At 44.9% G+C, this 144179-nt stretch overlaps 1 protein-coding gene across 2 annotated transcripts; it reads left to right on the top strand.

The window, feature by feature from the left end:
* Positions 1-41894: 41894 nt before the first annotated feature.
* RPN2 (ribophorin II) lies at positions 41895-111807 on the top strand. 2 transcript variants are annotated; one of them, XM_069752289.1, is made up of 17 exons: positions 41895-42156; positions 58673-58866; positions 60324-60419; positions 60502-60677; positions 85422-85497; positions 86959-87093; positions 87198-87374; positions 87773-87891; positions 90474-90579; positions 91098-91189; positions 91265-91379; positions 107906-108100; positions 108238-108324; positions 109317-109412; positions 109575-109650; positions 109734-109863; positions 111366-111807. In XM_069752289.1, the coding sequence occupies exons 1-17, from the start codon at positions 42147-42149 to the stop codon at positions 111376-111378; spliced, it is 1893 nt and encodes a 630-aa protein (XP_069608390.1). In that variant the 5' UTR covers positions 41895-42146; the 3' UTR covers positions 111379-111807. The 2 variants fall into 2 exon arrangements, with proteins under 2 accessions (XP_069608390.1, XP_069608389.1); XM_069752288.1 differs by lacking the exon at positions 41895-42156 and adding an exon at positions 42173-42212.
* Positions 111808-144179: the final 32372 nt, after the last annotated feature.

The raw sequence follows: 144179 nt of genomic DNA, 5'->3' as shown, positions 1-144179 counted from the left end.
ACAAACACTACATACTTACCTACCACTGTCTGTCCCCGGCGCTCAGCTTCTCTGCACTCCTCCTGTACTGGCTGTGAGCACAGCGGCCGGAAAGCAGAGCGATGACATCACCGCTCTGCTTTCCGGCTGACCGACGCTCACAGCCAGTACAGGAGGAGTGCAGAGCACAGCGCCGGGGACAGACAGCGGTAGGTAAGTATGTAGTGTTTGTTTTTTTTTACTTTTACGCTGGTAACCAGGGTAAACATCGGGTTACTAAGCGCGGCCCTGCGCTTAGTTACCCGATGTTTACCCTGGTTACCAGTGAAGACATCGCTGGATCGGTGTCACACACGCCGATCCAGCGATGTCCACGGGAGATCCAGCAACGAAATAAAGTTCTGGACTTTCTTCAGCGACCAACGATCTCCCAGCAGGGGCCTGATCGTTGGTCGCTGTCACACATAACGATTTCCTTAACGATATCGTTGCTACGTCACAAAAAGCAACGATATCGTTAACGATATCGTTATGTGTGAAGGTACCTTAAGTTCCAATCATGCACAGTTCATGATTCCACAGTTCTTTAGAAACAATGATAAAGTAGTGAAACTGGAAATAGGGATCCTTGGTAAACAAAGGGATCCCTTTAAGGATTAACCCTAAACGGGTTTTGAAACAGCAAGGAAAGGAACAGTTAACTATTTACAGTTTGCGGTTTTCCGAGGTTTACTGAAGTTCTGGGGTAGTATCGGTGGGGGCAGCCCTGCTGGACATCGGCTGCCACTAGGTACTACGTAGAGTGCATCCGCACTCCGAATAGGGGTCTGTGTACTCACAGTTCTCCTTGCCACGGAGGTCTTAGTGCACTTTGAGCACATGGTGACCGGTGCAGGCAGAGGCGCAGCTAGAGCTTTTGCCGCCCGGGGCTGTTCCCGAGCTTGGCGCCCTCCCCCCCCCCCCCCCCCCAGCAGGAATAAGACCTCAGATGTAGAACTTTAATTGTTTCGCCGGTGAATGTTACCATCACATGATTGGAACTGCAAAAAAAAAACAAGTTCTGCTTACCTGACCGCGCTCCTGCTCTCTCCACGCAGCTGAAACGTGCACTCGCCGGCGACTGACAATGATGTCAGACGCCGGCGACATGCACACTGGGACTGATGTCAGCTGCCAGCCTCAGATTGGCTGGCGGCTGTTAACTATTGACGTGCGGGCGCGGGCCCGCACGTCAATAGCGTTAAACAGCAGCAGCGCCGGCCGCGGCCCGGTGACCAACCCCCAGGGCCGGCTCCAGGTTTTTGAGGGCCCCGGGCAAAAGAGTCTCAGTGGGCCCCCCCTTTAACACATACCACGATTCATGATGCCCAGATACGGCAGAGAAATATAGGTATAGTACAATGCCAGATTTCACTTCTAACATGAGTGACAGCTATTGCAAATTCTACAGTGTATATATACAGGACAGGAGGAGAGGTACTGTGCAGTGTATATATACAGGGCAGTGGTACTGTGCAGTGTATATATACAGGGGAGTGATACTGTGCAGTGTATATATACAGGGGAGTGATACTGTGCAGTGTATATATACAGGGCAGTGGTACTGTGCAGTGTATATATACAGGGCAGTGGTACTGTGCAGTGTATATATACAGGGCAGTGGTACTGTGCAGTGTATATATACAGGAGGAGTGGTACTGTACAGTGTATATATACAGGGCAGTGATCCTGTGCAGTGTATATATACAGGGCAGTGGTACTGTGCAGTGTATATATACAGGGCAGTGGTACTGTGCAGTGTATATATACAGGAGGAGTGGTACTGTACAGTGTATATATACAGGGCAGTGATCCTGTGCAGTGTATATATACAGGGCAGTGGTACTGTGCAGTGTATACATACAGGGCAGTGATCCTGTGCAGTGTATATATACAGGGCAGTGGTACTGTGCAGTGTATACATACAGGGCAGTGATCCTGTGCAGTGTATATATACAGGGGAGTGATACTGTGCAGTGTATATATACAGGGCAGTGATCCTGTGCAGTGTATATACTTCAGCAGCCGCCCAGGCCCCCAGCACCTGTCCTGTATATATATTATATATACTGTCATACAGGCTGTACAGATACAGTATATACATATACAGGACAGGTGCTGGGGGCCTGGGCGGCTGCTGAAGTATATAATATACAGTATATCAGCTGTGGCCGCCCCAGGTCACCCAGACTGTCAGAATACAAAGATACATCTCACTCAGGGTGGCAAGGAAGGATCTCCTCCGGAATCTGCCTGTCCTCCTGATAAGTTCAGCAGCCAGCGAGGGGCGGGCGGGAGAGCAGAGCAGGAGAACTCTCCGCCCACAAACAATGTCAGGCTGGCTGCATTCTTAACCCCGATGTGCCTGCACTGACTGGCCCTGCACTGACTGAGAAGATGCTTGTGCCAGCAGGGCTAGATGCCCGCCCCCCGCATTGTGCTGCCCGGGGCGGCCCGCCCCCCCGCACCCCCCTTCCTACGCCACTGGGTGCAGGGGTCACCTGTTCGGGTGTGGAGTAGTAGGGAGATGATACTGTGATCTTCGGCTTGAATTTATAAACATGGAGGGCATATCACCCCTTGTCTCCCCAATGACGAGTGTACCTTACTCGATCATCTGGGTACAGATCCCGGCCTGGGTGTCCCTCAATGAGGTGCACCTCCACATCTCGCCGATTCACAAAGACTTCAGGGTCGAGGCCGAGCTTCCTTTATGAAGCCCCAACCTCCTTGCATACGGAAAGTCACCATGGTCCCATAATACTGGGGGCCCCATTCCTCCTCGGTCATTTGCCTGGCTCTAGCTTTGGCCTGCAGGTCTTTCTCGCATTCGGCTTGGCGTCGGAGCTCCTTCTTCCTGGCCCACTCCTTCTCCTGCTGGCGCAGCAGCTGATAGTAATCCTGCTGGGAGATAACCTCAATAATTTCTCCCTCCGGCTTGGCCTCCCTTGGGAACCCGATCAGGTCGGCGGTGGTATGGGTCCATTTGAATGTCATCCACTCTCCGTGGACATTCACTGCCCACTTGGCAGGCTGCAGTGGGACATCAGAGGTGTTTAGACCTTCCCAGGGACTCTCCAATGTTAGTCGGCTACACACCCGGCCGGGTGGTCGCGGTGGGGGCGAGTCTACCTCCACCAGCAGGGACTCCTCGGCTACCGGGGCATGGTCGGTGTTGTCACCTGCCTCCGTGGCGTCTCCGGTGCCGGTCTCCTCTGCTGCTGGCTGAGGTTCGGACGGCGGGTTGCTTCGCCGCTCCTCGCTGGCGGGGACCGCGCGTTGGTACAGGCTCCGGAGCTGGCGACATAGCTCCTTCACTTCCGCTCCGAGAGCCTTCTGATTCGCACGACCTGGTAGGGCTCTGCTCGGCTCCCATTGGCTGGGAAGGGTGCAGGTTTTCTCCCCCTCTTCCGGGTGACCTTCGCTCGCCATGCTGCCAGCCTGGTTCTGCCTCGTGGCGTCCAGCGATTCTTGCTCCTCCTCTTCCGGAGGGCAGTTCCTGTCATGATCCCAATGGCAGGGGATCACAAAAGGACAAGCACAAAAACAAAACAAGCTCTAGGGTGATGGAACCTGAGCTGACCGCGATCCTGAACCTAAACACACAACTAGCAGTAGCCGGGGAACGTGCCTACGATGATTCCTAGACGTCTCGCACCAGCCGAAGGATTTACTTCCCCTATCAGAAGAAACACAGACCTCACTTGCCTCCAGAGAAACACCCCACAGAAATAGCAGCCCCCCACATGTAATAACAGTGAAATGAGAGGAAAGCACATACGTAGTTATGAAAATAGAATCAGCAAAAATGAGGCCCGCTAAAGCTAGATAGCAGAGGATACAAAAGTGAACTGCGCGGTCAGCGAAAAACCCTTCAAAAAACCATCATGAAATTACTTGAACTCATGTACCAACTCATGGAACATGAGGAGTAATTTCAGCCCACTAGAGCAACCAGCAGCAAGGAATCACATATCTGCAAGCTGGACTTAGACAAAAATTAAGCAAAACGTGGAACAGGAAAATCAAAACTTAGCTTGTCCTGAAGATAACAGACGCAGGGAGCAGAGGTAAAAAGACACGCTGATTACATTGATAGCCGGCGAGGAAATGACAAAAAAGCCAGGTTAAATAGGAAACTCCCATAACCTGATGGAACAGGTGGAGACCAGAGACCACAGAGAACACAAGTCACCCAGTACCATCAGTAACCACCAGAGGGAGCCCCAAAAACAGAACTCACAACAAGTTCCTTCTTTGTTCTCCACCATCCCAGACCAGGAGGCGGAACTTTTTCGTTAATGGACATATCTCCCGAATATAGTAGTATCTGTGGGGGACTGGCTCCACTTTTGCGCCGTTCTTCCAGGCTACGCCCACGACGACACACCCCACTCTTCCTGCACGCCACATGGTACTGCAATGGCGGCGGTTTTGGCGGGAATTTTTGGCGGTAAATGGCAATACACAGTCCTTGCAATAAATCACAGTCTAATACAGCTCTGGCACAGTTCTTAGGCGCACATGACCCGAATTTCAGGCTTAAGTAGATCCTGTTTGTGATGCCAAAAGTTTGATCGCCCCCACATAAGGGCAATGGGGTACTCGGTACCGGGTCCTTCAGTTCCCTCATCGAGGATGTCACGGTGGCCCGACCCAGACCGTGGCCCGACCCAGACCGTGGCCCTGTGAGGGGCGCCCAATAAAAGGCAGAGTTTGTAGATAACGGTAGTGTTCGTGACGCCACCTGTGGTATTCGGTCAGAGTGACCGACGCTGCTCAGGGGTCCGCTGGGGTGATGTTATGGCAGCTAGATGGTGTACCTTCCCACAGGTGAAGTATTTCCCTTCCCAGGGCAGCACGGTGGCGCAGTGGTTAGCACAGCAGCCTTGCAGCGCTGGAGTCCTGGGTTCAAACCCCACCAAGGACAACATCTGCAAAGAGTTTGTATGCTCTCTCCGTGTTTGCGTGGGTTTCCTCTGGGTACTCTGGTTTCCTCCCACATACCAAAGACATACTGATAGGGAATTTATATTGTGAGCCCCAATGGGGACAGCAATGATGATGTGTGCAACCTGTAAAGCGCTGCGGAATATGTTAGCGCTATATAAAAATAAAGATTATTATTAATAAAGATTATTATTTTCCCCAGGGCTTCCCAGAAGTGTAGATGATGATGGTGGAGGATGTAAGGCGCGGCAAATAACGAGGACACAATGGGTGCAGTCTCTTTACCTTTACTGAAGGCTTCAGCATCCACATTCCAGAGCGCCGGATGACAGGGTAGGCAGGGTCCGGCTGGTCTGATGGCAATTCCAGAGTCCCCTTATCCAGGTGGAAATCGGTAGCCTTCCTTCTAGCGCTCGTGCGTTGTAGTACCCCCCTGCTGAGCAACTCGTTAAGGTCCTCACAACTTTTGTGGATGTTATGTCTTTCTCTCTCTCTGTCCCCCAGATGGATAGGACAAACCCATATGACGGTGATGGCCTGAGGCTATTTTATAGGGACCCTAGAGACGCCCCTCCTCCACAATTGCCACCGTGTCTGCTTAGGTGTTTAGGTGGGACAGCCAACTTGGAATTGACTGCCCTGCCGGTCTCTGAAGTAAAGCGTAGAGTCTATTACTCCCTCGGTGTTCTGGCCACCGGCCCGCGCTCCAGAAGGAGGCAGCCTCTCTTAGGACAGGACTCCTTCTGGTTTTTGTTCTCCTTTAGCTGTGACTTCGTGGCTCACTCCCTACAACCCAATTCCTTTCGTGTCCTTTCTTAGGATGCTGCCGCATGGGTTGCAGGCGCAGCTCCGTGTACTTTCTGTCCTCCTCAGACCACAGTCTGGATCTGACTGGAGATCACTCCAGCCAGCTCGACCTGGAGACCTTTCCTCGTCGGTCTCCAGCCAGGAACTCTCCTCTCCTCGTTCTGACTAACTTCCTAACCAACCCACCAGTTTTACCCTGTGTGAGGAGTGGCCTAGTAGATAGAACCTTTTGCTCCCCCTGGTGGACTGGAGTGTGAAGTGTGTTGTGTGTTTTGTGATACCTGGTAAGGTGAACTCCTTTGGTGCCATCAGATGTAACATCACTCCCCCTGGTGGAAGAACGACATTACTGCAGCGACCAGGACTCTGGGGCGCTGCATATGCGCATTCTATGGGGTGGTAATTAGAGATGGGATAATTGATTCATAGGACTCTGGTCCATCGGCCAGGTCAGTAATCTGTGAATGTAAAGACCTGTGAATCTTACCTCCTGGAATTCAGAAGTCCTGTGCCAGCCTGGCTAATCAAAGAGAAATTGTGAAGGCCAGTAGGTAAGATTCAGGGGTTTTCCATCTAGCGCCCAAAGATTACTGACCTGGCCGGAGTCCTAGGAATCAGTTCTCCCATCTTGAGTGGTAAGGGTCCACGAAGTCAAACTATGACCACGCAATACAGCCAAAAATGAAAAAAACTCACACAGAGTAAAGCGTGGATTCATTTGGCTATACTTTTCCCCAATGTCAGTTAAGACTGCAGCACTACAGTAATCACCATAAAACTATGACAAAGCCTGATTGGAAAGGTCACATGGAAATGCAATGTGTAGGATGCACCCTGAAAGCTCTGCTGATTTGAACACTTTGATGACACCTATTACCTGCCTATTACCTTAACCAGGAATGGTTTATCGCTCCTATACGTACATTATGACCAAGTGTGTTAGGGCTCTATATGTACCCGGTATTGTATATATTTTTTTCACTAAACATTGCTGTATGCACAAAATTAACTTAATTTAGCTACAATAAAAGCTAGACATTGCGCCGCCACACACACAAACATATATATGTCACTGTAAGAAGCCAGCGAGCACATGGCGTACACACACAGAGCTCCTATTCAGCACGGCTACTTACATCACACACATGCTGAGCACATGTTCACACAGACAGAGCGCAAACTTCTGAAGGGAGGGGGAAAAAATCCTACAGAAAAAACGTGGAAGCTGAAAAAAAGGAAGACAAGCAAGGAGATCAGTATATCAAGTGTTAACTGTAAAGATAGGAGTTCCATCAGGATAACGGAATTTCCTCCCAATTTCATTATTTGCAAACAGATACTGGCGTTCCCCTGCTCTGCTGTGACTGGTGACAGTAAATAAGTCTTGCCATGACATTGCTATTGGTCGATCCTTCGAAGGGATGACACCCCTTTTCTATACCTTAACTTTAGGTATTCTAACTCCCCCAAATAACGACAGACTCTGAGCTTGGATTATAAATGGCCACAGTGGCCTTTATTATAAACATACAACAAGAATAATAACGTAGGGAGGAGTCCTTGAAGCTCCAAACTGGTGGTCAACCATAACAGGGAGTGGACAGAAACAAACCATGTATTTACTCCCAGCCGTAACCATCCAGGCTCGGAAGCACCAAAATACCCCGAAGGGTTAACCATGTCCACTTTTAACCTGGGGATCCGGCCCACCGTTGCCAAGATCCCCCCCGAACCACCAGACCCGAAAACCAAGTTTACACCCACTGAAGGATCCGTACCCCAACGGATCCCCCAGGCCAATTTATCACCAACTCCAAGGACCCCTCCCACCGCCTCAGGCCACCACGACCCAGCAATTACCCAAAAACGCAACAAAACAAAACACGAAAAATTAGGGCGGGCGGGCGGGATCTTCTTGCTGCTCCAGAGCGGGAACTGGTAAGCCCCACCCCACCCCCTCCTTATAACCCCTGCCTCATGCATATACTCCTTCCTCCCCAAATTAACCCCTTCCTCTCCTAATTCTCCCTCCCAAACCCCTGTCATGACGGCCTGCACGTACGCCGTCTGCGGGGGGATGGGACGGCTCGCTCCGGCCTGCTCTTGACATTGCTATTGGTCGATCCTTCGAAGGGATGACACCCCTTTTCTATACCTTAACTTTAGGTATTCTAACTCCCCCAAATAACGACAGACTCTGAGCTTGGATTATAAATGGCCACAGTGGCCTTTATTATAAACATACAACAAGAATAATAACGTAGGGAGGAGTCCTTGAAGCTCCAAACTGGTGGTCAACCATAACAGGGAGTGGACAGAAACAAACCATGTATTTACTCCCAGCCGTAACCATCCAGGCTCGGAAGCACCAAAATACCCCGAAGGGTTAACCATGTCCACTTTTAACCTGGGGATCCGGCCCACCGTTGCCAAGATCCCCCCCCGAACCACCAGACCCGAAAACCAAGTTTACACCCACTGAAGGATCCGTACCCCGACGGATCCCCCAGGCCAATTTATCACCAACTCCAAGGACCCCTCCCACCGCCACAACGAGGGTATTTGAAAACCTTAAATACCCGAGACCCCACCACACTTCACCGCTATTGCCCTTTCAATACCGGTCTGTAGACCCAAAGCCCACAAGTCAGTGCCCACAGCGTTCAAGTGAACACCATCACCCAGGAGGAAATCCCCCCCACCCTGTTCCAGCTCCAGATGACGGACAAACAGACCTCCATTCTTCACCACAAACTTGGCGACCGTCCGATTAACCTTGATCCTGGCCTTGTTGACCTTGTCCGCCGATCTGGCGTGCCTCCAACACCTCCTCGGAACAATGTCCGACCATACAACCAACACATTCCCAAAGGACGCCCATAATCTGCGAAGGTCATGCTTTATATCTCGGATCAGTTCCCTACAAGGGCGAATCCCCAAATCGTTCCCTCCAACGTGCAAGACCAGAATGTCTGGGAATTTGTCTAAACGAGCATTGTTATGCACTTCCTTCAAAACCGCTTTCCAGCCCAATCCCCGAAAACCCAGCCATCTGACCACGGCCACCTCTTTGGAGAACCCGAGCTGCCGACCGTCCCTCCGAACGTCCGCCCGTCTCGCGCCCCAGTACACGTACGAGTGACCGACGATCCAGATCAACAGGGGATTGGAACCTGAAAATACATAACAACTAAAATCCACAACCGTACTGCAAAAACAAACAACATAACAAAACACCCCCATCCTCCCTTTCATCCTTACTTAAGGTCTCACGTAACTCCTGTAACGCTTCGACTCCCATCTCCCAATCCGTTGCACCACTTCCGGTGCTAAACCACCCAACGCCGCCTCAGTCGCAGCCCCAATTCGGAAGGAGTGAGAGGCAAAACGGGAAGCATCCAAACCCAACTCCCCCAAGGCTCGTCTAAGCACTGCCACAAACTGAAACTTGGACAAAAAGGACCCATTTTCGTGACACAACAAAGGACCCTCTTTTGGGGGCTGAAAACAACTAAAAGCCTCCCAACAACTAACGGGACACATAAGCGAACCCACAACAGCGCCCAAAACCACACGTTTTCCTCTACCCTCCTGATCAGTCTTCGATCTACGCAACCAAAATTGTAACCCCCTTTCGGTAAGCACCACATCCCTGGCCCAAAGCCCCCCCTGCGCATAGGTGCTAGGCGACACGATCTCGCTCACCCGCAGTGCGCCAAAAAATGCCAAAGAAAATGCCAAACGAAACAGAGCCACCTCAAAGTCCGATGTGCAAATCTCACTGAGTTTCGCACCTACTCGTTCCAACAAGCTAAAGGAAATCGGGCGCCTTAGATCGCCCTTTCCCACCTTCCTTCTGACCCCCTTCATCGCCTGTCTCACTACAAACAACTTTGTTATATCCCGTACACCTCTAAGCTGAAAACCAAACGCCAATGCCGACCGAATCCTCTCCACTTTTGATGCCGACCATCCGTCATCAGCACCCCGTCTCAACCACAATAACAGGGCCCCAACATAATCCTCACCCATGTTATCCACCCCACAAGACACCAACCAGGTCTCCCAATCACACCACACCGTCCGGTATGCTGCCCAAGTGCTGGGTGCCAAAGACGCCTGAATCAAAGGTCCTGCAGCCCGGATACCACGTTCCAGAGTTCCTGAGGGCAGTCCCGACCCGTCTCCTCCGCCTCCGGAGCCAAAGCACGGAAACGCTCCCACTGAAACCGAGACAAAGAGTCAGCGATGGAGTTCTCAACACCGGGCACATGAATTGCCGAAACATGCGCATTGATAGACATGCAGAACAACACTAACTGACGCAACACCCGAATGACTGGGGGGGACGACGCCGTCAAACTGTTGATCACACAAACGACTGCCATGTTATCACAATTGAACCGTACCCTGCGATTGCGCAAATCTTCTTTCCACAAATGAACAGCCACCAAAATAGGAAAAATCTCCAATAAGGTCACATTTTTTACCAGCCCGGAACCGAACCAGTCGTCCGGCCACCTTGAGGCACACCACCGCCCTCCAAAAAAGGCGCCAAAACCGATCCCACCTGACGCGTCCGTAAACAAATCCAAGTCATGGTTACCAACCACTTCCTCCATCAGAAGCGTTCGGCCGTTGTACCGCGACAAAAAGCTGTCCCACACCTCCAGATCAGCTTTGTGCTCACTAGACAAGCGCACAAAATGATGGGGGGACTTCACCCCTGCTGTAGCACCTGCCAGCCTCCGAGAAAACACTCTCCCCATTGGGATAATTCTGCACGCAAAGTTCAACTTGCCAAGAAGAGACTGAACTTCCCGCAACGGCAACTTCTTCAAGCGACGCGCTCGAGCCACCTCGCTTCTCAAACCGAGCACCTTATCCTCGGGTAACCGAAACTCCCATGCGACTGAATCAATGACGATGCCCAGAAATGAAATACACGTACTGGGCCCCTCAGTTTTACCTGGCGCCAGCGGAACACCGAACCGCCCGGCCACCCAAATCATTGTTTGTAACGCCATTTTACAACAACCAGACTGAGCCGGCCCGATGCACAAAAAGTCATCCAAATAGTGGATGATGTCATCCAAACCAGACACATCCCCCACGACCCACTCCAAAAACGAACTAAAAGCCTCAAAATATGCGCAAGACAACGAACAACCCATCGGCAAACATCTGTCAACATAAAACCCTTGGTCCCAATAACAACCCAACAGTCTAACACTGTCCGGATGGACAGGCAGTAACCGAAACGCCGACTCGATATCTGTCTTGGCCAATAACGCACCCCTGCCGCATCTGCGCACCAAACGAGTAGCCTCATCAAAAGACGTATAAACCACAGAACAAAGCTCCGGATCTATACCATCATTCACAGACCGCCCTTTAGGGTAAGACAAATGATGAATTAGCCTAAACTTGTTAGGCTCCTTCTTAGGAACCACACCCAATGGAGAAATAACCAAATCTTCAATGGGTGGCGCGGGGAAAGGGCCAGACATCCTGCCCAACGCCACTTCCTTGCTCAACTTTTCCGACACGACCGCCGTGTGCAACATTGCCGACTTCAGATTCCTTACAACTTGCGGAATACTAAAAGTAGGTGCAGGTATTTGAAAACCATCCCAAAAGCCCAAAAACAACAACTCCGCTTTCGGCCTATCTGGAAACCTATCTAGAAAGGGGGCCATCACGTCCAGCCTCACTGGCGTCGCCCCCTTTTGAATTACCGTCTGGCTTAACCTTCTTTTTGAAGCACTTTGCTGCCCCATGGGAGGATCCACTGCAATGCGAGCACACGTGCTTGAATTTACAGGTGGCCCCAAATTTGCACTGGCCGTCATTAAACTGCCAGCACAAGCCGTGCTTCTGACTCGCTTGGCCAGACTGACTACCTGTTCCCGCACTACCTTGTGCTGCGGTCTGGCCGGCATTTCCGGCCCCCCCCTGAATGGAGTGGCCAAACTTTGTGGGCGCCATCACCCGCAACCATAAACCAATGTCCTTCTGATCCCACCGGATCGACGGACGAACTGCCTTCCGCTGCCTAAATTGCTCATCGTACCGGAGCCAGGCCTGGCCCCCGTACGCTCTGTGCGCCTCCCCTATCGAATCCATAGAACAAAAAAGCGCCGAACAATTTTCTGGCGCCTTTTCACCAACTACACTCGCTAAAATTGCAAACGCTTGCAACCAGTTCACAAACGTCTGCGGGATAAGGCGCCACCTCCTTTTTTCCTCGTCCTCCTTCTTACTGTCCTCCTTTTTGTTCTTATCTAAATTGAACTTTTCCAAAGGAAGAAGCGAAAAAATTTCCACATACTCATCTTTCCATATCTTCTCCCTTACTTCCTTCTTCAAATGGGCCCCCAGCGGCCCCTCAAAACAGACGTAAACCTCCCCCCGAGCTTTGTCGTCTAAACGGATCCCGCCTTCCTTCTCCTTCTCAGTTTGTACCGACACCGATACCGGGACACTTGAACTGCTGGGTGCCAATGCACCCTCCCCAGATGCCCCGGCACACACATCTGTAGAACCAACCCACGCGGCCAACGGGGACGGCACCGACCTAACCTCACCCAACCTCGCGAGCAACTCCCGAACGCTCAACAATAATTCGCCAACCCCTTCGTTCCCCGAAACCGACCGAGTCCCCCCCTGCTCCCCCATAGCCCCTACCCCACTTGTCTGACTAGCCCCTACCCCCGGGAAATATAATCGTGTTGGAGACAAAACAGACATAGAATCTTGCTCACCAGGCTGCAGAGGAACTGCAGTCCCCCCAGCCGCAGGCGTCGTCCGTGTCCTGTTGTCCTCGGCTCCTGGTCCACTCTGCCCGCGAGGCTGCGTCTCACCCCGAGATGATGAACGAGAGGATGCGGCCCCGTCTCGGCCCGACGCTGAAGATCCCGATGCGGCCCGATAAGAAGGACTGCCCGGTACTGGCCCACCGCCCGATCCATGCCCCGGGGACGCCCGGCCCGTACTCCCTCTGGCTCCCCCTTGTGATCCGGCTGATGTACTTGGCGTCCTAGACGGGCCCGGCCGCACCGGGGACGAAGCGGTGCTGCCGACCGCTGTATGACCGGCTCTCCCTCGCCGACTCACTGTAGCAGCAGGAGCAGGACGCCCGGCCGCCGCCACGCTGCGGCGCCCCCCCCCGTGACATCGCTGGTAATCAGCGCTCTAGCGCGAGAAGGCCCCGCCCCCTGAGCTGATGAAGCGGGCCTCACTACCGCCGCAGGCCCCCTCGCCGCTTGTGCACACCTCCCGGACCGGGCCCTGCTGGGACGCTTACCGGCAGGCACACGGTCCGGAGGGTCGATGGAGGGGCTCCTTCGCCGTCGCTGCGGCCTAATCGGATCCGGGGACAGCCGTTGTGGGGGCCGCACGCGCCGGGAGCGCCGCTCACTGGTGGCCGCCGTCTGCGCTCCTCCGCTGCCGCTACCACCGCCGCTGCCGCCGCCCAGTATACCGGAGACCTGGGCCTCTAACCAGCCTGGAGGCTGGCTCTCCGCTGCCGCCCGCAGCTGCTGCAGGATCCCATCTATTCCGGACATGGCAGTCTGCTATCTTCTTGCTGCTCCAGAGCGGGAACTGGTAAGCCCCACCCCACCCCCTCCTTATAACCCCTGCCTCATGCATATACTCCCTCCTCCCCAAATTAACCCCTTCCTCTCCTAATTCTCCCTCCCAAACCCCTGTCATGACGGCCTGCACGTACGCCGTCTGCGGGGGGATGGGACGGCTCGCTCCGGCCTGCTCTTACTGGTTGTCACCTGAGCCAGCTTCTTTACAAATTGTTTCTTCCTTATTGATTGAGCCCATCGACAAAATGACCCTTGATTATCAATTGTGGATGAGCGTTTAGTGATTTATGTTCTTCACCTATTAGGTAAATTAGGCTACTTGCATTTTTTAGTGTTTTTTACTTGTGTTTTTTGTTGCATTTTTGACTCTACGTTTTTTGTCTCTTGTTGCTATGGCCCCTTTCTCACATCAGTTTTTTTGCCATCAGTCACAATCCTTCAAATTTTGAAAAAAATGGATCCGGCAACTGATGCCGCCAGATCCATTATTTTCTCATAGACTTGTATTAGCGACGGATTGTGACGGATGGCCTCACGTTTCATCCGTCGTTCGCCGGATCCGTCGAAAATTGTTTGGCCGGAAGCAACAAAGTAACTTTTTTTTGTCTACATCGAAAAAACGGACAGTGACGTCGCCGTCCGTCGTTTGGTAGAATGGAAGCCTATGGCGCCAGATCCGTCAAATGACGAGATCTGGCAACGGATTGTTTTTTTTTAACTGAGCATGCTCCGATCCAATTAGCCAGATCTGCTAGTCGGATCCGTCGAAAAAACGAATCCGTCACATCAGTTTTTCACAATCTGCGACGGATCCGTCGAGCCAACGGATTGTGACTGACTGCAAAAAACTGATGTGTGAATGGGGCCTATGGGATATTATAAACAAAGCGGCTTCATTTTTTAGACTTCCTGGTGTTTCGCTTTGACAAAACTTTATTGATATAGTCATATGCAAATTACCGTATATGCGTTTTTGATACGTTTCCACAGCGAGAACGCACTAAAACCACATGTGCGTTTTTTACCTGTGGATTTTCGGCATCTAATGCAAGTCTACGGGAAAATGTCTGCACGCGACGCTCAGTGTGCGCGCAAGAGAAATTGACATGTTACTGATGTGAAACACGCACCGCAGTTTACGCTGAGTAAAAAAAGAAGCTCAGGGGGCATGAGATCTATATAGATCCCATCTGCTTTGCTGGAACTGTAAGACGCTGCATTTTTGATGCAGCAATTACACGCAGTGCAAAAACACACACCAAAAGCTCATCATAGGAACGTAGCCAACGGGTATGTGCATGCGTTAAGTGAAAAAATGAATGAGATATCTGAACTCTCATGCATGTTGCTTATTTTACACACATTTCACGTATTTGTACTGCCACGAGCTGAGTTTTTGGTGCAGAAATTTCTGCTACAAACACTTAATGTGTGCACATACCTTTAAAGAAGCTTTCCAATACTATGATATTGATTAGCTGTCCTAAAACTTGGTCATCAATATCAGATTGGTTGAGGTCCGACACACCACTTATCAGCTGTTACTAGCTCTGGATACTAGAACCACAATAATAACACCTCTGGGATAGCAACAAAAAAATAACAATGAAAAGGGAATGTGACAATAGTTAAATACAATTAAAAAAAAAAACAGTGTACTAAAAAGCAAGTAAAAAAATACCCATGAAGAGTAAAAGAACCAACACTATGGATGACCATAAAATACCAGGCAAGATAAATACCAATATATGCCTTTATTAATATTCGTCATGAAGGAAACTCTTTCCGAAATGCGCGTCGGGGTGCGCACACCATAGAGACCAGGCAGACCTTAAAGGTATAGACCACTAATTTTTATTTTCACTTGTTTTTGTCACATTGCACTTTGCTCCTATATGGAGACCACCTTTTGTTTTTCTCTTCTAATGTGACGCTATTTGCACTTTATTTTTTGGCACAATTATAGGAATAATTTCTGTTTTTCTACTTTTTATATATATACATATATATATATATATATATATATATATATATATATATATATATATATATATATATATATATATATATATATATATATATATATATATATATATATATATTTTTTTTTTTTTTTTTTTTTTTTTTTTTTTTTCATGGGACCACAATCAATTTGTTGGTCTAGGAGGAAGCACCTTATAAGTGTCCAGAGGGTCATTTCGGTCTAATTATACACATTAAATTCTATTGGTCCATTTGTTTGATTTTAATTATGGTATATATCTAAAATGTTCTATGTTGTGTGCGCATTTTAATCTTTTATCTCTACTGCTATTTGTATTAATAAAGGCATATTTTTTTATTAGTATTTATCTTGCCTGCTATTTTATGGTCATCATCCATAGTGTTGGTTCTTTAGCTCTGGATACTGTAAGGAGCCGAAGAGCACAACTCCGCCAAATGTTTAGTGACTGTTCATGGGTACTGAGTTGTAGCTGATCTGCAGTGACTTAGCTGTGGCGTCTAACTTTGTACACTCTTTACATGTGGTCATTGCCAACTTCATGACCCGGGTAGGAGGGGCAAGATAAAAGCAAAAGCGTGCACAGCAGCCGTCAGTTTGGTGCGAGCCAGCAGCAGCGCGCGGCCGGATGAGCAGCGTGCTCCATCCCCTGAGTACCAGCGCCGCGACAGGCTGAGTTGGTTGGTCCCTGCCGTCTCCAGTGGGGCTGCTGAGGAGAGAGGTACCATGCTGTCAGTGATTGAGAGTACTGCACTCTAGCAGAGGAGGGAGAGCCGAGCACCGGGCAAAATCATGCCGCCTTCCCTGCCAGTGACTTCTCGCCCGTTCCCGATTGACACTGGAAGTGCTACGGCCTTGTTTGCTTTGGCCGCACATGTTTATCGACAAGGGACTCAGCAGATGGTACCAGAGACCAACCGCTGCTGCCAGAACACGGACCATAGTTTAAAGGAACCCATTTGAGGACATCTTCCTGGACGCTCCCGATGCTATAACCCTTGCGGTCTCTTCTGGTGATCGGGCCCCAGCGGCAGGATTCTGCCGATGCAGAAACTGAACCTGCATCCAAGACGCAGGTTCAGTTAAACTCTATTGCCGTGCGGGCCCGGGCCCACGTGGCAATAGTTAAAAGCCGCCAGCTAATCGGAGGCTCAGCATGCACGTTGCCAGCTTATGACGTCATTGTCAGTGCGCGCTAGAACTGCGTGGGGGAAGGGAACTACGCAGCAGGAACGCGGCAAGGTAAGAAGAAAGCTTTTTTTCTTTTTATTTAAAGTGGCAGGGGGCAGGATGGGAGACATGGGGGCAAGATGGGAGACAGGGCAGGCTGGCAAACACATGAGAAAGAATGGAGACACAGGGGGCGGGATGGGAGACACAGGGGGAAGAATAGAGATACATGGGGCAAGATTGGAGACACAGGGGGAAAAATAGAGATACAGAAGGCAAGAATGGAGACGGGGCAAGTATGGAGACACGGGGCATGGTGGGAGACACAGGGGGCAAGAATGGAGAAAAGTTTTTTTTTCTTGAAAGTGGGAGGGGGCAAGATGGGAGACACAGGGGGCAAGAATGGAGACACAGGGAGCAAGATGAGAGACACAGGAGGCAGGATGCGAGTTACAGGGAGCAGCATGGGAGACACGGGGCAAGAATGGAGACACAGGGGGCAAGAATGGAGACACAGTGGGCAGGATGGAGACACAGAGGGCAGGATGGAGACATGGGGCAGGATAGAGACAGATGGGGCAGAATCATGGGGAAGGATGGAGACAGGGGACAGGATCATGGGGCAGGATGGAGACAGATGGGGCAGGATGGAGACAGATGGGGCAGGATCATGGGGCAAGATGGAAACAGATGGGGCAGGATGGAGACAGATGGGGCAGGATCATGGGGCAGGATGGAGACAGATGGGACATGATCATTGGGCAGGATGGAGACAGATGGGGCAGGATTATGGGGCAGGATGGAGACACATGGGGCAGGAAGGAAACATGGGCAGGATGGAGACACATGGTGCAGGATGGATACAATGGAGACAGATGGGGCAGGATCATGGGAAAGATGGAGCAGAATCACAGGGCAGATGGGGCAGGATCACGGGACATCACATGGGGCAGAATGGATGCTGATGAGGGCAGGATGGGAGAACCTATGAGGCCAGGATGGGAAAAACATATGGCTGGAGCCAAGAATGAGACACACTGGGGCCAGGATGGGGTATATTATTACCATAGGGGCAAATTAAGGGATATTATTACTGCAGTCATGTATTTATTTTATTTTTTGAGGATACTGTTTTAAATAGCGGGCGGTCCTATTACTGTGCAGAGCGACACTATGTCATCTTTTTTTCTCCATCTGGTGTAGTGTAGAAGTTGGGAAAAAATTAAGTAATGTGTTCTGCAAGCAGTGGTCTAGTTAACTGTCTTATTTCCTGCAGAGACGAGCACTGGCTGGAAGAAGTGATGGTGTTCTGTGCTGGATGAAGTTGAAAAGCAATGATGAAGGACTTCACCTAGAGACATCACTAGTGAGTCAGTGTGTTACCTGTACACTGACACTATACACTGTATATATCTATATACAGTGGTCCTGTGTACAATGTCACCAGTGATCACTGTATTACCTTTACACTGATATGTAAATATACATATACTGATATACACTATATGCAGAGCTCCTGTGTATAATGTCATTGATCACTGTATAACCTGTACAATATATACAGCGCTCATGTGTATAATGTCACTGTTGATCACTGTATTACCTGTACACTGTACACTATATACAGAGCTCCTGCATATAATGTCACCGGTAATCACTGTATTGCCTGTACACAGACACTGCATACTAAGTATAGATCTCCTGTGTATAATGGCACTTATGGTGATATTAGTATTGTATTTTTTTACTGATGATCAGTATTGTAGTATTCAGTCACTATGTGGTGGTAATATGTTGTCCGGCCATGGTGTGGCAGTGTTTGTTCCTTGTATGTGGTATTATTCGGTCGCTATGTGGTGGTAATATGTGGCCTGGTCATGGTATGGCGGTATTTGTTCCTTGTATGTGATATAATTCGGTCTCTGTGGTAGTAATATGTGGGCTGGACATGGTGTGGCGGTATTTGTTCCTTATATGTGTAATTTTAGGTCCTATGTGGAGGAAATATGGTGTCTGGTCATGTTGCGGTGGTATTTGTCCCTTGTATGTGATACTATTGATCATTTTAAAAATTGAAAAATAAATAAAAATATACCAAAATTGTATTGATATTTTAACAAATGATTAATAGGATAGAGTAATAATGTGTGCAACCTGTAAAGCGCTGCGGAATATGTTAGCGCTATATAAAAAAATAAAGATTATTAAGATTATTAGTAGAGTAGTGTTCGGCCAAAAGAGTCTACCTTGTCGTGGTGGCAGCTTAAAGAATCTTTTGGCCAAAACAAAAGCTGCTGGCTATATGTGTGATCTGGTGATGGGAACTGTAAATGTGTGACTGGTGAGAAGTGGAGTTTTTCTAAGAGAGAGCGGTGGGGCTGTGGACAGTTCAAGGGGTGGAGGCAGGGCTAGGGTGGAGCCTGGGCGTAGTCTCAGGGGGGCCATGAAAATTTGGCCAGTATGGGGCCACGAAATTCCTAGTGGCAGCAGCCCTGTCACTGTGTAATGGATCTGTTGGAGCGTTGCAGGTTTTTTTAATGACAGAAGTAAATACACGGATCACACTATGACCAGGGATAAGGACTAGTGATGAGCAAACGTGCTCCCCACTGCTCGTTACTCATCCGAGTATCACTATGCTCGGTGTACTCGGCGAGCACCAAACATTTCCGGGATTATTCGGCGGTAACTGGTGTCTCCACCCAGCATTTTTGGCGGACTTTAGAGACCCAATCACGATGCAGGGATTGTCTGCCAGGCCATGACATGCCGTAGCCATCTTTGTTGTGGTCTTGCTGTGTTTGGCTTGGCCGCACAGCGTCATCCCGAGTATAAGAGACCTGGCGCCGCATTCTGCTCCGGTTTCAGCGAGAGTAGGAAGAGCAGCTGCCGAGATATGGTCAGAATCGTGGTTTTTAGAGTTAGTGTAGGTCTGCAACACTTAAATACACAACTCCTGAGAAACCAACAGTCCTTTTTAGGGCTAATTCGTGGGTCCCGATATTGCAGCGCTAGGCAGGCAGGGCACAGCATATCCACATCAGTGCAAGGCCTGCAGGCATTGTATGTGCTTCCATTGCTCCCACAACATCCCTCCCAAAGCTCCATAACTGTCAGCTGCTGCAGCTTCTTTACTATATACCTAGTTGCATTTTGTTCCCCAAAAATTCACCCCCCCAAAAAAATATACAGTGTGTTCTGTCAGACTGAGGCCTGTTTAAAAACCACAGTTTGTCAGGCATATGTAGCATAGTTGTGTGTGCTAGCCTTGTGACACTTTTTTTTTTTTTTGGTGTTTTAAATTCACCATAAAAGGCCTCATATATCTGCGTGCTCCAAGTTTTTGCATTTTAGGCCGTATAGCCACTGTTTTTGCTGTCTGTTACTCTAAATATATACAGCACTATTTTGCATAAATTAACTTCACAAAAAAGCCCCCAAAAATGTAATACAGTCTGTTATGTCAGGCTGAGGCCTGCCTGGTGTTTGGGTTTGAAAAATCGTAGATTTGCAGGTATACTGATCAGATATTATTTAGCTACTAATAAATATATTTGTGTTGAGCATTTGAAATAGTGCAGTAGTCCATTTAAAATGGGCAAGGCAAGGGACGGGGAAGTGGACATGATGATGCTGGTGCATGCAGTGGACGAGGCTGTGGGCAAGGTGAAAATGGGAAACAACAAAGAACACATCTTCTCGCTCGACCTTCCTGTACCAGTATCTAGGGGACCGAAGCACACCACGATTGAAGCCAGAGCAATGTGAAATGGTTGTTGGTTGGATAGCGGATAATGCTTCCAGTCACTTAGCCACCACCACCACCATGTCTTCCACATGGTCAAGTCTGAGTAGCCCTTAGTGTGGCCCGGACCGGATATTCCTCACCCTGATCCTCCTTCCTCCCACCATACCGAGTGCCCTGAGACAACTGATCCCACACTTGGACACTCTGAAGAGTTGTTCAGTTTTCCATTTCAAGATTCAGAACTCTCGGCCAGTCAACTTGAAGTGGGGAGAGATGAGATCGCATGTAGAGATGCACAAGGCTTTGACCAGCCCCAGTCAAGCGACGGCGATGGTGGGAAAGCGTCAGAAGAGGTGGATGATGATGAGACACAATTGCCAGAAAGTCCGCAAGGTGCGGATGTGGAAGATGAGGTGGTGGATGACTATGTGACTGACCCAACCTGGCAGGAGGACATGCAAAGCGAGGGTAGCAGCACACATGGGGAAGGAGGCATATCAACCCAATAGGCAGGAAGAAGCAGTGTGGTGGCCACAGACAGAAGGCGTGCATCCGTTCCCCATAACACCAACATGAGGGAAGTTGCCATTCCAACTGTTAGATATTCCCGAGTCTGGTTATTTTTTAAAGACTCTGCCGATAACCCCAAACAGGCCATTTGCAGCACCTGCCATGCCTGCATCAGCAGGGGTAGCACAACAACCAGCCTGACCACCACCAGCATGATCAGGCACATGGCAGCAAAGCACCCGACTTTTTGGGCCAAATTCCAGGCTCCAGGACCACTGCCTGCAGGTCACACTACTGCTTCTTCCATTGTGTTTCATAGAAGCCAATCCCCAGTACACCGTGCATGTGAAGATGCCTCTTGCCCTGCACCTGTTGTGGCCCACAGTCAAGCAGCACCATCATCAAGCCCGTCCACATCCTTGTCCCAGGACAGCCTTCAGTTGTCTATAACCCAGTCTTTGGAACACAAGCGGAAATACCCAGTCAACGCCCCACAGGCCACAGTTTTAAATTCTAGTATTTCTCTTCGGCTTGTGCTAGAAATGCTGCCTTTTAGGCTCGTTGAGATGGAAGCTTTCTGCAACCTGATGGCAGCGGTCGTCCCAAGGGACTCGGTCCCCAGTCGCCACTATTTCTCCCGGTGTGCCGTACCGGCAATACACCAGCATGTGTCCCACAATATTACCCGTGCCCTCAACAATGGTGTACAGGGAAAGTCCACCTAACTACGGACACATGGACAAGTGCTTGTGGGCAGGGATGGTACATCTCACTGACGGCACACTGGGTTAACACAGTGAAAGCCGGGATCCAGTCGGACCTTGGGATGGAACACATCCTCCCCATGCCGAGGATTGCTGGCCCTACGTCATTCGGGGTTGCCCCCACAGTCTACAGTTCCTGCACCTCCTCCTCTCCATCCTCCATCTCTGAAATCAACACATCAGTCAGAAGCTGGAAGCACTGCCTCAGCCAAGCGCCAACAGGCTGTGCTGAAGCTAATATGCATAGGTGAGAAACCGCACAATGCAGAAGAGTTGTGGACAGCGCTGAAATAGCAGTCAGATGTTTGGATGACACCGCTGAACCTACAGCCTGGCATGGTCATGTGTGACAATGGCCGTAACCTGGTGGCGGTTCTGAGGCAAGGTGAGCTCACACATGTACCTTGCTTGGCCCATGTGCTTAACCTCGTGGTTCAACGTTTTCTGAAAAGCTACCCGGAGCTGCCGGATCTGCTAGTGAAAGTACGCTGTCTGTCTGCTCATTTTAGAAAGTCCGCTACAGCTTCAGCCGCTCTTGCCGTGCTTCAGCAGCATTTGCAGCTTCCAGCTCACCGGCTGGTGTGTGATGTCCCCACGTGCTGGAACTCTACGTTGCATATTTTGGAAAGGATTTGTGAGCAGAAGAGGGCAGTTGTTGACTACGAACATCAACAAGTCCATCGATATTCAGTTCAAACTCCTCACATAAGACCTCAGGAGTGGACATGAATCCCCGACATATGTACCATCCTCCAAAACTTTGAGGACTGCACCAAGATGGTGAGCGGCGATGACGCCATAATTAGCGTCACCATCCCTCTTCTCAGCATTCTGAAAACCTCTCTGCTCACAATTAAAGAGGATGCATTGCAGGCAGAGCATGAGGACATGGAGCAAGGAACCATACAGGGGGATTACACTCAGCCCGGCCTCATGTCTTCTCAACGTGGATTGGTAGTCAATGAAGAGGAGGAGGAAGAATAACAGGAGCTACTTTCATGCGCTATAGATGGTATTACAAATACAGCTGTCATACTGTCTGTTCAGTGGGGATGGTCTGAGGACAGGGAGGAGGAGGATGAGGAGGACAGCATGGTCAGTCGTCCTGTTGGTGAGGACACAGAAGTCTTTCCTGTTAGCAGTCTGGCACGCATGGCTGACTTTATGTTGCGCTGCATTTCACGTGACCCTCACATTACAAAAATTTTGGGTGACACTCATTACTGGTTGGTGACACTTCTAGACCCACGCTACAAGGAGAACTTTCAATCTCTTCTACAAGAGGCAGAGAGGTGTACTAAAATGTTGCAGTACCAGAGGTCCCTTGTAGCGGAATTACTTAGAAAATTCACATGTGAGAACGCTGGCAGCAGACGTCAGTTTGTTGTACAACCAAGGAGTCCAAGAGAGAGAGACAGAAGTACAATCCAGCTCAGGCAGGGGAACAATGGCAAAGTTCTGGGACAGTTTTCTCAGACCCTCCCATCGTGACGGCACAGAGGCAAGGGGTGCTGTCACAGGAAGTGCAATGTTTGGGAAGATGGTGAGGGAGTACCTTGCAGATCGTACAAACGTCCTCCGTGATTCCTCTTTTTAATTATTGGGTATCCAACCTGGACACGTGGCATGAACTGGCTCTCTACGCCTTGGAGGTCCTGGCCTGCCCTGCTGCTAGCGTTCTGTCAGAGCGGGTTTTTAGTGCTGCTGGTGGAATTATAACAGATAAGCGCATCCGCCTGTCAACTGAAAATGCTGACAGGCTGACTCTTATAAAAATGAACAAGGGCTGGATTGGGAAAGACTTCTGTACACCACCAAGTGAAACAGCGAAACATAACCTCAAATACATTCTCTCTTTTGGAGAGATGTATTCTCATGCACCTCTTCACAACCACACATGGGTATACGCTTCCAGATTTGATCTGTTTGTTGTTATCCTCCTCCTCATCATCCAGAACCACTAGATGACCAGGGTGAACGTGCTCTGTACTGTTATAGGCCGATGCATATTGGGCAAGGGGGGTTATGATGGCACTATTTTAATTTGTGAAAAAAGGACCCCACATTGGGGAATTGTGCTTGACATTACATTGGGCCTACTTCTTAATTCTGTCTCTTGCAATGTGTCCTTTAACTGCCACTAGATCACCAGGGTGAACGTGCTCTGTACGGTGCATTTTGGGCAAGGGGGCTGTGATGGCACTCTTTTATTTTGTTAAAAAAAGGACCCCACATTGGGGAATTGGGCATGACATTACATTGGGCCTATGTCTTAATTCTGTCTCCTGCAATGTGCCCTTTAACTGCCACTAGATCACCAGGGTGAACGTGCTCTGTACGGTGCATTTTGGGCAAGGGGGCTGTGATGGCACTCTTTTAGTTTGTAAAAAAAGGACCCCACATTGGGGAATTGGGCATGACATAACATTGGGCCTACGTCTTAATTCTTTTACTGCAATGAGTCCTTTAACTGCCACTAGATCACCAGGGTGAACGTGCTCTGTACAGTGCATTTTGGGCAAGGGGGCTGTGATGGCACTATTTTATTTTGTAAAAAAAAAAGGAACCCACGATGGGGAATTGAGCATGAATTGGGAATTGGGCACACACCACATGGCCAGCTAGGGTTGTTAAATGTTACAATGACATTTCCCAGTGAATGCATTTGTAGTGGATGAAAGCAATGTTAAAGTTGCAAAATGCTTCACAAACGCTCCGTCTGAACTAAGTCTTAAAAGGATCCCCGGGGGGGATCACGGTAAAAATACTCGGGTCTCCCATAGACTTACATTGGGCTCTTTGTTCTGGCCGAGTACCCGAGTATTCCAATCTGCTTGACCCTAGCAACAAGCAAGCACCCGAGCATTTTAGTGCTCGCTCATCACTAATCAGGACAGCTGTATGCCTGTATTTAGGGGACACTGTCCTTGTATAGCAAGATGGTTGGCACTATATGTAGAGACACAGCTTGTAACTATGAATTTAGTAGTGTCTCAGTTTTGGCTACTTTAGAGTAAAAATTTTGATTGACGGGGTAATCCTCAGCCACCGAACATCCCCTCCTCATAGTAGATGCCCCCATTTACAGGAACATACTCTTATAGCTGTGGTGTTTTAATCCTTGCGTGTCTCCTACAATAATACCGTATATACTAAAACATGCCCTATCTGGCCTGGATTATATAAATATGAAATTTGGAATGTATTATTTATATATGGAATGTGAATGATGTCATTAGGATGTTCTCTGGATGATACTGCTGCTCCACAAGGATGGAAATATAAGTACATTATATGGGGGCTCATTCCTTAGGTCACTAGAACATTATATACTTGGTGTACATTTACACCTTTCACCAAAGCCTCATGGTATTGGGACTATATCATACCTGGGGTCTGTTTAGCGAGTTTGGTCGCTTTTCAAAAATACAAAACCAGCAAATGAAGAAGAGAACATCAGCGCCCTCTAGTGTACATGGCGAAAGTGGCAGAAAAAGGATCCTTTCAGAAAGTTACCATTATATAAAAAGCTGCTGCATGTGGCATTCATTTCCACCCCCATCAGTTTTATATAATAGTTAATTTCACTTTGAAAACCCAGATTACAAAACATCTAAATAACTTTCTCGTCAGAAGACTGTTTACCATTACATCTCGAAGAAAAGAGGGAAGAAGGAATTATAATAATGGCAGAGAGGTCAAGCGCAGGTTTACAAGGTGCTAGATGTCAGGCTTTTACACTCCACACTATAAGCTCCCGATATAAACCTACGACATCTCTTATGGGCATATTGTGCGATTCTTTGCCCATAGGCTCCAACTGCAAAACAAAATACAGCGTAGAATGTATTTTACTGTATACAGATGGCACATCATAATCAGGGACCTAAAGGACAAAAACACACAAAAAAGCACAGAGAAAACTATGTTCGAAAACATGCCACAAACGGAGTTGGACTGGAGCACCTTATGCCCACCAGAGAAAATCATTCTCGGGCCCACTCTGTAGCTACATAGAAATAAATACAAGACCACCAATTGTGCGGTAACATGCGCTAATATCAGGGTATAATATAAGGTAGTACACGTCTTACTTATGAAGCAGGGGTTCCGGTACCCCCTTCATAAAAAATAAAGTAGCCCCCTCATAGAATATAATTTAACCCCCTCATAGAATATACAGTTGCCCCTTCACAGAATATAATGTAGCCCGATAACAGAATATAATGTAGCCCCCTCATAGAATATAATGCAGTCCCCCTCATAGAATATAATGCAGCCCCCCCAAAACATAATGCACCCCTCAAAATGTATAATGCAGCCCCCCATAGAATATAATGTAGCACCCTCAAAAGATATAATGCAGCCCCCCATATAGTTTAATGCAGCCCCTCCACAGAATATAATGTAGCCCACTCAGAATATAATACAACCCCCTCATAAGGTATAATGCAGCTCCCCATAGGGCATAATGTGGCCCCCCTCATGTAGTATGATGTAGACCCCCCAGAATATAATGTCCCCTGAGAGAATAATGCAGCCCCCACACAGAATATAAATAATGCAGCCCCCCAGAGAATATAATGTAGCCCCCTCATAAAGTATAATGCAGCCCCCCTCATAGGGTATAATGCTAACCCCTCCACCTCCATCATTGTTGTCCCACTTCACCCCCATCATTGTCCTCATCACCACCTCCATCAATGCCTTCCCACCCACCACCCCTATCATTGCCCTTTCCAACATATCCATCATTGCTTTCTCCCCCACAACCCCCTTCATTGCCCATTTCAACACCTCCATCATTGCCTCCCCTCACCACCCCATCATTGTCCTTTCCATCACAACCATCATTGCTTTCTCCCCCACCACCCCATTCATTGCCCATTTCAACACCTCCATCATTGCCTTCCCCCCACAACCATCATTGCCTTCTCCCCACCACCCCATCATTGCCCATTCCACGACCTCCATCATTGCCCATTTCAACACCTCCATCATTGCCTCCCCCCACCACTCCCATCGTCCTTTCCACCATCACCATTACCTTCTCCCCACCACCCCTATCACTGCTCTCTCTATCACCCACATCATTGCCAATCTCCAATACACACACGTACAGCACCACACACGCAGCATTACACCACTCTGTCACACACACACAAAGCACCGCACCGCATATGCACGCAGACAGACACACAGCACCACTCATCTCTCCGCACTTTCCCCGCAGTCGCAGCACATCCCGGCAGCATCCTCGTCGCCAGCAGCTGTCTGAAACAGCAGAACACTGATGATGATGTCACCCAGCCGTGCTGTGTCAGACAGGAAGTGCCAGGCAGGAAGCAGGACGGCATCGGATCCCTGCAGCTCCGCTCGTTGCCCTCTGGGTTAGCCGCCCTGCAAGGGCCTACTTCTGGGGCCCCGATGCAGCCGCATCGGCTTTACATGTGGGCAGTGTTAGCCTCAGCCTGCAGCAAACACTGCTCGCTATTAAAGTGAAATGAATGTTGACTCCTCTCCATGGGGGCGTGGGGAAGCGTGAATAATCTTTTCTCTTTAGCTGCGGAGACATGCTCCTATCTCCACCTGCTGCTCCGCTGACACTGGGCTGGCCCCCTTGACTCAGGGGCCCCATAGCTGCTGGGTGTGCCGCTATTAGCGACACACCACTGGCTGGGGGGCCCCTGGAGCAGTGGGGGCCCTAGGCAGCTGTTGGCCAGTATGCCAGCAGGTGTCAGTTCCTGCGCCCACTGGAGAATCCTCCAGTTCTCCGGTGGGCCAGTCCAACCCTGACCACAAAACACAGAAATGCCTTTTCTGAACATACCTTAGGAGGAGCTTTATAATGTTTGTAATCTAACTCTTGTTACAACCTTCCCACATTAATAGCCTTTTAAAAAAAAACCCTAAAGGTTTATCAATCACAAAAAAATGCTCAAGAAATGACTGAAAAAAACAATGCTTCAGAAAAAAATGTCAGTTTCCTGAAGAGTCTTCTGCTTGGAAAACTCTGGGCTCCCCTGAGATGTTGTGTGAAAATACCCCAATAGATATACAATTTAACCTTAGACAGTCGTAAAAGTTTTATAGACTTTTTGAACTTTGCTAGACACTTTTAGAAAGTCTTTTACTAAATGTCTGCCCCAGTTTATTGTTTAAAAAGTGTAAAATTGTGCTAATACAATAGTGTTCAAAATAATAGCAGTGTCTTCAAAAATATGAGTTAATCACAAAATCTTTATACCAGTTTTTATTTCCAGCATGGGGAACATTGCACACTGATTTCTAATTCAAAACAAGAAGAGAAATGTATATAATTTTTAACTACTTTACAGAAAATAAAAATAAACATTGGGCTGTTCTAAAAAAATAGCAGTGTCTGTATTTGCCTTTACAAACTCACAATATGTACTATTGTTTGTGGATTTATCATTCCTGTGAATCACTAACCTAATATTTAGTTGTACACCCACAGTGTTTTAGAGCAGCTTGACATCTATGTTGCATAGAGGCAACCAACTTCTGGCCCCTGTCACCTGTTATTCCAGCCCAGGATGCTTGGACTACACCCCACAATTTTTTGGGATTTGTTGGCTTTGCCTCAGAAACGGCATTTTTAATGTCACCCCACCAGTGTTCTATCAAATTAAGGTCCGGGGATTGAGCTGGCCACTACATAACCTTAATTTTGTTGGACTGGAACCAAGATTTTGCTTGTTTACTGGAGTGTTTAGGGTTGTTGAAACACTCATTTCAAGGGCATATCCTCAACTACTGCCCTTACTGGCGTGTGAGCAGAAGGGACCCGCATCAGGCCCCCTCTCCTCCGCTCAGCGGGCCCCAGCGGCTGGCTTCTGCCTGCTCAGTAACTGCCCGTGCGTCCTCAGATGCACGAGCAGTTAAAATTTGTTGTCATGCGGGAGATTCTTCCCACACGGCAACAGTTAACGTCAGCGGGCACAATACATCTGAGGCGCGCAGACTCTTTCGGCATATCACAGTGACGTCATACGCCGGAAGACTCTGTGCACCTTAGATGTATTGAGAGGAGGACATCACTGGATCTCGGCCAGGTAAGGAGAACCTTTTTTTTATTTTATTGTAAAGCTGCAGTATGGGGGTGCATTATACCCCTATGGGGGAGCATTATATTATGGGGGTGCATTATACCCCTATGGGAGTGCATTATACTATGCCATAGTATAATGTACCCCCATAGGGGTATAATGCTCCCCCATAGTACCCCTATGGGTTCATTATGCTATGGGGGAGCATTATACCCTTTTGGGGAGCATTATACCATGGGGCTACATTATACCCCTATGGCAGAGCATTATATTGTAGGGGTACATTATACCCCTATGGGGTAGCATTATATTATGGGGGTGCATTATACCCCTATGGGAAAGCATTATATTATGGGGGTGCATTATACCCCTATGGGGGAGCATTATAACCCTATGGGGGAGCATTATGCTATGGGGCTGCCTTATACCTCTATGGGGAGCATAATATTATGGGGCTGCATTATACCCCTATGGTGCTGGATTATACCCCTATGGGGAGAATTATACCCCTATGGGGTTCATTATACTATAGGGGGCATTATACCCCTATGGGGATGCATTGTACCCCTATGGGGGTTCATTATACTATGTGGGAGCATTATACCCCTATGGGGGAGAATTATACCCCTATGGGGACTGCATTATACAGCTATGGGACTGCATTATACTACTATATATGACTATGGGATGGATTATACCATTATGGATGACTATGGGGGCAATATGCAGAGGCATGAGGCAGAATGGGAGGACACGTGGGGTCCAGAATGGAAGGACATGTGGGCTCCAGAATGCGGGATATTATTACTGTGGGCTTATTAAAGGATATTATTTTTGAGGATACTGTTTTCAGTGTGGGGGAGGAGAGGTCCTGTTAGTGTGCAGACAGGTTGATTTTTTTTTATCATCTGGCGTAGTATAGAGGTTGGGGAATGTGCTCTAGATAACTGTGTTATTTTCTGCAGAGATGAGTCCTGGCTGGAAGAAGTGATGGCAGTCTTAACTGGGTGAAGAACTTCAACTAGAGACGTCACCGGTGAGTCAGTGTGTTACCTGTACACTTACACTGTATACTATATATAGAGCTCCTGTGTATAATGTCACTAGAGATCATGGTATTACCTGTACACTGTATACTATATACAGATCTCATATGTAAAATGTCACTGGACATCCCTGTATTACCTGTACGATGACACTATATACAGAGCTCCTGTGTATATTGTCACTGGTGATCATGGTATTAACTGTACACTGACACTATATAAAGAGCTCCTGTGTATGTCACTGGTGATCACTGTATTACCTGTACACTGACACTACAGTATATACACAGAGCTACTGTGTATAATGTCACTGGTGATCACTGTATTACCTGTACAGAGACACTGTATACTAAGAACAGATCTCCTGTGTATAATGGCATTAGTATTGTTTTTTTGTTAATGATCAGTATTGTAGTATTCGGTTGCTATGTGGTGGTAATGTATGGTCCAGTCATGGTGCGGTGGTATTTGTTCCTTGTATGTGGTATTATTCGTTCGCTATGTGGTGGTCATATGAGGTCCGGTCATGGTGTGGCAGTATTTGCTCCTTATATGTAGTATTATTTGGTCACTATGTGGTGTTAATATGTGGTCCGGTCATGGTGTGGCGGTATTTGTTCCTTGTATGTGGTATTATTGGTCTCCATGTGGTGGTAATATGTTGTTTGGTCATGGTGTGGTGGTATTTATTCCCTGTATGTGGTATTATTCGGTCATTGTGGTGGTAATATGTGATCTGGTCATGGTCTGGTGGTATTTATGCCTTGTATGTGGTGTTACTGGTCATTTTAAAAATTGAAAAATAAATAAAAAATATACCTAAAATTGTATTGGATATTTTAACAAATGTTTAGTAAGTTACCGTAGAGTAGAGCCCGGCCAGAAGAGTCTACCTTGTCGTTGTGGCAGATTTAAAAATCTTTTGGCCAAAACAAAAGCTGCTGACTATGCCTGTGATTTGGTGATGGGAACTGTTAATGTGTGATGGGGAGGACATAGTGCAGAAGTGGAGAATTTTACAAGAGAGAGTGGTGGGAATGTGGAAGGTTAAAGAGGTGGAGGCGGGGCTAGGGTGGAGCGTGGGTGGAGTTTCAATGGGACCCAAAAAATTATGCCAGTATGGGGCCCTGAAATTCCTAGTGGCAGCCCTGCATATCCTATTCAGCGTAAAGCAACATGACCTCTACAAGTATTTTATTATAAGCAAACTGGTCCATGACCCCTGGTATGTGGTAAATAGGTTCAGCGCCATAGTAAGAGATACATGTCCTTATCATGATGCTTTCCCCACCATGCTTCATTGTCTTCAGACTGCACTGTGGCTTGAATGCAGAGTTTGGGGGTCATCTGATGGCCCTTGAACCCAAAAAGAACAATTTTACTTTCGGCAATCCATAAAATATGTTCTCCATTTCTCTTTAGGCCAGTTGATGTGTTCTTTGGCAAATTGCATCCGCTTCAGTAGATGTCTTTTAACAGTGGGACTTGGCGGGGATTTCTTGATAAGAAATTAGCATCACACAGGTGTCTTCTAACACTCACAGACAGGGCTGTCACTAGGAATTTCGGGGCCCCATACTGGCAAAATTTTCGGGTCCCTCTTGAGACTCCACGCCTCAAACTGCCCACAGCCCCACCTCTCTCTCTTGGAAAAACTCTACTTCTCACCAATCACACATTAACAGTTCACAACACCAGATCACACATATAGCCAGAAGCTTTTGTTTTGGCCAAAAGATTTTTTAAGCTGCCACCACGACAAGGTAGATTCTTTTGGCCAAGCACTACTCTACTCCAGCCCATTAATCATTTGTTTAAATATCCAATACATTTTTGGTATATTTTTGTTTATTTTTCAATTTTTAAAATGACCAATATTATCACATACAAGGGACAAATACCACCGCACCATGACTAGACACCATATTACCACCACATAGTGACCTACAATACCACAAATACTGCCACCCCATGTCCAGAACACATATCACCACCACACTGTGACCAAATAATAGCACATACAAGGAACAAATACCACCACACCATGACCAGACCACATATTACCACCACAGTTACAAAATAACAGCACATACAAGGAACAAATACCGCGACACCATGGCCGGACAACATATTACCACACTGTGGGCCCCCCCCCCCCGGTCATGTGACGGGGGTCATGTGACGGGGGTCATGTGACGGGGGTCATGTGACGGGGGTCATGTGACGGGGGTCATGTGACGGGGGTCATGTGACGGGGGTCATGTGACGGGGGTCATGATATACCCGAACCAGATTATTCCAGAAAAATGGCCTGGCCCTACTCTACTGTAACCTATTAAATATTTGTTAGAATCTGCAATACAATTTAGGTATATTTTGACCAATAATATCACATACAAGGAATAAATACCACCGCACCATGACCAGACTACAAATTACAACCACAGTGATCGAATAATATCACATACAAGGAACAAATACCACCACGCCATGACCAGACCACAAATTACAACCACAGTGATCGAATAATATCACATACAAGGAACAAATACCACCGCACCATGTCAAGACCACATATTACCACCACTTGGTGACCAAATATCACATACAAGGGACAAATACTGCCACACCATTTCCATTACCACCATATTTATTGGTAGCACGGTGGCGCAGTGGTTAGCACAGCAGCCTTGCAGCGCTGGAGTCCTGGGTTCAAGCCCCACTAAGGACAACATCTGCAAAGAGTTTGTATGTTCTCTCCGTGTTTGCGTGGGTTTCCTCCGGGCACTCCGGTTTCCTCCCACATTCCAAAGACATACTGACAGGGAATTTAGATTGTGAGCCCCAATGGGGACAGCAATGATAATGTGTGTAAAGCGCTGCGGAATATGTTAGCGCTATATAAAAATAAAGATTATTATTATTATTACCACCACATAGTGACTGAATACTACAATACTGATCATTAATAAAAAAAACAATACTAATATCACCATAAGTGCCATTTTACACAGGAGATTTGTACTTAGTATGCACTGTCTGTGTACAGGTAATACAGTGATTACCAGTGACGTTATACACACGAGCTCTGCATACAGTAACAGTGTACAGGTAATACACAGTGACATTATACACACGAGAGCTGTATATATTATACAGGTTAAACAGTGATCAATGACATTATACACAGGAGCTCTGTATTTAGTGTACAGTGTAAAGGTAATACACTGGTGACATTGTACACAGGACCATTGTATATAGTATACAGTGTATAGTGTCAGTGTACAGGTAACACACTGACTCACCAGTGACATCTCTAGGTGAAGTTCTTCATCTTTGCTTTTCATCTTCATCCAGTACAGACCGCCATCACATCTTGCAGCCAGAGCTCATCTCTGCAGGAAATAACAGTTATCTAGAGCACCGCTTGCAGAACACATTACTTGTTTCCCAACTTCTACACTACACCAGATGAAGAAAAAAAGGCGACATAGTGTCGCTCTGCATAGTAACAGGACCGCCCCCCCCCCCAATTAAAACAGTATCCTCAAAAAATAAAATAAATACATGACTGCAGTAATAATATCCCTTAATTAGCCTCTATGGTAATAATATCCCCCATCCTGGCCCCCATGTGTTCTCCCATCCTGGCCTCATTTATTCTCCCATCCTGGCCTCATTTGTTCTCCCATCCTGCCCTCATCAGTATCCATTCTGCCCCCATGTGATGTCCCGTGATCCTGCTCCATCTGTCCCATGATCCTGGGATGTACTAAAAAGAATGAAGAAAAGGAATAAAGAAAAAGAATGAACACAATAACTTATAGGTCCAAAGAGATGAAGAAGTATTATAGATTTCTTATCCATCTTGGATATGAAATGAACATGATTTATATGTAGACAATGAGGAAATCAACACATATCCCATATAAATGGGTGTATATTATATTCCCTGAGCTTTATAGGTGGGGAATGAACATGGAATATATGTAGATAATAGGAGAATGAACACATTCCCCATATTATTATTATTATTATTATTATTTATTATTATAGCACCATTTATTCCATGGCGCTTTACATGTGAAGAGGGGTATACATAATAAAACAAGTACAATAATCTTGAACAATACAAGTCACAACTGGGACAGGAGGAGAGAGGACCCTGCCCGCGAGGGCTCACAATCTACAAGGGATGGGTGAGGATACAGTAGGTAGGGTAGAGCTGGCCATGCAGCGGTTTGGTCAATCGGTGGTTACTGCAGGTTGTAGGCTTGTCGGAAGAGGTGGGTCTTCAGGTTCTTTTTGAAGGTTTCGATGGTAGGCGAGAGTCTGATATGTTGTGGTAGAGAATTCCAGAGTAGGGGGGATGCACGAGAGAAATCTTGTATGCGATTGTGGGAAGAGGAGATAATAGGGGAGTAGAGAAGGAGATCTTGTGAGGATCGGAGGTTGCGTGCAGGAGAGTACCGGGAGACGAGGTCGCAGATGTATGGAGGAGACAGGTTGTGGATGGCTTTGTATGTCATGGTTAGGCTTTTGTACTGGAGTCTCTGGGTGATGGGGAGCCAGTGCAGGGATTGACAGAGGGGAGAGGCCGGGGAATAGCGGGGGGACAGGTGGATTAGTCGGGCAGCAGAGTTTAGAATAGATTGGAGGGGTGCAAGAGTGTTAGAGGGGAGGCCACAGAGCAGGAGGTTACAGTAGTCAAGGCGGGAGATGATGAGGGCATGGACTAGGGTCTTTGCAGATTCTTGGTTTAGGAATGTGCGGATCCGTGAAATATTTTTGAGTTGGAGGCGGCAGGAAGTGGAAAGGGTTTGGATATGTGGTTTAAAAGAGAGATCAGTGTCAAGGATTACCCCAAGACAGCGGGCTTGTGGGACTGGGGAGAGAGGGCAGCCGTTTACTGTAATGGATAGGTTCATTGGGGAGGTCGTGTGAGATGGGGGAAAGATGATGAATTCTGTTTTGTCCATGTTAAGTTTTAGAAATCTAGTGGAGAAGAAGGATGAAATAGCAGACAGACATTGAGGGATTCTGGTTAGTAGGGTGGTAATATCTGGTCCAGAGATGTAGATCTGTGTGTCGTCAGCATAGAGATGATACTGAAAGCCGTGAGATTCTATGAGCTGTCCCAGACCAAAGGTGTAAATGGAGAAGAGCAGGGGTCCTTGAACTGAACCTTGCGGGACTCCGACAGATAGGGGGCGAGGTGAGGAGGTGGTGGGTGAGTGGGAGACGCTGAATGTACGGTCAGTTAGGTATGACGAGATACAAGATAGGGCCAGGTCTGTGATTCTAAGGGATGAGAGGGTCTGCAGCAGTAGGGAATGGTCCACTGTGTCAAAGGCAGAGGACAGGTCCAGGAGGAGGAGGATAGAGTAGTGTCGCTTGCTCTTGGCGGTTAATAGGTCATTGGTGACCTTAGTTAGGGCAGTTTCCGTGGAGTGGTGAGACCGGAAGCCTGATTGAAAGCGGTCGAAGAAGGAGCAGGAAGATAGATGGGAGGACAGTTCAAGATGGACATGTTGTTCCAGTAGTTTTGAGGCAAAGGGGAGAAGTGATATAGGGCGATATCTAGATACAGAGGATGGGTCAAGAGAGGGCTTTTTGAGGATAGGTGTGATTGAGGCTTGTTTAAAGCTTGAGGGGAAAATGCCAGTTGTTAGTGATAGGTTGAAGAGATGGGTTAGGGTTGGGATCAAGACTGTGGTGAGGTTTGGGATGAAGTGGGATGGGAGTGGGTCAAGTGCACAGGTGGTGAGATGCGATCTTGAGAGTAGAGTGGAGAGTCCGTCTTCTGTAATGGTGGAGAAGTTGGTTTTGGAGGTGGAGGGCTGGGTAGTTGGGAGGAAGGGTTCTGGGGGTTGTTTACTAAAACTGTCTCTGATGTTCTCAATTTTCTGCTTGAAAAATGAGGCAAAGTCTTCAGCTGAGATGAGTGGGGAGGGAGGAGGTGCTGGGAGATGGAGGAGAGAGTTGAAGGTGTTGAATAACTGTTTGGGGTTGTGAGACAGGGAGGATATGAGAGATGAGAAGTAGGTTTGTTTTGCTGTGGCGAGCGTGGTTTTGAAAGTAGTGAGGGACTGTTTGAATGTGATGAAGTGCTCGTTGGAGTGGGATCTTTTCCATCTGCGCTCAGCAGCTCTGGAAGCTCGCCTCAGTTCTTTGGTCATGCTGGTGTGCCAGGGTTGTCTGTTGATTTTGCGAGCTTTGGTATGTGTGAGAGGGGCAAGAGATTCCAAAGCTGCAGCTATTGTGGTGTTATATAGAGAGGCAGCATCATCCGCATTGTGTAGGGAGCTTATGTCTGTGAGAGGGAGGAGGGATTCAGAGAGTGAGTGAAGATCAAGGTGCTTAAGATTTCTGCGAGGGTGTGAGAGTTTGTGGGGTGGGGGTTGTAGACAAGGAGTGGAAAGGGAAGAGAATGTGAGTAGGTTGTGGTCAGAAAGAGGAAGAGGTGAGTTTGAGAGGTTAGATAGGGAGCAGAGGCGGGTGAAGATGAGGTCCAGTGTGTGTCCATCTTTGTGGGTGGCTGTAGAAGACCATTGAGTGAGGCCAAAGGAGGAAGTGAGGGATAGAAGTTTAGTGGCAGCTGAGAGGGAAGTGTCAATGGGGATGTTGAAGTCGCCCATGATGATAGTGGGGATGTCAGCGGCGAGGAAATGGAGTAGCCAGGTGGTGAAGTGGTCAAAGAAGGTGGTGGCTGGCCCTGGGGGACGGTAGATGACAGCCAGTTGGAGGTTGGAGGGGGAGTAGATGCGCACAGAGTGCACCTCAAAGGAAGGGAGGGTAACAGAGGGTGGCAGTGGGATTGGGGTGAAGGAGCAGTTATCTGACAGGAGAAAAACAACTCCTCCACCATGCTTGCTGCTGGGGCGGGGTGTGTGAGAAAGGTGGAAGCCACCGTAAGAGAGTGCAGCAGGGGAGGCTGTGTCAGAAGGGGTGAGCCAGGTTTCAGTGATGCCGAGGAAGGAGAGTTTGTTATTGATAAAGAGGTCATGGATAAATGAAAGTTTATTGCAGACAGAGCGTGCGTTCCATAGTGCTCCAGATAGGGAAATTGGGGGAGTGGGGTCTGGATGAATGGGTATGAGGTTACTGTGGTTGCGAGGACGTGTAGAGGATCGTGGCAGGGGATTAGAAATGAGTGTGGGAATGTGATGAGGAGGGCCAGGATTTGGGGATATGTCGCCAGCAATGAGGAGCAGCAGACTGAGCGTTAGATAGGTCATGATGTGGCCGTGTGTGCCTGGAGAGAAAGGATTGTATGTGGAGGAATAGTTCTGTGGAGGAGGTGAGGTGGCTGGGGAGGATTGAGGAAGAAATGACTAGTTCCTTACTGGGTGGAGGGACTACAGGAGATAGGAAGAAATAAAGTAGTATGGGGGTGAATGTTACAAGAAACCGAAACATTATAGTGGTTTTCTATTCCTTTACCTTCCAGTCAATTCCAGTCCAATTCTAGTCTAATTCATAGCAATTAAAAAACTGCAATTTAAAAATGCAATTTCTAAGATGGTCAGACACGTCTGGTCAGACTCATGGCTTATCATGGCATGACTGGCAGACTTATGGCATATCAACAGGTTTATATTATATCCCCTGAGATTTATAGGTGGGGCATGAACAAGGAATATATGTACACTACAGACCAAAAGTTTGGACACACCTCCTCATTTAAAGATTTTTCTGTATTTTCATGATTATGAAAATTGTAAATTCACACTGAAGGCATCAAAAACTATGAAATAACACATGTGGAATTATATACTTAACAAAAAAGTGTGAAACAACTGTAAATGTCTTATTTTCTAGGTTCTTCAAAGTAGCCACCTTTGCTTTGATGACTGCTTTTCACACTCTTGGCATTCTCAAGTCATCAAAGCAAAAGGTGGCTCCTTTGAAGAACCTAGAATATAAGACATATTTTCAGTTGCTTCACACTTTTTTTGTTCAGTATATAATTCCACATGTGTTAATTCATAGTTTTGATGCCTTCAGTGTGAATGTACAATTTTCATAGTCATGAAAATACGTAAAAATCTTTAAATGAGGTGTGTCCAAACTTTTGGTCTGTACTGTAGATAATAGGAGAATAAACACATATCCCATATAAACAGATGTATATTATGGGACGTACTAAAAAGAATGAAGAAAATGAATAAAGAAAAAGAATGAACATAATTTTTAGGTCCAAAGATATGGAGAGGTATTACAGATTTCTTACGCATTTTGGATATGAAATGAACATGAAATATATGTAGACAATTAGGAAATCAACACATATCCCATATAAACAGCTGTATATTATATCCCCTGAGCTTGATAGGTGGGGAATGAACATGAAATACTGTATAAGTAGATAATAGGGGAATTAACACATATCCCATATAATCTACTTATATTTCATGTTCATTCCTCACCTACAAAGCACAGGGAATATAATATACACCTGTTTATATGGGATATGTGTTCATTCCCCTATTATCTACATGTATTTCATGTTTATTCCCCACCTATAAGGCTATGTGCACACAGTGCGGAATGGTGTGTGGAGTTTTCCGCACTGTTTTTGGTAAATCCACAGGTAACCCGCACTGCAGATTTACCGAGGAATTACCGCGGTTTTTGTGCGGATTCCATCTGCAGTTTTACACCTGCGGATTTCTATTGTGGAGCAGGTGTAAACGGCTGCGGAATCCGCACCAAGAATTGACATGCTGTGGAAAATAAACCACTGAGTTTCCGTGCGTTTTTTTCTGCAGCATGTGCACTGTGGATTTTGTTTTCCATAGGTTTACATAATACTGTACACCTCATGGAAAACTGCTGCAGATCCGCAGCGTGTGCACATAGCCTTAAACTCAGGCAATATAATATACACCTGTTTATATGGGATGTGTTCATTCCCCTATTATCTACATATATTTTATGTTTATTCCCCACCTATAAAGCTCAGGGAATATAATATACACCTGTTTATATGGGATATGTGTTCATTCGTCTATTATCTACATATATGTCATGTTCATTCCCAACCTATCAGGCTCATGGAATATAATATACACCTGTTTACATGGGATATGTGTTCATTCCTCTATAATCTACATATATTTCATGTTCATTCCCCACCTATAAAGCTCAGGGAATATAATATACACCTGTTTATATGGGATATGTGTTTATTCCCCAATTATCTACATACTAGATGGTGGCCCGATTCTAGCTCATCGGGTATTCTAGAATATGCATGTCCACGTAGTATATTGCACAGCCCACGTCATATATATTGCCCAGCCACGTAGTATATTGCCCAGCCACGTAGTATATTGCCCAGTGATGTAGTATATTGCCCAGCCACGTAGTATATTGCCCAGTGATGTAGTATATTGCCCAGTCACGTAGTATATTGCCCAGCCACGTATTACATTGCCCAGTCACGTAGTATATTGCCCAGTGATGTAGTATATTGCCCAGCCACGTAGTATATTGCCCAGCCACGTATTACATTGCCCAGTCACGTAGTATATTGCCCAGCTACGTAGTATATTGCCCAGCCACGTATGTGACAGGTTAAAAAATGAAAAAAAAAAACATACACTCACCCTCCGAAGGCCCCTTGTAGTCCTGTCGCCGGTGTGCGGTGCACGCGGCAGCTTCCGGTCCCAGGGTTGGTATGAGCGCAGGACCTGTGATGACGTCGCTGTCACATGACCGTGACATCATGGAAGGTCCTTCTCGCATAGCATCTTTAGAACCGGAACCTGCCGCTTGCTCTGCCGAGGACAGCATGCACGTCGAAGGGTGAGAATAACCTTTTTTTATTATTATTTTTAACATTAGATCGTTTTACTATTGATGCTGCATACGCAGCATCAATAGTAAAAAGTTGATCACACAGGGTTAATAGCTGCGTAACCGGAGTGTGTTACACCGCACTCTAGTAACACTGTCATTAACCCTGTGTGAGGGCTGACTGGAGGGGAGTATGGAGCGGGCACTGACTGCGGGGAGGAAAGAGCGGCCATATTGCCGCCGGACTGTGGCCGTCGCTGATTTGTCGTGGCAATGGTCGTGGGCGTTTTGCCACGACCAATCAGCGACTTGGATTCCATGACAGACAGAGGCCGCGACCAATGAATATCCGTGACAGAAGGAGAGACAGAAAGACGGAAGTGGCCCTTAGACAATTATATAGTAGATATTTCATGTTCATTCCCCACCTATAAAGCTCAGGGAATATAATATACACCTGTTTATATAGGATATGTGTTTATTTCCTAATTGTGTACATATAAATCATGTTCATTTCATATCCAAGATGCAAAAGAAATGTGTCATATCTCTCCATCTCTTTGGACCTATAAATTATTATGTTCATTCTTTTTATTTATTCCTTTTCTTCATTCTCTTTAGTACGTCCCAAAGATAGATATGCTGCAGTCTGGAAAGACGCGTCACATGTCCATCTCCTCAGGTGAGCCGCTGGCGTCTGTTCACCATTATGCTGTAACATCTTGATGCTGCGGATGTATGCAGCTTCCAACCCCCAGTGTGCACCTACCCTCAGGGTATGTTTCCATGGTCAGGATTGGCTCAGTATTTGCTTAGGATTTGATGCAGGTGAAATCTGCATCTGAGGTCACTGGCAGGTCACCTGCATTTTTTATGTGTTTTTCCATTATATTCATTTTTTTGTCACTTGAAATAAATCTTATTGAAAGTTGGCTTCTTGGAAGATAAAAAAAGGTGATTTCCTGTTTGCAGATAGGGTATGTGCACACAGTTAATGCTGCGGATTGGGCGCTGCGTACATCTGCAGTGTCCAGATGTTACAGCATAGTGGATGGGATTTCAAGAAATTTCATGTCCACTATGTGTTCAAAGAAGCAGGCGGTAGACCTGCGTAACTGGACATGTGACGCGCCTTTCCAGACTGCAGTGTTAAATAAACACACAGCCAGAATAAAGTCTTTTAATGAAATAAAACACCACAGTTTTCCCATTTTATTGTTACTCCTAATTCCCCCGACGCCCTCAATCTCCTGCAAAAAACTAAAATAATAAACCAACACAAATACTCCCTGTTCCGACGTAGTCCAATTACTGAGTGCCTGACATCCAGATACAGCAGAGCAGGTAGATGATCGCTGGCGATAACTCTCCTGCGGTCAGCTGATCGTGAGAACCAGGCTAGTGACCGGAGGTAACCCCAGCGGTCACATGCTCGGCAGTAGGGTTGAGCGACTTTTACTTTTTTAGGGTCGAGTCGGGTTTCGCGAAACCCGACTATCTCAAAAGTCGAGTCGAGTGAAATCGGACGATTATGGCGAAAAGTCAGGGATCGACCGAAACACGAAACCCAATGCAAAGTCAATGGGAAATCTAACTTCTTTTTTTTTTCCTCTCTCTCTCTCTCTCTCTCCCTCCCCTCCGTCCCTGAACAGAAAATCTGGTGTTACACATTGCAAATTGCTACAGCGCACAAGCGAAAAGATGCCGATAGGCCGATAGGCGTCCACGCCCCTAAGACCTATGTCATCACTCTGCCCACGCTCCTTCATTGGCTGAAAAAATGGCGCCAAACGCGTCATACGAAACGCGACTTTGGCTCGAAGATCGCCGACCGCATGGCCGATCCCACACTAGGATCAGGTCGGGTTTCATGAAACCCGACTTTACCAAAAGTCAGCGACTTTTGAATTTGCCCAATCCGTTTCGCTCAAGCCTACTCTGCAGTTCTCACGGTCAGCTTATCTCATCGAGAGAACTGCAGTGGACGCGGACTTCCGGCGGACACAAGGTAAGACATTATTTAAATTAGTAGACATGCATAGTAAACTGTTTCCACAGTTATTACCCATGTGACTAATAATTAGATGCGGTTTTACCACATCTAATGATAGTCAATGGGAAATTTACGCTGTGGAGAATGAGCACACTTGCTGTCAGATCCCAGACGCCACGTGACAGTAATACACGTCAGTAGAGAGGATTGTCAGTCTTGTCACTTTCCTCACGTCATTGGTCACATCGGCTGTCAATCACAGCTAGGCAGCAGCACGGAACGACTCTAAATGTGTTCTACAACGAGGTCCCGCCCACCAGCAATATTGGCAGAAGAAGTGGCCAGTGAAGCACAGACACATGCGCGTCGCTTCCCCGCCTTATTTGGAAGATACCATTTACAGCCCGGAAAGGGGTTACCATTCTCCAGGTCTTTCGTATACCGGAGACATAGTCGTTCATTCTGGTGGCAATAGATAGACTACTATATTGTAGTTGTACGGTGGTCGGTATTTCAGAGCTCGCCCAGAGGACGGTGGTATATTCTGCGCGGTTTTCTCATAGAATTGAGTTGCTCCCCTATTTCGCCCGGCTACGTATCCGTCTAGGAAGCGCCGGAAATAGTGAGTGGTCGGTGCGAGTGACGCTGTGAGGGGCGGGAGCGAGCAACATGGCAGCGAGTGAGTAGTGCAGTCCGGCTACACTGAATGGATGGCGTGCACCGGGGTGTGGAGAGGTGTGCGGGGCCGGTGTGTGCGGGGCCGGGGCGCTGCGTCCTGTATGGGCGCTGTCCTCGTGTGACAGGGCCGCCGGCTGTGCCTGCACTTGATAGCTGTGCCCTAGTCTTCTATCGTGACTATATATAAGCGCCCTGCACTGTGCGTTATCGCGATAGATGATCAGAAGCCCTCAGAATGCGAATCCGTGTGCGATCCTCTCATTCTTTGTGTTTGCGCGGAGATGAAACCCTGGTCCAGTGATACTGAGGAGCTCGGAGTCAGGAGGTCATTTCCAGCTACTTATGTTATTCCGCAAAACACGGGTGGATGGGGATAACCTGTAGAAGCCCGAGAACATCCTGACCGAGCAGAGATGCGCATGCTCGGCCTCCGTTCAGGGTCTGTGGGGCTGCAGAGTACAGCTCATGGCTATTTCCATCAGTCCCATAGACAATGAATGGAGAGGAGATGCACATACCCGGCCTCTGCTGCATTCAGGGTCTGTGGGGCTGCAGAGTACATCTCATGGCTATTTCCATCAGTCCCATAGACAATGAATGGAGAGGAGATGCACATACCCGGCCTCTGCTGCATTCAGGGTCTGTGGGGCTGCAGAGTACAGCTCATGGCTATTTCCATCAGTCCCATAGACAATGAATGGAGAGGAGATGCACATACTCGGCCTCTGCTGCATTCATGGTCTGTGGGGCTGCAGTGACAGCTCTCAGCTGTTTACATCAGTCCCATAGACCATGAATGGAGAGGAGATGCACATACTCGGCCTCTGCTGCATTCAGGGTCTGTGGGGCTGCAGTGACCGCTCTCAGCTGTTTACATCAGTCCCATAGACAATGAATGGAGAGGAAATGCACATACCCGGCCTCCACTGCATTTAGGGTCTATGAGGCTGCAGAGCACAGCATTGTGCTACTTTTGTCAGCCCCATAGACAATGGAGCAGAGGGTGGTCGTCGCCTGTTTTACATGACCGGTTATGATGTGACCGGAATAATCAGTCATGGTGTCGGCAGCACGTCCCCAGTTTAAACTTGGTGTTCTGTTACCCTATAAGGGTTTTTTTCGGATCTAAATGATCTGATCACACTTGCTTCATGTGAGGATTTTATCATTTACTACACAGGAATGATCGTTCGTACAGATTGTCACTCATCTCAGTGCAGCATCATTCTTAATAGTACAGTCGTAAAATGCGCCAGTTTTCTCACAGTGGCTCCTTAGACTGCCTAGTTTAAGTTTACACCATTTATTGGCTTTGTGGCAGAATCGTGGGCCCAAATTTTGATGCCTTTTTTTGTAGCAGGGTGATGGATATGAGATAATGCCCCCATGTCAGACATGTCTGTGGCTAAAACGCACAAATATAGTGCAAGCCATTGACAGGTTTTTGGTGCAAAATGCGACAACATTATGGCACTTTTAGTTTTAATTTCTATTACTATTTGCGTACTTAGCTGAAAGTACATGGGACAAAAAAATAATGTATACACTATGGTTTTATGGGTTCTCATTCACTAGACGGAGGCTAAAAGTCTGTCTCGTGTGGCTCCATACCATTTGGTATAACGGTGGCGGAAAAAGTAAGGGGCTGCTAATTCCTATACAGAGGGGCACCACAAAAACGTGTACCATGCAGTGTGCACCCGTTTTCACTGGTCACTCGGATGAATATATGCCACGGAATCTGCCAAGACTGGTCAGTGTTGGATACTTCATAAAAATGTGCTCAAACGCTAGGGGACAATTTTCATAATTCCTACATTAGTTTTGATCCAAAGGCCCCTTTCACCAATCCCTACTTATTTTGTATGTGAAGGGGCCTGTGCGGACATGGAAAAGGGCTGACAATGTTGGTGCAAATACACCTGTGAGCCCAGTTCTTCTACACATCCTGTAGTATAGGGATGATAAACTCTCGCCTATGCTCCCCAGTTTCACAGTTTCTTCTTGTATCGATTCATTTAAAAATTAGATTTAAAACATGGTAGAAGACTAATGACGAAGACTTACAAATAGTCATCCTGAGCTTTCATGGCTTCTTGTCTCATGTTTCCCTCTTGGCTTTGTTCTTCACTGATTTCAGTAATGAATGTCTGTCCACGTACTGCCTTGTGTCACTGCTTGTGTGGTCTGCTGTACCAAGTTAACCCCTTAATGACCCCAGCTTTTTTTCGGTTTTGCATTTTCGTTTTTCGCTCCCCTCCTTCCCAGAGCTATAACTTTTTTATTTTTCCGTCAATATGGCCATGTGAGGGCTTATTTTTTTGCGGGACGAGTTGTACTTTAGAACAACATGATTGGTTTTTGCATGTCGTGTACTCGAAAACGGGAAAAAAAATTCCAAGTGCCGTGAAATTGCAAAAAAAGTGCAATCTCACACTGGTGTTTTTTGCTTTTTTGCTAGGTTCTCTAAATGCTAAAACTGACCTGATATGATTCTCCAGGTCATTACAAGTTCATAGACACCAAACATGTCTAGGTTCTTATTTTATCTAAGTGGTGAAAAAAATTCCAAAGTTTTCTTAGAAAATAAAAAAATTGCGCCATTTTCCGAGACCCGTAGTATCCCCGTTTTTCGTGATCTGGGGTTCCGTGAAGGCTTATTTTTTTGCTTACCGAGCTGACATTTTTAATGATACTTATTTTCATTGCCCGTCATTGCATATTACTGCAATGTTGCTGCTACCAAAAAACGTAATTCTGGCGTTTTGACTTTTATCACTATACCGTTTTTAGCGATCAGGTTAATCCTTTTTTTGTTAGATCGGGCGATTCTGAATGCGGCAATACCAAATACGTGTAGGTTTGTTTTTGTTTTTTTTATTTTGAATGGGGCGAAAGGGGGGTGATTTAAAAAAAAAAAAAAAAAATTTTTTATATATATAGAATTTTTTTTTTTTTAATTTATATATTTTCATATATTCATATTTTTAAAAACTTTTTTTTTTTGTAACTGTTGGCATTCTTCAATAGCCTCCATGGGAGGCTGGAAGCTGTCACAACTTGATCGGCTCTGCTACATAGGAGCAATGCTCAGATCGCCCCTATGTAGCAGAATTACTGCATTGTTATGAGCGCCGACTACAGCTAGCAATCCGGTATCAACAACCATAGAGGTCTGCTGGAGACCTCTGGTTGTTATGCCGATGACCCATGATCACGTGACGGGGGTCACCGATGCGTGCATTTCCATCCAGATGGCCAGAAGTGCTTGTTAAATGCCGCTGTCAGTTTGACAGCGACATTTAACTAGTTAATAAGCGCGGCCGGAGCCCGCATCATAGTGGGGGTTCTGCCCTCGGACGTACTATTCCGTTTGATATCAGTAAGGGGTTAAAGATGCTTAGAAAGACTCTTAGGCCGGGGTCACACTTGAGAGTGCAATGCTAGAAGCTCACGCCTCAATACCTGGACAGGAGTGTGCGGCTCCATAGAAATACATGCAGCCGCACGCTCCAGTCCTGAGTGCCGGCGGCTGTGCCAGGTATTGAGGTGCGAGACTCGGGCGAGTTTCTCGCATTGCACTTGCAAGTGTGACCCCGGCCATAGGTTAAGTTTCGACTGAGTTTTTGACGCTGTGTATTTCCACTGAGCAAAAAAAACCGCAGCGTCTTATAGTTCCAACAAAGTCTCATGCCCACTGTTTCTTTGTAATGCTGTGTAAACTGACGCATGTATGAAAGCTTCAATGCTAATTCCTCTCGTACGCTCAGTTTTATGTGCAGATCTTCACCATAGAATTGCATTTAATGTAATCCTCACATGACTATCAAAGTTTTGTCAAAGCCAAATACCAGGAAGTCTAAAAAATAAAGCGGTTTTAGTTAACACCTTAATGACTATTAATACAACATTTAGCTGACCTGAGACATAAGATAATAGTACCTACTACCCAGTGAAAAAACAGCAGCTGTACAGTGTAGTGGAAATCCTGCCCCATCAGCCACGAGTGATGTTGGCAGATCAGTAGTGACAATGGCATCTAAATCGTTAGGCAGTGTTCACATTGCGTTGGTGCAGTCTGTTCAACGTTAAATGGACTGCACCAACACTAGTGCCTTTTAAAGATCGCGTTGTGATCGCAATAGCGCAGATGCTCCACCTACGCTATCGGTGATGGACCCAGAAACGCTGCAGCCCGCCACTGAGGGTCCGTCACAGAAAGACAGCATATCGCTAACGCATGCAGATTATGACATGCGTTAGCGATGTGCTACATAGTGGCAGTCAATGGATGCGCTAAAGCATCCCTTGCATAGCGTTAGTGCCGCTGTGTAACGGATGCCGTCAGCGCATTGCCATTGATGCAATGTGAACCCGGCCTTAATGCACCACCAGCGTTTTCTTTCTTTTTTTTTTTTTGCACTGCTGGAGTATTGCTTTAAATGTAATTCCCCTGCCCCCTGTCAGATACTAAACCTGACACCATCTTCATCGTTTTCCAGAGTAGCTCCCGTTCGGACTCCAGGGACAAGTGACCTACTGGCTGCTCCAGTAAATATGGATCTATGTGGAGGGCACTTATCAATTCAAGTCTGAGAGCCTTGTTCTGGTTGTAGTTATCAATTCAATAAGGGGAAAAACAAGCGTGTGCATGAGATTTCTGAAATATCACAGCTTTTGCTGGTACTGTAAAACTGCATAAAAAATAGCTATGTGTGGATATGGACAAATGGCTATTGCTATCAGTGAGTGTCACTACTAACTAGAAATGTATGGCTCTGTCTGCTAGAGTGGATGACAGCTCCATGCAGGAGTGCGGACTGAAAAAAAAGATGTGACGTGAAAAAGGTGATTTCTAAGGCATTTTTGCTACAAATACACAGCTTTAGCCTCATGCACACAGCTGCATAATAGACATCATTTAGCAGGGATCTGTAATAAAGTTTCGTATAGCAATCTATAGGTTATTTATGCAGAGAGTAAGCTCATAAGTGAGGGAGCTGGCTTGGATCGATGTAAAACACATAGCTAGGATGGTGCAGGCTGCGCTGCACACGTGTAATTGTTGATGATTTTTTTTTTTGTACAAAATTGATTTTATAGCTTGAGATCAATGGACGTCTTACTACTTTCTGCCAGGTGACAATGTTCTGTACAGACCTGTGCAGAAGTCCTGGCCATTGCAATTTATTACACCTGTTTTCCACTTCCTTATTTCCACTACAGTACAGCAGCTCGCCCATTCTTCTGCAGTGTTTTGCTTTTGAGTAGAGATGGGTGGACCCCTGGATGTTCGGGTCCAGCGGGTTTTGGCTGAGCAGTTTAAAAAAAAAAAAAGTTTGGGTACCAGAACAGGACCCGAACCCTGACCCCATTCACTTGAATGGTAGGCGCGAACACCTAGTGTTTGTCACGCTCTCGTGCATGACAGCGTGGCAACACTGCCTCTGATCGGCGGTAAAATCATTACTGCCAGTCAGACAACCGCGGTTCCCACGCTGTCAAATGAGCTTCGGTCACTGGCATTGGCAGATGAGACTAGGGCTCCCGTCAGCCTACGCCGCCTCCCGCTAATAACAGCGAGAAATGGTGCAGCTGATGTGAATATTCATCAGCCAGTGCCTGCGCTCTAAATTAAAAAAAAAAAAAAAAAACCCCGACGTGGGCTCCCCTGTATTTTTGACAACCAGGCAATCCTATAGTTATATTGTAAATAAACATACAGCAAGAATAGTCTTTTATTTGAAGTAAAAAAACACTTTTCCTTTATCATTTAAAAATAACAAACACAGTTATACTCACTTAATGCCCATTACATTGCGAGCTCAGCCTCCGTGACGTTATCGAGGTTACCGCCGGTCACTGATGCTGCGTTCCCAGCTGGGGCCCTTAAACTGCTGTGACCTCTGGTGATGTCATTGCTAACATAGTGAGAAAAAGTCTTATGGTGCAGCACTGAGCTTGGAGAGTTCATCAGGAGAAATGATAAATTTCTCCTGGTGAACTCACCTCTACCGTGAGACTTTTTCTCACTGTGCTAGCAGTGATCTCATCGAGGTCCTCGCAGTTCAGAGGCCCGGATGGGAACTCAACCGCAGTGACCGGTTTTAGTTAAAAAAAAAAATTATTGTTGCTGTGTCTTTATTTACAATTTAACTATAGTATTAGTAATGGGTTTGATGTCACCTGACAATACAAAGGTGACATCAACCCCACAAATAACCCCACTTGCCACCGCTACAGGGCAAGTGGGAAGAGCAGGGCAAAGCTCCAGAATGGGCACACCTAATGTGCCTTTTCTGGACAGCTGTGGACTGCTATTTTTAGGCTGGGGGCAAATACCTATTGGCCCTTACCAGCCTGAGAATGTCAGCTCTCAGTTGTCTGCTTTAGACTGGCTGGTTGTCAATAATGGGGGGGACCCCACTCCTGTTTTTTAAATAAAAAAAAAAAAGCACAACGTGGGGACCCCTCTATAATTGATAACCAACTTTGCTAAAGCTGTCACCTGAGGGTTGCAGTTTTGCTGGCTGGTTATCAAAAATACAGGAGAACCCACACTATCTTTTTTTTTTTTTTTTTTAAGAGCGCAGGCAGCGGCTGATGAATACTTCCTTCATTTGCGCCTGCTCTCACTGTTATTTGTGGCAGCAAGCATAGGCTGATGAAATTAGTAGTCCCATCAGCTGATGCCAGTGACCAGAGGTAAACTTTTTACCTCCGGTCACAGCTGCGGACAGCGTGTGAATCGTGGTTGTCTGGCTGACAGTAACGATTTTACCAACAATTGGAGGCAGTGTTTGCCGCGCTGTCATTCATATGACAGCACGAGAAAGCCTGGTGTTAGAGGAGCAGAACACGAACAGTAAGGGTATGTTTCCACGGGGCGTATTGCTTGAGTTTTTGCTGCGGTTTGGACACTGCGTACAGCCGCAGCGTCCAGATGTTACAGCATAGTGGAGGGGATTTTATGAAATCCCATCTACACTATTCGTACAAACACGCAGGAGGCAAACCTGCATATCCGGACATGCGGTGCGTTTTTATAGACCGCAGCATGTCTTTTTATCTTGCGGAGACGCTCAGTCTCCGCAAGATAGCGTAAATAACATGGTCTATGTATAGGATGCGGTGATTCGCATGTGTTCAATGAACACGTGGAATCACCGCTCGTACAAAAGGGGGTATCCGCTGCGTCCAAAGTGCTGCCAATATGCCCCCTGGACATATCCCCTAACACGGACTTCCTGGTGAAGTCTGTGGTCGGAGTCCATGCCCGAATAATAGGTGTTTGGTATAGACACCGAAATTTACTGTTCGGGTTCGCCCATCTCTACTCTTGTGCTCTACTGCAAAGTTTTTTTTCTCTCTTGTTGTTTAGTCATTACTGTAGATGGAAGTTAGCTTTCTTTGTCCTGTTAGTGTACATTTCTTGTAATCAATTATTTTTACATAGGACATATTATTATAAATATAAGTACTTGAGTCCCACATGGCTTATTACTCCATAACTTGGTCTGTTGAAAAAGTAGCTACAGTCATGGCCAAAAGTATTGACACCCTTGCAATTCTGTCAGATAATACTCATTTTCTTCCTGAAAATGATTGCAAACACAAATTATTTGGTATTATCTTCATTTAATTTGTCTTAAATGAAAAAACACAAAAAGAATTGTCCTAAAGCCAAATTGGATATAATTCCACACCAAACATAAAAAAGGGGGTGGACAAAAGTATTGGCACTGTTCGAAAAATCATGTGATGCTTCTCTAATTTGTGTAATTAACAGCACCTGTAACTTACCTGTGGCACCTCACAGCTGTTGGCAATAACTAAATCACACTTGCAGCCAGTTGACATGGATTAAAGTTGACTCAACCTCTGTCCTGTGTCCTTGTGTGTACCACATTGAGCATGGAGAAAAGAAAGAAGACCAAAATACTGTCTGAGGACATGAGAAACCAAATTGTGAGGAAGCATGAGCAATCTCAAGGCTACAAGTCCATCTCCAAAGACCTGAATGTTCCTGTGTCTACCGTGCGCAGTGTCATCAAGAAGTTTAAAGCCCATGGCACTGTGGCTAACCTCCCTAGATGTGGACGGAAAAGAAAAATTGACAAGAGATTTCAACGCAAGATTGTGTGGATGGTAGATAAAGAACCTCGACTAACATGCAAACAAGTTCAAGCTGCCCTGCAGTCCGAGGGTACAACAGTGTTAACCCGTACTATCCGTCGGCGTCTGAATGAAAAGGGACTGTATGGTAGGAGACCCAGGAAGACCCCACTTCTTACCCCGAGACATAAAAAAGCCAGGCTGGAGTTTGCCAAAACTTACCTGAAAAAGCCTAAAACGTTTTGGAAGAATGTTCTCTCGTCAGATGAGACAAAAGTAGAGCTTTTTGGGCAAAGGCATCAACATAGAGTTTACAGGAGAAAAAAAAGAGGCATTTAACCCCTTCCCGACCCATGACGCCACGTAGGCGTCATGAAAGTCGGTGCCATTCCGACCCATGACGCCTATGCGGCGTCATGGAAAGATCGCGTCCCTGCAGATCGGGTGAAAGGGTTAACTCCCATTTCACCCGATCTGCAGGGACAGGGGGAGTGGTAGTTTAGCCCAGGGGGGGTGGCTTCACCCCCTCGTGGCTACGATCGCTCTGATTGGCTGTTGAAAGTGAAACTGCCAATCAGAGCGATTTGTAATATTTCACCCATTATAACGGGTGAAATATTACAATTCAGCCATGGCCGATGCTGAAATATCATCGGCCATGGCTGGAAATACTAGTGTGCCCCCACCCCACCCCTCCGATCGCCCCCCCACCCCCCCGATCTGGCCGGTACACTGCTCCGGCTCCCCTCCGCCCTGTGCTCCGCTCCCCCCCGTGCTCGTGTCCGCTCCCCCCGTGCTCCAATCACCCCCCCGTGCTCCAATCACCCCCCCGTGCTCCAATCACCCCCCCTGCACTCCGATCCACCCCCCCCCCGTGCTCCGTTCCACCCCCCCGTGCTCCATTCCAGCCCCCCCGTGCTCCGTTCCACGCCTCCCGCGCTCCGTTCCACCCCTCCCGCGCTCCGATTCCCTTCCCCCCCCCCCCCCCCCCGTGGTCCCCCCCCACCCTATCATACTTACCGATCCAGCCGTGGTCCCGTCCGTCTTCTCCCGGGCGCCGCCATCTTCCAAAATGGCGGGCGCATGCGTAGTGCGCCCGCCGAATCTGCCGGCCGGCAGATTCGTTCCAAAGTGCATTTTGATCACTGAGATAGATTATATCTCAGTGATCAAAATAAAAAAAATAATAAATGACCCCCCCCCCCCCTTTGTCACCCCCATAGGTAGGGACAATAAAAAAATAAAGAAATTTTTTTTTTTCCACTAATGTTAGAGTAGGGGTAGGGCTAGGGTTAGGGCTAGGGTTAGGGCTAGGGTTAGGGTTAGGAATGTGCACACGTATTCTGGTCCTCTGCGGATTTTTCCGCTGCAGATTTGATAAATCCGCAGTGCTAAACCGCTGCGGATTTATGGCGGATTTACCGCGTTTTTTTCTGCGCATTTCACTGCGGTTTTACAATTGCGATTTTCTATTGGAGCAGTTGTAAAACCGCTGCGGAATCCGCACAAAGAAGTGACATGCTGCGGAATGTAAACCGCTGCGTTTCCGTGCAGTTTTTCCGCAGCATGTGTACAGCGATTTTTGTTTCCCATAGGTTTACATTGAACTGTACACTCATGGGAAACTGCTGCGGATCCGCAGCGTTTTCCGCAGCGTGTGCACATACCTTTAGAATTAGGCCATGTGCACACGGTGCGGATTTGGCTGCGGATTCGCAGCAGTGTTCCATCAGGTTTACAGTACCATGTAAACATATGAAAAACCAAATCCGCTGTGCCCATGGTGCGGAAAATACCGCGCGGAAACGCTGCGTTGTATTTTCCGCAGCATGTCAATTCTTTGTGCGGATTCCGCAGCGTTTTACACCTGTTCCTCAATAGGAATCCGCAGGTGAAATCCGCACAAAAAACACTGGAAATCCGCGGAAAATCCGCAGGTAAGACACAGTGCCTTTTACCCGCAGATTTTTCAAAAATGGTGCGAAAATATCTCACATGAATCCGCAACGTGGGCACATAGCCTTAGGGTTAGGGTTGGAATTAGGGTTGTGGTTAGGGTTAGGGGTGTGTTGGGGTTAGGGTTGTGATTAGGATTATGGCTACAGTTGGGGTTAGGGTTAGGGGTGTGTTGGGGTTAGTGTTGGAGTTAGAATTGAGGGGTTTCCACTGTTTAGGCACATCAGGGGTCTCCAAACGCAACATGGCGCCACCATTGATTCCAGCCAATCTCGTATTCAAAAAGTCAAATGGTGCTCCCTCACTTCCGAGCCCTGACGTGTGCCCAAACAGTGGTTTACCCCCACATATGGGGTACCAGCATACTCAGGACAAACTGCGCAACAATTACTGGGGTCCAATTTCTCCTGTTACCCTTGTGAATCTAAAAAAATGCTTGCTAAAACATAATTTTTGAGGAAAGAAAAATGATTTTTTATTTTCACGGCTCTGCGTTGTAAACGTCTGTGAAGCACTTGGGGGTTCAAAGTGCTCACCACATATCTAGATAAGTTCCTTGGGGGGTCTAGTTTCTAAAATGGGGTCACTTGTGGGGGGTTTCTACTGTTTAGGCACACCAGGGGCTCTGCAAACGCAACGTGACACCCGCAGACCATTCCATCAAAGTCTGCATTTCAAAACGTCACTACTTCAATTCCAAGCCCCGGCATGTGCCCAAACAGTAGTTTACCCCCACATATGGGGTATCACCGTACTCAGGAGAAACTGGACAACAAATATTGGGGTCAAATTTCTCCTGTTACCCTTGGGAAAATTAAAAAATTCTGGGCTAAATAATTATTTTTGAGGAAAGAAAACGTATTTATTATTTTCACGGCTCTGCATTATAAACTTCTATGAAGCACTTGGGGGTTCAAAGTGCTCACCACACATCTAGATAAGTTCCTTTCAGGGTCTAGTTTCCAAAATGGGGTCACTTGTGGGGGGTTTCTACTGTTTAGGCACATCAGGGGCTCTGCAAACGCAACGTGACGCCCACAGAGCATTCCATCAAAGTCTGCATTTCAAAACGTCACTACTTCAATTCCAAGCCCCGGCATGTGCCCAAACAGTAGTTTACCCCCACATATGGGGTATCACCGTACTCAGGAGAAACTGGACAACAAATATTGGGGTCAAATTTCTCCTGTTACCCTTGTGAAAATTAAAAAATTCTGGGTTAAATAATTATTTTTGAGGAAAGAAAACGTATTTATTATTTTCACGGCTCTGCATTATAAACTTCTATGAAGCACTTGGGGGTTCAAAGTGCTCACCACACATCTAGATAAGTTCCTTTGGGGGTCTAGTTTCCAAAATGGGGTCACTTGTGGGGGGTTTCTACTGTTAAGCCACATCAGGGGCTCTGCAAATGCAACGTGACGCCCACAGAGCATTCCATCAAAGTCTGCATTTCAAAACGTCACTACTTCACTTCCGAGCCCCGGCATGTGCCCAAACAGTGATTTACCCCCACATATGGGGTATCAGCGTACTCAGGAGAAACTGGACAACAACTTTTGGGGTCAAATTTCTCCTGTTACCCTTGGGAAAATAAAAAATTGCAGGCTAAAAGATCATTTTTGAGAAAATAATTTTTTTTTTTATTTTCATGGCTCTGCGTTATAAACTTCTGTGAAGCACTTGGGGGTTCAAAGTCCTCACCACACATCTAGATTAGTTCCTTTGGGGGTCTAGTTTCTAAAATGGTGTCATTTCTGGGGGATCTCCAATGTTTAGGCACACAGGGGCTCTCCAAACGTGACATGGTGTCCGCTAATGATTGGAGCTAATTTTCCATTTAAAAAGCCAAATGGCGTGCCATCCCTTCCGAGCCCTGCCGTGCGCCCAAACAGTGGTTTACCCCCACATATGGGGTATCAGCGTACTCAGGACAAACTGGACAACAATATTTGGGGTCCAATTTCTCCTATTATCCTTGGCAAAATAGGAAATTCCAGGCTAAAAAATCATTTTTGAGGAAAGAAAAATTATTTTTTATTTTCATGGCTCTGCGTTATAAACTTCTGTGAAGCACCTGGGGGTTTAAAGTGCTCAATATGCATCTAGATAAGTTCCTTGGGGGGTCTAGTTTCCAAAATGGGGTCACTTGTGGGGGAGCTCCAATGTTTAGGCACACAGGGCTCTCCAAACGCGACATGGTGTCCGCTAACAATTGGAGCTAATTTTCCATTCAAAAAGTCAAATGGCGCGCCTTCTCTTCCGAGCCCTGCCGAGTGCCCAAACAGTGGTTTACCCCCACATATGAGGTATCGGCGTACTCGGGAGAAATTGCCCAACAAATTTTATGATCCATTTTATCCTACTGCCCATGTGAAAATGAAAAAATTGAGGCGAAAAGAATTTTTTTGTGAAAAAAAATTACTTTTTCATTTTTACAGATCAATTTGTGAAGCACCTGAGGGTTTAAAGTGCTCACTAGGCATCTAAATTAGTTCCTTGGGGGGTCTAGTTTCCAAAATGGGGTCACTTGTGGGGGAGCGCCAATGTTTAGGCACACAGGAGCTATCCAAACGCGACATGGTGTCCGCTAACGATGGAAATAATTTTTCATTCAAAAAGTCAAATGGCGCTCCTTCCCTTCCGAGCCTTACCATGTGCCCAAACAGTGGTTTACCTCCACATGTGAGGTATTGGTGTACTCAGGAGAAATTGCCCAACACATTTTAGGATCCATTTTATCCTGTTGCCCATGTGAAAATGAAAAAATTGAGGCTAAAAGAATTTTTTTGCGAAAAAAAAGTACTTTTTCATTTTTACGGATCAGTTTGTGAAGCACCTGGGGGTTCAAAGTGCTCACTATGCATCTAGATAAGTTCCTTGGGGCGTCTAGTTTCCAAAATGGGGTCACTTGTGGGGGAGCTCCAATTTTTAGGCACACAGGGGCTCTCCAAACGTGACATGGTGTCCGCTAAAGAGTGGAGCCAATTTTTGATTCAAAAAGTCAAATGGCGCTCCTTCCCTTCCAAGCCCTGCCGTGCGCCAAAACAGTGGTTTACCCCCACATATGAGGTATCAGCGTACTCAGGACAAATTGGACAACAACTTTCGTGGTTCAGTTTCTCCTTTTACCATTGGGAAAATAAAAAAATTGTTGCTAAAAGATAATTTTTGTGACTAAAAAGTTAAATGTTCATTTTTTCCTTCCATGTTGCTTCTGCTTCTGTGAAGCACCTGAAGGGTTAATAAACTTCTTGAATGTGGTTTTCAGTACCTTGAGGGGTGCAGTTTTTAGAATGGTGTCACTTTTGGGTATTTTCAGCCATATAGACCCCTCAAACTGACTTCAAATGTGAGGTGGTCCCTAAAAAAAATGGTTTTGTAAATTTCGTTGGAAAAATGACAAATCGCTGGTCGAATTTTAACCCTTATAACTTCCTAACAAAAAAAAATTTTGTTTCCAAAATTGTGCTGATGTAAAGTAAACATGTGGGAAATGTTATTTATTAACTATTTTGTGTCACATATCTCTCTGGTTTAACAGAATAAAAATTCAAAATGTGAAAATTGCGAAATTTTCAAAATTTTCGCCAAATTTCCGTGTTTATCACAAATAAATGCAGAATTTATTGACCTAAATTTACCACTAACATGAAGCCCAATATGTCACGAAAAAACAATCTCAGAACCGCTAGGATCCGTTGAAGCGTTCCTGAGTTATTACCTCATAAAGGGACACTGGTCAGAATTGCAAAAAACGGCAAGGTCTTTAAGGTCAAAATAGGCTGGGTCTTGAAGGGGTTAAAGAAAAGAACACGGTCCCTACAGTCAAACATGGCAGAGGTTCCCTGATGTTTTGGGGTTGCTTTGCTGCCTCTGGCACTGGACTGCTTGACCGTGTGCATGGCATTATGAAGTCTGAAGACTACCAACATATTTTGCAGCATAATGTAGGGCCCAGTGTGAGAAAGCTGGGTCTCCATCAGAGGTCATGGGTCTTCCAGCAGGACAATGACCCAAAACACACTTCAAAAAGCACTAGAAAATGGTTTGAGAGAAAGCACTGGAGACTTCTAAGGTGGCCAACAATGAGTCCAGACCTGAATCCCATAGATCACCTGTGGAGAGATCTAAAAATGGCAGTTTGGAGAAGGCACCCTTCAAATATCAGGGACCTGGAGCAGTTTGCCAAAGAAGAATGGTCTAAAATTCCAGCAGAGCATTGTAAGAAACTCATTTATGGTTACCGGAAGCGGTTGGTCGCAGTTATTTTGGCTAAAGGTTGTGCAACCAAGTATTAGGCTGCGGGTGCCAATACTTTTGTCTGGCCCATTTTTGGAGTTTTGTGTGAAATGATCAATGTTTTGCTTCATTCTCTTTTGTGTTTTTTAATTTAAGACAAATTAAATGAAGATAATACCAAAGAATTTGTGTTTGCAATCATTTTCAGGAAGAAAATGAGTATTATCTGACAGAATTGCAGGGGTGTTTCTACTTTTGGCCATGACTGTATGTAATTGCATCACTACACACATCATGTACAGGAGGCCATGAAAGGTGAATGAAATCCCTGTAAGCCCCATAGCATTTAACAGCCTGGCCGATAAGAACAGCTTGAAGGGGTATTCCCATCTTCAAGATCCTATTCCAATATGTATGATAATACTGGGAAATTCCTCCAATTAGAAATGTAGTATTGTTCTTCCTATAAGCTATGTTGCTTACCCAAATGCAGGGCATTGCACCACTGATATAGTGACAGATGTTGCGGATCGTAACCATGGTTATCTAACCTACTGCAATGCTCTGCATATTGGGTAAGTGACATAGCGAATCAGAAGAACTATACTACATTTCTGATTGGAGGTATTCGCTAATATTATTATTACTAGCTATTGAACCCGTTCTACGCCCGGGTGGCGAGCATTTATATTGGTATATGGTCTCCATCTTGGTATGTGCTGCTCCATCCTGCGTCCCCATCCTGTCATGTGCTGCTCCATCCTGCGTCCCCATCCTGTCATGTGCTGCTCCATCCTGCGCCCCCGTTCTGTCATGTGCTGCTCCATCCTGCGCCCCCGTTCTGTCATGTGCTGCTGCCATCCTGCACCCCCGTTCTGTCATGTGCTGCTGCCATCCTGCACCCCCGCTCTGTCATGTGCTGCTGCCATCCTGCACCCCCGCTCTGTCATGTGCTGCTGCCATCCTGCGCCCCCGTTCTGTCATGTGCTGCTGCCATCCTGCACCCCCGCTCTGTCATGTGCTGCTACCATCCTGCACCCCCGCTCTGTCATGTGCTGCTGCCATCCTGCACCCCTGTTCTGTCATGTGCTGCTCCTATCCTGCGCCCCCGTTCTGTCATGTGCTGCTTCCATCCTGCACCCCCGTTCTGTCATGTACTGCCCTATTCTGTCATATGCTGCTCCCATCCTGCGCCCCCATTCTGTCATGTGCTGCTCCCATCCATATGCCCCATACGCTGCTCCATAAAGGTTTATGACCCCCATCAGGTGGCGTAAGTTACAAATAGCTGTGGCATGAAGTGCCACAGCCTCATGGCACAGCAATTTGTTACTTACGCTACCTGATTCTTTTCCGGTGCTGTGTGTCTTCAAGAAAATGGCGCCGGTAAGCGCGGACTGCGCAGGCGCCGATTCCGGCACAGGGAGGGGCAAGACAATGGCGCCGGAAAGGAATGGCGTAAGTAACAAATTGCTGTGGCATGAAGTGCCACAGCCTCATGGCACAGCAAGTTTTGACTTGCGCTCTTCGTTTCGGGCGCCATTGTCTTGCTCTTCCTGGTGCCGGATTCGGCGCCTGCGCAGTCCGCGCTTTCCGGCGCCATTTTCTTGAAGACACACTGCTGTGTGTCTTCAAGAAAATGGCGCCGGAAAGCGTAGACTGCGCAGGCGCCAATTCCGTCCGCGCTTTCTGGCGCCATTTTCTTGAAGACACACAGCAGTATGTCTTCAAGAAAATGGCGCCGGAAAGCGCGGACTGCGCAAGCGCCGATTCCGGCACCAGGAAGAGCAAGACAATGGCGCCCGAAACGAATAGCGTAAGTAAAAACTTACTATGGCGGCGGATTATTTGCATAATCAGGGCGCACATATGTAGACGGCGTCCCCGTGCTCCCGACCCCCTGCTCTCGGCGGCATTTTTTCTATAATGTAACGCTAGGAGTGTCGCGCCTGCGCAGTCTATTAAGGCTTCGGACAGAGTGACGCTCCCAGCGTTATATTATAGATTATTATTATTATTATTACACCTATGTTTTAGGATAGCATCTTGGAGATAGGAGTACCTCTTTAAGTACATATTTAATAGTGGTCATTTTTCAAAAATGCAGATTCTTTTTCTTTTTCTTCAGCACAGTGGTGAAATATGACGTTTTGTGGTTTTAATATTGTAGCTCATGCTAACAATGAATGTGATTCTTTCCACAGTTAAACAGTCAGCATTCCTGTTAGGACTCGCTCTCTTGGCCATCGTACATGCTTTGACCCCCAGCCACTATCTGACCCACGCTGATGTGGAGAGACTAAAAGATGCCTTGGAACACCCGCTGTCTGACATGGAGAAAGCATATTACTACTTTGTAGGCTTTAAACATCTTGGGGCAAGTGTAGCAGATGAAAAGGTGAGTCTGGGCAATTAAAAAGCTTCATCTGCTATTTTGTTTATGCTTGAGAAATGCCACTTCCTGTCCAAAACATTGCTTTTATGATGCATTTTGGATGAATAAAGGAAAAGACTCATCTTTCTGGTGCCTTAGAACGATTTATGTCTGAATTTGCTGGTAACTCGGTGGAAAGTAACCACAAGGAAGCACAGAGCCTGTGGAGTTGTGCAAAGGGAGGTACAGTACCATTACTGATCCTGCAGCTTAAAGGGAACCTGACCGGAAAGGCATGCTGCCTGAACCACGAGCAGCATGGAATCAGATACTAGCTATGTTACTATAACCTTTCAGAAACACATACTGTGATAAACTGGCCAGGGCTATGCATCTCAGGAATTACCTTATCAGTCTAGGGAAGCTTGTCAAGTAGAAGTTGCACGGTTACTGGCCTTTTGGACTAGTCATCCAATTTGTCTAACCCCTGGCTGGCTTTTCATAGTATGTTTTCCACAGTGTGACTTAACATGACTACTTGTTATAGTAATATGTTGAGAGATATATGCAGATGATGTCTCCTATCCATTTTAGCAGCTATACGCCTAAAACAAAACTAACAAAAAAGGTATGTTAAGCTACATTTTATATCGGTCCACGTGCATAACGTACCATTTCTCAATAGGAGAAAAAAGTATGTACCCCAGATATCAATTTAACATATATAGTTTTTTTTTATTTCTGGTGTCCGCTCTGCCTTAACCCATTCCCAGTGTGTTCCGTATATGAACGTCATACGTCTGTATGGGGGCCTCAGGAGCTTAGCCGGCTGCAAACACACTGGATGCTAGCTGTGTTACGGCTCCTTCACAAGTCAGGGATTATTCTTGTACATGAAAGAACGAACAGAGTTTCATCAGTTTATTAAGTCAGTCATTCACCATCAATGTTTTTGGTCCGTGTCGGTTTTTATCATCAGTTTCATCAGTTTTTCATCAGTGTTTGTTGGATGATAAAAGTAACCGATGGATGCCATCCAGATGTGGTACATTTTTGATAAGGATGCTTGATAAGAGAATCTTGAGAACCCTCCAAGTTGTGTCCATTTTTGACCCTCTCCACTGATCTATAGACTTGTTTGAGCCAACACACTGATCAATATTTGACAAGTCTCAGTGCTTTTGCGCGAAACACTTGGTCTAGGGGAAAAATCTGACATGAATTACCCCATAGACAATCCTAGGCGTGGTTAAATAAATGGAGTTAGTCAATACATTACAACTTGCCCTCATAAGGCTATATCAAGGGAAAACAACAAAGACGCAAAACATGGAAAATTCCCCATGAGGGAAGGGGTTCACATAGTTCACCATCATACTGTACTTCTGAGATGTGTAACACCCATCGGTTACATGTATTGAGGTGGTTGCGGTGTTGTGCTGCATTTGTTTTTCAGCATCTATTTTTTTCTCCTCTCATAGGCCGCCTGTAATTTTATTCGCTCTAACGTTGATACCAGTAATGTGGATTCACTGTTTTACGCTGCTCAGTCCAGTCAAGCCCTATCCCAATGTGAGGTAGGTCATCAGAGGTAGGATGGGTTACTCTGCTTCATTCTTTAATATTGTCAGGCTTCTGATGTCCACTATACTTTCCCAGGTACCTATCTCTAATGAAACCAGAGACCTGCTGCTTGGTGCTGTCAGTGAGGATTCCTCCGTCACCCAAATCTACCATGCAGTAGGGGCACTCAATGGCTTTGGCCTGCCTCTGGCCTCACAAGAAGTTGTCAGTGCCCTGACCACCAGACTCAGTAAAGAAGAGAATGTCCTGGCGTAAGTATCTCTGCAAAACAACTCAAAGCTAACTTTCCAGCAGTGCCATATTGTAGATATTTGCATAGTTAAAAGGATTGACCACTAATTTACAAGTCCTATTCAAGTGACTAACTGCCATAGATAAGCACTTTATTAAATATCTTGATTTCTCAATTTCTTCTGTAACTCGAGCTGCTCTCCTGGTCAAATGATCTCTGGCAGATAATTTCTTGACTTCCTATAATGTCATGTCAAAATCTCACTGAGTTCCTGGCACTGAAAACAGATTGGCATGGCCTGCTTTGGGTGGTTGGTGCTCCATTCAGCAGAGAGCACACTGCTCCTGTGCTTGCTGATGCAGAAACAGTTCTCCCGTGTATCTGTGTGTATACAGCAGGGTGTATATAGATGTATACACAGCTTGCACTACCCTGTGTAAAATATATACATAATTTTATTAACGTAGCACAAACATGCAAATAACAAGACTGAATGGCACTTCAAAGCTAATGTGAACAGGTGCATACCAGGAGCAGCCACCTCCATATGCAATATACAAAAATTTTGCACTCTAAAGCATGTAGACATGGAATACCGTGTATGAAATATGAATAGCAATACTGCTTTGGATAATAAGAAAAAATTGAGACGCTTAGCACATAATTTGGCCATTTCATGCATGCCCAGCAACCACACGCTGCTGGGACCCTACATGTCTAGTGTGCAGGGGTGGATTAAGGGTAGCCAGGGCCCCGGGCTGTTCAGACATTGTGGGCCCCCCGGTCATGTGACAGGGGGTCATGTGACGGGGGGGGGGGTTTGGGGTCATGTGACCGGTGGGAGGGTCATGTGACCGGTGGGAGGGTCATGTGACCGGTGGGAGGGTCATGTGATCGGTGGGAGGGTCATGTGATCGGTGGGAGGGTCATGTTATTCCTGAACCTGATTATTCAAGAAAAATAGTTGCTGTGTGAAACTATAACCTGTCAAACATCCATTGATGTGGTCAATTTACCCTTCAGTTAGGAAGAAAAACAAAACAAAAATAAAAACACTTTAAACCATAGTTTTGAACAGTCCAATTTTAATCTGTAAACAAGACTGTTGTAAATTTTCGCAAGTTTCTCATCTAAAGTGCAACGCAAAACAGTTGAAAAAACATTTAGGGTAAGTTCACACAGGGCGTTTTTTCAGCCTTTTTTATGCAAATTTTCAGCTGCTTTTTATAATACCAGCAAAGTCTATGAGATTTCAGAAATGTCATACATACACATTGTTTTTGTGTGATCGCAGTAAAGCAGAAACTACTGTTTTTTGGATATAGAGCATGTCACTTCCTTCAACGTTTTTGCTGCGTTTTTTCACCCATTGACTAGAATGGGTATAGAAAAAAACTCAGCAAAAAAGCAGGTATCATTATGTGTTGCTGAAAATCCAAGGACATTAGCATGTACAAAGAAAAAGAAAACGCAACAAAAACGCAACAAAAAAAGAACCAAAAATGCACCTAAACCTGCGTTTTTGAGGCAGCTTCTTTCCTGCCTATATGATCAGGTTTTCCTGCAGAAAAAAAAAACAGCAAAAAAGCCCTGTGTGAACTAACTTACCCTTAAGTATCACATTTTCATTACAAATCAATACAGTCAAATCAATGACAAAAGTGTCAAATGCATAACTTATATAAATATTAAATATTACTTAAACACGCACATTTCAAAAGCTGCCAGAACCAGAAACTATAGATCAAAGTATCTTCTCCAAAAATGTAAACTCAACCACAGCAGCAATAGTTTCAGGCATATCACTACTAAATGCTATATGTTAATTTAACCTTCAACCAAGGGGTGTTAATAGAGACTGGTTAACATCAAACACGGGGAGAAGGCGACACTCCAAGAGACCAATCCTAACCCGGAGACAACATGCAAGACAAATAGAAAACACTTCCAGATTAGGAAAACTTGCCTTTTCTATGTAATAGAATCCACGTTGCTGCACAATGTAAAACTCATTGTTTTCTTATCTCCAGTCAAAAGAAAATTAGATGATGATGTAGGGCATTGAAGCCACAAAGGCTGACATTCTGGAATCAGCCTATAATGTTTGGACCTGCTGGATAGACTCCTATCCGGATCCTCTTCAAAACGCCTCCTTAAATGTATCACTCTGAATGAGATACAGTATATGAAATGACAAGCTGTTATTTTTCATCTGAAGCATAAGCTCTCTGTCTATATCAAGTTATTTATGAGACAAGCTATAATATGGTACACATAATATACCAACCACTAGATAGTGTTTGGTATAAGTTAAAGTAAATGACTAAGGCTATGTGCACACGTAGCGTCGGGTCCCTGCGGGTTCTCCCGCAGCAGATTTGATCAATCTGCAGGGCAAAACTGCTGCGGTTATCCCAGCAGATTTATCGCGGTTTGTGTTGCGGTTTCCGCTGCGGGTTTTACTCCTGCACTGGTTTTACTATTGATGCTGCATATGCAGCATCAATAGTAATGTTAAAAATAAAATAAAAATTGTTATACTCACCCTCTGACGTCCCGGTCTCCTCGGCGCTGCAGGCGGCGGTCCGGTTCCAAAGATGCTATGCGAGAAGGACCTTCGTGACGTCACGGTCATGTGACCGCGACGTCACGGTCATGTGACCGCGACGTCACTGTAGGTCCTGCTCGCATAGCAAACCTGAGACCGGACGGCCGCGTGCAGCGCTGAGAGGTGAGTCTATCATTATTTTTTATTTTAATTCTTTTTTTTACCACAAATATGGTTCCCAGGACCCGGAGGAGAGTCCACCCCGGGTACCACCCGCACCTTATCCGCTTACTTCCCGCATGGTGGGCACAGCCCCATGCGGGAAGTAAGCGAATAAATGCATTTCTATGTGTGCAGAATCGCTGCGATTCTGCACAAAGAAGTGACATGCTGCGGGTTGTAAACCGCTGCGTTTCTGCGCGGTTTTTCCCGCAGCATGTGCACAGCGGTTTCCCATTGGTTTACATGTTTACTGTAAACGCAATGGAAACTGCTGCGGACCCGCAGCATCAAAATAGGCCGCAGTTCCGCGGTAAAAACCGCAACGTGTGCACATAGCCTAAAAGTCTGATGAAAGACAGTATTCAAATATATTATCAGGATTTTTTAGCAAAAGTAAGCATCCCCTTCCATCTTCCATCCTTGTTATTTCCATAATTGGGTAATTTTACGCTTTGAATTTATGTCTCATCGGAATGTAAAACCCCCAATTTTTTTTTTTAAGCCAAAATTAACACATTTTTTTCCTGCATTTCTTTGCACTGTATTCATCAATTATTTGGTATACGTCAAGGGTTTTCAAAAGTTTGCATTCAATGCTTAAAAGAGAAAGGTGATTTAACCGTTCTTGGCCCATTTGGCTCCTAAGCTCATTTTTTATTCTTTTGAGTTTTGAAAAAGACCTTTCGCCAGTACAGTTTGACACCATCATACTCAAAATATATCCTGAGTATAATTTCAGTGTTACAAAATGTCTGAGTTAAATTATGTTCGTGTAGAAGTAGAAACAAATTCAGTTCAGACAATTGGTTTTTTCCTGTCTTCTCTCTTACAAAGGAGGTGGATAAAAATTTTGAAAACTGAACTAACTCTGTTTCAGTTACACCTGGCATTAGGCCTTCTGGATATGAACGAACAAGAATGCTTCCTGCTTCTTTAATCTCTGATGGAGAAAGTTTTGACAAATGTGACAAAAAGCCAAATTTGGAGCAAACATCTGAATATGCTCCAAGACGTTGACTCAGGCCACTTATTAGGTTGTCTATGAGATCTATAAAAACTTCAATTTTGAACTTATCCCTTGGGGTTAAGACAAATGCTTCTGAGTTACCATCATCATAGCGCCGATTTCTCTGCCGAAATCGACGTACAGAAGAATTATACATATTATGGCCACAAATCTTGACCGCCTCATTTTCATATTTCTCAAATTCTTCTCTCAGACTCTTGACAAAGTCTAACAAAGACTGAAGTAAAGCCACAACAGTATTTAAATTTAAACCTGCCTCTTGTAGGGACAAATTGGTTTTATGAAACCGATCCAAAATTGTATGCCACACCACGAGAATAAAAGTAGAATCAAGTTCACTTAACTTCTCACCCAAAGCCTCGGCCTCATTTTTACATGAACTGAAGTCTGGATCTGTAGTCATACTGTGTAAAATATCACATATTGGCTGGTAACCTTTGTACAAAGCTAAAACTGCCTCATATCTAGCTGACCACCTTGTGGTAGAAAGCGGTTTCAAAACTGGTAGCCCAAGGGGTTTTAGTTTGTCTACCAGTACTCTCCATCTACCAGTAGATGCTGAAAAAAAGACATAAATTTGTTCCAAAACATTGAAAAATCTGAAAATTTCTGGAATACTTTCAGCACAATTTTTCCCTACTAGGTTAAGGGAATGGGCCGCACAGGGAATGAATGTGGCATAAGGACATACATTCCTGACATGTGTTTGGACCCCATTGTATTTTCCACTCATATTGGCGGCATTATCATAAGACTGGCCACGGCAATCTTTAATCTCGATTTCGTTTTTTGAAAGAATACCAACAATCAACTCGGCTATTTGTTTGCCAGTGTGACCAATAACAGGAATGAATTGTAAAAATCTTTCAACTGGTCCAGAAGGCAAAACATAACGGACTATAAATGTTAGTTGATCACAGTTTGAAACATCTGGTGTAGAATCCACAGAGATTGAGTAAAATTTAGCTTTCTTCAATTCCTGCACAATAAGTGATAGGACATTGGTTCCTAAAATCTGTATTAGTTCCTCACAGACAGTAGAAGACAAGTAAGACGTATGCCCCCTGCCTTTATTTGCATGTAGTTTTATATGTTCATCTAGGAATTCATCCACATTCGCCATTACTTCCATGAACCCAAGATAATTCCCATTTGTGAGAAGAACCAATTGTTTCATTTTTCCCCCTGAAAGGAAGCCCTCTTTCAGCAAGGAACATTATAACTGAAAGGGATCTCTTTAACACTTTACGCCAGTATAGTTTTTCGCTTTCCATTTGCAAAAGCATCTGACAGTCTAACCGACCTGTTGTCTGCTCACTACTGATAGGACAGCTTGCTTGTGGTTCTCACTGCATTCATGCGTAACTAGCCTGTCCTCCCCATGTTTCCAGTCATTAAAACCATAAGCAAATGCACAACGCTTGCTAGAAAACAGTTTACATGGAAAACAGAACAATTTACCTTGAGATGGTGAATAGCATAGCCAATTTCGTGATGACATTTCATTAGTTTTGGGGTTTACATGTGTGAAGTATTTTTTATTACAGTACCTATGATAGTTAGCAGTGGTAAGCACAGCAGAGTTGAGGAAGTCTGCCTCAGAGTTTTAGAAAAAAGTAGCTCCTTTAGCAATACAATATTCTTGCATTTCTTTTGAAATTTTTTCACCCCACAGCCCAATATCTGATGAACACTCGGAAACAGCTTCCACAACTTCCTGAGCATGGTCCAGTTCTTCAATTGTGTTTTCTGGCTCGGCATCAGGTTTTTGGGGCAATATAATTAAAGAATTTGTGTCATCAGATGATTGACATGGAGATGTATCTTTATCACAGCTTTTGTTATTGTCATCACTTTGACTTGGCCCATCAGATTCTGCAGATTTTCTTTTAAAGAAACTCTGTAACTTTGGAATTTTAGAAACCTCTTCATGTATTTGTTGAGTTCTCTGTCGCTGCTCTTTTCTTTTCTGAGCACCGGATTTTTGTAAAGAATGCATCTAGGGGCATAGGATGATACGGTGTAAGAGAGAGAAAAATTGAATAATTTAGTAAACTAAAAATGGTTGCAGTGTCAGCCTGTGTGTGTGTTTTGTAAAGAACTTACAGTTTGGCTGGTACTTTCAAGAGGAAGCGCACAATGGTATGTACTTGAGTTTTGAATACCTACAAGAAAGGAAGAACTATAAGTTTCTAAAAACTGTGTACACCTAATGCATTTGGTGTGTGTACCCGGGTAATTTACCCTGGACTGGCAGGGCTGTCACTAGAAATTTCAGGGCCCCATACTGGCTAAATTTTCGAGGCCCCCTTGAGACTTTGCCCACGCTCCACCCCTTGAACTGTCCACAGTCCCACCGCTCTCTCTTGAAAAAACTCCACTTCTCACCTATCACACATTAACAGTTCCCATCACCAGATCACACATATAGCCGGCAGCTTTTGTTTTGGCCAAAAGATTTTGTAAGACGCCATCATAAAACACGGTAGACACTTTGGGCCGTGCCCAACTCTACTGTAACCTATTATATACTTGTTAAAATATGCAATACAATTTGGGTATATTTTGATTTATTTTTCAATTTTTAAAATGAACACTATCACATACAAGGAACAAATAGTAACATAGTAACATAGTTAGTAAGGCCGAAAAAAGACATTTGTCCATCCAGTTCAGCCTATATTCCATCATAATAAATCCCCAGATCTACGTCCTTCTACATAACCTAATAATTGTATGATACAATATTGTTCTGCTCCAGGAAGACATCCAGGCCTCTCTTGAACCCCTCGACTGAGTTCGCCATCACCACCTCCTCAGGCAAGCAATTCCAGATTCTCACTGCCCTAACAGTAAAGAATCCTCTTCTATGTTGGTGGAAAAACCTTCTCTCCTCCAGACGCAAAGAATGCCCCCTTGTGCCCGTCACCTTCCTTGGTATAAACAGATCCTCAGCGAGATATTTGTATTGTCCCCTTATATACTTATACATGGTTATTAGATCGCCCCTCAGTCGTCTTTTTTCTAGACTAAATAATCCTAATTTCGCTAATCTATCTGGGTATTGTAGTTCTCCCATCCCCTTTATTAATTTTGTTGCCCTCCTTTGTACTCTCTCTAGTTCCATTATATCCTTCCTGAGCACCGGTGCCCAAAACTGGACACAGTACTCCATGTGCGGTCTAACTAGGGATTTGTACAGAGGCAGTATAATGCTCTCATCATGTGTATCCAGACCTCTTTTAATGCACCCCATGATCCTGTTTGCCTTGGCAGCTGCTGCCTTGCACTGGCTGCTCCAGGTAAGTTTATCATTAACTAGGATCCCCAAGTCCTTCTCCCTGTCAGATTTACCCAGTGGTTTCCCGTTCAGTGTGTAATGGTGATATTGATTCCTTCTTCCCATGTGTATAACCTTACATTTATCATTGTTAAACCTCATCTGCCACCTTTCAGCCCAAGTTTCCAACTTATCCAGATCCATCTGTAGCAGAATACTATCTTCTCTTGTATTAACTGCTTTACATAGTTTTGTATCATCTGCAAATATCGATATTTTACGGTGTAAACCTTCTACCAGATCATTAATGAATATGTTGAAGAGAACAGGTCCCAATACTGACCCCTGCGGTACCCCACTGGTCACAGCGACCCAGTTAGAGACCATACCATTTATAACCACCCTCTGCTTTCTATCACTAAGCCAGTTACTAACCCATTTACACACATTTTCCCCCAGACCAAGCATTCTCATTTTGTGTACCAACCTCTTGTGCGGCACGGTATCAAACGCTTTGAAAAAATCGAGATATACCACGTCCAATGACTCACCGTGGTCCAGCCTATAGCTTACCTCTTCATAAAAACTGATTAGATTGGTTTGACAGGAACGATTTCTCATAAACCCATGCTGATATGGAGTTAAACAGTTATTCTCATTGAGATAATCCAGAATAACATCCCTCAGAAACCCTTCAAATATTTTACCAACAATAGAGGTTAGACTTACTGGCCTATAATTTCCAGGTTCACTTTTAGAGCCCTTTTTGAATATTGGCACCACATTTGCTATGCGCCAGTCCTGCGGAACAGACCCTGTCGCTATAGAGTCCCTAAAAATAAGAAATAATGGTTTATCTATTACATTACTTAGTTCTCTTAGTACTCGTGGGTGTATGCCATCCGGACCCGGAGATTTATCTATTTTAATCTTATTTAGCCGGTTTCGCACCTCTTCTTGGGTTAGATTGGTGACCCTTAATATAGGGTTTTCATTGTTTCTTGGGATTTCACCTAGCATTTCATTTTCCACCGTGAATACCGTGGAGAAGAAGGTGTTTAATATGTTAGCTTTTTCCTCGTCATCTACAACCATTCTTTCCTCACTATTTTTTAAGGGGCCTACATTTTCAGTTTTTATTCTTTTACTATTGATATAGTTGAAGAACAGTTTGGGATTAGTTTTACTTTCCTTAGCAATGTGCTTCTCTGTTTCCTTTTTGGCAGCTTTAATTAGTTTTTTAGATAAAGTATTTTTCTCCCTATAGTTTTTTAGAGCTTCAATGGTGCCATCCTGCTTTAGTAGTGCAAATGCTTTCTTTTTACTGTTAATTGCCTGTCTTACTTCTTTGTTTAGCCACATTGGGTTTTTCCTATTTCTAGTCCTTTTATTCCCACAAGGTATAAACCGCTTACAGTGCCAATTTAGGATGTTCTTAAACATTTCCCATTTATTATCTGTATTCTTATTTCTGAGGATATTGTCCCAGTCTACCAGATTAAGGGCATCTCTAAGCTGGTTAAACTTTGCCTTCCTAAAGTTCAGTGTTTTTGTGACTCCCTGACAAGTCCCCCTAGTGAAAGACAGGTGAAACTGTACAATATTGTGGTCGCTATTTCCGAGATGCCCAACCACCTGCAGATTTGTTATTCTGTCAGGTCTATTAGATAGTATTAGGTCTAAAAGTGCTGCTCCTCTGGTTGGATTCTGCACCAATTGTGAAAGATAATTTTTCTTGGTTATTAGCAGAAACCTGTTGCCTTTATGGGTTTCACAGGTTTCTGTTTCCCAGTTAATATCCTTGTAGTTAAAGTCCCCCATAACCAGGACCTCATTATGGGTTGCAGCTTCATCTATCTGCTTTAGAAGTAGACTTTCCATGGTTTCTGTTATATTTGGGGGTTTGTAACAGACCCCAATGAGAATTTTGTTACCATTTTTCCCTCCATGAATTTCGACCCATATGGACTCGACATCCTCATTTCCTTCGCTAATATCCTCCCTTAAAGTGGACTTTAGACAAGACTTTACATAGAGACAAACCCCTCCTCCTCTCCGATTTTTACGATCCTTTCTAAACAGACTGTAACCCTGTAAGTTAACTGCCCAGTCATAGCTTTCATCTAAATAGCACCGCACCATGACCAGATGACATATTACAACCACAGTGATCAAATTATATCACATACAAGGAACAAATGCCGCTACACCATGACCAGACCGCATATTACCACAACAGTGACCGAATAATATCACATACAAGGAACAAATACCGCCGCTACACCATGTCAAGAGCACATATTACCACCACTTGGTGACCAAATAGCACATACAAGGGACAAATACCACAACACCATTTCCAGACCACATTTTACCACCACATAGTGACTGAATACTACAATACTGATCAGTAATAAAAAAAATAAAACAACAAAATACTGTCACCATATCTGCCAGTATTCACAGGAGATCTGTAATTGGTATGCAGTGTCTGTGTAGAGGTTATACAGCGATCACTGGCGACATTATACACAGGAGCTCTGTATATGGTTTACAGCAGGGGTGTCAAACTGCATTCCTCGAGGGCAGCAAACAGGTCATGTTTTCAGGATTTCCTTGTATTGCACAGGTGATAATTTAATCACCTGCACAGAATGATTCCAGCACCTTGTGCAATACAAAGGAAATCTTGAAAACACTCATGTTCTGAGCGGAGGCCCTCAAGGAATGCAGTTTGACACCCCTGGTTTACCGTGTATAGTGTCAGTATAGATAACACTGACTCACCAGTGACGTCTCTAGGTGAAGTCCTTCATCTGTCATGAAGCACAGACCGCCATCATTTATTCCAGCCAGGGCTTGTTTGTTGTTTCTGCAGGAAATAACACAGTTATCTCGAGCTCCGCTTGCAGAACACATTACTTAATTTTTCCCAATTTCAACATTACACCACATGAAGAAAAAAAGACGATATAGTGTCACTCTGCACAGTAACAGGACCACCCCCCCAATTAAAACAGTATGCTCAAAAAATAAAATAAATACATCACTGCAGTAATAATATCCCTTAATTAGCCCCTACGGAAATAATATTCCCCATCCTGGCCCCCGTTTATCTCATTCCTAGCTCCTGCAATATGTTCTCGCATCCTGCCCTCTTGAGTATCCATTCTACCCCATATGATTTCCCCATCCTGCCCCATCCATCTCCATCCTGTCCCATGACAGGGTGTTCAACAATCTGCCCCAGTGTGGCCAGCATATTACCCCCAGTGTGTCCAGCATATTGCCTCCACACAGTGTATCCAGCAATCTGCCCCAGTATGTCCAGGCATTGCCCCCAGTGTGTCCTGTCCAGGCATTGCCCCCAGTGTGTCCTGTCCAGCAATATGCCCCAGTATGTCCAATTGTCCAGCATTGCCCACACTTTGTCCAGCAATCTGCCCCAGAGTGTCCAGCAATCATCTGCCCCAGACTGTGTCCTCCAGCATTGCCCCAGTCAGTGTCTCCAGCAATCATATGCCCCAGACTGTGTCCTCCAGCATTGCCCCAGTGTGTCCAGCAATCATCTGCCCCAGTTCCCAGACTGTGACCTCCAGCATTGCCCCCCCCCAGTGTCTCCTGCAGTTCCCCAGTGTGTCCAGCAAATGCAATCATTTGCCCCAGACAGTCCCCAGACTGTGTCCTCCTCCAGCATCATTGCCCCAGTGTGTCCAGAAATCAGACTGCCCCAGAGACTGTGTCCTGCTCCCAGGCCCAGCATTGCCCCCAGTGTGTACACAGACTGTGTCCCCCAGCATTGCCCCCCCCCCCCTAGTGTCTCCTGCATTGCCCCAGTGTGTCCAGCAAATGCAATCATTTGCCCCAGTCCCCAGACTGTGTCCTCTTCCAGCATCATTGCCCCGTGTCCACTGTCCAGAAATCAGACTGCCCAGGCCCCCAGAGACTGTGTCCTGCCTGCTCATAGGCCCAGCATTGCCCCCAGTGTGTACAGCAATCTGCCCCCCAGCCTGCCCCAGTGTCCGACTCCTCCGCTCCACCTCCACGGTACCGTTAGGTTATAAAAAAAAAAAAAAAAAAATTCTCCTCACCTTACCAGCGATCCAGGCGATGAGCTCCCTCCAAGCAGCGCGCACTCGCCAGCGACTGACTATGACGTCAGACGCCGGCAACGTCTGCGCGGCGCCTGCGGCCGACTTCGGCCGCCAGCCTCCAATTGGCTGGCGGCTGTTAACTATTGCCATGCGGGCGCGCCCGCACGGCAATAGGAAACCGCCGCAGGCAGCGCCGGTAGGGGCCCGGTGAGCAGATGAGACGGGGCCCGATGCGGGCCCCCTCTCTCTGCCCACCGGGTCCGGGGGGGCTCCCGGCACGGCAGTGATGGCAGGGGCACGGCCGCACATAAATCAGGACAGGAGATGATAACGCCGCGGCGCCGGCACCACCAGTCTGACCTGGGTGGCTGGTTGGTGCCAGACTCCAGTATACCACACTGTGTAGTATGATGATGGCGGCGGCCGGCGGGCAATCTGTGCGGAAGCCCAGGGCCCCCCCACACCACTGGGCCCTGGGCTACCGCCCAGATTGACCCTCTGATAATCCGCCCCTGCTAGTGTGAATAACTCTCTTAGCTGAAGTCTGAATTCCCTGATAAATGTGGATACCTCAGTCAAAAACCTATATTTTTGGCTTTAGCATGACAAAGTGCTATTTTTTTTTGTATATAGCAAAAACATATTCCACAGCTTTTAACAATTATGGGGGACTTGTACAAACAATAAAGACATTATAAAGTAACATTATATCAATAGAAAGAAATACAGGGGCCAAAGGCCCAGTCAGCTCACCAACAGACCACAGGAGCACGTGAACCCGTCCTGACCCAGACGTAGCAGCAGCTTGAAGACGTAAGAAATGTGAAGATTGTTCCAGCTCCTTTTCGATTAAAAGTCCTTTATTGATCCATATCCTTAAAAATCATCACTGCACAAAAGGGAATGTGAACAGCGACAAAAACCTGCTAATAGCAACGCGTTTCGATCTAAAAGATCTTCATCATGGCTATCTACACACAATTACAGAGGAAGTATATATACAATGCTTTAGCAAATCTCAATGAAACTTCAGATCACATGGTCTAATCGCAGGTCCTGCAAGCACAAATGCAGAGGAAGTATATACAATGCTTTCGCAAATCACAGTGAAAATTTCAGATCACATGATCTGATCGCAGGTCCCACAGGCAATGCAAACATGCAAAAACCATATAATAGCAATAAAAAAGAGCAAAAATAGATTAAAGTTAACATTTTAACAATAATGGTACATAATTTCGTTCCTTTTGTTAAGACCCAAAGGCAATCTAGTTTGTAAATTATATATCCGGTACGCCTCCCTTGTGAGGAGGCGTCTCTTAATGTCTCCTCCACGGACAGACTTCTTTAATAGCTCAATCCCCTGAATGAACATGGCAGAAATATTACCTTCGTGGTGCGTTGCAAAATGTTTAGAGACCATAGATATATTTCTATTAATGGCATTAAAATTTGTAATATCCCAAGATCTTCATCATGGCTATCTACACACAATTACAGAGGAAGTATATATACAATGCTTTAGCAAATCTCAATGAAACTTCAGATCACATGGTCTAATCGCAGGTCCTGCAAGCACAAATGCAGAGGAAGTATATACAATGCTTTCGCAAATCACAGTGAAAATTTCAGATCACATGATCTGATCGCAGGTCCTGCAGGCAATGCAAACATGCAAAAACCAAAATGTATGCGAATGAAACCAATGCAATCATCAACGAATATGAAGAGCTGGACTTCAGGGTCCAAGTAGCACTTGTATGCCTACATGATTTATCTATGGAACGGGAAGAGAGTGGAGATAAAATAAATCAATCTAAAACCTTCAAGTCAAAAAATCCTTATTTTTACCCTATACAAACTAGGGTTGACAGTATGGACAGGTTTCAAGAGCTTATAGAAAAAGATCTGTTGAAATTAAAGGATGAATTAAGTTCCAAACCTGAAAAAAGTAAAAATAACAATCTCACAATGAAACAAAGAAAGGCTTTACGTGATTTAAAAGAGATAAAAATATTGTTTTTAAAAAAAGTGACAAAGGAGGTATGATAGTTGTCATGAAGGCAGATGATTATAGAGACAAAATACAGGAAATGCTAGCGGATATAGAGACTTATGAAAAGTTAATGAGAAATCCTACTAAGGCTACGTTCACACTAGGGTTCTGCTAGTGTGCGTCGCCTTAGCGTCGGGCGACGCACGCGTCATGCGCCCCTATGTTTAACATGGGGGACGCATGCGTTTTTGTGTGTTGCGTTTTGCAACACTTGCGTCTTTTTTGCCGCTAGCGTCGGACCAAGAAAACGCAACAAGTTGCATTTTTCTTGCGTCCGATTTTCGGCAAAAAACGACGCACGCGTCGCAAAACGCAGCGTTTTTGCGTGCGTTTTGCCGCGTTTTTGTGTGCGTTGCGTCGCCGACGCAGCGGCGCGCAACGCTAGTCTGAACGTAGCCTCAGGAATATAATGATGAAATAAGAAAAATCATTGAAGAAGGTCTCACTCTGGGAGTACAATCCAAGAAACAAGCTATCTTTTTGTCTCTTCTCCTGTATTACCCATATTGTATGGTTTACCGAAAGTGCACAAACAGGGACCACTGACCATGAGACCCATAGTCTCTGGTATGGGCTCTATGACGGAACACCTGTGCGAATGGGTGGATTCGCTTTTGCAACCCATTGTAATTAGATCTCCAGGTTATATCAAAGACTCCCGTGAGGTTCTTAGAATTTTTTCTAAAAAAAATCTGGCATGACAGTTTTTCATGGTTATGTTGTGATGTTATCTCCCTTTACACCTGCATCCCTCATGATTTAGCCATGAGGGCGTTACAGTTCCACCTTACTAATTCAAATTTATATTCACATGATCTAATTGAATTTGCGTTACAAGTTACTTTTTTTTCTTTTGAAACACAATATTTTTTCATTTGATAATGCTATTTTTGCACAGAACACTGGAGTGCCCATGGGAGCGAGATACTCCCTGTCCCTTGCTAATTTAACTATGTTTCTGGGAGAAGGAATACATATATTCGGTGGACAATCCCCATTTGGCAGATCTCGTATGGTATGGCAGATCCATCGACGATTTACTCATTATTTGGGGCGGCGATGTATCTGCCATACCTGGGTTTATTGAATATATTAACACTAATGAGCTTGGTATTAGATTCACCCATAGATGCGCCAAAAATCAGATATCATTTTTGGATTTGGAATTGAGTGGGATTGATGGGGAAATAATTAACAGTAGAACATTTATTAAACCAATTAGCGGCAACACAGTGCTGCACGCTAAAAGTAGCCATCCTACGCATACAATAAAGTCTATACCAATCGGGGAATTTACAAGACTTAAAAGAAATTGCTTCAAGGAAGAGGATCGGATTAAAGAATTTGATGCCCTTGAAAATAAACTAATAAAACGCAAATACCCCAAGTGGTGCCTTGATAGGGCTCGCAAAATATTGGACAATAAAGAGAGGGCTGATTTGTTATTACAGAAAAATAAGAACAAAATTAATATTAAGAAAAGAAAAACCATTTGTGTGCCTTCAATTTAGCCCCCAATTTTCAGACATTAAGTCTATTATTCATAAGCGCCTGCCTGTATTATTGGAAGACGAGGAAACTGCTAAAATTTTAAGCAAGGGAATTAATATTGTGTCACGTAGAGCCCCCACAATTGGTAATATAATTTCACCACGATTGTTCCTATCCAGACCTAGATCCCAAACCTGGCTGGATTGCAAGGGATTTTATAAGTGCGGCACTACGTCTTGCACCACTTGCGTTCACAGCCTGACTGGCAAAACTTTTACTAATTACAATAATACATAGGAATTTAACATAAAAGAGTTTATCAACAGTCATTCTGAGAATGTAGTGTATAAAATTGGGTGTAGGGAATGTAAGGTTGCATATGTTGGGTGTACAACTAGGAAATTAAAAACAAGGATATCGGAACACCTGAGGGATATTACAAATTTTAATGCCATTAATAGAAATATATCTATGGTCTCTAAACATTTTGCAACGCACCACGAAGGTAATATTTCTGCCATGTTCATTCAGGGGATTGAGCTATTAAAGAAGTCTGTCCGTGGAGGAGACATTAAGAGACGCCTCCTCACAAGGGAGGCGTACCGGATATATAATTTACAAACTAGATTGCCTTTGGGTCTTAACAAAAGGAACGAAATTATGTACCATTATTGTTAAAATGTTAACTTTAATCTATTTTTGCTCTTTTTTATTGCTATTATATGGTTTTTGCATGTTTGCATTGCCTGTGGGACCTGCGATCAGATCATGTGATCTGAAATTTTCACTGTGATTTGCTAAAGCATTGTATATACTTCCTCTGCATTTGTGCTTGCAGGACCTGCGATTAGACCATGTGATCTGAAGTTTCATTGAGATTTGCTAAAGCATTGTATATATACTTCCTCTGTATTTGTATGTAGATAGCCATGATGAAGATCTTTTAGATTGAAACGCGTTGCTATTAGCAGGTTTTTGTCGCTGTTCACATTTCCTTTTGTGCAGGGATGATTTTTAAGGATATGGATAAATAAAGGACTTGTAATCGAAAAGGAGCTGGAACAATCTTCACATTATAAAGTAACACATAGTTTAACTGTTACAGGTGGAGTGAGGGCTATGCTTACAATTTATGAGGAAATAGTGGAGACACAAAAGATAAAGTGCTTGTATTGTATGATCCAGCCATCATTATAATAGGAGTTATGATATAAAGCTGCATGATCCGGTCATCAGCCAATATCTAAGTACAGCTGCCAAGTTCTGTTGGGTGCGTGTGGATGTGGAGACTGATGAATAAGGGACCAGAATCTTGAGGAAAAACTAGACTGGGTGACATGCAGAGTTAGATTAGTGAAGGGAGATGGTATGCCTTCCAAAGAGATTTGTTTTTAAAGCGCGCTTTAAAATGTGGGGGCTTGGTATTAAAAGTATCTTCCGGGGTATAATGCATTCCATAAATCTGGCACAGCACGAGAGAAGTATTGGAGATGGAAGTGGGAGGTTCGCATTATGCAGGATGCTAGTCGTAGATTAGTTGCAGAATGGAGAGCAAGTGTAAAGTGATAGAGGTGAAGGAGGAGATGTATGTTGATGCAGAACTGTGGATAGCTTTGTAGGTAAGAGCGATGAGTTTAACCAGTGGAATGGCTGGCATAGAGTGGAGGCATTGGTGTAGCGGCTGGACAGATATGCTATCCTGGCTGCAGCATTCAGGACGGATTGGAGAGGAGAGAATTTGGTAAGAGGAAGACCTATCAGTAGAGAGTTCAGTAGTCCAGACAAGAATGAATAAGAGTGACCGTAACTGTTTTGCCGTTTCAAAATTGAGAAAAAGTCGGATTCCGCAGATGTTTTTTAGATGCAGGTGAGAGATTGGATAATGGGAATAAAGGAATGTTCTGTATTAAATATGACCCCAAGGCATCGAGCATGATGCTTAGGAGTTATGGTTGAACCACCTAAGGAAATTGCTATATCGGGTATAGGTAGGTTCAGAGATTGTCTCAGATAGAAAGCGGGCATGATCTTATAGTCTGCAGACAAAAAATCCCTAGTATTTTATACTAAGGGGGGGGGGGGGGTGATGTCAGGTAAAAAGGTGTGTGATTGGGTGTTGTCAGCATATTGATAGTACTGGAAACCAAATTTTCTAATGTTTATCCAATAGGGGCAGTATATAAGTAGAAGAGGGGGCCTAGAACTAAGCCTTGGAGAACCCCAAGAATAAGGGGAAGATGACCGGAAGATGGTCTGGTGAAGGAGCGGTCAGAGAGGTAGGAGAATCAAGAGAGAGCAGTTACTTTGAGGTCTGCAGAGCATAGTGAGGAGGAGCTGGTGATCCACAGTGTCAGATGCAGCAGAGAAATCCAGGAGAATCTTCCCAGAGTAGTGACCATTAGGCAAGGGTCACACTAGCATATTTTCTTTTATCTGAAAGAATCTGGTCAATTATGCAAACTGTGATCCGATTTCTCTCAGAAGAGAAGGTGAAGAAAAAACTTTCTTCATCTTCTGCATTCTGTCAGTCCATTGAAATCGGACTGTACTCAGATGTCATCAGAGTGCAGTCAGATGTTTTCCACGGACTCATTGACTTTCACCACCGAGAGTGATCTGAGTATCACATCAAACTCTGACACGGTGCAAATTTCTCCTCAGACCACCTCAGTCTGAGGGAAAAATTAGGCATGTCCACGGCCTCCTCGAATAACATTAGTACGATTAGTACAATCCAATGTTTTGTCACATCGCACTCAGACCAAGAATACAGCCACGTGCAAGAGCCTTTTGAATTAACTGTTAATAGATCGTTAGAGACTTTAGTGAGGGCAGTTTTAGTAGAGTGTGAAAAACGGAAACCAGATTGTAAGGGGTCAAGAAGAAAAGAGATAACGAATTAGCCAGGAGTAGACCAAATGTTCCAGGATTTTAGAGAGCGTTTTTGTGAGTGTTAGTATATACACACTATATTGTGTGTGTGTGTGTGTGTATCTATCTATCTATTCATAAAAAAGGAACAGCACAACTCTTCTACTTATCTGTGGGTGCAAAGCCTCCAGGCAACCTGTCCACTGGTTATCCAAAGTCCATAAAGTTCAAAAAAGAAGGCAGCACTCCATTTTTCTTAACCCCTTCCCGACCCATGACGCCACGTAGGCGTCATGAAAGTCTGTGCGAATGGAAAGATCGCGTCCCTGCAGATCCGGTGAAAGGGGTAAGCTCCAATTTCACCCGATCTGCAGGGGCAGGGGGAGTGGTAGTACAGCTTCACCCAACCCCCCCCCACCCTGGCTACGATCGCTCTGATTGGCAGTTTCACTTTCAACAGCCAATCAGCGATTTGTAGTATTTCACCTATTAAAGCTGGTGAAATATTACATTCCAGCCATGGCCGATGCTGCAATATCATCGACCATGGCTGGAATCACTGGTCCACCCCCTCTCCTCCCCCCCCCACCGCCACCGAAACATTTTACAATAATGCACAAGTATGACATCCTGAAATAAAAAAGGACGACTGCTAGAATGAGAGGTTTAGATAAAACAAAAAAATTACCGTATATACTCGAGTATAAGCCGAGATTTTCAGCCCAATTTTTTGGGCTGAAAGTCCCCCTCTCGGCTTATACTCGAGTCATATACCAGGGGGTCGGCAGGTGAGGGGGAGCGGGGGCGGTGTAGTTATACTTACCTGCTGCGGCGCGGTCCCTGCTGTCCCTGGCTTCCCCGGTGCTGCAGATTCTTCCTGTACTGAGCGGTCACATGGCACCGCTCATTACAGAAATGAATAGGCGGCTCCACCTCCCATATTCATTGCTGTAAATGATCGGTAACTGTGACCGCTCAATTACAGGAAGAAGCTGCAGTGCCGGGGAAGCCAGGGACGGCAGGGACCGCGCCAGGAGCAGGTAAGTATACGGGGAGGGGAGCGCTGCGCGATATTTACCTGCTCCTCGCTCCGGTGCGGCTCCGTCTGCAGCGTCCTCTAGCAGTGACGCTCAGGTTAGAGGGCGCGGTGACGTAGTCAGTGCGCGCCCTCTGCTGAGCGTCAGTGCTGGAGACGGAGCCGCACGAGGAGCAGGTAAATATTGAAAGCGCCGGCGTCCTGAGCAAGAGAGGTGAGTATGTGATTTTTTTTTTTTTTTTTTTATTGCAGCACCAGCAGCATTCTATATGGCACAGCTTGATAAGGAGCATCTATGGGGCCATAATGAATGGTGCAGAGCATATATATGGGGCACAGCTTTATAAGGAGCATCTATGGGGCCATAATCAACGGTGCAGAGCAATATATATATATGGCACAGCTTTCTATGGAGCATCTATGGGGCCATAATCAACGGGGCAGAGCAATAAATATATGGGGCACAGCTTTATAAGGAGCATCTATGGGGCCATAATCAACGGGGCAGAGCAATAAATATATGGGGCACAGCTTTATAAGGAGCATCTATGGGGCCATAATCAACGGTGCGGAGCAATATATATATGGGGCACAGCTTTCTATGGAGCATCTATGGGGCCATAATCAACGGTGCGGAGCAATATATATATGGGGCACAGCTTTCTATGGAGCATCTATGGGGCCATAATCAACGGTGCAGAGCAATATATATATATTGGGCACAGTTTATAAGGAGCATCTATGGGGCCATAATCTACGGTGCAGAGCAATATATATATGGGGCACAGCTTTCTATGGAGCATCTATGGGGCCATAATCAACGGTGCGGAGCAATATATATATGGGGCACAGCTTTCTATGGAGCATCTATGGGGCCATAATCAACGGTGCAGAGCAATATATATATATTGGGCACAGCTTTATAAGGAGCATCTATGGGGCCATAATCTACGGTGCAGAGCAATATATATATGGGGCACAGCTTTCTATGGAGCATCTATGGGGCCATAATCAACGGTGCGGAGCAATATATATATGGGGCACAGCTTTCTATGGAGCATCTATGGGGCCATAATCAACGGTGCAGAGCAATATATATATATTGTGCACAGTTTATAAGGAGCATCTATGGGGCCATAATCTACGGTGCAGAGCAATATATATATATGGGGCACAGCTTTCTATGGAGCATCTATGGGGCCATAATCAACGGTGCGGAGCAATATATATATGGGGCACAGCTTTCTATGGAGCATCTATGGGGCCATAATCAACGGTGCGGAGCAATAAATATATGGGGCACAGCTTTCTATGGAGCATCTATGGGGCCATAATCAACGGTGCGGAGCAATAAATATATGGGGCACAGCTTTATAAGGAGCATCTATGGGGCCATAATCAACGGTGCGGAGCAATATATATATGGGGCACAGCTTTCTATGGAGCATCTATGGGGCCATAATCAACGGTGCGGAGCTATATATATATGGGGCACAGCTTTCTATGGAGCATCTATGGGGCCATAATCAACGGTGCGGAGCAATATATATATGGGGCACAGCTTTCTATGGAGCATCTATGGGGCCATAATCAACGGTGCGGAGCAATAAATATATGGGGCACAGCTTTCTATGGAGCATCTATGGGGCCATAATCAACGGTGCGGAGCAATAAATATATGGGGCACAGCTTTCTATGGAGCATCTATGGGGCCATAATGAACGGTGCAGAGCATTCTATATAGCACAGTTGTATATGGAGCATCTATGGGGCAATAATGAACGGTATGGAGCATCTATTTTTATTTTTGAAATTCACCGGTAGCTGCTGCATTTCCTACCCCTAGGCTTATACTCGAGTCAATAAGTTTTCCCAGTTTTTTGTGGCAAAATTAGGGGGGTCGGCTTATACTCTGGTCGGCTTATACTCGAGTATATACGGTAGTCCTTTAAAGTTCAAAATCTCGTTGTCTGGTCAAGCACAATGTGTTTGTATTTTTGACCTGTTATCCGTCTTTTTTTTTTTTTTCTCACGAGCCATTAGTATAGAAATTGAGCGATAATCAGGTCTTTCATTTGTAGATCTGCTATAATTGGCATCAGGATTGATGTTGCTCCATATTGCAAAGTAAAATAATGGGAGTTAGGGTGCTGTCATATCATTTGATGTACAAATGTGCACTTGGGTTACTAGTTTGGACACATAATGTCCTAATAGCCTCACTGCAGAGTTCTGCACGCCTGTCCTGACTAGTTGGTTTTGTCAGTGTATTACATAGTCACTTCCTCATACGCAGAGCACCCCATTAATGGAGTGCTAGAATTGAGTCACTTTGTGTTTAAGGGTGATTCAAGACTGTAATGTAAATAGCTAATCTCCATATAAATGGCAACATGTTTAATTCTGAACAAGAATGAAAAAGCAATTTACAAGATAGTTTTAAATGCACATCATAGTGTGATAAAAAGTCCCTAGTGACAAGAGAGAACTGTAACAGCCCGAACTGCTTTCCTTTCAGTATATGGTTCAGGAGAAGACTGTCATTCTGCTTCTTTGCAAGCTAATGTTTCTGATCCCTTCTGCCCCTACGCTTCCCATGGGGAACCCAGTACATTTGTCATGGAAATGAGGCTGTCATGGATAGATCAGGACAATTTTGGGTGGGGTCCTTCCCACATAACAGTTGCATATTTCCCTTTTAATAAGTAAATGTTTTGTGATGTTGAAGTCACATACGCATGAAAATGCTTTTGCAGCAAACAAAAAAAAGTAATTGTCTTCCGCACACACCTATTTATTGTCACTGATATAAGAAGTTGTAAACTTTAAGTGTCTATACTATACATATAATGTTGATTAGCAACCTGTCATATACACATTACATAAGTCATCTGAATCTGCCAATACTGGCAGAGGAGCAGACCATGTAATGTGAATGGGGGCCTCCTTACGCTTTCCTGACAGTTGGAGGTTAATCATTTTGTTCTGTGCAGAGATAAAGGTCCATTTACACTGCAAGATTATCATAAGCAATCATCCTAAAGGTACCGTCACACTGGCCAACTTGACAACGATATCGCTAGCGATCCGTGACGTTGCAGCGTCCTGGCTAGCGATATCGTTGTGTTTGACACGCAGCAGCGATCTGGATCCTGCTGTGACATCGCTGGTCGAGGCAGAAAGTCCAGAACTTTATTTAGTCGCTGGATCTCCCGCAGACATCGCTGAATCGGCGTGTGTGACGCCAATTCAGCGATGTCTTCACTGGTAACCAGGGTAAACATCGGGTTACTAAGCGCAGGGCCGCGCTTAGTAACCCGATGTTTACCCTGGTTACCAGTGTAAATGTAAAAAAAAAAAAAAACACTACATACTTACCTTCCGGTGTCTGTCGCGTCCCCCGGCGTTCTGCTTCCCTGCACTGTTAGCGCCGGCCAGCCGTAAAGCAGATTACAGCGGTGACGTCACCGCTGTGCTTTACGGCCAGCCGGCGCTCACAGTCAGTGCAGGAAAGCACAGCGCCGGAGGACAGACACCGGAATGTAAGTATGTAGTTTTTTGTTTTTTTTTACGTTTACGCTGGTAACCAGGGTAAACATCGGGTTACTAAGCGCAGCCCTGCGCTTAGTAACCCGATGTTTACCCTGGTTACCAGGGGACTTCGCATAGTTGGTCGCTGGAGAGCTGTCTGTGTGACAGCTCTCCAGCTACCACACAGCGACGCCGCAGCGATCGAGATCGTTGTCTAGATCGCTGCAGCGTCGCTAAATGTGACGTTACCTTTAGGAATGCCTGGTTCACATTAATCTTGCAGTCTAAATAGGCTGGCGATCGAGTAAAATACTCATTTGTTGGTAAGATGAGATTTTTGTGCTGTACAAAAAAAAACTAATTCTCTGGAGCACACCCTGTGTAAACAGGACTCATGCTGCTGAGAAGAATGGCAGCCTGTGCGCTCTGAGCAATCTATTACACGTCGATAAGCGTGCATTTCAAGCAGGGTCAGCAGGTGTAAACAAGCTATTAAATGACCACTGATCTTTGGTTGTTTGGAGCCCAGGTTAGCCAAGCGTTCCTGTGTTTGTGGCAGTCGGGAGACATAGCATTAGATAACAGTCAGCTGAATCCATTTCGGCCAACACTCCTAAACACAGGAGTGCTCATGTTCTCTCTATGAGAAAGCCAGCAACTGACACATCGGCCGGCGGCTTCTCAGTCTGAAATCAGACATGTCCGATCATTATGTCTCCCGGCCATCAGTAAGCAAGTACCCCATACACATTAGACCGTCGGATGGGTTTATATGTGTCTTAAGTGCCCAGGATAACTAAAGAAAAGCAAAAACCTTGCGATCCTGTCTGGCAGTTTCGCTCATCACTGCGCAAGCTGCCAAATGGTGGCTCGCATGCCAGTTCCTGTTAGTGGTGTAAAAGGCAATGCCAACTTTGGCTGTTAAATGACTGTGATCCACATAAACATCAGATTTTCTCAACTACAGCAGATGTAATTAGTTGTGGGGCTGAATAGAATTGCGCTGGCTGCTTCTTAAGATAACAACAGTGGTGTTGTTGGGGTCCATCCCGAGGATAGGTCATCAATATCACTAGTGAAATTACCCTTTTTTTAGCCTACAGTACTACTGTGTGATGTAATAACTTACCCCTACATCGAAAAAACTTGCATAAACGGGAAAAGTAAAGCACAATAATCTTTATTTATACAAAAACATATGTAAAATCAAATCCTAACAATCTATGGGATACTCTGATGACAACTCTGAGGGAGCCACAGGTCAGAGGCTACAAACATGCATATAATATTACCATTACCCTTAATTAATCATGACCCATGTGCATAGCGAGTCCAATATGGAAAATAATACACTAAGCTGGTGAAAAGCATCCAGCAATAGCACAGGGGAAGACATTAAGGGAGTTATACCCACTCATACAGCATATTTACCTCAGACCTGCGGCACCACCACCCCTACGCGCGTTTCGGCGTACGTGCCTTCTTCCAGGGGATGCGGGGAAACTCCCAGGTGTGGACTCTGTATAGATACAATAGGGCCATAGAGTACAGGGCAGGCTGCTGAAAGCACTAAACTGCGCAGCAATGCAGAGGTATTACTTGCATTACTGGTTCGGATCACGAAGTTACCTCTGGGATTGGATTTAGATGAATAGTATAGAATGGATTGGATTCATAGAATCCAACATTCCCAATAGTAAAGGTATGGCTAGCCATATGATAGTCAGTCTTGAAATGATCTGGTTTAGCAAACATTTATCTAATGAGTGAGCAGCTTTAGCACAGAACATAAACCTGTAACATTCACTGCAGCATGCGGTCTATGACTAAAGGCTCCAGGCCAACAGTCATATTCACAAGTTGCATTTTTGCTGCTTTTATGTCAATTTTAAGGTGCGTTTTACAGTACTAGTAAAGTCTGATATTTCGTAAATCTCATGCATACACATTGGTTTTATTTTCCTGACTGATTTGGGAAAAACAAAATCTGGATTTTTGAAAATGGCAGCATGTCACTACTTTCAGCATTGTTTTCAGCGCATTTGCAGCCTTTTTTTCATTTATAGGAAACAATGGGTAAGTGCAAAAACACAGGTATCCGTTTTTGACTTGTTTTTAGTGCAAAAACCGAAGGCAGTTAAATCAGGCTTTTTTGGGGGCCACTAAACTTTATTAACATGCACAAGAGGCAGCAATAAAAACGCACCAAAAACTCAGCAAAACCTTCTTTTTGCAAGCGGTTAAAACGCACCTTTAAAATTTGCATGTAAAAAAACGTACCAAAAACGCAACATGTGAACAAAGACTAATGTTTATGGCCTTACTCTAGAGCAGCAAAGAGAGTCTTGTGAACGCCTTATGATGTATAGGCCATTTCTTGTGGAAGCAGTACCATGTTTTTGATGGTGTAATGGGGTTTCTTGGTGGCTACATTGGTTCCCTCATTCCTGAGTACATATGTCAGTGTGGCTGTGCATGAATCTTTCTCCTGCAGCTGTAATGCTTGGATTCTGCACTTCACCACCCACTTGTTATGGTGTGCAGTTGCTGCAGTTCAGAAGCCTACTACTCCTAAAAGTTCTCATTTCCATGTCTGTTTTTCTGCAGAACGATCGAAGCTCTCTTAACTGCCTCTATGCTGTCCCAACAAGCTGACCTACGTGGGATTGTGGAGGAAATAGAGGTAACGGCAACATAATATCAGAGGAATGTGGAAAAATGTTTTATAGTGTTCTGCGCTCTAGTACATTTTTATTGAAGTTTTGCTCGTGGAAAGTACATAATTTTGGAAAAATAAATGCTTCAATAAATTCCTATAAATTCCAGTATCCCCTGTTTCTAATATCAACCTTTTATTGAGCTTCATTGTTATTGCACTTTACAGACTTAGGCTGTGTGCACACGTTGCAGATTTTTCGCGTTTTTTTTTTTCCGCGTTTTTTCGCTATAAAACCGCGAAAAAAACGTTCACATTAAGCATCCTATTTAATAGAATGCAATCCGCATTTTTTGTGCACATGCTGCATTTTTTCCCTGAGCGGATTCGCATTCCAGAAAAAAACGCAGCATGTTCATTAAATTTGCGGAATCGCGGGGATTCCGCACACATAGGAATGCATTGATCTGCTTACTTCCCGCATGGGGCTATGCCCACCATGCGGGAAGTAAGCAGATCATGTGCGGTTGGTACCCAGGGTGGAGGAGAGGAGACTTTCCTCCACGGACTGGGCACCATATAATTGTTAGAAAAAAAAAAAAAAAAAAGAATTAAAATAAAAAAATCGTGATATACTCAACTTCGATGGCCCCCGGAGTCTTCCTGCCCCTCAGCGCTGCACGCGGCCACTTCCGTTCCTGTAGATGGTGTGTGAAGGACCTGCGATGACGTCGCGGTCACATGACCGCGGTGACCGCGACGTCATCGAAGGTCCTGCACACACACCATCTATAGGAACGGAAGCCGCTGAGGAGATCGGCTGTTTGCGGTAGGTGAGTATAACCATTTTTTATTTTTTTTATTATTTTTAACATTCTATCTTTTACTATTGATGCGGCATAGGCTGCATCAATAGTAAAATGTTGGTCACACTTGTCAAACAATGTTTGACAAGTGTGACCAACCTGTCAATCAGTTTTCCAAGGGATGCTACAGATCGCTTGGAAAACGCTAGCATTCTGCAAGCTAATTATGTTTGCAAAACGCTAGTTTTCTGCGGGAATATGCATGCCAATTCCGCATGCGATCTACCCGCGGCAGGAGGCGCAGAATTGCCGCGGAAATTTCCGCGGCAATTCTGCAACGTGTGCACTTAGCCTTAAGCTTTATGTGTATTTTTTTTTTTTTTATATCTAAAGCCTATGAGAAGCCACCTTTTGAGTCTTCTGGTTTCTGTTGGCCAGTGACATACAATATCAGGTACCATTGTCATTGGCTGAAAAGTGTAATGCGGACTGCCAGAATGGGTCAGCCAGCACGCTGCACGTAGCGATCTACTTATCAGGGCATTATCAACACATTTATACACATCGGATAACTTTTTTTTGTGCAGTGAATGCGATAAAACTATAATTGATGGTGATTCTTAATTAATGGTTGCCACTTTTTTCTTTTGGAAGCTATCTGACACTAGTTTTTCTTTCATAGGATCTAGTAGCGCGCCTGGATGACCTGGGCGGTCAGTATCTGCAGTTTGAAGAAGGACTGGAAGCTACTGCTCTGTTTGTGGCTGCTACATACAGCTTGTCCGATCATGTTGGTGTGGAGCCTGCCTTAAAAGAGGTAACAAAAGCTCTAAGTGTTGGTACTATATCTAATATTGTTTAGCTATTTGTGGTTGCTACCGTCCACACGTGTTTCTCAACAATATCTCTTCGGTTTCCCAGGACCAGATTGTCCAGCTGGTAAATGCTATCTTCAGCAGGAAGAGCTTTGATTCCTTCTCGGAAGCCTTCAGCGTGGCCTTTGCTGCCTCTGCCCTGTCCCACAATCGCTATCACCTTCCACTCATTGTGGTGCCTGATGGACCTGCTGCTGTGTCTCACAAACAACCTCTCCTTAAAGTAAGTATTGCCAGAATTGAAAGACCTGGCTGAGTTGTCTGGACATTTTACAACACGGTAGAGGCTATAGACCAGATCAATACATGTCTTCAGTTTTATTCACATGGGTATTGTGGTTTCACTCCATCAGATTTGTCCTGTTAAAAAAAAAAAAAAAAGAGATGTGAAGCTGTGAGACCCAAATTAAAGGAAATTAGATGATTAATGCTGCCCAAACCACAGGGAGCATTAATCAAAGCTGGCTGCACAACTGCTCCAGCATTTCAGAGAAACTATAGGTTGAAGATCCGACTTTGTCCCATACCTATCCAGCTCTTTTGTTTTTAACGATTTTGCTTGTAATATTGTTTTAAACTAATATGGCCAAAATACATCTTTTGTTCCCCTCTTCTACATAGCTTCTGGTTACCAACGTTCTCTCACAACGACTATCAGATGCCAAAGTGAAATTGATTGAAGCAAAGTCTAGTAGCACTAAAGCCACGATTCTGGAGCAGGCAGCGTTTTCTTCGTCTGGGTAAGAGAGGTTCTTCATGTCAGGCACACAGTGCAACCTGTTTGAATTTACTTTTACTACATATGTTTCTTTTCTAGATAAAGATCTATTCCTATCATTACAGCTTCATGAACTAAGGGCTACATCCAAATAAATAGTGAATTGTAAAAAGAAACGCATATTTGGCATTGATTAGGGCAAAATTGCATGAATGAATAAAAAATAAAATTATTTATCTAATATGGTCAACGTTGAAATGCAGAATAAAAAACACCAGAATTGATTTTTTTTTTTTAAATTGTTTTGATTACCGCAATTTCCTTTAGCAAGCTGCAATAAAAGGAGATTGTTGTACCCTAAAATAACATCAATAAAACCATCAGCTTGACATTTAAAATAAAAAGAAGCCCTTATACAGGTCCATTGTTGGAAATGTGTGAGTTACGCGACTCTGGAACTAGCAATACAAACCAATTTTTTTTATATTCCTTTTTTTTTCAAATTTTCCCAATTTTTTGCCAATTGAATGAAATAAAACTATACAAGTTTGACAGCACCCTAATTATACTGACCCAGAAAACCTTGTTGCCACATCCTTTTTACCGGACACTGAACTCTGCAAAGACAACTCTAAAATAAAACCGCAGAATTGCAGTCTTTATTCAGCATTTTCCACCACATGGGCTTTTTTGTTCAGTGCATTACATGGTAAAGTAAGTACCAGACAAAACTACTACCCGTTCTGCCAAAAACAAGCCTTCATATGACTATCGACGGGAAAATAAAATTATAGCTGTGGGGAAAATGGGTGGAAAATTGAAAGTTAAAAAAAAAAATCACCTGGTCCTTAATGGGGTTGTCTCATCTTCTTAGGGTGGTTTCACACTTGAGTTTTTGTTTGCAGCGTTTTTTGCAAAAAAAAACGCATGCGTTTTTTTCCTATATTTAACATTGAAACCACATGCAAATTTTGGTGTACGCGTTTGCATGCGTTTTTGAACGCATGCGTTTTTTTACTGCATGCGTTCTTTTTCAGAAATGCAACTTGTAGTATTTTTGAGAGGCGTTTTTTTGGACCAAAAAAAAACGCATGCGTTTTCATGCGTTTTTTTGGGGGGGTCAAAAAATACATTGGAGTCAATGGGGACGCATGCGTTTTTTTGTGCATGCGTTTTTTTGCGTTAAAAACGCATGCGTTTTTCTATTAAAAAACCAGAAAACACACTGATATACCACCCCCCAACATAAAGGTGATAAAGGGATCCTAACCCTACCCATAACCCTAACCCTAACCTTACCCCTAACCCTAAACCCTAAGGGATCCTAACCCTACCCCTAACCCTAAGGGATCCTAACCCTACCCCTAACCCTAAGGGATCCTAACCATAACCCTAACCCTAATCCCTTTAGGGGTAGGGTTAGGGTTAGGATCCCTTTAGGGTTAGGGTTGTGATCCCTAACCCTAACTATTTCTGTTTATAGTGGGTTTTTTACTTTATTTTGATGATTGGCAGCTGTCACAGATTTCTCAGCATGCGTTTAAAAAACGCAAACGCATGAAAAAACGCATGTAAACGCGTTAAAACGCCGCGTTTTTTTCACCACATGCAAAAACGCATGCGTCAAAAAAAAACGCAGCGTTTGCACGCGTTTACATGCGTTTTTTCACCATGCGTTTTTTTGCGTTTTTTACCGCAAAAACGCATCCAAAAAAACGCAAATCTGAAACCAGCCTTAAATGGGTAAAATTGCAGTTTTCCTCTAAGGCTATATTCATACTTTGCGGATTTTGCTGCGGATCCGCAGCGGATTTGACCGCTGCGGATCTGCAGCAGTTTCCCATGAGTTTACAGAACAATGTAAACCTATGGGAAACAAAAAACGCAGTACACATGCTGCGGAAAAAAACGCGCGGAAACGCTGCGGATTACATTCCGCAGCATGTCACTTTCTGCGGATTTTCACCTGCTCCAATAGAAAACTGCAGATGAAAATCCGCAGAAGAAACCGCAGTAAAAACCGCGATAAATCCGCAGTAAAAACCGCGACGGGTTTTCACTGTGGATTTTGGAATTCTGCTGCGGAAAAATCCGCAGTGGAATTTGCAAAGTGTGAACATAGCCCTACTAAACTCCTCTCTATTTTCTAGAAGTAGAGATTTGTATATTTACAGTTCACGGCTCATTGCCCTAGGTTACCAGCCACGTCTGCAGTCTTCCATGCTCTTTGCTATACAGGTTGTAAGCACTGGGCTAATTCTGGCTGGATCCGGCCAGCCTGCACTCCTTGCAGCATGGGAGAAGTTTGGACCAACTTCTGAACACAGCTGGAGAAAACCTCCGTTTTAGGTAGTCAGACGTCATGTAGTTAACATTGGACTGACAACATGAGTGGCTTCATTATTTACTGCACTCTTCAACATTTCCAATTTGTCCTTAATTGTTGGGACGAGACATGAATATACTGTATAGGTTAATTTACCCGGAATCTGTTTATTCTGCTGCTGTCACTCTGATCTGTGCACTTGTCTGCTCAGCAGCCACTAACTACTGAATGTATTCACGCTCGTACAACATAATTCCCTTCTTCTTTCCCTTTTATAGAGACACGTTTGAACTAAATTTTATGGATTCGAAGCCAGCCAGCGGCTACTATGACTTCTCTGTGAGCGTCGAGGGTGACAGCCGCTTCCTGGCAAGCCAGGTGGAGGTGTGTATGACCTCAAATCTGTGTGACACGGAGACCTATAATTAATAGTGCTAACTCATCGAGCAAATGTGCTGCATAATGTGATGTAGAGCTTTCCAGGGCCTTTTCATTTTTATTGCTGGGGTCTAATTATCCTAATTATCCACTTGGAATGTCTGCATATGAAAGGCGTGAGCAGAAAATGATGGCTCTGAATCTTTTACTTTGCCAGGTTCTGAACCCCTTGAGATCAGCAAGAGACTCTTGAATGAAATTGTACAAGGCTGTGAGGGACATTGTGCCCTCATTCTTCCATTTTAAACAAGCGCAAGGCAGCAGTTTGTCTTTCACTCATAAATTGTAGCTATTCTATCTGCTATGGGGGCAGAGACGGGAAATGGTTAATATGAATCAGTATTAACCCTTAAGTGGCTCATCAAGTTTAGCCATGAAAACGCTTGAGGACAACAGTGTCTCTGTGTGTGAGCGGATCATTATTATAGAAAAATGAACTGGACTGTAAACTGTTCCTATTACAGATTAAGGTGAAGGTGTCAACAGAAGTTGGAATCGGCAACGTCGATCTCTCCATTGTGGATAAAGACCAGAGTATTTCTCCTAAAACTACCAGGTAATTATAGCATCAGTTCACAGTATGTCAGGTGTGTAAGAAGCTAGAGAAAACTAAAAGGTCTTCCTTCTTTAGGGTGGCATTCCCTTCTAAAGCCAAGGGACCATTTACTGCTGACAGCCACCAGAATTTTGCACTGTCTTTCCAGCTTACTGATGTGAACACAGGAGCCAGTCTGACGCCTCATCAGGTACATCTCCTATAACACTTGTCCTATGCTGCCACCAATAATTAGGACATTGACATGACATTGCGTTTCTGAGGAAATAGCCAGTCCAGAACATCCTATATACAGTATTTCATCACACATCAAGCTGAAGGTGGATGTAATGAAGTCATGTGAGATTGATACAATGTTATGCCTCAATGGCAGTCGCAACATAAAGTAGAGAAAACCTAGTCATCAGTGCATTAACAGCTTCTTTAAGGGGATGTTGGCAGGAAGTGACGAGGCATCCTATTATAGTGAAAGGAGCGCCGCACAGGTGATTCTAACACAAATTAGTTTAGAACGATAGGCCACTCCTCCCGACAGAGCAGAAAACTACATTAAAAATAATTATACAAAAACATACAGACTAATCTAAAAACAAGAATGTATACAATATCCCTTTTACAAAAATACCATCATGTCAATTTTATCATTGAGTCCAGAGGGACCCAGCACCTGTGGGCGCAGAATCCATCTGGACTCCTTTGGACAGTAACCTATGGAGAGCGCCCCGTTGTGGAGGCAAGTGAAGTTGTTCCAACCCCGCAAATGTCAATAAGTCTGGATTCCCTGCGTGTCTTTCCTGCAAGTGTTCAATCAGTCGCCTGGAACCTTTTCCAGTAATTATAGATCTGGAATGCTCCAGAAAACTGACAGAGGGTGGATAGTTTTACCAATATAAAATAAACTACAGGGACAAAAGATTACATGTAGCACAGAACATGATCTGCACAAGATGAAAGCCTACAAATCTTTTTTTTTTTTCTTTACCCTTGAGAAGATCACGATCTCTGTTCACATTCAGGAGATCTCTCTGGGACCGAGCTGCGGCTCTAGCCATGGCTTCTTCTAGGGACCTTAGTGGGTAACCCCTTTTGGCCAGTTTCATTTTAAGGTCAGTGGCTGGCTCCAAAAACCATGTGTGATCACAGTTTATCCATCTCAGCCTCAAAAACTGGCTATAAGGTAAAGCTTTTTTTGTATGAGGTCGATGTGCACTAGAAAAGAGAAAGAAGGAATTGGAGGCAACTATGCCGATTTTTATGTCTAGGAAGACTAGATCCGAGTCACCAAAGGTGGAAGTGAACTTCGTGTTCATTGTATTCTCAGTGTTCAGGTAATGAAAAAATTCCTGAAACTGAGCTTCCGTGCCCGCCCATGCTATTAGGATGTCGTCTACATAGCGCATATATAATCTGATATATTTCAAGGAAGGATTGCATCCTGTGTAGACGACACCCTCCTCCAGCACAGCAAGAAACAGGCATGCAACCGGCGTGCCCATGGCCGTACCGGTTCTCTGGAGGTACCAAGTGTCTAGAAGCTTATGGCTGTGTACACACGATGCAGAATTTGTGCGGATCCGCAGCGGATTTTTCCGCGCAGAAAAAAAAAACTTAATGGTGCGGAAAAATCCGCATGAAAACCGCTGCGGAACAAAAGAAGTAGCATGCTACTTCTTTTGTGCGGAACTGCAGCGTTTCTGACCCCTTCCATAATAGAAATCTGCAGGGGTAAAAACCGCATCAAAACCGCACAAAATCCGTGGCAAATCTGCACCTGCGGTTTCTGCCAGGAGATGCAGATTTTGTGTGGAAAATTCTGCATCCCAATCCGCAACGTGTGCACATAGCCTAAATGCATTCTATTTCAAAACAAAATTTAGAGCTCCACAGGCAAAATCAATAAATTTCCTTTTGTTGTCAGTACTTGACAAAATAGAGCGTATCGCTTCCACACCCTGTTCCTGGGGGATTCTGGTGTAAAAGTGGAAGTTAGTGAGAAGCCTTCTTGCCAGGTAAACTCCTGGATTATCCGTAGGAAGTCACCAGTCTCTCTCAAGTAAGAGGGAATATTTTTTAAGAGCGGTCGGGGCAGCCAGTCCATATTCTGGGAAATGGGTTCTGCTAGGGACCCTATCCCAGAAACTATGGAGCGATTTGTGGAGTTTCGGTATGAAGTCACAGTGAGTTTTGGGGGGGAATTCAGGAAACAGCTTTTCAGCCTTTTTGTATGAAATACCGAAATCTACATAGTGTCTCAGGAAAGACTAATTCTGTACGATACTTGTCTGTGGGATCTTAAGAAAGCATTATAAGTGTCCGTGTCAGCAAGCTGTCTATGTGCCTCATGTAGATAGTAATCCCTTGTGAGTAAGGCCTCTTTAACACTTCAGTTGTTTGGCGTCAGTCACTACCGACATAGTGACGGATCCGTCACAATTGTTGAGAAAACGGTTCTAACGGATCCGTTTTTTTGACGGGTCCGTTACTTGGGGGTTGTCTGGGAAAAGTATCTACTTTTTGGAGCATGCGCAATTGAAAAAACGGATTGGGGCGACGGATCCACCGAAAAACCGGTTGCGGCGGATCCGTCGCCCATAGGCTGCCATTCTATGGAATGGCGGACGCGACGGATACGTCGCGATCCGCCATTTCGGCGTTGACAAACGTTTCAATGTCCGTCTATTTTCAGAAAAAGTCCGCCAAATTTCGACGTCGCATGGCGGATGGAACGGACGACCATCCGTCACAATCCGTCGCTAATGCAAGTCTATGGGAAAATAACGGATCCGTAAAAAAAAATTGACGGATCCGTTATTTGAAAATACTAAATTTCCACCTTATCAGCTTGTTTATCGTATCATCCCAACTTCTTATCATTTGTAACGCCCTGTTTTCCCCCATTGTGAGGTTAGACAGTGATTTTGGATATAGGAGTGCTTCCATATCCTTAATTACTTGATCATGGAAGATATCAATTACATTTTCCGGTGATGCGGGTGGTATATATCTAGATTTCAGCCCACTAACAAAAGGTCTCATGGGAGTGTTAGAGGTCTTGCAGTCTGCATTGTAATTTTCATCTTAGAGACTCAACAAGATAGTGGCGTCACTCGCTACTGTGGCTGAATTCAAGGACTTATCTTTCTCAACCACGAAACCTAAAGATCCAATCTTACAGGTTACTTCTCCCGACGGGAAAGATGACGGGTGTGATTGGGAGGAAAGAAATGACTTATGCAAATGTATTTTACGAATTGCTTTAAATAAATCAAATTTAAAATCCACAATATCAAACTCGCTAGGAATACGGAACCACAGACCTTTGGAGAGGACTGAGATACAATGTTTGTCTAGCGTGTGGACTGTGAGATTTACGACGGTATTCTTCCATTATTGCCTCCATGACACTTGTTTCCGTTTGCTGTCCGGTTGCTGTCTTGCGCCTCCGACCGCCTCTTCTGATTCTCCTCCTATAGGGTTAACTGGCTTGCATCGTTCTCCCGTTTATCCACCAAAGAATACAAATGTTATTGGTCTTCATTCGCACTGGAATCTTGTCTGTTGCCAGTAGTCCTTTTGCAGGCATTTTTTATTGTTGAAATTTCTTTTGTGCCAATTTCTTATCTATTTTTTTTATTAAAGATTGCAACAACATTTTATCCCTTTGTGTAGAAAATTCTTTGTCTGTAAAGTGGGACAGATCTTTGTAAATGCAGAGACATCGTGGTACTCTATCACATTCCATGTAGGATTTCAGGTAATTACTGGTCCAGAAAAGATGGATTTCACGTTCAGCTAGATTAGTGACTTTAAACTCCAAGGTTTTTGTGCCGATGGTGTGTAGGGCGTCTTAGTATTCACAATCATAAATGTATTTTTCCACATTCTCTCTACCCGGCAACGCATGCAATAAAGACACACAGGGAATCCAGACTTATTGACATTTGCAGGGTTGGAACAAGACAATAAAGAATTTTCTACAGAACAGGATAACATGTTGTTGCAGTGTTCCCATGATTTACTCGGTTTGGTTCTGAAACCAAACTAAAAAAAGATCATCTCGAAACTTAACAAAGATCTGGAGAAAGCAAAAAAAGAACTGCATTCTCGACTGACTGACAATCAATGGGCAATCTTTAACAAAAAAATTAGATAAGAAATTGGTTTTGACCCAGGTTGCAATTAAACAAAGAAAACAAGATACATTTATAAGAGACAAAGTTGATTTTAATTATAACCAGATTTTCAACTGGAATAAGAACCAACCTAAACAGAAAAACGGGGATGCCTAGGCACAAAATAAATTTCAACAATAAAAAGGCCCACAAAAGGACTACTGGACAACGGACAGAGATTCCTGTGTGACCGAATACCAAAACCATTTGTAGTCTTCGGTGGATAAACGGGAGAATGATGCAGGTTCATCAGTTAACCCTTTAGGAGGAGAATCAGAAGGGGCGGTCGGAGGCGCTAGACAACAAATGGAAACCAGTGTCATGGAGGAAATAATGTAGGAATACCGTCGTAAATCTCACAGACCACACACTAGACAAACATTGTATCTCGGTCCTTTCCAAAGGTCTGTGGTTCTGTATTCCTTGTGAGTTTGATATTATGGACTTTAAAATTGATTTATTGAAAGCAATTCATAAAATAAATTTGCATAAGTCATTTCTTTCCTCCCAATCACACCCCTCATCTTTCCCGTCGGGAGAAGTAACCTGTAAGATTGGATCTTTAGGTTTCACGGTTGAGTAAGATAAGTCCTTGAATTCAGCCACAGTAGCGAGTGACGCCACTATCTTGTTGAGTCTCTATGATGAAAATTACAATGTAGAATGCAAGAGCTCTAACACTCCCATGAGACCTTTTGTTGGTGGGTTGAAATCTAGATATATACCACCTGCATCACTGGGAAATGTAATTGATATCTTCCATGATCAAGTAATTAAGGATATGGAAGCAGTCATATATCCAAAATCACTGTCTAACCTCACAATGGGGGAAAAAAGGGTGTTACAAGTGATAAGAAGTTGGGATGATACAATAGTCAGAGAAGCTGATAAAGATGGAAATTTAGTATTACTCACAAGGGATTACTATCTACATGAGGCACATAGACAGCTTGCTGACGCGGACACTTGTATAATGCTTTCTTATGACCCCACAGACAAGTATTGTACAGAATTAGTCTTTCCTGAGACACTATGTAGACTTTGGTATTATTTCATACAAAGACTGAAAAGCTGTTTCCTGAATTCCCCCCCAAAACTCACTGTGACTTCATACCGAAACTCCACACATCGCCCCATAGTTTCTGGGATAGGGTCCCTAGCAGAACCCATTTCCCAGTATATGGACTGGCTGCCCCGACCGCTCTTAAAAAATATTCCCTCTTACTTGAGAGAGACTGGTGACTTCCTATGGATAATCCAGGAGTTTACCTGGCAAGAAGGCTTCTCACTAACTTCCATTGACGTGGAACGCCTTTGCACCAGAATCCCCCAGGAACAGGGTGTGGAAGCGATACGCTCCATTTTGTCAAGTGCTGACAACACAAGGAAATTTATAGATTTTTGCCTGTGGAGCTCTACATTTCATTTTGAAACATAATGCCCTTAAGCTTCTAGACACTTGGTACCTCCAGAGAACCGATACGGCCATGGGCACGCCGGTTGCATGCCTGTTTCTTGCTGTGCTGGAGGAGGGTGTCGTCTACACAGGATGCAATCCTTCCTTGAAATATATCAGATTATATATGCGCTATGTAGACGACATCCTAATAGTATGGGCGGGCACGGAAGCTCAGTTTCAGGAATTTGTTCATTACCTGAACACTGAGAATACAATGAACACGAAGTTCACTTCCACCTTTGGTGACTCGGATCTAGTCTTCCAAGATATAAAAATCGGCATAGTTGCCTCCAATTCCTTCTTTCTCTTTTCTAGTGCACATCCACCTCATACAAAAAAAAGCTTTACCTTATAGCCAGTTTTTGAGGCTGAGATGGATAAACTGTGATCACACATGGTTTTTGGAGCCAGCCACTGACCTTAAAATGAAACTGGCCAAAAGGGGTTACCCACTAAGGTCCCTAGAAGAAGCCATGGCTAGAGCCGCAGCTCGGTCCCAGAGAGATCTCCTGCATGTGAACACAGATCGTGATCTTCTCAAGGGTAAAGAAAAAAAGATTTTTATTCAGTTTCCAGTTTGGACCAATGGATAGTTATAAACACAACTGGCATATTCTAGACAGAGATGCAGATCTGACAGAGGTAGTGTCCCGAAGACCCCTAATTGCCAATAAAAGAGGTACTAAGCGGAAAGATTTTTTGGTACAGAATCTGTAAAATCCACAACAAAATATTGGCTTGACAGTTACAAACCAAAAGGTAACTTTGCTCCTTCTGCCGCTTTCATCTCACTGATAAAATATTGAGAATTGGTCACATTACTCACCAATAGGGTTGAGCGAAACGGGTCGAACATTATCAAAAGTCGCCGACTTTTGACAAAGTCGGGTTTCATGAAACCCGATCCGACCCCTGTGCGGGGTCGGCCATGCGGTACGCGACTTTCGCGCCAAAGTCGCGTTTCAATGACGCGAAAAGCGCCATTTCTCAGCCAATGAAGGTAAACGCAGAGTGTGGGCAGCGTGATGACATAGGTCCTGGTCCCCACCATCTTAGAGAAGGGCATTGCAGTGATTGGCTTGCTGTCCGCGGCGTCACAGGGGCTATAAAGGGGCGTTCCCGCCGACCGCCATGTTACTGCTGCTGATCTGAGCTTAGGGAGAGGTTGCTGCCGCTTCGTCAGAAGCAGGGATAGCGTTAGGCAGGGTCCATTAACCACCAAACCGCTTGTGCTGTAGCGATTTCCACAGCCCAACACCACCTTCGGTGTGCAGGGACAGTGGAAGCTACATTTTTTTTTTCCTCAGCGCTGTAGCTCATTGGGCTGCCCTAGAAGGCTCCCTGATAGCTGCATTGCTGTATGTACGCCGCTGTGCAAACCAACTGCTTTTTTCAAAGCACAAATCCTCTTGTTCCTTCCTTTCTGCACAGCTATCTTGTTTGTTTGTCCACACTTTTTATTTAATTTGTGCATCAGTCCACTCCTTATTGCTGCCTGCCATACCTGGCTGAGATTACTGCAGGGAGATAGTAATTGAAGGACAGTTCCTTTTTTTTTTTTTTTTTGTGGGAGATTAAGATTGGCATTTCTGCTAGAGTGCCATCCCTGTCTGTGTCATCTCTCACTCAGTGGGCCATAGAAAGCCTATTTATTTTTTTGCTTGATTTGGGTTCTAAAATCTACCTGAAAAAATCACTACATCAATCAGTGGGAGAAAAATATTGGCCTCAGGGCTTGTGTGCCACTCCTTACTCCTGTGTGTGCCATCTCTCAGTGGGCCATAGAAAGCCTATTTATTTTTTTGCTTGATTTGGGTTCCAAAATCTACCTGAAAAAATCAATAAATCAATCAGTGGGAGATTAATATTGGCCTTTGGGCTTGTGTGCCAGTCCTGAGCGTGCCATCTCTCTCACAAATAGTGGGCCATAGAAAGCCTATTTATTTTTTTGGTTGATTTGGGTTCTTAATTCTACCTGAAAAAATCAATAAATCAATCAGTGGGAGATAAATATTGGCCTCTGGGCTTGTGTGCCACTCCTGACTCCTGTGTGCGTCCTCTCTCACTCAGTGGGCCCTAGAAAGCCTATTTTTTGTTTTATTTGTTTTCTAAATTCTCCCTGAAAAAATCATTTTATTTTATTTGGTTTCTAAATTATTCCAGAAAAAAATCATTTTTTTTGTATTTTTTTTTCTAAAGTCTCCCTGAAAAAAAAAACAAATCAGTGGGAGATTAATATTGCCCTTTCTGCTTGTGTGCCAGTCTTGACTCCTGGGTGTGCCATCTCTCTTTCTCCAATTGTGGGCCATAGAAAGCCTATTAATTTTTTTGCTTGATTTGGGTTCCAAAATCTACCTGAAAAAATCACTAAATCAATCAGTGGGAGATAAATATTGGCCTCTGGGCTTGTGTGCCACTCCTGACTCCTGTGTGCGTCCTCTCTCACTCAGTGGGCCCTACAAAGCCTATTTTTTTTTCATTTGTTTTCTAAATTCTCCCTGAAACAATCATTTCATTTTATTTCGTTTATAAATTCTTCCTTAAAAAATCATTTTTTTTTTTTTTTCTAAAGTCTCCTTTTTTAAAAAAAAAAAACACAAATCAGTGGGAGATTAATATTTACATTTTACGCTTCAGTGACAGTCCTGCGTGTGTGGCATCTCTCTCATTTGTTGCCACCAACAACAGAGTGTGTAACATTGTGCCTGATTTTCGTTGTGGTCTCACCCACCTGTAAAGGGGTAGCTAAATCATACTGAAGTTATAGCTCACCGTGTAAGTTGTGTGACTGCAACAAATACCGTTAGTTTGGTAACGTTTTTAAAACAATGAGGAAGTCTGGTGGAAGAGGTCGTGGCCGGGGGCGTTCATTGTCAGCTGGTAATGAGGGTAGTGGTAGTGGTGGAGCATCAGGTGGTCGTGGGAAAAAAAATATTGCACCTAAGTCTGGAGCTGTGGAGCCAGGTTCGTCGTCTGGCTACACAAGGCCTCGAACGCTCCCTTTTCTGGGAGTAGGAAAACCGCTTTTAAAGCCGGAGCAGCAAGAGCAAGTTTTGGCTTATCTTGCTGACTCAGCCTCTAGCTCTTTTGCCTCCTCTCGTGAAACTGGTAAAAGTAAAAGCAGCGCGTCGTTAGTGGATGTTCACGGTCAGGGACAAGTCGCTTCCTTGTCCTCTTCAGCAAAAACAACAACAGAGAAGAATGCAGCAGGCGACACAACGGGTTACTCCATGGAGCTCTTTACACATACCGTCCCTGGCTTAGAAAGTGAAGCAGTTAACAGTCCATGCCCATTACAAGTTGAATCTGACATGGAGTGCACTGATGCACAGCCACAGCCAGACTACTATGCTGGTCCTTTGACTCAGACCACAACATTGCCCTCGCAGGGTGCTGATCAAGAATCAGACCCTGATGAGACTATGTTGCCCCATCACGAACGCTATACCACCGACCGACAAGGTGACACAGACGAAGTTGCACACGAGCTACAAGAAGAGGTAATAGATGACCCAGTTCTTGACACCGATTGGCAGCCATTGGGGAACAGGGTGCAGGCGGCAGCAGTTCTGAAGCGGAGGAGGAGGGGCCGCAGCAGGCATCAACATCGCAACAGGTTCCATCTGCCGGGCCCGTATCTTGCCCAAAACGCGTGGCAAAGTCAAAACCTGTTGGAGGACAGCGTGGCCATCCGGTTAAAGCTCAGTCTGCAATGCCTGAAAAGGTATCCGATGCTAGAAAGAGTGCAGTCTGGCATTTTTTTAAACAACATCCAATTGATCAGCGCAAAGTCATCTGTCAAAAATGTTCAACTACCTTAAGCAGAGGACAGAATCTGAAAAGTCTCAATACAAGTTGCATGCAAAGACATTTAACCACCATGCATTTGCAAGCTTGGACTAACTACCAAACGTCCCTTAAGGTTGTAGCACCCTCAGCCAATGAAGCTAGTCATCAACGCAACATCCCTTCCGGCAGTGTAGGGCCACCATTTTCTGCACCACCTGCAGTATCTGTGCAGGTTTCTTTGCCAGGCCAAAGAAGTCAGGGTCAGGGAATCACCAGTTTCGTAGTAGGAAACACTGCATCTAGGGCACCGGCGGCAACAATACCATCTCCCACCGTCTCTGTCTGCCATGTCCACCGGCACCCCCGCTAGTTCCACGATCTCCAGCTCTCCAGTCCAGCTCACCCTACATGAGACTATGGTTAGAAAAAGGAAGTACTTAAACACATTCCTTGCCTGGCTCACACCTTAAACCTGGTGGTGAAGTGCTTCCTGAAAAGTTATCCGGGGTTATCCGACCTGCTCCTCAAAGTGCGTAGACTTTGCTCACATATCCGCCGTTCGCCCGTACACTCCAGCCGTATGCAGACCTATCAGCGTTCTTTGAACCTTCCCCAGCATCGCCTAATCATAGACGTTGCAACAAGGTGGAACTCAACACTGCACATGCTTCAGAGACTGTGTGAACAGAGGCGGGCTGTTATGTTTTTGTGGGAGGATACACATACACGGGCAGGCAGTAGGATGGCAGACATGGAGTTGTCAGGTGTGCAGTGGTCGAAGATTCAAGACATGTGTCAAGTCCTTCAGTGTTTTGAGGAATGCACACGGCTGGTTAGTGCAGACAACGCCATAATAAGCATGAGCATCCCCCTAATGCGTCTGCTGATGCAAAGTTTGACGCACATAAAGGATCAGGCGTCTGCAGCTGAGGAAGAGGAAAGCCTTGATGACAGTCAGCCATTGTCTGGCCAGGGCAGTGTACAGGACGAGGTAGCGGGCGAAGAGGAGGAGGAGGATGATGGGGATGATTATATTTTTAATGAGGAAGCTTTTCCGGGGCCAGTGGAAATTGTTGGCGCGGCAAGGCCGGGTTCTGGTTTTTGGAGGGACACAAGTGACGTGGATTTGCCTGAAACTGCCCCTCAACCAAGCACAACCACAGATTTGAGAACTGGAACTTTGGCCCACATGGCGGATTATGCCTTACGTATCCTCAAAAGGGACACACGCATAACAAAAATGATGAACGATGACGATTACTGGTTGGCCTGCCTCCTTGATCCTCGCTATAAAGGCAAATTGCAAAATATAATGCCACATGAGAACTTGGAACTAATATTCGCAACCAAACAATCAACTCTTGTTGACCGTTTGCTTCTGGCATTCCCTGCACACAGCGCCCGTGATCGTTCTAACACGAGCTGCAGGGGCCAGCAGACCAGAGGTGTTAGAGGGGCAGAAATCAGAAGTGTCGTTGGCCAGAGGGGTTTTCTGACCAGGTTGTGGAGTGATTTTGCTATGACCGCAGACAGGACAGGTACTGCAGCATCAATTCAAAGTGACAGGAGACAACATTTGTCCAGTATGGTTACTAACTATTTTTCATCCCTTATCGACGTTCTCCCTCAACCGTCATTCCCATTTGATTACTGGGCATCAAAATTAGACACCTGGCCAGAATTGGCAGAATATGCATTGCAGGAGCTTGCTTGCCCGGCAGCTAGTGTCCTATCAGAAAGAGTATTCAGTGCTGCAGGTTCAATACTAACAGAAAAAAGGACTCGTCTGGCTACCCAAAATGTAGATGATCTAACCTTCATTAAAATTAACCACAACTGGATTTCGAAATCTTTTGCCCCACCTTGCCCGGCTGACACCTAGCTTTCCTATGTAAAGGTCTTGCCTGTGGACTATTCTGAACGACTTTTCCAATCTCGTAATTTGCAGCACCTGATTGTCCAGCATCCGACATGTTAACACCTCCCTAAATGGCCAAAGTCCCCACACGGGGCCGTGGTATCGCCACTTGGCGCCAGCACCCGTGAGAGTACTGTTTGTCTGAAGAGGTGGGTGTGCCCGCTTTTGGTCGACGGCACTGCCACTAGGTCCCTCATAGTACAATAAAGTGTCTGGCGGTGGTGGTGCGCACCCAACGTCAGACACACCGTTGTAATATGAGGGGCCCTGGGCCTGTACCGCCGGCCACAAGACAGTCCACCCCCCCCCCAGGTCAAACAGTGCTCTACCACTTGCAAAATTTTCTCTCACAGCTCCACCAATGTTTAGTCTATGCGCTGACATCCTTCAATGCCTGGCACTGTCAATACCATTGTATTGACATTTTTCTTATGTTAGGCCTTCGAAGCCTGTCTGCGGTCACTCCTTCCACTAGGCCTCCACTGACCTGTCTACTGCTGCCCGGGTTCCCCTGGAACCAATTTTAAATTGCCTACAGCCAGCCCAATTTATTATGTTAGGGCTTCGAAGCCTGTCTGCGGTCCCTCCTTCCACTAGGCCTCCACTGACCTGTCTACTGCTGCCCGGGTTCCCCTGGAACCAATTTTAAATTGCCTACAGCCAGCCCAATTTATTATGTTAGGGCTTCGAAGCCTGTCTGCGGTCCCTCCTTCCACTAGGCCTCCACTGACCTGTCTACTGCTGCCCGGGTTCCCCTGGAACCAATTTTAAATTGCCTACAGCCAGCCCAATTTATTATGTTAGGGCTTCGAAGCCTGTCTGCGGTCCCTCCTTCCACTAGGCCTCCACTGACCTGTCTACTGCCGCCCGTGTTCCCCTGGAACCAATTGTAAATTGCCTACAGCCAGGCCAATTTATTATGTTAGGGCTTCAAAGCCTGTCTGCGGTCCCTCCTTCCACTAGGCCTCCACTGACCTGTCTACTGCTGCCCGGGTTCCCCTGAAACCAATTTTAAATTGCCTACAGCCAGCCCAATTTATTATGTTAGGGCTTCGAAGCCTGTCTGCGGTCCCTCCTTCCACTAGGCCTCCACTGACCTGTCTACTGCTGCCCGGGTTCCCCTGGAACCAATTTTAAATTGCCTACAGCCAGCCCAATTTATTATGTTAGGGCTTCGAAGCCTGTCTGCGGTCCCTCCTTCCACTAGGCCTCCACTGACCTGTCTACTGCTGCCCGGGTTCCCCTGGAACCAATTTTAAATTGCCTACAGCCAGCCCAATTTATTATGTTAGGGCTTCGAAGCCTGTCTGCGGTCCCTCCTTCCACTAGGCCTCCACTGACCTGTCTACTGCTGCCCGGGTTCCCCTGGAACCAATTTTAAATTGCCTACAGCCAGCCCAATTTATTATGTTAGGGCTTCGAAGCCTGTCTGCGGTCCCTCCTTCCACTAGGCCTCCACTGACCTGTCTACTGCTGCCCGGGGACCCCTTGAACCAACATCAGAAAATATAAAAATAAGTATTTTGCTTATAAAAAAGAAAATACTGGAGAGATATCAAATGCAGACATTTTAACATTAAAAACAAACACATACAACAAAAATCTGGTACAGTACTAAAAATGGCCACCAGCTACAATAACTTTCTCCTGCAAGTAGTTAACTGAAAGTTTTTTTCAATTTAAAACACAGATATGGCATCCACCGAGTGTTGTCCTGTCGCGTCTTCTTTATATTATTGCCAAGAAGATGCAAAACAATGAAAATAATAAAATCATTATTTACCAAAAAAATAGAGTAAGTCAAAACCACATTGCAAATAAACATTCATTACAAATAAAGAAGCAGGGCGCGTCCGAGGGTGAGTATATACCTAATAAGAATATAATCACCCTCGGACGCGCCCTGCTTCTTTCCGACAGCCTTCCTTCCTAAGAATCAGCCCTTCCGTGGTGTAGAGAGAGGGTTTGTTACACTCCAAGGTGTTCCCCAGGTTGCCTTTCCTGAGCTTCGATCTTCATGCTCTCGTTTAGTAGTTGTCGGAAAGTAGGCTGCATTAGGCCTACAAAATGGGTATGGGGTGGAGAGAGATGGTGTGTTACACTCCAAGGTGTTCCCCAGGTTGCCTTGCCATTGCTTCGGTCTTCCGACTCTCGTTTAGTAGTTGTAGAAAACTACACTGCATTAGGCCTACAAAATGGGTATGGGGTGGAGAGAGATGGTGTGTTACACTCCAAGGTGTTCCCCAGGTTGCCTTGCCATTGCTTCGGTCTTCCGACTCTCGTTTAGTAGTTGTAGAAAACTACACAGCATTAGGCCTACAAAATGGGTATGGGGTGGAGAGAGATGGTGTGTTCCACTCCAAGGTGTTCTCCAGGTTGCCTTTCCTGAGCTTCTATCTTCAGGCTCTCGTTAAATTGTGGTTAAATGGAACAACTGCATTTGGCGTACTAGTTGGTTTGGGGCCTACTAACAGTGTCTGCCGCTCCTTGCTGTTCTCCTGGTTTCCTGTCCTGAAATTCCGTTTTCAGGCGCTCGTTAAGTAGTTGTTAATGTTAGACTGCATTTGGCCTACTAGTTGGGTTGGGGCCTACTATTGGTGTCTGCCACTCCTTGCTGTTCTCCTCCACTGAACAAAGCTGTGCCGCCTGTTTACTACGGTTGCCAATTTTGAACTGCATTTCGACTACTTACTGATTTGGGCCTACTCTCTGTGTCAGCCTCTCATTCCAGTTGTCCTCCACTGCAATGCCCCCTGGTTATTCCTGTGTTACCAATTTTGAACTGCATTTAGCCCACTTTATTATTTGGGCCTATATCTGTGTTTCCTCCTCATCCTGCCCATTGCCCAGCCAGTGATAGATGAGTCTGCTGGTACATTGACCCATAACGCAACATTCCCCGTGCACGCTACACAACAACATTGTGACCCTGCTGAAAGTCAGGTTGCTCTTCCCGCATACCATACCACCTTACACGGGGACAAAGAGGAAGGTGCAGATGAAAGTGCAGGTTCCTTCATCAGGTGGGGGGAGGAATACTAGTTGGCGACGTCACTGGCACAGGGCCTCTCATAGTACGCAAAAGTGTTGCTGCCGGTGGGAGGCTGTACTTTGAGGGGCCCTGTGCCAGTGCCAATGCCAACGAGTGGGCCCCCCCTGCTTGCTCAGGTTCACAGCACTTGCAAAGTTGAAATACTTACCTCTCCCTGCTCCACTGCCGTGACGTGGTCCAGATTTCCTGGGCCCACTAATTACTTGAACCAGCCCTACCCACCACAACTTTAGCCAAATGACCCCAATTTCAAATGCCTTCCAATTATTATAAGGTAAATTACGCTTGACAAGCTTCATTAAGAAGAATGGATGGTTTTGACATTAAAATGGGCACTCTAGGTGTTTTCCTGGCCCCCACTCACTGCCGACTATGCTGCCCCATTGACTTGCATTGGGTTTCGTGTTTCGGTCGATCCCGACTTTACGTCATAATCGGCCGATTTCACTCGACCCGACTTTTGAGATAGTCGGGTTTCGCGAAACCCGGCTCGACTCTAAAAAGGTCAAGGTCGCTCAACTCTACTCACCAAGTTCAGGCTTTCATCTTGTGCAGATCATGTTCTGTGGTACATGTCATCTTTTGTCCCTGCAGTTTCCTTTATATTGGTAAAACTATCCACCCTCTGTCAGTTTTCTGGAGCATTCCAGATCTATAATTACTGGAAAAGGTTCCAGGCGACTGATTGAACACATGCAGGAAAGACACGCAGGGAATCCAGACTTATTGACATTTGCGGGGTTGGAACAACTTCACTTGCCTCCACAAGGAGGCGCTCTCCATAGGTTACTGTCCAAAGGAGTCCTGATGGATTCTGCACCCACGGGTGCTGGGTCCCTCTGGACTCAATGATAACACTGACATGACGGTATTTTTGTAAAAGGGCTATTGTATACATTCTTGTTTTTAGATTAGTCTGTATGTTTTTGTATAATTATTTTTAATGTAGGTTTGTGGCTCCTTATCAGTTTGTTCTTCTGCTCTGTCGGGAGGAGTGACCTATTGTTCTAAACTAATTTCTGTTAGAATCACCTGTGGGGCGCTCCTTTCACTATAATAGGATGCCTCGTCACTTCCTGCCAACATAGGACCCGCTGAAGCGCAGTTAGTGCCAAACGGCCATTGCCCAGAAAAGTTTTCCACTTCTCTCCCGCTGTAACAGTTTAAAAGGACTGAATAAAGGACTCGCTTAATTGGGAGGATGAGTGCCACCTTTTTTTCTCTTTTTGGACACTGTTTGAATTCTCAGTTTTGGTGTGCACCCGTACTCTTTCAGTTGTCCAATGCCTGGTTACACAGGTGGAAGTTAAAGCATGGCTGCAAATTCACAGAGGTAGGTGATGGCAATCTACTCTTTGACATAAATGGTTTGTTAGATCCTGCTAAAATATAATGTACCAAAAGAAAGTGGGAAAACTATATCATATAGCAGCCACAGCAAATGAGGTGATTCTGCACAGTTACATTCAATGTATCTGCAGATTTCTGCTTAGGGTGTCCTCATCTCCACGATTCTATACCAGTATGTAGTAGGTGTGATAATATTAGCAAATACCTCCAATTAGAAATGTAGTATAGTTCTTCTGATTTGCTATGTCACTTGCCTCATGGAGGCTATTGCAGTAGCTAAGGTATCCATGTTTCCGACCACAAAGAGCTGTGTAACTGTCACTATTTAAGTGGCTGTAACCATGGATACCTAAGGTCCTGCAATGCAGTACATGAGGTACGTAACATAGCAAATCAACAGAACTATACTACATTACTATTTGGAGGTGTTTGCTAATAATATTACAGCTACTACATATTGGGATACAATCTTGAAGATAGGAATACACCTTTTAATAGCAGTTGATCGGAGAGGGTCTTGGGCCCCCTAAATCTGATATTCTTAAGTGTAGGTTATAGTTTTTAAGTCTTCAGTGCTGTGAAAGCGGACCTCTGGCTCTCATGACTAGCAATGTGCTGTTCCCCCTGTGAGTGTGTAAATGCATTGACAAATCGGAGATAGGAAGCCGCTCCTTAGCAGTAGGGTGCCTACAGTCAGAGGCAGTGACTGATTGGGTAGTGTCAGACATACTCCGTTTTCAATGTATTCATACACTGCTAGGGGTAGTAGTAAGAGTAAATCACAATATATTATAAAGTGAAGATCTATTTTATGGTGAATGCCATTATTGTCTGAAACAGCCCTGTTAGGTGAGCCTCTTTAACCTGCTAATACTCTAAATCAAAGACCAAGCCACCATATGTTACTGGAAATCTTTACAACTAATTTCAGATTGCATTTTGGTAAATGTTAACTTATTTTTTGCTTGATTCCCAGACATTTGTTCGCCTTCATAACCAGAAGACTAGCCAAGAAGTGGTGTTTGTTGCGGAGCCTGACAATAAGGGCACATATAGATTTGAGCTTGATCCATCTGAGAGGAAGTCAGAGTTTGACTCTGCGTCCGGCACTTACACGCTGTACTTAATTGTAGGCGATGCCACTCTGGAGAATCCCATTCTGTGGAATATGGTATGGTGTAGGCACTGTTATAAGATAGTTATTAGCTATAGCCTTGTATGTCTAGCAATAAAAAGCTTGTGGCTAAAATGGCTTTTAGCGCGCAAGGATAGTTTTTTATTTATTTATTTTTTTAAATCCTGGTTTAGGCTGATGTAGTCATTAAATTCCCTGAAGAAGACGCCCCAACTGCTGTTCAAAGCAAGAACCTATTCACCCCCAAACCAGACATTCAGGTAACTGGATTAATGGCATATGACTGAAGTCAAAGTGTATGTGTAGACAATCCGTAACTGGCAGCGCTTTGGATGCAGAGCATGTTCGCTGCCTTCAAAGCGCTGCCATCTATTGAACGCAGGTGAATCCTCATGTGTTCACTGAACCATGCGGATTCAGTACATTCTATTGGTGAAATTTCTCTTGCGTCTCCATGAGAGAAATAGACATGCTGCCGTCTGGAAATAGGTGTCGCAGGTCCGTCTCCTCATGTGATCCGTGGGTGTCTGTGGATGCATAGTGGACATGGGATTGCTTGAAATCCCATCCACTATGCTCTAACACCTGGATGCTGTGGTTTGGACGCTGCACAAGTGTGCAGCGTCCAACCTGCAGCATTTACTGATTGTGCGCAGATACCCAAATGGGTTTACATTGTTGGAGAAAACTTGTCTGTTAACTTTCTGGATATTTCATGGAAAATGCATTTATCAAGATAACTTGGTCAATAATGAGAAACTGAATATGAAATTGCATACTGATCACAGCAGATAAAATTCCTCACTTCATGGGCACCCCTGCTAGAATCACAGAATGTAGTTTATAATCATTTGCCAAGCGGATGGCTACTTTACAAATCATCCCGACTAACTTGATCCACTTGATGTTTCTGTTAAAAGGTTATTCTCAACCGATCATTTATGACATAAGACTAAGATAGGCCTTAACATTATGATTGCTGAACCTCTTCATTCTCTACTCTTGCACAGCGCTGCTGACGATCACTCAATAGCGCAATGTTACTTCTTACTATGGTTTGCATACTCCTTTAATCATGGGAGAAAGAAATTGTTCCCACGAAAAGATTTGGAAATGATGTCCTACTTGCCTTCACTGCAGATCAGTGTCCTCTTTCCGATTGCTCTTTGTAGTCTTCCAGTGCTAGCGTGAGTTGCTAGATATATTTTGTCTGTATGTATGACTTGTCTAATGTACATGTTTGTATGTGCAGCACTTATTCCGGGAGCCCGAGAAGAGGCCACCTACTGTTGTGTCAAATACTTTCACCGCCTTGGTCCTGGCACCATTGCTCCTGCTTTTTATTCTTGTAAGTTACAATACTAATTCTATTACTTTTTCTTCCACACTGCTTAAACGTTGAAGAAACTGACATTTATGAATATTTATAGTAGCATGCCTCAACTTCCAAGTGGCGCACACAAAACATTTCTTTGATGTCATGTAATAAGAGATAATTTTTTTTTCCCAGTGGGTAAAGATTGGTGTGAATATTTCCAACTTCAGCTTCTCTCCAAGCACGCTGATCTTCCATCTGGGACACGCCGGTATGTTTCCACATGGTTACTTGCCATATGTTCTAAATAAAGAAGGCGTGTCATTTCCTACATAATTGTATTATGTTTTCTAGCTATGTTGGGCCTGATGTACGTCTACTGGACTCAACTGAACATGTTCCAGACATTGAAATATTTGGCCCTACTGGGAATTGTCACTTTCCTGGCTGGAAACCGCATGCTCGCCCATAAAGCAGTCAAAAGGTAAAATAATCATTGTAATCGTCTTTACTTTCAGATGGAACCAGGTTGCTTAAATCAAACCAAAATGGCTGCTCTTAGGTGCCTTATATACTTACACTTAGCACTTTCCAATTCTTGTATGTGTCCAGGAGTATTTCAGATCTAGGAAATGTGTTCCTTTATAATCTGCCTTCTCTGCCGTAATCTTGTCTTTACTGAGAGCCATCTCCGTGACTCCCAGGCTTTTACCTTCTCTTCCTCTGCTTCTGTCTCCTTCCTCCTTTCTCTCAGGACTGCAGCTGAACAGAGCAGTAGGTTGGCAAAGTATAGAACACTTCGGTAATCTGGGGGCGTCCCATGAAGTAAGGCTGCCTTACCAAATCATTTTAATACCTGCCCAACATGCATGCCAACCTTACTCCATATCATAAAACCCGCGCCTCGTGTCCACACTTATGACTAACCACTTGCTGTCATGTGTTTGTTGCCATTGCATAGGAAATGAATTTCCACTCATAAGAGGTGTACTCCCTCTGTGTGTGGCTTTAATCCTCTCACGTGCAATGAATGGACTGTGTGCATCTTGCTCCACTAAAGAGCCACCTCACTATCCTGTCCTAACGTGCTTCATCGGCTTTTCCGGCTGAGCCTTTACTTGTGTGTAATATCGATGTGAATCCATTTAATATATTGTTCCTATTAAGGAAGAAAATATGTTCATGTACAAACTAATACAGAACAACGTTGGTACGTTAACATTAGGTTTTCTTTAAAAAAAAATAAATTCAAGAGGAATCGTGACATCAGTTTTTTGATGCCTTAACCATGGGCAGCATGAAATCCCAACAATGCCCCCTGTTTTACAGAGGGACACATCTTACCTTTCAGAGAACATATGGGAAGAATTTATCACCGACTCTTCTCCAGAATGGTGATCTGAACCAAAATTTGCTCCTTTTTAGGTTTAAGCGTCTCATTAACAGGTCTGTGCCTCCTAATTCATTGTGTCCATTTTACACCAAATGACTGTGTACTAAGGCAGGTATATGAGACGACGATCTGATACTAGAAGATTCTGCTGCGAGGCTTTTTCCTGTCTGGTTGGCTTGATTGAATTGTATACCCATCCTTTTGGGGAAGTTTCAAAAATATCTTTAACAACGTTTGAGTTGTTGTTTTTTTTTGTTGGTTTTTTTTTTGTGTGTGTGTTTTTTTTTTTTTTTTAAATCTTTTGGTTGAGATTTCATGCTGTCTGTGGTTGGGGCAATATTTAATTGATGATGAGTTCAAGTGCTAGACTGCTATAATATATTGAATGTAGTCAGCGAGGGGAGATAGTAAGCATACTTAACAAATTATTGGAACCAAGCCTTTTCTCATACAAACGTGAACAGGTATGTATGGTCTCGCTCCTTATGACCACCTTTATGGAATGTGATTGAATGTTTATGTAATATATAATGTGACTGTCCTTTTGTGGAACTGTGTGTAGTGTGTAACAAGTATCATCTTTGTTTCAACAGATCAGAAAAGTGAAGTGCGACAAGGTTTATAAAAAGTTAAAACAACCTAAGATGCCAGTGTCAATTCATCTGTGCACGTTCAAAAATTGCAGTCCATTTTTATTTTATTTTTTTTATGTGCCCAGAATGTTTCCTCTGCACTGATTGTTGTGTGACGGCCCTCAGCTGCCCTTGCCGCTCTTCATTGAAACCACTGTGATACCCATTCCAGATGTTTCGTACACTGACATCTTTCTGCCACGTGCAGGCAGTGAACTAGCTGTTGGCAAGATTTTGCCTGGGCATTTTCACGCATTGAAAGACAACCAAGATTTTGGGTGGCGTGGGGATTGGCAGCATGTTTTTTTTGGGGGGCAATGTGAAGAATGAAATTGGAAGAAGATGAAATGGGACTTTTGAAAACTTCTTCCCTTGTTGATAATAAAATGGAAGGTGAACGGGACTGTTTTGTTTTGTATTACCTTAAAAGTTAAACAAAAAAAAGAAATCAAGTTTGTAAAAAAAAAAAATGACTTTCAAAGAAAATACACAAGTTATAATATATACATACCGTATATACTCAAGTAGAAGCTAAGTTTTTCAGCACATTTTTTGTGTGCTGAAAACGGCCCCTCTCCTTAGCTTATACTCGAGTCATTGTCCTAGAAATCGGCGAGGGAGGCGGAGCAGCGGGTCACAGGAGGCAGAAGCCGGCAGCTGTGGCTAACTCCTGTTCCTGCTGCTAAAGTGAAATGGATAATTCACTGCACTGGCAGTGAATATTCATTTGTTTTTATAGTGTTCGCATAATGTCAGCCGCAGCAGCCAGCTTCCAGCAGGCGATCATGGGTGTGAGCTACTTAAGAGTTATGAATATTCACCTCTATCCACTCCCCTAGGCGAGGAGTGGAGTGAATAATCATTACCTTAATGATACACTTGTTCGCCCGGCCGCTGGAGCTGTGAGCACCGTAACAAGATGCAGCGAGGGCGTGCAGGGAAGGGAAGTAGGATTTTTTTTTTGTTTTTTAGTAATGCTGCAGGGAAGGGAAGTAGGATTTTTTTTGTTTTTTTAGTAATGCTTTTCTCATGGGGGCCATGCATACCAGGATAGGGATGAGGAGCCCTGCATACAAGGATGGGGATCAGGAGCCATGCATGCAAGGATAGGGATGAGGAGGCCATGCATACCAGGATAGGGTGAGGAGGCCATGCATACAAGGATGGAGATAAGTAACCATGCATACAAGGATGGGGATGAGGAGCCATGCATACGAGGATAGGGATGAGGAGCCATGCATACAAGGATGGGGATCAGGAGCCATGCATACAAGGATGGGGTTAAGGAGCCATGCATACAGGGATAGGGATAAGTAGTCACGCATACAAAAATGGGGATGAGGAGCCATGCATACAAGGATGGGGATGATGAGCCATGCATACAAGTATGGGGATCAGGAGCCATGCATACAAGGATGGGGTTAAGGAGTCATGTATACAAGAGTGGGTATAAGGAGCCATGCATATAGGGATAAGTAGTCACGCATACAAGAATGGGGATGAGGAGCCATGCATACAAGGATGGGGTTAAGGAGTCATGCATACAAGAGTGGGTATAAGGAGCCATGCATACAAGGATAGGGATAAGTAGTCACGCATACAAGAATGGGGATGAGGAGCCATGCAGACAAGGATAGGGATGAGGAGCCATGCAGACAAGGATAGGGATAAGTAGTCAAGCATACAAGAATGGGGATGAGGAGCCATGCAGACAAGGATAGGGATGAGGAGCCATGCAGACAAGGATAGGGATGAGGAGCCATGCAGACAAGGATAGGGATTAGGAGCCATGCAGACAAGATAGGGATAAGTAGTCACGCATACAAGAATGGGGATGAGGAGCCATGCAGACAAGGATAGGGATGAGGAGCCATGCAGACAAGGATAGGGATGAGGAGCCATGCAGACAAGGATAGGGATGAGGAGCCATGCATACAGGGAAAAGGATGAGGAACCATGCATACAAGGATGGAGAAGAGGAACGTGGATTCCAGGATAGTGATGAGGGGGACAATGCATAACTTGGCTTATACTCGAGTCAATAAGTGTTTGTGTTTCCAGTTTTTCATGTCAAAATCGGGTGCCTCAGCTTACACTTGGGTCAGCTCATACACGAGTATATACTGTACATTATATGCACAGTACAGTAGGAGAGTTTGACTGGTGTGGAAAAAATGCTACAAAGTAAGAATGTTTTGAAAAATAGAAGTAATAATTTTTAGAAATTAACAAAATGCAGTGAATGAACAAAAGATAAATCAAATCCATATTTGGTGTGATCACTCTTAGTCTATAAAAAAACACAATAAAAACATCAGTTATTCTAGATGTGTGTACACAGCTTTTTGTAGGAACTTGTCAGAGACCAAATATAAAATATTGGGCTTTAACAGAACGTGGCTGAAAAGCTAGGGATCGGTATAAGAGTATCTGCAGGCAACGGTGAAGCATAGTGGAGGTGCCTTGCAAGTTTGGGGAGGTCATTTCAGCCAATGTACCATATATACTCGAGTATAAGCTGAGATTTTCAGCCCAAATTTTTGGGCTGAAAGTGCCCCTCTCGGCTTATACTCGAGTCACGGTCGGCGGGTGAGGGGGAGAGGGCGCTGAGGCATACTTACCTGCTTCCGGGGCTCCTGGCGCTGTCCCTGCCCGTCCCACGGTCTCCGGGTGCCGCAGCTCTTCCCCTGTTCAGCGGTCACGTGGGACCGCTCATTAAAGTAATGAATATGGACTCCACTCCCATAGGGGTGGAGCCGCATATTCATTTCTCTAATGAGCAGTAACGGTGACCGCTGATAGAGGAAGAGGCTGCAGCACCGAAGACCAGCTGTCCGGGGGAAGGTGCGGGACGCCGGGAGCAGGTAAATATTACATATTCACCTGTCCGTGTTCCACCCGCCGGGCGCCGCTCTGTCTTCGCGTCCTCTTGCAGTGACTGTTCAGGTCAGAGGGCGCGATGACGTATAGTGTGCGCGCCGCCCTCTGCCTGATCAGTCAGTGCGGAGAGACGCCGAGATGGGACGCTGAGGAGCTGCAAGCAAGAGAGGCGAGTATGGCATTTTTTTATTGCAGCAGCAGCAATGGCACAGCTTTCTATGGTACATCTATGGGGCAATAATGAAAGGTGCAGAGCACTATATGGCACAGCTATGGGGCAATAATGAACGGTGCAGAGCACTATATGGCACAGCTATGGGGCAATAATGAACGGAGCAGAGCACTATATGGCACAGCTATGGGGCAATAATGAACGGTGCAGAGCACTATATGGCACAGCTATGGGACAATAATGAACGGTGCAGAGCACTATATGGTACAGCTATGGGGCAATAATGAACGGTGCAGAGCATTATATGTGGGGCACAGCTTTATATGGAACATCTATGGGGCCATAATGAACGGTGCAGAGCATTATATATATGGCACAGCTTTATATGGAGCTTATGAGGCAATAATGAACGGTATGGAGCATCTATTTTTATTTTTGAAATTCTCCGGTAGCTGCTGCATTTTCCACCCTAGGCTTATACTCGAGTCAATAAATTTTCCCAGTTTTTTGTGGCAAAATTAGGGGGGTTGGCTTATACTCGGGTCGGCTTATACTCGAGTATATACGGTAGTTTGGGATTTGGTGCAGGTTCATGGTGTGCTCAGTGCTAAATGCTGGAAGATATTTGCATTTCAGTCAGGGAGACGTCTGTTTAGCTTGCAGACACTCAATATTGTATCGCTCCCCACCCCTTGCCCATTTCTTAGTGCTTGAACAGCACATCCTGAAACTGCAGTCTGCTTTGAAATCTTTTCCTGGGAGAGACCTTGCTGATGCAGTATAACTACCGTTTCTCTTCTTGCTGTATTCAGTTTTGCCATGTCTGACCCCTGACATGAAAGAAGAACAAGAGTCCTGGAAGAGATATGGCTCCCACATTAACTTCTTCAACACCTTGGATTTTTCCATTTTTGAGGCTTTTTTTTTATTGCTCCCCTTCTCCATAAAACCATATTTTTTTTTTATTTTTCCGTCAGTCTGGTCATTTGAAGGCTTGTTTTTTGCGGGACAAGTTTTACTTTTGAACGACACCTTTTGGTTTTTTTATGCAGTGTGCTTGAAAATGGGGGAAAAAAATTCAAAGTACGTTGAAATTGCTTAAAAAAAAAAAAGTGCAATTCCCCAAAACAATTTTTTAACCATGTTCACTGAATGCTAAAACTGACCCGCCATTATGATTTTGCAGGTCATTAAGATTTTGTCGATACCAAACATGTCTAGGTTCTTGTTTTTCTTTTTTTTTGTGGTGAAAAAAATCTCAAATTTGTAAAAAAAAAAAAAAAAAAAAAATGAAATAAAATAAGATGTTTTGATTGCATTTTAATGGAATATTGCAGTGACTAAAAACCATAATTCTGGCGTCTTGATTTTTTTTCCTCTATTCCATTTACTGATCGGACTAACTTTTTATATATTGATAGAAACGTCAATTCTGCACTTGGCGAAACCAAATATTTGTATTTTTTAATTGTTTTATTTTGAATGACAAAAGGGGGGTGATTTGAGCTTTTTATGTTTTTAATATTTTTTTTTTATTTTTTTACTGACTTCAGTAGTCTCCAAGACAGACTAGAAGCTGCAATGATCAGGTCGCCTGTGCTATACATAGCAGGGCTTCAGCTGTATGTGTAGCTAAAAGGCTTATAGCTATCTGGCAATGACAACCACAGGGGTCTCCTGCAAACCCCAAGCTGTCATGCAAACCCATCGGCGAACCGCGGTCATGTGACATGGTTGCCGATGGGCGGAGGTAATGACACGCTTCCAGCGTGATCATGTTAAATGCCGCTGTCAGAGATTGATGAGATCAGGTGACATGTGCCGGAAAGGTTGCGGGCTCATCGCCGGAGCCCGCATCAAACGGGGAGGAAACCTATGACGTTCCTATACGTTATAGGTGGTAAAGGGGTTAAGATCCAAGATGTTAGGAACAACCTCCCTGTTGAGTTCCTTCAAAAACTGTGGGCAAGTGTACCTACAGGAATTGATGCTGCTTTGAATGCAAAGGGTGGTTACACCGAATATTAATGTGATTTTAGATTTCTATTTTGTATATTCACTTTCAATTTTGTCAAATAAAAAATATTAACACTTATATTTTGGAAAGTAATTTTGCTTTGTGGCATATTTTGCACCACCTGCCTAAAACTTTTTCCAGGACGTCCCCTTGCAGGGACAGGAAATACAACACGAGAGGTTAAAAGGTCCCACTCCACCCCCTTTCCCTCAGTGTTTTTCCTGTCCCTGCATGGAGGGACACACGAGAGCCAATATCCTTCCCCCCGCAACAAAAGCCCGAGGCAGAAACTTCCCGGTGGGGAGTCCCTCTGCCTAGAGACCAGTCGAGCAGACAGGCTCCTGGGTTGAACCGCTTCCTCCCTTTGGCTCTCGGTTCAGGCGCCAGGTGAAGAGGCGGATGTAAAATCCTTATACCAGGCAGTACTTCCGTTATTGGCGCAGGTAAGGTGACGTCAGGTCCGGGGGAGGCGGCATCTCTGCGTGCGTTCCACCTTGTGGAACGCGGAAGTAAGCAGTCTTAAGGGCGCAAAAAATCTCAGGGCACGCGCAGATCGTCATCCAGCGCTCCTTCTGGTTAAGAGAGCGCCGGATTTGAATCCCTGCAGAGTATTATCGGCAGCAGGACACTGAATTGTGTGGATCCGTGCTAGCAGGCTGCTGAAATATGCCAGAGACTAAGGGTGAGTGCAGCAGAAGCTGCTATATCCCTTATTTGTGTGGGAGATCACATGTTTATTATGGGCATCTCTCCACAGAGTATACGGAGAGCAGAAATGAGACGGGGGTAAGTGCGCAGTGCGCGGATTACATATATACGCCTGCACACACACTGAGCCGTTCTTATTATATTTAGGATAAAGAGGCCACTCAGACTCCCCTCCCTCAGACAAAAAAGTCTGGAAAGATGTTAACAAAATCTAAGAGGTGTTCTGTATGTAATGTGAAGCTGGCAGAAGCATACAAGAAAGATCTCTGCAGCTCGTGTATTGAAAAGATTGTAAGAGAGGAACAACCATCGATGTTATCTGAGATGAGGAGTATAATCCGTGAAGAGGTCCAGAATTCCTTGGCCTCAATGTCTCAACGGGACGTGTACAGTCCGGGCCCGGCTCGTAAGGTACCATTTTGGCCGAAGAGAAGTTGGTTCCCATTGTTGGGAGCCATGACAACGGAAAACCCTATCAAACTCCCATTATGGAAGGACATAATTCATCAGGGGCCCGTTTTACACCAAGACCCGGAGAGATTACATCTATCAGCATGGATCCTGAGAGGGACATCTTGAAATCCAGAGGTCTTTCAGATGAAGTAATTACAACCATCCAGGCTAGTAGGAAGCCTGTCACCTCAGCCATCTACCACAAAATCTGGAGGAAATTTTGTATGGAAGGTGGTGGGTCGGCCGTGATTCCGGGAGCCTTAGATATTCCTAGAGTCTTAAATTTTTACAAAAGGGCTTTAATTTGGGGCTCAGGTCAAGTACGATTAAAGTCCATATCTCGGCCCTTAGTACTTTCCTGGATTATCCATTAGCCTCCCACCCCTGGATAATCAGATTTGTGAAGGCTATCCAGAGATTACGGCCTACCTTATGACAGCTAGTTCCTACATGGGACTTGCATCTGGTCCTCAGGGCTCTGAGTAAAAATCCCTATACTCTTGAGGAGGATATGCCTATTTCAATTCGTACCTGGAAGACAGCCTTCCTAGTAGCAATAACAACAGCTAAACTTTTTATCGGAAATTCAGGCCCTATCAATTAAGGATCCATATCTTCAGGTCCGAGAGGACCATATAATCCTAAAATTAGATCCAGCTTTTATCCCTAAAATAGCCTCAGCTAGAAATCGAGACCAGGAAATAATTTTACCTTCCTTTTGTGAGAACCCTTCTAATGAAAAAGAACAGGCTTTACACTCCCTTGATGTTAGGCAGGCAGTATTAAATTATCTGGAGGCCACTAGCTCCTGGAGGAAAGATTCTAATCTTTTCATTCTATTTGGGGGTAAGAATAAAGGTAAAAAAGCTTCCAAGGCTTCAATAGCTAGATGGATCACCACTATAATTTCAAAAGCCTACTCATCCGAAGGGATAGTCTGCCCAATAGGGATTAAAGCACACTCTACTAGGGCTGTTTCAGCATCATGCGCTGAGCAAGCAGGAGTGTCCCTAGATCAGATTTGCAAGGCCGCAACTTGGGCCAGAGTAAACACGTTCTGTAAGCACTATAAGCTAGACGTAGTAGCAGCTCAGCAGACGTCTTATGGGAGAAAGGTTCTCCAAGCAGTTGTCCCACCCTAAACGAAGTTTTCTTTGGTATTCTCCAATGTGCTGTCAGGGGGACGTCCTGGAAAATGGGTATTATACCTACCGATAATTCGGTTTCCAGGAGTCCATCCTGACAGCACCGTTATTTCCCCCCCTATGTATGCCAGTTCATATGCTGTAATATGTTTGGTTAATAAAGTATTCAAATTAGATCTATTCATGGTGTGGTACTTGTCAAAACACTGAGAGAAAGGGGGTGGAGTGGGACCTTTTAACCTCTCGTGTTGTATTTCCTGTCCCTGCAAGGAGGAGGACGTCTTCCAATGTGCTGTCAGGATGGACTCCTGGAAACCGAATTATCGGTAGGTATAATACCCATTTTTTTATATATATTTTCTCATGAATGTCTGATTTAGATTGATAATACTGTTCTCAGTCTGTAAAATTCCTACATGCCCAGTGCTACAGTGCGTTTTGAGAAGCAGAGATGACACTGAACTGTGAGAATTGTCTGAAATTGCAGTAACTGCCCCATTTCTATAATGACGTTACTAAGGTCTGGGAGCTATTATCTCGGACACATGCTTTTGAATACTAACTCTTTGGCTGGTAACCAGATTCGGTGATGAACTGGTTGCAAGATGCAGAGAAAATAAATCTAGGATACTTAGAGATGCATTGTGAATAAAATCTAAGAATTCCCCACATCTTGTAGGTGCGCTATGGCTCTTTGTAAAAGAACCACATTAAAGCTACGTGCACACGTCAGGATTTCTGGCAGAAATTTTCCTGACAAAAACCAGACATTTCTGCCAGAAATCCGCATGCGTTTTTTTTGCGTGTTTTTGACGCGTTTTTTCTTGCTTTTTTTTCCAAATGCATAGAGTAGCGGAAAAAACGCAAAATTAATGAACATGCTTTTTTTTACTAATGTATGTATGAAGTACAGCTTTTACAAATACTTTTCATAGGCTATGTGCACACGGCGCGGATTTTGATTCGTTTTCGCAGCTTTTTTGGACGCCCAGAATTGCATCAAATCTGCATTGTAGTGCACAAGCAATGTTATTCAATGGGAAATCTAGAATTGTTGTACACCTGTTGCGGGGAAAAAAAGTACGGATTTGCAGCATTTCTGCACCCATTGACTTCCATTGATTATGTCAAAAGCGCAGGTTTAACCCCTTCAAGACCCAGCCTATTTTGACCTTAAAGACCTTGCCGTTTTTTGCAATTCTGACCAGTGTCCCTTTATGAGGTAATAACTCAGGAACGCTTCAACGGATCCTAGCGGTTCTGAGATTGTTTTTTCGTGACATATTGGGCTTCATGTTAGTGGTAAATTTAGGTCAATAAATTCTGCATTTATTTGTGATAAACACGGAAATTTGGCGAAAATTTTGAAAATTTCGCAATTTTCACATTTTGAATTTTTATTCTGTTAAACCAGAGAGATATGTGACACAAAATAGTTAATAAATAACATTTCCCACATGTTTACTTTACATCAGCACAATTTTGGAAACAAAATTTTTTTTTGTTAGGAAGTTATAAGGGTTAAAATTCGACCAGCGATTTGTCATTTTTACAACGAAATTTACAAAACCATTTTTTTTAGGGACCACCTCACATTTGAAGTCAGTTTGAGGGGTCTATATGGCTGAAAATACCCAAAAGTGACACCATTCTAAAAACTGCACCCCTCAAGGTACTCAAAACCACATTCAAGAAGTTTATTAACCCTTCAGGTGCTTCACAGCAGCAGAAGCAACATGGAAGGAAAAAATGAACATTTAACTTTTTAGTCACAAAAATTATCTTTTAGCAACAATTTTTTTATTTTCCCAATGGTAAAAGGAGAAACTGAACCACGAAAGTTGTTGTCCAATTTGTCCTGAGTACGATGATACCTCATATGTGGGGGTAAACCACTGTTTTGGCGCACGGCAGGGCTTGGAAGGGAAGGAGCGCCATTTGACTTTTTGAATCAAAAATTGGCTCCACTCTTTAGCGGACACCATGTCACGTTTGGAGAGCCCCCGTGTGCCTAAAAATTGGAGCTCCCCCACAAGTGACCCCATTTTGGAAACTAGACGCCCCAAGGAACTTATCTAGATGCATAGTGAGCACTTTGAACCCCCAGGTGCTTCACAAATTGATCCGTAAAAATGAAAAAGTACTTTTTTTTCACAAAAAAATTCTTTTAGCCTCAATTTTTTCATTTTCACATGGGCAACAGGATAAAATGGATCCTAAAATGTGTTGGGCAATTTCTCCTGAGTACACCAATACCTCACATGTGGAGGTAAACCACTGTTTGGGCACATGGTAAGGCTCGGAAGGGAAGGAGCGCCATTTGACTTTTTGAATGAAAAATTATTTCCATCGTTAGCGGACACCATGTCGCGTTTGGATAGCTCCTGTGTGCCTAAACATTGGCGCTCCCCCACAAGTGACCCCATTTTGGAAACTAGACCCCCCAAGGAACTAATTTAGATGCCTAGTGAGCACTTTAAACCCTCAGGTGCTTCACAAATTGATCTGTAAAAATGAAAAAGTAATTTTTTTTCACAAAAAAATTCTTTTCGCCTCAATTTTTTCATTTTCACATGGGCAGTAGGATAAAATGGATCATAAAATTTGTTGGGCAATTTCTCCCGAGTACGCCGATACCTCATATGTGGGGGTAAACCACTGTTTGGGCACTCGGCAGGGCTCGGAAGAGAAGGCGCGCCATTTGACTTTTTGAATGGAAAATTAGCTCCAATTGTTAGCGGACACCATGTCGCGTTTGGAGAGCCCCTGTGTGCCTAAACATTGGAGCTCCCGCACAAGTGACCCCATTTTGGAAACTAGACCCCCCAAGGAACTTATCTAGATGCATATTGAGCACTTTAAACCCCCAGGTGCTTCACAGAAGTTTATAACGCAGAGCCATGAAAATAAAAAATAATTTTTCTTTCCTCAAAAATGATTTTTTAGCCTGGAATTTCCTATTTTGCCAAGGATAATAGGAGAAATTGGACCCCAAATATTGTTGTCCAGTTTGTCCTGAGTACGCTGATACCCCATATGTGGGGGTAAACCACTGTTTGGGCGCACGGCAGGGCTCGGAAGGGATGGCACGCCATTTGGCTTTTTAAATGGAAAATTAGCTCCAATCATTAGCGGACACCATGTCACGTTTGGAGAGCCCCTGTGTGCCTAAACATTGGAGATCCCCCAGAAATGACACCATTTTAGAAACTAGACCCCCAAAGGAACTAATCTAGATGTGTGGTGAGGACTTTGAACCCCCAAGTGCTTCACAGAAGTTTATAACGCAGAGCCATGAAAATAAAAAAAAAAATTATTTTCTCAAAAATGATCTTTTAGCCTGCAATTTTTTATTTTCCCAAGGGTAGCAGGAGAAATTTGACCCCAAAAGTTGTTGTCCAGTTTCTCCTGAGTACGCTGATACCCCATATGTGGGGGTAAATCACTGTTTGGGCACATGCCGGGGCTCGGAAGTGAAGTAGTGACGTTTTGAAATGCAGACTTTGATGGAATGCTCTGTGGGCGTCACGTTGCGTTTGCAGAGCCCCTGATGTGGCTTAACAGTAGAAACCCCCCACAAGTGACCCCATTTTGGAAACTAGACCCCCAAAGGAACTTATCTAGATGTGTGGTGAGCACTTTGAACCCCCAAGTGCTTCATAGAAGTTTATAATGCAGAGCCGTGAAAATAATAAATACGTTTTCTTTCCTCAAAAATAATTATTTAGCCCAGAATTTTTTAATTTTCCCAAGGGTAACAGGAGAAATTTGACCCCAATATTTGTTGTCCAGTTTCTCCTGAGTACGGTGATACCCCATATGTGGGGGTAAACCACTGTTTGGGCACATGCCGGGGCTTGGAATTGAAGTAGTGACGTTTTGAAATGCAGACTTTGATGGAATGCTCTGCGGGCGTCACGTTGCGTTTGCAGAGCCCCTGATGTGCCTAAACAGTAGAAACCCCCCACAAGTGACCCCATTTTGGAAACTAGACCCTGAAAGGAACTTATCTAGATGTGTGGTGAGCACTTTGAACCCCCAAGTGCTTCATAGAAGTTTATAATGCAGAGCCGTGAAAATAATAAATACGTTTTCTTTCCTCAAAAATAATTATTTAGCCCAGAATTTTTTATTTTCCCAAGGGTTACAGGAGAAACTGGACCCCAAAAGTTGTTGTCCAGTTTCTCCTGAGTACGCTGATACCCCATGAGTGGGGGTAAACCACTGTTTGGGCACACGTCGGGGCTCAGAAGGGAAGTAGTGACTTTTGAAATGCAGACTTTGATGGAATGGTCTGCGGGTGTCACGTTGCGTTTGCAGAGCCCCTGGTGTGCCTAAACAGTAGAAACCCCCCACAAGTGACCCCATTTTAGAAACTAGACCCCCCAAGGAACTTATCTAGATATGTGGTGAGCACTTTGAACCCCCAAGTGCTTCACAGACGTTTACAACGCAGAGCCGTGAAAATAAAAAATCATTTTTCTTTCCTCAAAAATTATGTTTTAGCAAGCATTTTTTTAGATTCACAAGGGTAACAGGAGAAATTGGACCCCAGTAATTGTTGCGCAGTTTGTCCTGAGTATGCTGGTACCCCATATGTGGGGGTAAACCACTGTTTGGGCACACGTCAGGGCTCGGAAGTGAGGGAGCACCATTTGACTTTTTGAATACGAGATTGGCTGGAATCAATGGTGGCGCCATGTTGCGTTTGGAGACCCCTGATGTGCCTAAACAGTGGTAACCCCTCAATTCTAACTCCAACACTAACCCCAACACACCCCTAACCCTAATCCCAACTGTAGCCATAATCCTAATCACAACCCTAACCCCAACACACCCCTAACCACAACACTAACCCCAACACACCCCTAACCCTAACCACAACCCTAATTCCAACCCTAACCCTAAGGCTATGTGCCCACGTTGCGGATTCGTGTGAGATATTTCCGCACCATTTTTGAAAAATCCGCGGGTAAAAGGCACTGTGTTTTACCTGCGGATTTTCCGCGGATTTCCAGTGTTTTTTGTGCGGATTTCACCTGCGGATTCCTATTGAGGAACAGGTGTAAAACGCTGCGGAATCCGCACAAAGAATTGACATGCTGCGGAAAATACAACGCAGCGTTCCCGCGCGGTATTTTCCGCACCATGGGCACAGCGGATTTGGTTTTTCATATGTTTACATGGTACTGTAAACCTGATGGAACACTGCTGCGAATCCGCAGCCAAATCCGCACCGTGTGCACATAGCCTAATTCTAAAGGTATGTGCACACGCTGCGGATCCGCAGCAGTTTCCCATGAGTGTACAGTTCAATGTAAACCTATGGGAAACAAAAATCGCTGTACACATGCTGCGGAAAAACTGCACGGAAACGCAGCGGTTTACATTCCGCAGCATGTCACTTCTTTGTGCGGATTCCGCAGCGGTTTTACAACTGCTCCAATAGAAAATCGCAATTGTAAAACCGCAGTGAAATGCGCAGAAAAAAACGCGGTAAATCCGCCATAAATCCGCAGCGGTTTAGCACTGCGGATTTATCAAATCCGCAGCGGAAAAATCCGCAGAGGACCAGAATACGTGTGCACATTCCTAACCCTAACCCTAACCCTAGCCCTAACCCTAGCCCTAACCCTACCCCTAACCCTACCCCTAGCCCTAACCCTACCCCTAACCCTACCCCTAACCCTAACCCTACCCCTAACCCTACCCCTAACCCTACCCCTAACCCTAACCCTAGCCCTACCCCTAACCCTACCCCTAACCCTACCCCTAACCCTAACCCTATTCTAACATTAGTGGAAAAAAAAAATTTCTTTATTTTTTTATTGTCCCTACCTATGGGGGTGACAAAGGGGGGGGGGGTCATTTATTATTTTTTTTATTTTGATCACTGAGATAGATTATATCTCAGTGATCAAAATGCACTTTGGAACGAATCTGCCGGCCGGCAGATTCGGCGGGCGCACTGCGCATGCGCCCGCCATTTTGGAAGATGGCGGCGCCCGGGAGAAGACGGACGGGACCACGGCTGGATCGGTAAGTATGATAGGGTGGGGGGGGACCACGGGGGGGGGGAATCGGAGCGCGGGAGGGGTGGAACGGAGCACGGGGGGGCTGGAAGGGAGCACGGGGGGGTGGAACGGAGCACGGGGGGGTGGATCGGAGTGCAGGGGGCGTGGAACGGAGCACGGGGGGGCTGGAAGGGAGCACGGGGGGGTGGAACGGAGCACGGGGGGGGTGGATCGGAGTGCAGGGGGGGTGATTGGAGCACGGGGGGGTGATTGGAGCACGGGGGGAGCGGACACGAGCACGGGGGGGAGCGGAGCACTGGACGGAGGGGAGCCGGAGCAGTGTACCGGCCAGATCGGGGGGGTGGGGGGGCGATCGGAGGGGTGGGGTGGGGGCACACTAGTATTTCCAGCCATGGCCGATGATATTTCAGCATCGGCCATGGCTGGATTGTAATATTTCACCCGTTATAATGGGTGAAATATTACAAATCGCTCTGATTGGCAGTTTCACTTTCAACAGCCAATCAGAGCGATCGTAGCCACGAGGGGGTGAAGCCACCCCCCCTGGGCTAAACTACCACTCCCCCTGTCCCTGCAGATCGGGTGAAATGGGAGTTAACCCTTTCACCCGGTCTGCAGGGACGCGATCTTTCCATGACGCCGCATAGGCGTCATGGGTCGGATTGGCACCGACTTTCATGACGCCTACGTGGCGTCAAAGGTCGGGAAGGGGTTAAGGGTATGTGCACACGTTAAAAGTTCTTCTTCGGATTTTTCCACAGCGGATTTGATAAATCCGCAGTGCAAAACCGCTGTGTTTTTTCCTGTGGATTTATCGTGGTTTCTATTGCGGATTCCACTGGGGTTTTACATCTGCAGTTTTCTATTGGAGCAGGTGTAAAAACGCTGCGGATTCCACACAAAGAATTGACATGCTGCGGAAAATAAAACGCGTTTCCGCACGTTTTTTTCTGCAGCATGTGCACTGTGGATTTCGTTTCCCATAGGTTTACATTGTACTGTAAACTCATGGGAAACTGCTGCGGATCCGCAGCAAAATCCTCATCATGTGCACATACCCTTAAAAGAAATGCGGTTTTGCTGCAGAGTTGGGTGCGAGAAACGCTGCAGATCGGGAGGAGGAAGAGTGTGTGGGCAGAGACTGTGTGTGCGGAGAAGATGTCTCTGCGGGGCTGTTTGTGTGTGGGCGTGCGGTTCGTGTGTAGGCAGGCATAGTGCGATGGGACTACTAGTCCAATCTGGCTATGCCTGCTACAGTGACAGCTAGCCAATGATGCGACAGCAGTAATCTTGTCATCCAGCAACTGTATAAAAAAAAACAAAACAGTAAATACAACATACAGTATATACTCACTACACAGCTAATCCCCGACTCCCTCGATCAGCTGTAAACAAAAAACAAAAAAACTATTCTCGCTGTTCTGCCGTAAGCTATTTAATAACGAGTGTCCCACGACAATCTCCCGTAGAGAGCTGTCACATCGGCAGATGTGACCGCTCTCCATGGGCTCCGGTGATACAATGACAGAAGGTATCCTTCCACAGTGTATCACTCCGCCATCAGAGGTCGCTGTCACCGGCAACGCTGCGTGGGAAAATTCTCACGCAGTGTTGCCGTAAAGTGACAGCATGAACTCAGGTAGCCTCTTCAGTGATAACATTGCAGGAGCCATTGTCTCCTGTAAGTGTGTCACTGGAGGCCTATAGAGCCGTCACATCTCCCAATGGGAGATCATTGTGGAACACTCATTATTAAATGGACTACATCGGACCAAAAAGTATTTGTGTTGGTTTATTTTTTTTATTTTTTTTACAGGAGATCGAGGGCGTCACATGGATTGGCAGAACAATAAAGATGGGAAAAATGTGTAGTCTTTTATTTCATTAAAATACTTTATTCTGGCTGTGTTTATTTAACCTTTTACCAACTATAAGATTAGTAATGGACACCTTATTGACACCTCTCCATTACTAAGCCAGCTTGATGTCACCTTACAATACAAAGGTGATATTAACCCCCTATTACCCCATATGCCAATGGCAATATCCATCGCCCCTTCCTAGATTATGAATATCAGCCCGCTGCTGTCTGCATAGCCTTTTCTGGCTATTAATCATAGGGGGACCCCACGTCGGTTTCTTTTTTTTTTTTTTTTTTTTTTGGGGGGGGGGGCCCTATTTTAATAGCCAGTAAAGGCTAATTATACTGCTGCGGGCTGATATTCATAGCCTGGGAAGATCCATGGGTATTAACCCCTTCCTAGGTTATAAACATCGGCCCCCAGTTGCTGGCTTTCCGTCTGGCGCAGAAAATTGTGCGTCAGCCCACACCATTTTTTTATTTTATTTTTTTTTAACTTAAATTAAACTGATATTGCATTTAACGCCAGTGTCACACTTGCGAGAAACTCACGAGAGTCTCGCACCTCAATACCCAGCACTGTCGCCAGCACTCGGGACCAGAATGTGCGGCTGCATGTATTTCTATGTAGCTGAACGCTCCTGTCCGAGTTCCGGGTGCTGAGGTGTGAGACTTGTGCAAGTTTCTCAAAGGGTGACCCCGGCCTACTGCATATTTTGTGTGTCTTTATTTAACTCTATGTACTATTATGTTTATTACTAAACATCGGGCTTGGTATCGATCTATTATTATAGCGCCATTTATTCCATGGCGCTTTACAAGTGAGGAGGGGTATACATAATAAAAAACAAGTACAATAATCTTAATACAAGTCACGACTGGTACATGAGGAGAGGACCCTGCCCGCGATGGCTCACAATCTACAAGGGATGGGTGAGAATACAGTAGGCGAGGGTATCTATAGATCTATCTGTCTATCTATAGATCTATTATCTGTGTGTGTAAACATTATTCTTCAATGGAGTATGTAAATGAAGAGGTTGGACAAGAAATTACATCACAATTTATTTTTTTTGTTGAAAAATAGATCTTTAGCCTACAAAAATGCACACAATCCAAATGAAAAAAACGCATCAAATCCATGTGGATTTTCACCTGCGTTTCCTGCCAAGAGATGCAGAATCTGCACAGAAAATTCCACTGGCAAATCTGCAACGTGTGCGCATACCCTAACAGTGGTTGTCCAGTTAAAATATCCTTATCCAGTTCACTAGCAGGCCATTTTCCCCCCTCCCCCCTTGTTCCTGATCAGGTACTTTTTCATACATGCAGTTTTTAGAGCTGTAAAAAAAAAAAAAAATTCTCGTTTATATAATCATTTTTGCATCGTTTTGTGGTATTGGGGACCTTAATTGTATTTTTATGTTTATTTTCTTGCTCTCTATATTGGTGGGATAATAATGTAAATACAAGTCTGCTTTTTTTAATGACCACAAGGGACCACTGAAATACGGTTTAAACTTTGTTCCTTTTCAGTTGATTCAACACCTACTTTTTAAAATGTAAATGATGTATCATTTGTTTGTTTTTTATTGATTTTCACTGTAACTTGCTATATTAGTCCTATTTACAGTGGAAATTCAGCCTTTTGGGTTGTTCTGTCCTCACTAGCTGAGGCAGGCTCATACGTAGCTATACAGTCAGCTAAACCGCTATACCGGGGTCAAATAAGGAGACTGTGGTTGAGTCTGTGCTTTATTAAACGTAGTGGTATATTGATGCGGTGAAACTGTGAACAATGATATACATAGAATCAGTGCATGGCATAGAACAGATACATAATACACATGATATACATTATGCATAACATTTAGAAAGCTAGTGACTAAACTAGGAGTACAACTGGTTAAACTAAGCTAACATAGAGCAGAAATATCTATAGGAAGCATAAAGACATACCGGCAATGCAATCGCAAGGGGGATGAAGTGAAGCGTCTTTCCTTGAAGGCAAACCGAAGAAAGTGAAAGGAAAAATGGAGGGAAATGGAGGCTGAGCTACCATAATGCATTGCAAAGGAGGAGGAGAATCAGACATGGATAATACAAACACAGAAGATTGAACTGTCAACATAACTCTGACCGCTAGAGGGAGCCAAAGCACTAAAAACAAATAAAGATATGAACATCCATACTGAGAAACCTGCAATTACGCAAACAGATAATCAGGGTAACAATATTAGATGGCGGAGACAGAACACTCCCCGTCTGGCATCAACGGATGTCACTACTCCGTTCTTCCGAAGGCAACAATAGGACCAGTTCAGATACAGGTCTGGAAAATGTCTTAGGTTCATTCCCTTTGGTCATCCTTAGCTCAACTTTGCGGACGTTGCCGTCCTTACTCAGGAACGTTGCGGTAACTAGGCCAAGTGGCCACTGGTTCCGATGAATTTGACAGTCTTTCACAAGAACAAGGTCACCTATGTTCAGATTAGGTTTAGTAGATTGCCACTTCGTGGCTGCAGGGTAGACAAATATTGTTTGCGCCACCTGTCCCAGAAAGTATTTGCAAGACTTTGTACCTGTCTCCATTGGCGCTTGTAGAGGTCCTTAGCGTCGAATCCTCCTGGAGGGGTACTGGACAGTCCTGTTTTCTGGGTAAGTAAAGTAGCTGGAGTCAATAACAAGGGCTCCTCAGGGTCGTTAGGAACTGGAACCAGGGGTCTTGCATTGATTATAGCTGCAGCTTCAGCCATGAAGGTGATTAGGCTTTCGTGGGTGAGCCTCGCTGCTCCTTCTGTAAATAGTCTTCCTTGGTGCTTGACCAGATTGTGGTAATGTTGTACGATTAGGTAGGCAACATGACATTTTCCAGGAAGTATAAGAGGGAATTTCTCCACAAACTCCATCTCAGCTTCTTTGAGTCGGCCTCCTACTCTCAGCAGGCCGCTGTTGTCGATGAATGGGTCGAGTTTTCTCAATACGCTGCTCGCTGGTATTGGAGCTTTGTTAGTAAGACATTGGATTTCTGCAAAGTAGGTTTCTCTTTGAACAGTGAGGATGATGTGATTTCTAGAGAACTCTAAGTCGGAGGTAACGTAGGTATTTTTACAAAGATGCCAACCTTTACATTTTTCTGTGCCACAAGTTCTGGTAGCCATGAATGAGCGAGCTATATGTGTCAGGCAGGTAATGGCTCGAGTAAGTGACTTCCAACTTGAGAATCTGTCGAACCTGCAAGATCCAAGCTGGATAACAGAGGTCATTTTATGTAGTGTAGACACCTGAGGGCGGATTTCAGCATCTGAGTCCTCTCCTACAAGTTCGAAGGTGTCTGGATTACATTCCTCAATGTACAATAGTTTTGGTCCAGAGAGCCACGTTGTGCTTCCTAGTCGACTTGCGTCAACTGCTCTAGTTGCATGATCTGCGGGATTCTGGTCTGTGGGTATGTAATGCCACTGCTGTGGGTGAACTGATCTCCTGATTCGTAGCACTCTGTTATTGACATAAACGTAGAATCGCCTGGTTTCGTTGTGGATATATCCCAGGACTACTTTGCTGTCTGAGTAGAACTTGGCCTGTGTCAGGTCGATATCCATTTCGGATGCGATGAACTCTGCTAACTCAACGGCTAAGACTGCGGCACAAAGCTCTAACCTGGGTATAGTGTGTTCTGGTTGTGGTGCGAGTTTGGCCTTTCCCATGACGAAACCAATGTGGCACTGACATTTAGAGTCTACAGTTTTGAGGTAGGCAACAGCGGCAATTGCTTTGACAGAAGCATCTGCAAATACGTACAGTCTTTGGCTCTGTATCTCAGTAGATGGCACAGGGGTGTACGGTCTTGGCACATGCAGGTTGGAGAGTGCCGCTAACGAGTTCTTCCACTCTTCCCACTGGATCCTCTTATCAGGTGGCAGAGGTGCATCCCAGTCAGATGTTTCCCTAGTTAAGTCTCTTAGTAGGGCCTTGCCTTGTATAGTAACAGGAGCTGTGAAACCCAAGGGGTCGTACAGACTGTTGATGGTAGACAGGACGCCTCTACGTGTGAAAGGCCTTTCTTCCTGGCTGACCTGAAAGGTGAAAGTGTCTGATTGTAGATTCCAGAGAAGCCCGAGGCTGCGTTGCATTGGTGCGGGGTCTGACCCCAGGTCCAGGTCTCTGAGACCATTACATAGGTCCTGAGAAGGGAACGCTTCCATGAGTTCTTGGCTGTTTGAGGCTATTTTATGAAGCCTAAGGTTCGAGCAGGCAAGCATGTCCTGGGCTCTCCTGAGAAGACTGATGGCAGTCTCATTTGAAGGCATGGCTTTTAGACAGTCGTCGACATAAAAGTCCTTTTCTATGAATTGTCTGACATCTGCTCCGTATTCTGGTTCTCCTTCCTGAGCCGACCTTTTGAGTCCGTAAATGGCGACTGCAGGTGAAGGACTGTTGCCAAAGATGTGCACTCTCATGCGATACTCTGTGACTTCTTTAGTAGGATCATTGTCTCTGTACCAGAAGAATCTTAGGAAGTTCCTGTCTCTCTCTCTCACAAGGAAACAATGGAACATTTGCTGGATGTCAGCGATGAAGGCAATGGCATCCTTACGGAAGCGCATAAGTACACCCAGTAGTTTGTTATTGAGGTCTGGTCCTGTCAGTAGAACGTCATTCAGGGAGACATCATTAAACTTAGCACTGGAATCAAACACGACTCTGATCTGGCCTGGTTTCTTAGGGTGGTATACTCCGAACATGGGTAGGAACCAGCATTCTTCAGAGTCTTTGAGAGTGGGAGCTAGTTCTGCATGACGGTTTTCAAAAAATCTTTGACATGAAGGAGAAAAAGTGATCTTTCATCTCTGGTTTCTTTTGCAGATTACGAATGAGAGAGGAGAAACTTTGTAATGCCTGATTTCTGTTGTTCGGTAGACGTGGTCTGTGGGTTTTGAAGGGAAGAGGTGCGACCCAGCTGTTGGTCTCATCTTTAACGAGTCCCTTGTCCATTACCTCTAAGAACAACTTGTCCTCTACCGACATTGCCACTTGGTTGTCCTGCTTAGTTCTCTGGAAGACTGTGCACCCTAACTGATCCTCATAGCTTCCTGACACTATACTGCTGTCGTGAGTAAAGTCTATTAGATGGTTGGGCAGTTGGATGCTGTGTGGCAGTTCCCTGACATGGAACTCATTGTTACAAGGTTGAAACAGAGATGGACGTCCTTTCTCCAATGTATTTGTCAGCATGCTTGTCACAGAAGATGGGGCGTGCATGCGTCCCAAGCATACGTTGCCAATTACGACCCATCCTAGGTCTAGCCTTTGGGCATAGGGAGCATTGTGAAGTCCATTGATATGACGTCTCACTTTATGAACCTGTAGGATATCTCTCCCCAACAGCAGAATTATCTGGGCCTGATGGTCGAGTTCCGGTATAAGGTGCGCTATTCGTTTTAAGTGAGCGTGATGGATTGCTACATCTGGTGTAGGGATTTCAGATCTGTTGTCTGGGATCTGGTTGCATTCGATGATCGTAGGTAGCGGTAGGCAGAATTGTCCGTCTAAAGACTCGATTTGGTAGTCAGTAGCTTTCCTGCCTGCTGTTGTTACAGTACCTGCACACGTCTTTAAGGAGTAGGGAGTGCTTGGCCCTTTGATGTTGAATAGGTCAAAGAACGTTGATCTAGCCAAGGATCGATTACTTTGATCATCCAAGATAGCATACAGTCTTACAGCTTGGTCTCTATGGCCCTTCGGGTATACTTTGACGAGGCATATTTTTGAACAGGACCTACTGTCTATTGTCCCTTTGCAGACCTCGGTGCATTGTGAAGTGATCTCTGGCGTAGCTGTATCAGTGTTCCTTTCCTCCCCGCCATGCTCACTGTCAGCAGGCGTGTTTTGTGTACTCCATGGAGCTGGGCCAGGGTGTAGAGCGGTGTTATGATCTGTGGTGCCACATTCTGTGCATTTTACACTGACCTTGCAATCCTTGGCGAGATGAGCTGTGGACGAGCAGCACTTGTAGCAGATACCGTTTTCTTTCAGGAAGCTTCTGCGATCTGGCATAGATTTTCCTCTGAAGGCTTTGCATTTCAGGAGAGGATGAGGCTTCTGATGAAGTGGGCACTGCTTGTCAGGGTCCTGCGCCTTTGTCTCTGATTGGGAGCAGCCAGCAGACCTGTAATTAGAATCTGGAGGAGAAACATAAGTCTTGTGTGCTGCCACAGATGTTCTGCGTGGATTTGCAGGTGGTGATGGTGTGGCATAAGGTATTGCAAAGTCAAAGCTGGGATTGTTTCTAATTCTCGCTTGTTGGTGTATGAAGTCTACAAAAACGGAGAAGGGAGGGAATGGAACGCTGTGTTTGTATTTGTACGTGGAACCATGTGTGAGCCACCTCTCCTGTAGATTGTAGGGCAACTTCTGGACTATAGGGTTAACACCACTGGCTGTGTTGAGAAATGCAAGTCCCTGTAGGTCGTCCTCGTATTTGGCAACTTGGACTTCCTTTAGCAAGTCGCTTAGCTCTCTAAGTTTCTGGAGACCTTTGTTAGATATTTTAGGAAAGTCATCGATTCTTTTGAACAAGGCTCTTTCTATTACTTCTGCTGAGCCGTAACACTCATCCAGCCTTTTCCAGATCTCTTTGAGGCCAGTCTCAGGGCGGTTTATATTAATGTCTCTGATCCTTACTGCGTGTTTGACTGACTCTTCTCCCAGGTATTTGACTAACAGGTCTATCTCTTCCCTGTGTTGTAGCCCCAAGTCTCTAATGACATTTTGGAAGGAAGCTTTCCAAGCTCTGTAACCTTCAGCTCGGTCAGTGAATTTCATGAGTCCCTTGGCAACCAGTTCACGTCGTGTGAAGAACTTGGCAAATTCTGTCGTGAACCGGTTGTCAGCAGAGTATACTGGTGATGGGTCGCCCTGATAATGATGTGAGGTGCGTTCGTACCTGTTAGTGTCCTCAGGGTGGCGCCAGCCAGTGTCGTATTGCTTCGGTCTGACGTAAGGTGTGTCAGCAGGGTGATTCATGTTGGTTACCTGGTGAGGGGCAAGGTAGTCATTAGCAGAGTTGTTTTGCCTCACATTTTCGAGTTTGTTTCTGTCCTGAGCCTCATGACGACTCTCGCTCACTTCGCTGGATGTGTCGTAGTCTGGTTTTGGTACTGGTTCAGGGTTATAGTTTGGATCAGGAAGGTCATTAACATACTGAGATGTGCGTTGTGGTGAGTCTTGCAGTGGAAACTCCAGACTCGACGTACTGCTTTGGCTATGCAGCTTGGGATTTTGCATGGCTTCTAGCGATTCTGCTTCGGCGAGGGCTGCAGCAGCTTCCCTTTTTGCTGCTAGGCTTTCTAAGGCGGCATCCACACGTGCCTTCTCTAACTGCGACCTTCTCTCTTGATCGGCTCTCTCATCATCTATGCGTGCTTTTTCTAACTGCAACCTTCTCTCTTGATCGGCTCTCTCTAAGCGCGACCTCTCTTCGTCATCTAGGTGTGCTTTTTCTAATTTAAGTTGCATCTCTTGGTCAGCAAAGCTCGCTCGTATTTTGGCAGCTTCAGCATTTGCGCGGGCAATGGCGACAGCGCTGCTGATGGATGTTGTCTTTGAGAAGACGGAAGTAACAGATCTTGTCCTATGCGATTTGTGAGACATGGTGTCTTGGGAAAGTGCTTGGCTGTGCAGAGATTGCTGTAGCTGTATTTAGTCTCTGAGTAGCCGGTGACTTGAATCCCACTAGTTGGATGGCTGCCGTTTCACTGTTCTGTCCTCACTAGCTGAGGCAGGCTCATACGTAGCTATACAGTCAGCTAAACCGCTATACCGGGGTCCAATAAGGAGACGGTGGTTGAGTCTGTGCTTTATTAAACGTAGTGGTATATTGATGCGGTGAAACTGTGAACAATGATATACATAGAATCAGTGCATGGCATAGAACAGATACATAATACACATGATATACATTATGCATAACATTTAGAAAGCTAGTGACTAAACTAGGAGTACAACTGGTTAAACTAAGCTAATATAGAGCAGAAATATCTATAGGAAGCATAAAGACATACCGGCAATGCAATCGCAAGGGGGATGAAGTGAAGCGTCTTTCCTTGAAGGCAAACCGAAGAAAGTGAAAGGAAAAATGAAGGGAAATGGAGGCTGAGCTACCATAATGCATTGCAAAGGAGGAGGAGAATCAGACATGGATAATACAAACACAGAAGATTGAACTGTCAACATAACTCTGACCGCTAGAGGGAGCCAAAGCACTAAAAACAAATAAAGATATGAACATCCATACTGAGAAACCTGCAATTACGCAAACAGATAATCAGGGTAACAATATTAGATGGCGGAGACAGAACATGGGTGGATAGCGGATCTTACTGAGTACCCTAGGACCCAGCAGCTCCTGCCACTCTCCACACCCAGTTATCATATGATCACTTGTTGAGCACAGAGTCTACAGAGATTAGGAAGGTAGAGACTGTGATAAACAGGCTCTGCCTCTTCTATGGGGAGTCTGGCTGTGTCTAAGGGTTGGCTCTGCAGCTACATGATGTTGTGCAGCTGCTCTTTTATGTTGTTGCGTTACCTCTCAGATCATCACTACAGACTAGAACATGGACCGCCCAGACGAGGACCAGAAGACGTTAAAGGGGTTGCATCATGATCACCTATTTATGAAATATCCAAAGGATAGGTAATCAATATCAGGTCTGTGGAGGTCTGATATCCCCATTATCTGTTATTTATTCCATTGGTCACCAAATGTAAATTTTGAAAGCATCTGCAAAGCGGAGCTCCGTTCCTTATGTAATGGGTACTGCATTTAAATGCATTCTTTTGTTCCAGACTAGTCCATTGTCTAATATGCTGGCATATTGTCAGTGAGGCTGACTAGTTCAGTTCAGTAGCTAAACCGGCTTTCTTCTAAATCTATGTAAGGACTTGACAGACAGATGTACCTATTGAAATGAGACAAACAGCCAGCCCCCTTTACATAGAATGCTGATAATGTGCTGTTGTGTGTTGAGCTCAAGCCAGAAGTTAACCTGCTGCGAACGGAACCGATATCCTACAATGTGCGCACTTGGGATAAATGAAGAATGGTAGAAAACTGTATAAGTTAGGGTTGTACCAATATGTGTTCTTGACTGAAGATGAATAAATGTGGAACAATTGCCTAATTTCCAATGTTCATATCTTACATTACTTATATGCAGCAAATAAGGCTCGGTAATAGAAAATCAAGGCAACTAAAATAAGGTTTTGAATATTGTGTTTTCTATTGTTGCTGTACTTAAAGAGAACCTGTCAGCACAATTTTGTAATGTATTGGAAAGTAAAGACATGGCTGTAATGGTGCAGTAATGCCAATTATATTGATACCTTTGTGGTTCTTTTTGAATCATCACTTGGTTTTCTGCTAATTGGATTTCTAAGTACTGGGGCTGGTCTGTACACTGGGTCTTCACAACCCTTTCTGATTCCCGGAACACCTGCATTTGGTCTTTAATAGTGCGCTGATTTTTCAGTGACCTGACTCCTCCATTTGAAATCTCTTCAATCAAAGGAGGCAGGCGGAGGGGCCGGGAAATCAAAGACAAGGGAGGAGAAGACCTCGTACACAGTCCAGCCCCTGTGCGCCAGAGTTTAACCCCTTTCTGAAATCAGACGTAATATTCCGTCCATGTGACCTGGACCAATTTGACCATGGATGGAATATTACGTCTGAGCGATGGGCTGCGCTCGCGGGCGTGGACGATCACCACCGGGTGTCAGCTGATTTTGACAGCTGACACCCGGCACTAGGTGCCAGGAGCAGTCAAAGACCGCTCCCGGCACTTCAACCCCCAAAATACTGGGATCGAACACCATCGCAGCATTCTGGAGGCCGACGCAGGGCTGACAGCCCCTCTGCCTTTGGATCGGAAACCCCGCAGCTTCGCCGTGGGGTCCCGATCATTGCCATGGTGAGCGGATGCCGTCATGACGACATCCGGGTTACCAAAGCAAGGAAACCTGTTGGTTATGCCAGGGCAGCGCTGACAGCTTCTATGGCATGCAGATTCTGCGTGCAATAGAAGCTATCAGCCGGCAAAAATTGATTGTCCCATAGTGGGACAAAATTTTAAAAAGTTATTTTTAAATCATTGTAAAAATATTTTTATAAAAATCAAAAAGAATTATTAAAAATCAATATATATTATATCACTAAATAAATATTTGAATGAAAAAAATCTAAATAAAAGTACACATATTTTGGTTTTGCCGCGTTGGCAACAGCTCGACCTGCAAAACTGTCCCACTAGTTAACCCCTTCATGACCCAGCCTATTTTGACCTTAATGACCTGGCTGTTTTTTGCAATTCTGACCAGTGTCCCTTTATGAGGTAATAATTCGGGAACGCTTCAACGGATCCTAACGGTTCTGAGATTGTTTTTTCGTGACATATTGGGCTTCATGTTTGGTAAATTAAGGTCAATAAATTCTGCATTTATTTGTGAAAAAAATGAAAATTTGGCTAAAATTTTCAAATTTTGAATTTTTATTCTGTTAAACCAGAGAGTTATGTGACACAAAACAGTAAATAAATAACATTTCCCACATCTCTACTTTACATCAGCACAATTTTGGAAACAAAATTTTTTTGTGCTTGGAAGTTATAAGGGTTAAAATTTGACCAGCGATTTCTCATTTTTACAATGAAATTTACAAAACCATTTTTTTTAGGGACCACCTCACATTTGAAGTTAGTTTGAGGGGTCTATATGGCTGAAAATACCCAAAAGTGACACCATTCTAAAAACTGCACCCCTCAAGGTACTCAAAACCACATTCAAGAAGTTTATTAACCCTTCAGGTACTTCACAGCAGCAGAAGCAACATGGAAGGAAAAAATGAACATTTAACTTTTTAGTCACAAAAATGATGTTTTAGCAACAATTTTTTTATTTTCCCAATGGTAAAAGGAGAAACTGAACCACGAAAGTTGTTGTCCAATTTGCCCTGAGTACGCTGATACCTCATATGTTGGGGTAAACCACTGTTTGGGCGCACGGCAGGGCTTGGAAGGGAAGGAGCGCCATTTGACTTTTTGATTGAAAAATTGGCTCCACTCTTTAGCGGACACCATGTCACGTTTGGAGAGCCCCCGTGTGCCTAAAAATTGGAGCTCCCCCACAAGTGACCCCATTTTGGAAACTAGACGCCCCAAGGAACTTATCTAGATGCATAGTGAGCACTTTGAACCCCCAGGTGCTTCACAAATTGATCCGTAAAAATGAAAAAGTATTTTTTTTTTTTACAAAAAAATTCTTTTAGCCTCAATTTTTTCATTTTCACATAGGCAACAGGATAAAATGGATCCGAAAATGTGTTGGGTAATTTCTCCTGAGTACACCGATACCTCATATGTGGTCACAAACCACTGTTTGTGCACACGGCAAGGCTCAGAAGGGAAGGAGCGCCATTTGACTTTTGAATGAAAAATTAGCTCCAATCATTAACGGACAACATGTCGCGTTTGGAGAGCCCCTGTGTGCCTAAACATTGGAGCTCCCCCACATGTGACCCCATTTTGGAAACTAGACCCCGAAAGGAACTTATCTAGATGCATAGTGAGCACTTTGAACCCCCAGGTGCTTCACAAATTGGTCCGAGAAATGAAAAAGTACTTTTTTTCACAAAAAATTTCATTTAGCCTCAATTTGTTCATTTCCACATGGGTAACAGGATAAAATGGATCCTAAAATGTATTGGGCAATTTCTCCTGAGTACACTGATACCTCACATGTGGGGGTAAACCACTGTTTGGGCACACGGCAGGGCTCGGAAGGGAAGGAGCGCCATTTGACTTTTTCAATGAAAAATTAGCTCCAATCGTTAGCGGACACCATGTCGTGTTTGGAGAGCCCGTGTGCCTAAACATTGGATCTCCCCCACATGTGACCCCATTTTGGAAACTAGACCTCCCATGGAACTAATCTAGATGTGCGGTGACCACTTTAAACCCCCAAGTGCTTCACAGAAGTTTATAACGCAGAGCCGTGAAAATAAAAAATAATTTTTCTTTCCTCAAAAATTATTTTTTAGCCTGCAATTTTTTATTTTCACAAGAGTAACAGGAGAAATTGGACCCCAAAAGTTGTTGTCCAGTTTGTCCTGAGTATGCTGATGCCCCATATGTGGGGGGGAACCACCATTTGGGCACACGTCGGGGCTCGGAAGGGAAGTAGTGCCTTTTGAAATGCAGACTTTGATGGAATGGTCTGCGGGTGTCACGTTGCGTTTGCAGAGCCCCTGATGTGCCTAAACAGTAGAAACCCCCCACAATTGACACCATTTTGGAAATTAGACCCTCCAAGGAACTTATCTAGATATCTGGTGAGCACTTTGAACCCCTAAGTGCTTCACAGAAGTTTATAACGCAGAGCCGTTAAAATAAAAAATAATTTTTCTTTCATCAAAAATTGTTTTAGCAAGCAATTTTTTATTTTCGCAAGGATAACAGGAAAAATTGGACCCCAATAGTTGTTGCCCATTTTGTCCTGAGTACGCTGGTACCCCATATGTGGGGTAAACCACTGTTTGGGCGCACGTCAGGTCTCGGAAGGGATGGAGCACCATTTGACTTTTTGAATGCAAGATTGGCTGGAATCAATGGTGGAGACCCCTGATGTGCCTAAACAGTGGAAACCCCTCAATTCTAACTTCAACACTAACCCCAACACACCCCTAACCCTAATCCCAACTCTAGCCATAACCCTAATCACAACCCTAACCCCAACACACCCGTAACCCCAACCCTAATCCCAACCCTAACTCTAATCACAACCCTAACCACAACTTTAACCTCAACACACCCCTTAACCCTATTTCCAACCCTAGCCCTAATTCCAACCCTAACTAATTCCAACCCTAACCCTAAGGCTATGTGCCCACGTTGCGGATTGATGTGAGATTTTTCCGCACCATTTTTTAAAAATCCGCAGGTAAAAGGCACTGCGTTTTACCTGCGGATTTACCGTGGACTTCCTGTGCTTTTTTGTGCGGATTTCACCTGCGGATTCCTATTGAGGAACAGGTGTAAAATGCTGCGGAATCCGCACAAAGAATTTACATGCTGCGGAAAATACAATGCAGCGTTTCCGCGCGGTATTTTCCTCACCATGGGCACAGCGGATTTGGTTTTCTATTTACTCAGTGCTATCGCCATGTCTCTACATTGCAAAATCGTGCTGACATGTTCTATTTAAGCCAGAGAAGGAACACCATTTAGCTTTCCTTTATGCTTTTCCTTCTTTTCGGATCCACCCTCTTGTTTACCTTAAAAAAAAGTTTTCCACTACTGGACAACCCCTGCTTATCCTTCTACTGGGCCACCCCTGCTTAATCACTAGTGGACACCCCCTGCTTATGCAGTACTGGACAGCCCCTGCATATTTAGTTTAGTTACCCATTTTAAAAAAATTGATACCTCCTAAAGTTACGCTGTTCCTACTGCTATTCTCAACATGACAGGCAATGTGTCACCTGATTGCTACAGCCTAGAAGTATTACGTAGGTGTTCGCAATACATTTCTAACCGATTTTCCAAAATAACAAAAAAAGACACACAAATGCACTCTGTGAACATAACCTGTAGAACACCAAGACTACAGAGGAACAGAAATGCTACACGAAAAGTAGTGCAAATTTTGGTAACTTGGAGCTCTAATAATAAAGCAAGACTATTCAATTCTATATTTTCTGTACTTGGTGACAATAAATAAATTAAGGCCAGAAGAATGCATTTAAACTGTTCTTAGTAAACACAGCTTTTTCTTTCTTTTTTAAGCAAAGCAAATAAAGCAAAATGTTTTCTCTAAAGGTACCTTCACACTAAGCAACTTTACAACGAGAATGACAACGATCCGTGACGTTGCAGCGTCCTGGATAGCGATCTTGTGTTTGATACGCAGCAGCGATCTGGATCTCGCTGTGACATCGCTGGTCGGAGCTAGAAGTCCAGAACTTTATTTGGTCGTCAGGTCGGCGTGTATTGTCGTGTTTGACAGCAAAAGCAACGATGCCAGCAATGTTTTACATGGAGCTAACAACCAGCTATAGCGATAAGTGAGTCGCCGTCACGTCATTGGATCGCTCCTGCATCGTTCTGGAGCTGCTGTGTTTGACGTCTCTACAGCGACCTAAACAGCGACGCTCCAGCAATCGGCTCGTTGTCTATATCGCTGCAGCGTCGCTGAGTGTGACGGTACCTTTAGTCAACTGGGAAATAAACAATACAATCACTGCATACAGGTTTTTTTTTGTTTTGTTTTTTCACTTTTTTGACTGTAGAAAAAAATAGTAAATGCATCCTGCATTTCATTTTTGTTGCATTTTTCTTATAAATTGTGATTCTAAGAGGAATCTTTAAGTCACATAATTTGCATTGTGAAAAAAATGCAGATGATAGAAACTTAAATAAAACCTGCAAAATTAAGGTTGGAGAAATGGCTTGTATGTAACAATCTGGTTAAAAAGAAGCAATTAATAATAATCTTTATTTATATAGTGCCAACATATTCCGCAGTGCTTTACAGTTTAACAGTTTCAAACACAACAGTCATAAGTAACAGCATTAACAATACAATAAATAAAGCACAATAAGATGACCCTGCTCGTGAGAGCTTACAATCTACAATGAGGTGGGGAGATACAAAGTACAGGTGTGTATTTACAATGATGTATTAATAATGATGGTCCAGCCATCTTCAGGGGGTGGGGGATAGATGGAGATAGTGAATGGGCTACACACACACAAACATAAAATGACTTTGATTAGTGAACGTGGTAGGCCGCTCTGAACAAATGTGTTTTGAGGGAGTGCCTAAAACTGTGCAAGTTGTGGATGGTCCTAATATCTTGGGGTAGAGCATTCCAGAGAATTGGCGCAGCTCGGGAAAAGTCTTGGAGTCGGGAGTGGGAGGTACGGATTAGTGCAGAGGTTAGTCGAAAGTCATTTGCAGAGCGCAGCGGTCGGCTAGGCCGATAGACAGAAATGAGGGAGGAGATGTAAGGGGGTGCCGCACTTTGGAGAGCTTTGTGGGTGAGAATGAGTACTTTGAATTGTATCCTGTAATGAATGGGCAGCCAGTGTAACGACTGGCGAAGAGTGGACGCGTCCGAGTAATGATTAGCCAGTTGGACGACCCTGGCTGCTGCATTAAAGGGAACCTGTCATCTGAATTTGGCGGGACTGGTTTTGGGTCATATGGGCGGGGTTTTGGGGTGTTTGATTCACCCTTTTCTTACCTGCTGGCTGCATGCTGGCTGCAATATTGGATTGAAGTTCATTCTCTGTCCTCCATAGTACACGCCTGCACAAGGCAAGATTGCTTTGCGCAGGCGTGTACTATGGAGGACAGAGAATGAACTTCAATCCAATATTGCAGCCAGCATGCAGTCAGCGGGTAAGGAAAGGGTGAATCAAACACCCAAAAACTCCGCCCATATGACCCAAAACCAGTCCCGCCAAATTCAGGTGACAGAGTCCCTTTAAGGATAGACTGGAGAGGGGAAAGTCGCGTGAGGGGGAGGCCAATTAATAGAGCGTTGCAGTAGTCCAGGTGGGAGTGGATCAGGCGACAGTGAAGGTTTTGTTGTTTCCATGGGGAGAAAAGGGCGGATTCTAGAGATGTTCTTTAGGTGTAAGGGGCACGAGCGGGCAAGAGATTGTATATGGGAGGTGAAGGAGAGATCTGAGTCAAACATAACACCCAGACAGCGCGCCTGCTGCTGGGGTGTTATTATGGTGCCATCCACGGAGAGGGAAACGTCAGATTTAGGGAGGTTAGTAGATGGCGGGCGCAGAAGAAGTTCAGTTTTGGAGAGGTTGAGTTTCAGATAGAGAGCAGACATGATGTTGGAGACTGCAGACAGTCAGTGGCATACTGTAGTACAGCGGGGGTAAGGTCAGGGGATGACGTGTATAGTGTGTCATCAGCATAAAGATGGTACTGAAAACCAAATCTGCTGATGGTCTATCCAATTGGGGCTGTGTAGAGAGAGAAGAGAAGCGGGCCAAGGACTGAGCCCTGAGGTCCCCCGACAGTGAGAGGAAGAGGAGATGAAGTGGAGCCAGAGAACAGAACACTGAAGGAGCGGTCAGAAAGATAGGAGAACCAGGAGAGAGCAGTGTCCTAGCCCGATCATCAAATTTTGGAGTCTAATTTCTCCTGTTACCCTTTGTGAAAATACAAAATTTGGAGCTAAAAAAGATTTTTGTGGGAAAAACGTGATTTTTTTTTTCACACCTCTACGTTATAAATTTCTGTAAAGCACCTGTGGGTTCAAGGTGCTCAATGCACATGTAGATAAGTTCCCTAAGGGGTCTAGTTTCCACAATAGTGTCACTTGTTGGGGTTTTCCACTGTTTAGGGACATCAAGAGATCTCCAAATGTGACATGGCATCTGCTAATTATGCCAGCAAATTTCACATTCAAAAATGAAATGGCGCTCCATCCCTTCCGAGCCCTGCTGTGTGTCCAAACAGTAGATTTCCCCCACATATGGGGTATTGGCATGCTCAGGAGAAATTACACAACAAAATGTATGGTCCATTTTCTCCTGTTACCCTTGCAAAAGTAAAAAAAAAAATTAGGTCTAAAGGAAAATTTTTGTGAAAGAAAAGTACCTAAATGTTTATTTTTTTCCCTCCACATTTGAAAAATTCCTGTGAAGCGCCTGAAGGGTTAATAAATTTCTTGAATGTTGTTTTGAGTACCTTGAGGGGTGCAGTTTTTAGAATGGTGTCACTTTTGGGGTATATTCTGTCATATAGGCTCGTCAAAGTTACTTGACGATGTGATGTGGTCCCTAAAAAAAATGGTTTTGCAAATTTTGCTGTAAAAATGAAAAATCACTGCTCAATTTTTAACCCTTAACTTCCTAATAAAAAAAATTATGTTTCAAAAATTGTGCTGATGTAAAGTAGGTATGTGGGGAATGTTATTATTAATTATTTTGTGCGAAATGACACTCTGATTTAAGGGCATAAAAATTAAAAGTTTGAAAATTGCGAAATTTTCAATTTTTGCCAAATTTCCATTTTTTGGACAAATTAACACAAGTCATATCAATGCTGCTATCAAAGCAACCTGGGCTTCCATAACACCTCAGCAGTGCCGCAGGCTGATCATCTCCATGCCACACCGCATTGATGCAAAAGGAGCCCCGACCAAGTACTGACTGCATTTACTGAACATACATTTCAGTAGGTCAACATTTCGGATTTTAAAATCATTTTTCAAGCTGGTGTTATAAAGTGTTCTAATTTACTGAGATAATGACTTTTGGGTATTGGTTGTAAGCCATAATCATCAACATTAACAGAAATAAACACTTGAAATAGATCACTCTGTTTCTAATGGCTCTATACAATATATGAGTTTAACTTTTTGTATTGAAGAACTAAAATTAACTTTTTGATGATATTCTAATTTTGCGAGAAGCACTTGT

Source organism: Ranitomeya imitator, chromosome 2 (genome assembly GCF_032444005.1).
Source record: "Ranitomeya imitator isolate aRanImi1 chromosome 2, aRanImi1.pri, whole genome shotgun sequence".
NCBI classification, from domain to species: domain Eukaryota; kingdom Metazoa; phylum Chordata; class Amphibia; order Anura; family Dendrobatidae; genus Ranitomeya; species Ranitomeya imitator.
The sequence above is the reverse complement of the archived record's forward strand: the minus strand, read 5'-3'. Positions and strand labels throughout refer to the sequence as shown.

Coding starts and splice junctions, on each gene's coding strand:
- RPN2 (XM_069752288.1), top strand. CDS start 42,188: ATGGCGTGCACCGGGGTGTGGAGAG. Junction 91,190..91,264: donor ATTTCTCCTAAAACTACCAG/GTAATTATAGCA, acceptor TTCCTTCTTTAG/GGTGGCATTCCCTTCTAAAG. Junction 109,413..109,574: donor TGCTCCTGCTTTTTATTCTT/GTAAGTTACAAT, acceptor TTTTTTTCCCAG/TGGGTAAAGATTGGTGTGAA.